Consider the following 144,179-nt stretch of genomic DNA (forward strand, 5'->3'; position numbering starts at 1 on the left):
AAGCAAGAAGAGACTGGGGCCCCATTCTCACTCTTCTGAAACAGAATAATGCCCAGCCTAGAATCTTATACCCAGCTAAGCTCAGCTTTATATATGAAGGTGAAATTAAGACATTCTCAGATAAACAAAAACTCAGAGAATTCACCAAGACAAGACCAGCTCTGCAAGAAGTACTCAAAACAGGGCTACACACGGACCAGCACAAGAAAGACCCACGAATATAAAACTACTCAAGAGAAGATAAAAACTCAGTTATCACAATGGCTCAAGTGAGAAAACAGAATAATGAAATTCAACCCAACATGAGGAACAGAAATCAGTCTCACTTATCAATTCTCTCATTAAATGTGAATGGATTGAATTCCCCACTCAAGAGACACAGACTGCCCCAATGGTTAAAAAAATACAAGCCAAGTATCTGCTGTCTTCAGGAAACTCATCTAACCTGCAAGAGTGCATTTAGACTGAAAATAAAAGGGTGGAAACCGATATTTCAAGCAAATGGAAGCCAAAAGAAAGTTGGCGTGGTGGTTTTAATCTCTGATAACTTAGTTTTTAAATCAACAAAAGTAATGAAAGACAAAGATGGTTACTATATACTGGTGAAGGGTACAATTCAACAAGAAGACATAACTATACTTAATACATATGCACCCAACTTAGGTGCACCCAGATTCATACAGCAAACCCTACTTGATTTGAACAAAATGATAGATAACAGCACATTAATAGTTGGAGATTTTAACATGCCGCTGACAGTACAGGACACATCCTCCAAACACAAAATAAACAAAGAAATAATGGACTTAGCCAGCGCACTGTCTGGAGAATGGACACGCCTGAGGCTCTGACTCAGGGGGATGGGCGGGACACGGACAATGTATATAACCTGAGCTTTTGTAACCCCATGAAGAGCTGAAATAAAAAATAAAAAATAAAAATAAATAAAAAAAAATAAAAATAAAATAAAATAAATAATGGACTTAAATAGAATGCTAGAACAAATGGGCCTGACTGACATCTACAGGACATTCTACCCAAAATCCACTGAATATACTTTCTTCTCATCAGCTCATGGGACATTCTCCAAGATTGACCATATCCTAGGACATAAAGCATGTCTTAAAAAATTAAAAAAAATAGAAATTATACCATGCATCTTCTCAGATCACAGTGGAATAAAAGTAATAATGAACCCTAACAGAAATTCTCATTCCTACTCAAAGTCATGGAAGCTAAACAACCTTCTCCTGAATGATTACTTTATAAATGAAGAAAGCAAAATGGAAATCAAAAGATTCTTTAAATTAAACAACAAAAGAGACACAACTTCTCAAAATCTGTGGGACACAGCTAAAGCAGTCCTGAGAGGAAAATTTATTTCCATAAATGCCTATATGAAAAAGACAGAAAACTTACAAATAGACAATCTAATGAATAGACTCAAAGAGCTGGAGAAGGAAGAACAGACTGACCCCAAACCCAGCAGAAGGAGAGAAATTATTAAGATCAAATCAAAACTCAACGAAAAGGACAACAAACAAACCATAAGGGAGATTAATAAAACAAAAAGTTGGTTCTTTGAAAAAATAAACAAAATTGACACACCTCTGGCTAGACAAACCAAGAGCAGAAAAGAAAAAACTCTAGTAACCTCCATCAGGAACATGAAAGGAGAAATCACGACCGATGCCACAGAGACATATGGTATCATCTATGTATTCTACAAAAATCTTTATGCACACAAATTGGAAAATGAGGAGGAAATGGACCAATTTTTAGAAACACACAGCCTTCCCAGGCTAACCAGGAAGAAATAGAATTCCTGAATAGACCAATATCTAGATCTGAAATCAAAACAGCAATAAAAAATCTTCCCAAAAAGAAAAGCCCTGGACCAGATGGGTTCACACCTGAATTTTACCATATCTACAAAGAAGAACTGGTGCCCATCCTACATAAACTATTCTCCAATATCGAGAAGGATGGAATTCTCCCCAACACATTTTACCAAGCCAACATAATTTTAATACCAAAACCAGGAAAGGATGCAACAAAAAAAGAAAACTACAGACCAATATCCCTTATGAATACAGATGCAAAAATTCTCAATAAAATCCTAGCAAATCGAATCCAAGTGCTTATCAAAAATATAATCCATCACGACCAAGTAGGCTTCATCCCAGAGATACAAGGATGGTTTAACATTCACAAATCTATAAATGTAATTCACCACACAAATAGAAGCAAAAATAAAGATCATATGATCCTCTCAATAGATGCAGAAAAAGCATTTGACAAAATTCAACACACTTTTATGATAAGAACACTTAACAAAATAGGCATAGATGGAACCTATCTAAAAATGATGCAAGCCACATATGACAAACCCACAGCCAACATTATACTGAATGGGGAAAAATTGAAAGCATTCCCACTTCGAACTGGAACCAGACAAGGCTGCCCACTGTCCCCATTACTTTTCAACATAGTATTGGAAGTCCTTTCGAGAGCTATCAGGCAATAGAGCAGAATCAAGGGAGTCCAAATAGGGAAAGAAGAGATCAAACTCTGACTCTTTGCAGATGATATGATGTTATATCTAGAAAACGCCAAGGATTCAACAAGAGACTCCTGGAATTGATCAATAAATTCAGTAAAGTCTCAGGATGCAAAATCAGTACACACAAATCAGAGGCATTCATATATGCCAATAACAGTCAAACGGAGGACCAAATTAAGGGCTCAATACTCTTCAAAATAGCAACAAACAAAATAAAGTACCTAGGAATATATTTAACTAAGGAAGTAAAGGACCTCTATAGGGAGAAGTATGAAACACTGAGGAAGGAAATCGCAGAACATGTAAATGGGGGAAAACCATACCATGCTCATGGATCGGAAGAATCAACATTGTTAAAATGTCTATACTTCCCAAAGTTATCTACAGATTCAATGCAATCCCTATTAAATTAACAACATCATTTTTCACAGATATAGAAAGAATAATTTCATGCTTTGTATGGAACCAGAGAAGACCCCATTTAGCAAAAGCAATTTTAAGCAACAAAAACAAAACGGGAGGTATTAATTTACCAGACTTCAAACTATACTACAAAGCTGTGACTATTAAAACTGCTTGGTATTGGCACAGTGCAGGGACACAGACCAGTGGAACAGAACAGAAAATCCAAATATAAAACCATCCTCATATAGCCATCTAATCTTTGACAAAACAGACAAAAGCATACTCTGGGGAAAAGATTCATTATTTAATAAATGGTGCTGGGAAAACTGGATAGCCACATGTAGAAGACTAAAACAGGACCCACAGCTTTCACCTCTCACAAAAATCAAATCACGGTGGATAACAGACTTAAATCTTAGGTGGGAAACTATTAGAATTCTAGAAGAAAATGTAGGAAAGACTCTTACAGACATTGGCCTAGGCAAAGAATTTATGAAGAAGACCCCTAAGGCAATCACAGCAACAACAAAAATAAATAAATGGGACCTGATCAAATTAAAAAGCTTCTGTACAGCCAAAGAAACAGTCATGAGAGTAAGCAGACAACCTACAGAATGGGAAAAAAATTTCACGTACTATACATCAGATAAAGGACTGACAACAAGAATATATTTAGAACTCAGGAAAATCAGTAAGAAAAAATCAAACAATCCTACCAAACTGTGGGCAAATGACATGAATAGAAATTTTTCAAAAGAAGATATAAGAATGGCTAACAAACATATGAAAAAATGCTCAACATCCCTAATCATCAGGGAAATGCAAATCAAAACCACAATGAGATATCACTTAACTCCAGTGAGAATGGCCTTTTTCAAAAGTCCCAAAACAACACAGGTTGACATGGATGCAGAGAGATAGGAATACTCATACACTGCTGGTGGGACTGCAAACTAGTGCAACCCCTATGGAAAACAATATGGAGATACCTTAAACAGATTCAAGTAGACCTACCATTCGATCCAGCAATCCCATTATTGGGCATCTACCCAGAAGAACAAAAGTCATTCTATCGAAAAGATGTCTGCACCCGAATGTTTATAGCAGCACAATTCACAATTGCAAAGATGTGGAAACAACCTAAATGCCCATCAATTCACGAATGGATTAGTAAATGGTGATATATGTATACCATGCTGTATTACTCAGCTATAAGAAATAATGGTGATATGACATCTCTTTGGTTCTCCTGGAGAGAGTTGGAACCCATTCTATTAAGTGAAGTATCCCACGAATGGAAAAATAAGCATCACATGTACTCAACAGAAAATTGGTTTCCCTGATCATCACCTAAATGCACATTGGGGAATGATACCAACTGGATATCAGACTGAGGCGGGGGGTGGGGGGAGGGGTGGGTGTATGCCTACATGATGAGTGCGTTGCACACCGTCTGGGGAATGGTCATGCTTGAAGGTGCTGACTCAGGGAGGTGGGGGGTGGGGGGAGGGGATGCAGGTATGACTACATGGCGAGTGCCAGGCGCACTGTCTGGAGAATGGACACACTTGAGGCTCTGACTCAGGGGGATGGGCGGGACATGGGCAATATATATAACTTGAGCTTTTGTACCCCCATAATAAGCTGAAATTTTAAAAAAAAATTATTACCTGTTGGATTTCTACTTTCACAAAGTCAATGGCACTTGTAGGCCTAAAACTTTTCCTTTTATAAAATACTTTTCTATTGCAGGGAGTTAGCTACGCTCCCCGCAAAGGGGTTTTATCTCTTTCTTCGGATCAGGTCTCTAAGTTGACCACGCCAGTTTGCAGGGCGTTAGCTTCGCTCCCAGCAAAGAGGTTTTTTCTTCCGATCAGGTCTCTCAGGTAGGGGTCATCGCAAAGGATGAAAAAATAGTAGGAAACAGAAATAATAATAATCATACACAGAGCCAAAGATATAGTTTATAAAGTAAAGGTTTATGAAAATAGATAAAAGCAGGATATCCGGATGGGGATATTTCCTCCCGCTAGAAATATCTCCAAAACTGAATATCCACACAGGTATTATATAGGGTAGGTACAGGCTCCCGTTGCCAAGGGCAACAGGATTTACATACTAACAGGCAGTTTGCTTTAGGGTCAAAGTCTTATACAGATCCTTCAACTAACTCTAACTAGGGGAACAATGAGTTGTAAAATCTTCTTGGGGCAAACTTCTAAGTTTTCTGATAAGGCTATTTCTTCAAAAAACAGAGACATCTTGGCTCCGGTGATTGTGTTCTTGGAGACAGAGATGATTTCAGAAGTCAACATGAGCTGTGCTTTGTGTTAATTACTTTAACCGCATGGCTCCTTTTGGGCCAGGCTTGGGCATTAGCATATCTCTCTGATCAGCTCTCATCTCTGGGGGTCCTTGCCAGCTCCCGCAACCCATGGCTCTAGGAAGAGGCCTGCCTTGTCTTTCAAAACAGGTGAGAACCATAGGCCCAGTTTACAGCTGTCTCTTTGAAGTGCAGCTTTTACTGACCAAGGAGACGCCCTCCTGAGACGAGGCAGCTTTTGAACTAACACATTTCTTTTTTCTTTAAGACAAAGCCTTATGTGACTTCTGAAATCAAATCTTCTCTCCAGAAATACAGGGGGCATTTCTATGACTCAGTATTCTTAGGCCCAACATTCTATGTTTTTGAAAATGATGTGTATGCCTTGTTTACTTGTCATTAATGCTACCTACTTGTTTTTGTGTTAATAGTTAACTAGTCAAGCTTTCTAATAAATTTATTTAATACTCTTTATATCCACTATTTGTTATACACCAAAATGGTTTATTTCTATGATAGTGTAGTGATATTTTCATTATGTCACTTTATCATTTACATGAATCTTTGTGTCATAAATTTTAATCTCTTAGATATTAAATTCTTATATGTAAATATCTTGAAATAGTGACTAACACATTGTGTATTCTATGTATTTATCACTGTGATTGACCAGATTTTAATCTGATTATATTATTCTTTATTTCAAATGTCATTTTGTGTTTGTCCTTCTTGAAATTTATTTCGTCACCATCTACTTGTTGATAAAAAAGATAAGGTAGGCTCAGGCTCCCATCCTTTGTAAATACAGATTCAAATGGCATATTTTCCTAATTTACCTTGGACACACTTTGTCTCATTAATAAATATAAATATTAAGTACAACAGGTATAATAATTTTCCCCATCGTGTAACAGAAATACTGACACACTGAAGCTTTCATAGATTTCCCTAAAGCCTCATTTTCCCATGTTAATTTTTCTTGGTCTTCCATCTCAACTGGCATGAAAACCTAGAAACATGAAATACTACAAATTAGAAACTAATTTCCAAATAAGCACAAATTATCAAAACCAATTCTAGAGTAAATAGAATATTTAAATAGACCTACAACAGGTATAGACATTAAAGTAAGACAAACCTTTCCACAAAGAAAAGCCCAGTCCCAGATAGCTTCATTGGTAAATTCTGTTAAACATTTAATAAAAATTTAATACTAATCTTTTATAAACACTTGCAAAAAGTAGAAGAGAAAGAAAATCTTACAATTTATTTTATAAGGCCAGAATTACTCAGATAACTAAGCTAGACAAAATCATTACAAAAAAGGGCTTCACAGACCACTACGCTTCATAAACACAGAAATCCTCAAGAACACTATGTTATATATGACAAATATTATTATAAATTTTCACATTTAGATTTAAAGCTCACCTGGAATGGATATGTGTTTATTATGTGGGGTAGGAGTCAACATTCATTTTTTTTCCTATGTGGACAACCAATTGACCCTGGGATATTTACTGAGAGGACTCTCTTTTCTCAACTGCTCTGCTGGGCCACCATTGTTATGTACAAAATGTCCTGATGTGTGGCTCTGAGTTGGATTCTCTATTCTTTCTATTTTCCCTTTTGCCTCTCCTTGCCTACTACCACACACAGCCTTGATCACTGCAGCTTCAATTTAAGTTGTAATAGCTGGACTGTAATTCCTCCAACTTTGTTCTTCAAGATTGTCTTGACTATTGAACATTTGAATTTTTCTGTAAATGTTGAATTTGGCTAGTCAGTTTCCACATGAATTCTGCTGAAAGACTATATTATAATCTCTTGAATCTGTAGATCAATTCGGAGAAAAGTTACATCTTAGTAACACATAGCAAAGAAAAAAAAACAAAAGACAAAATATTACTCTCAAACAAAACAAAACATAATAATTAAAAAGGGGGGAATAAAAAACCAAGAATGAGTATTTGGAACTCATAGCACAAACAGGCTCACATCCCCAATACATAGATCCTAAAAATTGTAAAAAAAAAGAAAAAAAAAACACCATACATAAAGTAGAAAAATTGGCAAAAGGTATTTTATAGTTCATAGGAAAGGAAATATCAATAGTTTTATATACATATTATATCACATGGGACGGGCCTCAGGAGCAGAGCCCTCAGTGCATGGCACAAGTGCAAGCTGGGCCCTAGGTGCATGCAGTCCTCTTCCCTGGAAAAGTGGCCTGGCTGCCCCATGCTCCACGCGTACCCATATCAGGCATGTCAGGAGGCCTGTGCACCTATACACAGCTGAGACTGCCCCACACAACACCCCACCCACCCAGGGCTGAAGAAGCCCCAAACCATATTCTCAGTGGGCACGTACTTAGGCAGTTCTGCATCCAACTTCTCATTCTACAATTGGGAAACTGAGGCCCAGAAAAAGAGAGGAATTGGTCCAGACCACAGGAGGTGGACAGAGTCCAGAGTATTAGGGAGGGCTCCAGATTCCTGGGCCTTGGCTACACGTACCCATCAGGTTTGTTTTGCAAATGAGAGCTTCTGTGATTTTCAGGGATTGCTGCTCCCTTCCTCTCCACATGGAGCCATTTTCCTATCCACACCCCCACATATGAGCACACACACACACAACACTTCTCAGGTGGGGACTATAGAGGTGAAAGCACAGAAGGAGCAGGTGCTGAGAAGCCACAAAAAGTGAAGAAGAAAGGGGTGGGAGGGAGCGCTGCCATGGGACAGGGGCACCCTCTCTCCTAGCTACATGCCCAGGGGCCCAGGGCACGTGCAGGATTCTTCAGGTCCCCACGGTTCTGCCTGGGCTTGGTCCCTCCTCAGCTCAGCCTTAGTAGGGTAGGACTAGGCTCCTGCCATCACCTCTGTGGGCACCTGGGGTGAGTGTGGTCCTATGTGCCCTAGTGTATTCAGGGCACTAGGAGACTAAGCCTTAGTATCATTCTGTACATACTGGGGTGACTAGAGTGTGGAACCACAGGGTTCCACATACCAGAAAGGTTCTGCTGACCTTGGTTCTTCATCGGTGCTGAGACATGGGGAAAATACTTTCCAATCCTTGGAGATCCTTCTGTGCAGAGAAAGGCTTGAGGGTTTGGGTGAATGAAGACTTGGGGTAGAACAGAATGTGCAAGATCACTGGAGTCAAGAGCATGGGCCTCCCTTTTAAAAATTTAAACATACATGTTCTTTGTTAAAGAAAAAAAGAGCCAATATATACACATACGAATATTCCCTTTATTCCTGAAGAACTATTTTATAGACCCATACGTTTATTGCATTTATGTATATACATATGAACATACATATTTACGTATACACATGAACATGGTATTGTTTAAATGCATATTGCATCATACTATGCAACTAGTTCTGTAACTGCAGACATATTTCAATTTTAAATGACCATGAAGAATTCATGAAGATGGATGCTTCATAATGATTTAACCATCCTAAATTAATTACATTTTTTCATTGGTTCTAATTTCTAAATATTACAAACAGTTCTCTGTGAACTTCCTTGTGTCTTTGTACAACTAATTCTATAAGGTCTAATCAGATATATGGAATTTCACTGCAAAATGATCAGAGTTCTTAGATTCTTAGGACAGAGATCCCTGTTCAGAATGCTATAAATGCCCCTTATGCCAACTTCCTAGATCAAGTGATCATTCCATCCAGGCTAGTATTAGAAATTAAGAAACTGTGAGTAGAAAACCATTTTATTCCGGTTCTGGAAATATTAGAAGAAAGATTGGATTTGTTTTAGCTGGAAAAAGAAAATATGTACATGACTGAGAAAAGGGATGGAAAACACAATAAATCTAAAAATTTTCTAGGAATACTCACAGTGTCTGATGTTCCTATCCTGTCCCAGGATGCTCTGCTGGCTTACACCTCAAACATCAGCAACAGAGTTTTCCCAGCCCAGATGGTTTCTCAATCTGGTTCTAAAAACATCTATAAGTTTCAAATTCTTTCTTTTCTTTCTTTCTCTCTTTTCTTTTCTTTGTCTTTCTTTCTTTCTGGCTCTTTATTTTTCTTTTCCTTCTCTTTTTTCTCCTTCCTTCCATTTTCTTTCTTTTCTTTCTTCCCTCCCTTTCCTTTGCCCTTCCCTTCCCCTCTCCTGCTTCCCTTCCTTCCTTCTTCCTTCCTTTCTTTTCTTTCTTCTCTCTCTCCATTCCTCTGTCCCTTCATTCTTTTCTTCTTTCCTTTATCTTTTGTAATTATATGAATATAAACAAAAAGGCATGAATATATCGTGTAGGGTGTTTTGTTCTGATTAACTGACATACTTATTGGATAAAATTATAAAAGAGAATACAAATCGATGGAGAAAATAAATTAACCCATAATCCTTCTACTGAGAATTTATCTCCCTTAACTCCCAAGTTTCTGGGCCTTTGTGCTTGAGATTGAATAGAACGTGGACATTTGTGTTTGGCTTTTAGATAGCATTTCTATTTCCCTCCCAACTTGACGATATCATATCTGGAAAGACTAACAAGGTAGACATCACCTGGTTAGACCCCTCCTGTGTTTAGAGATGAGCAGGAGATCAGAGACAGGGAATAGGAGACCTTTCAACTCTTTTTCTTTCACCTCAGCATCACCTCTGATTTTTATCCCTTACTCTCCACCTTGAAAAATGACTTTGAATGGAATTTAATTCTCTTCTTCCTCTACCACAGTCCATGATCTGTTTTCTCCAAGCTCCTAGAACAAAGAACTACAGGGAGAATCACAAGAGCTAGTATTTTTCCTGGTTTATTCATTTAACAGATATTTATTGTATTTATTTCCTAATATGTACAATTCATTCAATCACAGTGAATATAAAGACTAGGTTTTTTTATTTATCAAGAAAAAATTGATTATTTAGTGAATTAGATTGCTTATTTATCAATACTTGAACACTCAATTTAGAAATTTGAGTCATTCTTCAAATATATACACTGGAGGCACTGTGAAGAAAACTTAGTCTTATAAAGGTAATTTTTCAATTACCATGTCTTCCAAATAAATGCTTTGATTATATTAAAATGAATGTTTATGTAGATGATTTCAACAAAATGAATTTACCTCCAATAACTTGAGTGGCAAAAACTTTAAGTAACGCAAAAATATGTCACATTTGATAAAGATTAAAAGGAAGCTATTGACTTCAACTATTAGTGAATTTTGTTTATTGGTGACCTTTAGGCCAGTTCCAGTAAAATCTTGACTGAAAAAGACAGATTTCTGAGGATGAAGAGAAATCAGCAACCACTGTATATAGACTCCCAACTAAGAGCTCTTATTTGAGGTCCCTGGTCTAATGAAAAAAGGGATCTTAGCTTGACCCATGTGCTTCTTTATAGCTTCTTTTATCTCTTTATTCCTCAGGCTACAGATTATGGGGTTGATGAAGGGGACAAAACTGCAAAGCCCGGAGAAACGGCTGTGTCCCAGAACAAGGAGTAGGTGGCAGAGAAGAGTAGGTACATGAGAGCCACATCGCCAAACAAGAGCAAAGTAACAGTGAGGTGGAAGACGTATGTTGAGAATGCTTTGTGGTGGCCTTCGACTGAATGCACTTGCAGAATCACAGCCACGATGCCAGTGCAGGACATGCCAGTGAGCATCGCTGCTGTGATACTCTCCACTGCACAGACAACGTCAACAGTCTGAATCATGACGATGGCTTGTGTGTCTGTGCAAGCCAGGTGCAGCACTGAGAGGAAGTCACAGATGTGCTCAAGGTGATTTGAGCCACAAAATGGCAATGTGGAGATGCAGGCAATCTCAGCAAGGGGATGTGATAAAGCCACAAACACAGTAACTTAAAGTCAGCTGGGCATATAGCTTGGGGGTCATGAGAGTTGGATACTGAAGATGGCTGCCGATGGCCAGGTAGCGATCAAAGGCCACAGCTGTCAAGAAACACATCTCACTGATGCCTCTGGAAAGGAAGAAATATATTTGCAGGAAACAACCATGTAAGGAAATGATCTTCCTTTCACTAAGCAGGCTTGACAGCATCTTTGAGATGGTTGCTGTGGTAAACCAGATCTCCAGAAAAGAAAGCACATTAATAAAGGACATAGGAGTGTGGGGGTGAGTATTCAGCTGGACCACTGTGATGATGACCAGGTTTCCAACCACAACAATGAAAGCATAGCTGAAGAGCAGCGGAACAAAGCAGATGACAGACTCTCCCCAGGAATAAGGAAAAGAAGAGAAGATAAACTCCTGTGAGGTGGTCCAGTTGGGGGTCTCCATCTCCAAGTTGGAAGTGAGAGTTTCAACTCCCAGTGCACTTAAGCCTTCTAGGAGGTTTTGCTATTGACCAGAGAAATACATTTGCCAGAAGTCAGCCTCTGGATTGATCCCTGTATTGGGGTACGGAGGAAGACAAAGGAAGACGGGACTGGTCCATATCCTATAGCTGCTTACAACTAAAGTCATAGTATAGAAAAAGTCCAGTCCAAAAGCATAACCAGTATATTGGACCAATAATTCTCAAATTTTAGTATGTGTCAGAACCACTTGTTATTAAAATACTGATTGCAGGTGCCCATACTGAGAGTTTCTTAACTAGCAGGTCTTAGGTAGGACCCCAGAATTTGCATTTCTAACAAACTTCCAGGCAGTATTGGTCCTGCTGGTCTGGGGACTATGATTTGAACCCACTTTGTTCAGATAAACAGAATTCGACAAGGCATTAAGAAATAACAGTTAAAGTGATTTTCTTTCCTGTATTCAGATCTTATGGATTCCCTAACAATCTCCCCAAAGCTGTTGCAAAATTCTTTCCTCAAGCTCCCAGTTCATCTGATTCTCCACATATGATTGAACTGAATATTTTAACAATAAAGGCAAAGCCATCACTGGTGAATTCTGTCCATCTTCCCTTTCTTCCTCTAAATAACTCACCGTCTCTTTACATATATATTCTTAAGAATAATTAAGTAAATATTTAGAGGAGAAAAACTATAGAAATATTTTTGTTATTTGGTTTTCTTCTAAAGGATGATCCATTCTGTCTCCTTCCATCCTTTCTGTTCTGCATTTTCTACATAAGGGGATCTAAAGGGTGTTTTATATCATAAGCTTTTGGTCAAATGAAATAATTCATGGAAACTGAAAATATTTATTGGAAGGATTTAATCCCCTCAATCATTTTGAAAAGGAAATCATAATTATTTTACAGATAAAAAATATTGAATCTCAGAGAGTTTGTAATTTAACCAAGATCTCTGAGATAGGAAGTGGTGAGATCCAGGAAATGAATCTAGTCTCAATAATTTCATAGTCTTGTCTAGAACAAACCCTACTGGCCTTGGGACTAACCAGAAAAATACAATTTCTAGATCTAAGAGTTTGGATTTGCGTGTTGAAACAAAGCACACATGCCTAAAAGTATGGAAATGCTAAGTGAATAGCTCAATAAATTCTCTAAAGCAAACACATCTAGTAACCACAGCCCACAAGAACTAGTAAATTACCAATCCTCCAGGAGCTTCCTTTAGGCTTCCACCCCAAGTCACGGCTCTTTCTTCCCCAAAGGTAAAAAAATATGGTAACTTCTGAATCATTTTTATTTAAATTGAGTCATATAGAATGTACCTTTTATGTCAGAATAACTTTTTATGTTTGTAAGTCTCATGCTTATTTTTGGATGTGGCTGTAGTTTAATTTTTATACTATTCATTATATATGTTATGTACAGAGAGAATCAGGATGGCAGACGAGAAAAACTGCCAGCCAGAGTGTCTCTGCAAGAAAGACAGATTTTAGAAGAAAGTGAAAAAAAAATGATCAGGCAGACGAACATAGATCAGATGAGGGTCAGAAGGAAGAGTGCCTGAAACTATAGGAGACTCCACATGAAGAAGCTGCGGAGGAGAACTAGAAGGAGAAAGGCCCCGGAGAGGCTTGGAGAGCAGCAACAAGGGTAGGTGGAGCAGCTACATTTCCCCTCCCTTGCGTGACTGGGGGTGGGCTCCTGAGCGGAGAGACCTGCCCACACGAGCCCAGAGACGGCCACCACCAGTGAGCCGTGAGCTCTCTCCCATCTCCCTCAGGGCACCTCCTGGTCCGCAGACCCGACCCAATTGGCAGGTGCCATATTGCTTCATTCTCCCCTCCCCTTTGCCTACCGGCTGCTGCCGAGAGAAACAATTTAGCCATCACCCAGAGGCATCTGCAGGGAACGGGCCCTCTCCTTTGGGGGACCTACAGCAGACTGAGGGGTACTCAGATTGTGAGCTCTCTACCCACCCGCCCTCCCAGGTGCTGCTTGCCTGGTGATTCCAGGAGAGCAGGGCCAATCCTGAGTCAGAGAGACACCGATCCAGCCTGGGCACCCCGTAGGTGACTTGAGACCAGCACTCCTCTTCCTGGAAGGGTGAGGGATTGATCTCCAGGGCCCAGGGGACAGGCCTGCAGAACAGATCCCGTACATCCAGGCCTCAATCGCATTGCCCTGGGGCACAGAAGGGTTATTTGTCAATGACCCTACTGAGTGTGTGTGCCTTCAGGGGCAGACCAGCGTGCCTGAGGGGCAACCCTCCTCTCACAGGAAGGCCATGAGCCCAGCCCAGGCTGCGATCCTGGGCAAAGAACCTCCTGGCCTGCATGACAGCCAGGGTAGATCCACTGGCTGGAGGTCCTGCCTGCTGACAGAGGCCCCGGAGAAACTGTGGAATAGGGGAGGGTGGAAAGAAGCAAGAGAGAACTGGGGACAAAAGGGGCTTATGATTTGGATTGTGATCAAAGAAACCAGGAATGTTAAGCAGAGAGGGTTGCTACATGAGATGAAAGAAAGGGGGAGAATGTAGTAGCCTCCTTCATCTTCTGACATGAAGTTAGGCATCTCAGGTAGTGACCAAGAAGTCCAAATCTAGTCATTAGACACCTTCTCCTGAATGAGCATTTCATAAATGAGGAAATCAAGACAGTAATCAAAAGATTCTTTGAACTAAATGACAAAGGAGACACAAGTTATCAAAATCTGTGGGACACGGCTAAAGCAGTCCTGAGAGGAAAGTTTATTTCCATAAATGCCTATATCAAAAAGACAGAAAATTTACAAATAGACAACCTAATGAATACACTCAAAGAGTTGGAGAAGGAAGAACAGACTGACCCCAAACCCAGCAGAAGGAGTGAAATTAATAAGATCAAATCAGAACTAAATGAAGTGGACAACAGGAAAACTATACGGGAGATTAATAAAGTAAAAAGTTGGTTCTTTGAAACAAATATTGACTAAAACTAAAACTAAAAATTTCAAACCCACTAATAACTTGAAAACTGTGATTAGATAAAGGTTTAAATGTCTATTTAGTTAATTTTACCCAATGAATAGGCAGTAAAGATTTTCATAACATGTTTGTGAGGGTGTCAACTGAAAGAATTTTAAAGCTAGAAGAAATGGCAAAAATCTCCTGGATACAATTCTGCTATGTAGAGAAACCGGAATCTGAGAAAGCTCACTTGGTGTAAGGAGAAGAGTCAAGAGAATTGAGGACCATCTTGCACATCTGGGTGTGACTCCATCCCCCAAACTTCCAGTGCTATTACCGCCACCTTCCCCACATCTTCCCCATGTACTGCCATGGCAACAGGAGAAATTCTGATTAAATACTCCCCAAAAGGACCGTATTATTAAACTCTCTTTCCTCTTGGATTCTCAGTGGTTCATCTGGGTGTGTTCACACAAACCAGACCTCCAGGGTCTGAAATTTCAGACTTTAGATCCCAGCGCAGGCTACACACTGTTATCCTGAGGACGTATTTAGCTTATCTCTCTGGACCAGGGACAGTACTTAGGCTTCTAAGGTGAAACCATAGGAGAAACCCAACCCATATATGACCCTACTTTCACATCTGGATAACCAATACCAGAGTCCACATAAAACCATTCACAATTATCTGTATATCTGACTGCATCCCCCATGCACCAATATCCTTACTGGAGAAGACAATCATAAATGTGCACCCAGACATTGGTTCTCCGAGTGTTTTCCCTGGACAAGAAGCATTGAAAACACCTGAGAACTTGTAAGAAAGGCATGTTCTCGGGCTATAGACCAGAAACACTGCATCAGTTACCTGGAGGAGGAGCCCAGCAATCCATGATATTATAAGCCCTCCAGGCAACTCAGATGCCTGCTAAATTTAACCCCTTCAGCAATATGTAAGTGAGTCAACAGACAAATTATGCTAGGAATACACCACAAGCATGTAGTCATGTAAGAGTTGTGAATAAAACTTTTATGAAAATTTTATAAATAAGGCCGGGTGCGGTGGCTCACGCCTGTAATCCTAGCACTCTGGGAGGCCGAGGCGGGTGGATTGCTTGAGGTCAGGAGTTTGAGACCAGCCTCAGCAAGAGTGAGACCCCATCTCTACTAAAAAATAGAAAGAAATTATCTGGCCAACTAAAATATATATACAGAAAAAAATTAGCCGGGCATGGTGGTGCATGCCTGTAGTCCCAGCTACTTGGGAGGCTGAGGCAGTAGGATCACTTAAGCCCAGGAGTTTGAGGTTGCTGTGAGCTGGGCTGATGCCACAGCACTCACTCTAGCCTGGGCAACACAGCGAGACTCTGTCTCAAAAAAAAAACAAAAATTTATAAATAAAAATAAATATGACTGAAATAGCCTTTATTGGCTTCTTATTTTACTATCTCACCTCCCCCTGTCTGCCCTACTTGTGTTTCCTGGGATCACCTCCACAGTGAAGCACTAATATTCATGTCTTATATCAAAATGATCCAATTTAAAAGAAATTGTAGTTTAGTTAATGCAGGGAGTTATTTTGTGGGGTCTCCTGAGCCTCCTACTTTTATTATAAATCTATTTTTTATAAACTGTACCTTCGTCTCTGTGTATTCTTTTATCTCTATATTCTATTATTCTCTATTTTCTATTATTTGCTTATCTTTTGCAACGACCCCTACCTGAGGGACCTCATTCTTTGCTGGGAGTGTAGCTAACTCCCCACAATTTAACATTTCACCAGAGATAAAAGACATATGGTAAAAGAACCAATTTTGCATTTGATGAGGAGGTTGAATATAACCTTCTCACTATCGTACTGCGTTGGTCAATTTTCAACATAGAGTTATAACTAACAAGCAAATGATTAAACAGCCCTTTAAAAACCCCTCCAAAGAATAAGCACTCTATTTGCATACACAATTAAATTCTCGTGCATCAGGGATGAGTATATTCTAAATTTGAGAGGTATTTATTTATTTTTTGGAATGGGGCCTCACTAGGTGTCCCTGGCTGGAGTGCAGTGGCTATTCACAATCAGGCACAATCACAGTGCACATCAGCCTCTAATTCCTGGATTCAAATAATCCTCCCACCTCAGCCTCCTGAACAGCTGGGATTACAGGCACGTAGCACCACACTTGTCTCTGAAGGTTTTTTAATAACACCATGTGAAAGTGCACCAGGTGTTACAAGTGTCAGATCTTGTAAAACAGTTGAAGTAACAACAGCCATCACCATGGCTGTCCTCATGTGTTCTCCTATGCTTCAGATATATGTTTTTGCACAGGGTGCCCATAGGATAGAATTCTGATCAATGTGACTTAGAAACAAGTGCCAGAGAAAATGGCCTTCTTCGAATTAAAAAGCAATGGCTTCCCATCTAATTCCTTATGTCCTTCCAGTTTCATGTTTTCTCCTTGTCGCTGTTTGGAATGTGCATTGATGCCTGGAGGTGGGACAGCCAGCTTGCGGCCCTCAAGGAGTAAAGATGAGCAAAGTGCCTAAGAATAGACAATATCAGAGAGAGTAAATTGAAACAAACTAGTACCTCATGAGGTCACTGCACAGTTTCATCAGTTTTGGGCTTCTACCTATCCATCATGTACATGACACAAAATACACACATTATAATTTGATACTATACAGCAGTCTTTTCTTAGTATACCTGAATACAAACTAGTAACTGCAGAATGGGATGTAATATTATATTTCAATAGCACCAATGTTAAATATGTGAGCATAATCTAACACCCAACATCATTGTATTTATTTTCATCAAGGACACTCCAATTTCTACTCTACACAGGCCAGGTAGAAAGAGAGCATGGTCGGTGAAAGAACTTGCAGACTTCTAGACTAAAAGCTGGGTGGAACTTTGGAGGTTGAGATGCTCACTGCATCTGACTGGCCGACTGCTCCCTCACCTTTCCCAGTGCCCCTCCCACAGCCAGAACCACTTGACAAGACTGACCAATGGGCTGAGTGGAAGTGAAGGTGGTCCCGGCCACCTGTGGGTCAGCTTCCATGGAAGGTCACCCACTTACAGTTGATATAACTTAAATTGGGGTTAAACTTTGTTTGTTCCCTGAGATACTAGGGTTGTGGGTAACCACAGCACACACCCTGATTCTGCCTAGTACACTTTCCCAAAGGCATCTTCATCTCAAACATCTAGACTGACAACCTGACATTTAACCTCATCTCCTTCCCACTGCCACTAACCTAGGCCTGGAAAAGTACAACAATCTCTGTCTCCCCACAGTAGCTGCTCTGCACCATGGCCCAGTAATTCCTCTATATTATAGAAACGGCATCCCCTTCCCTGATGCTCAGACTGCATTCCCCAAGTCCCGGTCTCATCTCCATCACATTTGTCTATAAAGTGACACCACCTGTAGCTACTCTAAGACCTCAGGGTCATTAAAGTGGGCGTATTTCCAATATTCTCCCCACATTTCAAAACTGTTTTCCATATTTTCTTTCAGCAGGTCCCGTCAACCTAGGGAAGATTCCACCATCTGTCTCCACATCTGCCACCATGCTGACTGCCTGGCTTAATGCTCTGGACCATGGGACTACTTTCCTCTTGTCTGAATTAAGTGGTCAGACTTCTGTATTTAAAGCTTGTAAAGGGACTCAAATGCTCCATTTAAAAACTGTTTCTCATTCCACTGGAAAAATTCCAACCTACTCCTCAGAACAGATAGAATTGTGTGAGGCAGCATGGGGTGGGCAGAGCAGTGAGGAAGCTGCAGCCATACAGAGCACAGGTGGGGGGGGGTCGCTGGGATGCATGTGTAGCTGGGGATGAAAGTTAAGAGCAAGTGAGGAACAGGAGATCGTTAGGATATAAAACAAGAATTTCTTTTCCTAAAGTCAGAGAGTCAGTTGTGAAGCCTGCAAAGTACTCTCCCTGCATGCAGAATTAATTTTGCCTCACCTTGGATGTTTCATTATTTCATCCAGAAGTACCAACTCTAATAAAAATATTTTACTCCTAATTTTACAGCATATATTACACACCCTGCTCTATCCTGTGTATTTGTTTACTTCATATAAATATCAAAACAACCCCTTGCCTTGGAAGGCCTCCCCATTTTTCATGCAAATAAACTATCCCAGTACAGTCCAAACAGATGATGGTACTTATAAAAAGGGTAAAGGACAATAACTTTTAAATGGTTTAAATAATGTTCTTTAATTGAGAGGAAAAAATGAAATGTGCCAATTAAATTAAATGTAACTTAATACATTAACTGCGGAATTACATCTTAACATTAATATCTGAATATCATTAAATTTTATAACAGCATTATTCAAATACATGAGCAGGTTATATAAACAATACTTTATGAGTGCTGGAACAAGTAAATCATGACAGTTCTTGCAATGAGTGACAGGCAAAAAACACACACACAGTATTTGCAGTAGGAGATTATGGACAAGGAGCCATGATATTTTTGAGAAATGAATTCTATGTAGAGAAAATATATTTTCTTTCAGAATCTGTGGGGTTCTAGTTTCCAGTTTGCTAGTGTGCCATCAGCTCTTTTAAAATTAAGTTTTGTTTCAACATTTTCTTTTCCTTCCCTTTTTCTTCAGATAGATATTCTCTCTCTCCCTCCCTCTCCGTTTCTCTCTCTCTCTCTCTCTCTTTGTCTCCACACACACACACACACACACACAGAGACAGACATTCATAAACACGCACATACACACATATAACTTCCTTCATAATTATTGTACTCCTACAATTTATCTTTAGATAGATATATTTGTTACTGTAAATCAAATCCAAAAGTCTGTGTGTGTTTTGTAGGCCCAGAGGGTAGGCATGCAAAAAGAAAATTATGGGGAAAATATTGTAAATAGTCATACCTGATTAATAAAGATATCACTTATTATTGCACTCACAAAATTTCTGTTATAACCATCATTATGCCACAGAAGTTAGAAAAAAGATAAAAGGATAAAAAAAACTCATGAGATAAATATTCTCCAAATTATTTGGAATTTAATTCCATTGGGAATAAGGATTGCTAGAAATATCATTGGACTGTATTACCCAAGGGTACATTATTGCCATATAATAATATTACCTACAACTTTCAGCAAGGTGGAACACGCTAATATTTGTGGCAGGATAATATGCTATTCGATATACAACAGACAACAGTATTAAAACGTCAAAAACCATTCAGTTTTACTTACTATAAACAAGCAATTTGACACACAGACTGAAGAAAGCATTTTAAAATGCACTGTATCTTCAATGGCTAGTATAGAGTTTACAAACAGTCAAGAAGCATTCTTGTTCTCCTGATACCCTGATATATGTGAAAAGTGTGCTTCCTTTATTTTTTGAACTGAGGCTAAGTATTTAGAAAATTGGATTCACAATAACTCCATGTCCTACCAGAGGAGTTTTCTGCACCTATTTCTGATATGTGTAAAGATTTCTTTATTACAACCACATCAACAAATACTTATGACTTCTAATTATTGCTGCTATGAAGATATATTAATATCAATATAGTAAAGGAATGGCCAGACTCTTCTCCTAAATGAGCAATTTATTTCTGAATCTCAGTGTTGCTGTCTGATGCCTTAATGTAGAGTGATGCCCCGAACACCTAACTTATACATCACTTATAACACTGTTATAAGTCAAACAAAAAGAGCTTCTCTATTTAGGTTTTCATCTTGCACCCTATGTGTCAGTGCCCTTAAACTTCCATGAAAGAGATGATGTGAATGATGCCCACCTAATAGACAATAGTGTCTCATAGCTCAGCGGTATCAACAATCAACCACATGCCTTTACATAAATAGTAGAAATGAACAAACAGCCTCAAGTTACATTACATCAATATTTGTTCAAATCTCAAACACTGTCATTCCAAAAAGTAAACATTGAATATAGTTATACCCATTGAAGCATCAGCCTCTGTTTCTTTGATACATACAATTACATTAACTGTTTTGACTTTGAATTATTCTTTATAATAAGCATTCCAATTTAGAGTAATGTCTAAGAGTGTTAATGCGTTAGTCCTTTGTAGGGTGATTCCTCTGATTTTTATTTAGACATAATTTTTGATTAAATAAATTCCCACATATATTGCATCTACAAAACTGCTTCCTAGTGTAAACTCTCTATTGTTTTCCAAGGCATATATTTTGGACAAAGGTTGCTCCATATTTGTAACGTTTTTAAGAGTTCTCTTCTACAGGTTTATCTGTTCAGTAAGATATTAGCAACAGTTAAAGATTTTGCTACCTGCTTTACATTTGTAATTCTTTTCCTACAGTGTAAAGACTGTGGTGCTTTCTGAGGTATATATTTTTGACAAAGACTTTTCCAAAATTATTATATGTATATGGCTCCTATCCAGTATTAATTCTTTGATGTTGAGTAAGGTATGAGCACCATTTAACGGTTTTGGCACTTTCTTTATACTTGCAGGGTTTGTAAGTGGTATGAATTCTCTTGTGCTTAGTGTGGTCCGATCCAAAATTAAAGGCTCTGCCACACTCTTTACATTTGTAGGGTTTCTCTCCAGTATGGATTATCCGATGTTGTGTACGCTGTGTGCACTGCTTAAAGACTTTGCCACATTGTTTAAATTTAAAAGCCTTCTCTCCAGTATGGATTCTCTGATGTTGTGTAAGTTTTGAGTGCCAGTGAAAGGCTTTTCCACATTCTTTACATTTGTAGGGTTTATCACCAGTATAGATTTTATGCCATGTATAAGCATTCAATACTAATTAAAGGCTTTGCCACATTCTCTACATTTGAATGGGTTCTTTCCAGTAAAGATTTTCTTATGCCTACGTAGATATGATGACTGCGTAAAGAGTTTTCCACATTTACTGCAACTGAATGAATTTTCTCCAATATGAATTCTCTGACATTGACTAAGTTTTGGGGACTGGTTAAAAATTTTACTGCATTTGTTACATTTGTAAGGCCTCTCTTGAATATGGATATTTCTTCAATCTAGACAACAGATTGATGAGAGCATTTAAAAACATATTTATCAAATGCTATCTTCTTGGCAGAATATGGACATGTTCTTCCGTTGTAGACTTTGCTAACTTTAGCTGACAGAGGCCCAATCCTCAGAGTTTTAATGACAGCACAGTAGGGAGACCTCACTCCTTTAAATGGTAACCTCTCTCAGGAGTGGGAAATCCCTGGCATGCTTCTGGATCCCTAAAATTTAGAAAAGAAGTCTGCAAAGAACCACATCAAAACTCCACAAACAAAAACAATCCTGAGTGCTCAAATATCCATAGTAGGGACCTCATGCCCCATGTGTGAGTTATCAGGGTCACCTTCTCTTGCAATCACTTTAATGTAGGGCAAATCAAAAGGACTTACCTTCTTTGACAATAAAATAGATGCTTTCTACTTCTCATTCTCTTCTGCCTTCTCTGTCACTGGTCCTGCAGTTTTCACTGTGCTTACAGATCAAGTTCTGTCAAGAAGCCAGTTACAAATGTAGAGGATGCAGGCTGATCAGACATAAGAGGAAAGGATCAGACCATCTGGAAAAAGTAAATTGTTAAAGGTTGCTCTAGCATCTAAAGGGGATTAACAACATGGGGTGAAGGTAAAATACATATAGTAGTAAAGTAACCAGGATGTGGATGTGGAAAAGGGGTTCTCTAACTTACTGAGGCTTAATGTTAGTTTGCCATCATCTTGCATTTCTTGTGTCCACCAGGTCAGGCTGCTGGGAATCCGCAGTCCTGGCTGTTATGAACAGCACCAGAACTGTCTCTGCAGTAGGGAAACCATCTCTCCAGGGTGCGATTTATGAATCATCAGGTGTCCTTGGAGGTGGGGACTAGAGTACAAGGGACTAGGAAGCAGGGCTGGGAGGAGGACAGGCATAAATAATGGAGTAAGAGGAATGGGGTGGCTGAAAACCATGGCAGCAACAAATGGACAATAATCTGGAAGGAAGAGAGGAAGAAGTGGGCAGTGAGATCTTCAAGGTAGAGTAGTGGGAAGGAAGGACAGAGAAGGTAATCTGGTAGGGTACAAAACAGAAGAAGTTGGACAAATATGGAGGATAGACTGAAGGCCAGAAGATTGAGAAGAAAGGGCAGAAAGGAGGGCTGGATAATAAAAACATAAAGAAAAAGAATAAGGCAGATGCTGGGGTTGAGAAAGAGACACACAAGGTAGCTTTCTTGCTGTTTTTTCCAATATGAGCTCTAGTTACTCACTTGTCCAATGAGTCAAAATGAGTAGTGGGATATGCTCACACTTATTTCAGCATTTATCTCACACCCACCCCTCATGTCATCCCATTACTGAACACCCATTATGACATGTACATTTCCCTCCCTCAGGTCTGGTGAGTAGGACGAAACAGCCAGGAAAATGGTTCCAGTTTCTAGGTTTAAGTTCTGTCAAGAAGCCAGTTACAAATGTAGAAAATGCAGTATGGTAAATAGCAATGAGAAGAAATGGGACAAAAATGTTAGTCTCTCTTCCTTAACTACCATATAGCTTTGCCCCTCATGAGGCAAAGGTTGATCAAAGGGCTAGGAGAGAGTTAGGGGCCTGGTGCCTAAGGGAATGGTTCTGAAGCAGCAATTGAAAAAATGGTTGAAAGCAGGTGGCCCAGTTCTTTAACTTACTACATTTTTCAAATCCCTTTCACATCATGTTATCACTGTGTAAATATGTATGATTAGAGAAGAGATGTTATATCAACTTTACCAATGAAAACACTGAAGAATGAAGAAGGATCTGTTATAGACAGGCAGTGGGTGACAAAGCAGGTAGGACTAAAATTTGTGTCAAAAGGATGGAGCAGGTAGAAAGGAGGGCAAAATGACACAAAGTGCTGACCAGAAGCATTTCCTCCTCCTATCCCTCTAGGCATGACCCTGTAGGTGATTCTCCAGAGTAAAAATTTACTTTCTGTAGCTTACCTCTTGGTCCCTGTGGTCTTTGGTTGATGCTTTGCTTTGAACTGGAACCAAAAACATAGGGCCAAAGCTGGTAACATGAATGCTCACTCCTGAGTGTGTATTTACTAGATTTGGACTTCTTGCTCACTATGTGAGATACCTAACTTCATGTCAGAAGATGAAGGAAGCTACTGCATTCTCCCCCTTTCTTTCGTCTCATGTAGCAACCCTCTCTGCTTAACATTCCTGGTTTCTTTGATCACAATCCAAATCAAAACACCCTTTTGTCCCCAATTCTCTCTTGTATTATTATTATTATATTCTGATTTTTCTCCCTTAACCTAACATCTTTCTCCTCCCATAGGGCACAAAACTTTCAGTTGTATTCTCTGGAAATTGAGCTATATGAATAGGAAACTTCTCTATTTTGTTAGACTCCTTTTTTATTGACCATTTCTTCCATCTACTGGCTTTAATTGTAATCTGGATTTGCCTTGAGGACATTGCTGCCTTGTGTCTCAAGTAAAAACTAGTCATTCTCTCAAACTCTAAATTACTTTAAAATGGAAATGTGGTTTATAGACTCTCCTTGTTTCTTCTGATTCCTTGAAGATCATTATTCCTCTCTTTCTATTACAATATATCTTGCTGCTGAGAAGCTGGTTACTCACCACCGTTTCCCTGGCACTGCCACCTTCAGAGCTCCTGGATGCTCTCCTGTGACAACTTTCACACTTGTCTCAAAGTTTTATTCTTGAGTCCATCATCCTGCGTCACTTCAGTATCCATTTAGATGGCATCATTCAATTCCCTGGCCTGTCCTTCCCTTGATTTTTTTTTTGTTTGTTCTATTTTATTTACAATGTGGGCATTATAACAATGTTGATTCTGGTGATCCATAACCATGATATATTTTTTCATTTGTTTGTATCATCTGTGATTTCTTTCATCAGTGTTTCATGGTTCTTTTTGTGCAGATCTTTCACCTTCCTGGTTAATTATATTCCTAAGTATTTTTTCCTTTGTAGTTATTGTGAATAGTATTGAGTCTTTGATTTGACTCTCAGCTTAACTGTTATTAGTATATAGAAATGCTACTGATTTGTGTACCTAAATTTTGTAACCTGAGACTTGCTGAATTTATTTATTAATTCCAGGAGTTGCCTGGTGGAATCTTTGGTATTTTCTAGATAGCTTAACCTACTCTTTCCCAATTTGTATACCCTCTTATTTTTTTCTCTTGCCTGATTGCTCTGGCTAGAACTTCCAGTACTATGTTGAATAGAAATGGTAACAGTGGGCACCCTTGACTTTTTCCAGTTCTTAGGAGGAATACTTTCAACTGTTCCCCAGTTAGTATGATGTTGACTGTGGGTTTGTCATATACGGCTTTTAGAATTTTGAGCCATGTTCCTTCTATGCCTAGTTTGTTGAGTGTTTTTTTCATGAACATGTGCTGCATTTTGTCAAATTCCCTTTCTGCATCTATTGAGATGACTATATGATCTTTATTTTCATTTCTCTTCATGTGGTGAATCACATGTATTGATTTACATAGGTTGAACCATCCTTGCATCCCTGGGATGAAGCCCACTTGGTCATGGTACTTTTTTTTTTTTTTTTTGATGTGCTGTTGAATTCGGTTTGCCAGTATGTTGTTGAGGACTTTTTCATCTGTATTCATGAGGATTATTGGTCTGTATTTTTCTATTTTTGTTGTTTTCTTTTCTGGCTTTGATATTAAGTGGATGCTGGCTTCACAGAATGAGTTGGGGAGCATTTCCTGTTTCTCCATGTTATGGGACAATTTCTGTAGTATGTGTATCAGCTCTTTTTTGTAGGTGTGGTAGAAATCAGCTGTGAATGCATCTGGTCTGGGGCTTTTTTATTTTAGGGGAGATATTTTTGTTAATTCTTCAACCTTGATGCTCATTACTGTCTGTTAAGGAGTTCTATTTCTTCTTGACGGAGTCTTGGGAGGTTGTTTTGTTGTTTTTGTTTTTGTTTTTTTGCAGAAATTTGTCTACTTTCTCTATTTTTTTGTAGTTTATGTGCATAGATTTTCATAGTATTCAAGAATGATTTTTTATTTCTGTGATATCAGTTGTAATGTCTTCTTGTTCATTTTTATTTGAGCTGATTTGGGTCCTTTCTCTTTTATTCTGGCTAATGTAGCAAGAGCTCTATTGCTTTTGTTTATCTTTTCAAAGAACTAACTTTTTCTTTCATTGATATTTTTTGTATATTTTCTGGTTTCTAATTTTTTAGTTCTGCTCTGACCTTTGTTATTTATTTTCTTCTGCTGGCTTTGGGTGTGTTTTCCCTTCCTTTTCTAGTTCCTTGGGATGGAACATAAAGTTAATTTGTGATCTAATCATTTAAGGGTATTAATTTTTCCTTTCAGACCACTTTTACTGCATTCCATAAATTTTGATAGCTTATTTTCCCTTTGTCATTCAGTTTGAGAAATCTTTTGATTTTCACATTAATTTCATTATTAACTTAGTAATCAATCAGCAACAAGTTCTTTAATTTCCATGATTTTGTGTAGATTTGAGTGTTTTTTTTTTTCTTTAGAATTCTAGTTTTATTCCACTGTGGTCTGAGAAGATAAATGATATGATTTTTTAAAATTTGTTGAGACATGTTTAGTGGCCTGACATATGATCAGCCTTGGAGAATGTCCCATGTGCTGATGAAAGGAATGAACTAAGATCATTAAATATGAAATGTCTGATTTTGAATCAAAAGTGTACTTTGTTATAACTCAAACAAGAAGCAGGGAAATTAATCAAAGTGTGTGCCTAAACTATTGACACAGTTTTGCCATCTTAATGGTAGCTTGTTTATGCCAGCAGCAAAGAAGCCTGGAGAGCAAGTGGTGCTGAAATTATGAAAGGTTTTTTTCCACAGCTTGTTGAGAATTGAATATTTTTTCTTGCAAGAAGTGCTCCAAAGCCTGGAAGAAGTGGTAGTCAGTTGTTGCAAGGTCTGATAAATACAGTGGATGACAGAGAGTTTCCAAGCCCAGCTGCTGTAGTTTGATCAGCATTGATTGTTCAACATGTGGTTGAGCATTGTCTTACACGAGGATTGGCATGTCTCTATTGACTAATCTTTGTTGCTTAATCACAAGCATCTCCTCATTTTGTCTAAGTAATTGTAGTAGACATCTGCTATAGTTAGTTAACCAAGTTTCGTGAAGCTGCATTACATAATACTGGCACTGGACCACCAAAGAGACACCATTAGCTGTTTTTTTTCCTTTTTTTGATAAATAATCAGTTGAACTGTGTTTTGTCACTTTACCTTTATCTAACTATTGTGCTGATTGCTTGTGATTGTCAAAAAGAATTCATTTTTAATCACACATAACAATACAGTGCAGAAATTGTTCACCTTTACGTCTCATGACAGCAAAGAAAGGCAAGCTTTGAGACAATTTCTCTTCTGAGCCTTGTTTAATTCATGCAGAACCTGTCTATCCAACTTGTTTTCCTTGCCAATTTCTTTCCGATAGTCCAATATTGTTGTAATAGTAATGTCACACCTCGTTGCTAATTCACACTTAGATTCTGATGAATTTGCTTCCGCTACAGCTGCCAGCTCATCATTATCCACCTTGATGTCAGCTCACCCATGTTGCTAATTTTCAAGATTAAGATCACTAGAATTCAACTTCTGATGGACTGTGCATTCAGTAGCCATATCCTTCCCAAACACTTCATTGATAATTTGAGCTGTCTTTATTGCACTGCTTTCATGATGGAATGCATACTTGAAAATAACACAAATTTTTTACTTATCCATGGTTTCACAAAAATTGCTCTAAAAAAAGTGAAAGATAATCATAAGCCAAAACATGTATTTGAAAGACTGAAGATGTACCTTCACAATAAAAATAAAACAAGAAGTGTCAAAGTGAAATATCAGAGATATCAACTGTTAAACTTAGGACTTCAAGATACTGGACATTTCATAATTAATAACCTAAATGTTTTCAGAAGCTTTGGGGTAGAATCTTCTATAAATCCCTGTTAGGTTTGTCTGTTCTAGAATCCCAGTTAAGTCCAGTGTTTATTTATTTATTTTCTGCTATGATGGTCTGTCCAGCTCTGACAGTGGGGTGCTGAAGTCCTTAGCAATTACAATACTACTATTGATCTTTTGGCTTAGATCTAGTAGAATATGCTTTATGAATCTGGTATGAGGTACATGTATATTTAGCATTGTTAATGTCTTCTTTCTGAATTATTCCCTTTTCCATTATATAATAATCACTTTTGGTTTTTGTTTTGTGTTGTTTTGTTTCCACTGTTGTTGATTTAAAGTCAATTTTATCGATAGGAGAATGGCTACACCTGCTCCCTTTTGGTTTTCATTTGCATGGAATATTTGTTTCCATTTTTTTGCCTTGAGTCTGTGTGAATCCTTGTGGGTTAGATGTGTTTTCTGGAGACAGCAGAGTTGTGAGTTGTGTTGTGCTTTTTTAATCCATTCAGCCAGCCTATGTCTTTTGAGTAGGGCACTCAGACTGTTAATATCGGGTAATAGAATTTATATATTGGATGTAGCTCATCAAGTTGGGTAGTGCCTTATTGCTTTATTTTTCCTCTTGTGCTACTATTTCATATGAACTGTGAGCTTTAGTCTTTGGGGGTCATTTTACACTGGTGGATATATATTGTGCTATTTCACATACAATACAATTTTGAGTAATTCTTGCAGGGCAGTTTCAGTTGGGGACTGGTGAGACCCTCTCCATGAGGGCTGGTGTTGTGGGGGATTGCTCTGCCTTAGGTCTCCCCACAGTGATGACAGTGGTAGCTAGGTGAGGCTATCTAGGCAGTGACTGTGCGTGACTGGACTGCAGGTGTTTGCTCAAACCAAGTCCAGGTATAATGGTGACTTGAGGCTGGTAGACTTGAGGCTGGCACAGTGTTGGACCTCAGAGTGGTTCTTCTGGCCCAGCCACAGTGGTGGAGACTCACAGTTGGTGTCTTTGGGTCCAGGTGCAATCCTGGAATCTTAGGGGCAGCGCTGTGAGTCTGGCAGAAGCTCTGGAGATACAGGGGCAGAGCCTCAGGCTCAGGCACAGTGAGAACCTCAGAGCCAGAACTTGGGATCATGGAGGTGGGGCTACATGTGGGGCAGGCTGTTCCAAACTGGGGACTGTGGAGGCAGACCGTGGAAGCAGTGAGCTTTTCCGCCAGCTCAGGGACCATGGATGGCAAGTCTTGAGGGCAGGGGTCAGTTCCAGCAGTGACTGTGGCATTCTCCCCATACAGGTCCCACTGGAGAGGTTGCCCACAGCTTCCCAGGTGGTTTCTGTGGCACCCCATGCACCCCCTCTGCTCAGATCCCACTTCAGGGGAGAGGGGCACTTGGCTATCAGTCATAGATCAGGGTACAGGGGAGCATATGGTCCTCCTGCTCCCTTCATAGCTCATTTGGGGTGATGTAAAGGCTACTTCTACAAACCCAAGGCCTGAGGAGACCTAGTCCTATGCACCTGAGAAGTCAGGACGGTGCCAGCTACAGAAACCTAGGATTGGCAGCCACCAGATCACTACTCTACCTGACTTCTGGTGCAAGGTCTCTGCACAGACTCTGTGCAGTTCCCCAACCAGTTCAGAGGTGTGTGTGGTGGAGGGAACCCCGTCACTACTCAGGCCATGGTGCCTGCAGGGTGAGTGTGGTGCTGTAGAGCTCTATACTCCTGGTCTTCCCCACATGTAAATGCCTCCCCATAGATCCCTTAAATGTTATGAAATGAATTACCCTGTCACCTTCTCCTTCACTCCAAATGTCCTGTGTTGCTTCTCTAGGGTGTTACAATGTTCTTTCTGAGAAGAGCCATCCATAGGTAGGCATCGACCTTCAACTTTCAATCCTTTCCTGGAGAGCAGCATGCACGCAGCCTGCTTCTAGTCTGCCATTTTCCTATTTCTTTCTCTTTTTTTGATGTTCTAAAATTATTAACCCATTTTCTGTATATCTAAAAGGGCATATTTTTAACATCACATAATTATTGTATATATTTATGGGGTACAGTGTGATGTTTTAATACACATGTACATTATGTAATGATCAAATCCAGATATTTAGCATACCCATCCTGTCCCCTCAAATATTTATCATTTTCTTGTGGGTGGGAATATTAAAATTTCCCTCAAGTTATTTTGAAGTATACAATATTTTTAACTGCAGTCACCCTAGTGAACAATAGAATACCCAAAACTTATTCCTCCTAATCAACTGTAATTGTCTATTTGTTAACCAATCTCTCCCCATCCGTCCCTTCCATCATTCCTCCCCAGCCTCTAGCAACCACTCTGTACTTCTGTAAGATCAACTTTTTTAGATTCCACAAGTGAATGAGATCATGTGGTATTTGTCTCTTGTATCTGGGTTAATTCACTTAACATAATGTCCTCTAGGTTCATCCACGTTACTGCAGATAACGGGATTTTATTTTTTATGGCTATATAATACTCTATTTTTCATATATACTACATTTTTCTTTAACCATTCATCCATGATGGACACATATGATGATTAGATATCTCAGCTTTGTGATTAGTGCTGTAAAAACCATGGGAGTTCAGATAACTCTTCCACATATATTTTTCATTTTCTCTGCATAAATACCCAGTAGTGGGATTGGTGGATCATATGTTAGCTCTACTTTTAAGTTTTGAGGAAACTTTATGCTGTTTTTTTGTAATGGCTGTACTAATGGACATTCTTACCAACAGTGTATAAGGCTTCCCATTTCTTCACATCTACACCAGCTTTTGCTATTTTTTTTTCTTGTTTATAATGGCCATTCTAATTATGGTAAGGTGATATCTCATTGTGATTTTGATTTGCATTTCCCTTGTGATTAGTAATGTTGAACTTTTTTTTATATACTCGTTGGCCATGTATACGTCTTCTTTTGAGAAATGTATATTTGGGTCTTTTGCCTACTTTAAAATTGTACTATTTGAGGTTTTTTTGTTTTTGTGTTTTTTGCTATTGAGTTGTTTGAGATCCCTGTATACAAACAGTCTCTGGATTATGGACCATCTGACTCATGGCATTCTGTACAAATGAGCTCTGAAGTCTCCCCATAGAGATGACTTATTAATATAATTAATCAATTAAACTAATAATTTAGGAACAAGTTTATTCCGTGCATGTAAACAAGCCTGCATGGCATAAGTGATTCATTGCCATAGCATCTTTATGCTAGTGATTAGTGACATTGTTCATACAGTCCCTTATGCACGCATCACTTTCATCTTAACATTTTCATTTGATTTTGTGAGTCTATGTTTACCTTTAAGACATGACTCCAAAGTGAAAGTCCACTGCAAATCCAGGTGAGCCTTTAGCAAGGAGAAAGGAGATTAAAATGGGAACAAAGGTAGAAATTATAAAGCATTCAGAGAAAGACCAGACATCATCATTCATTGGGAAAGCATTGAGCTTCAGTCATTTGATTATCAGAACAATTAGAAAGGATAAAATGAGCATAATGGAACATGTGAAATGTAGTGCTCCAATGAAAGCATCAATTATTCCTAGCAGTGTATTGGATTCATTATTGAAATGGAAAGCTTAGTACTGGTTGAGTTAGAAGATCAAAATAAGCATAACATACTCATTAGCCTAGCAATTAAAAGAAAGAGCACAATAGTTTCTGTAACTTATCATTACTGTACAAGGGTATTAATATCTTTATTATTGCAGTAAAATACTGTTTTGTTATTACCACATACAAGCCATTATAGTATTGTTGCTGTTATTATCATCATTACTGTATATGTGCTGTTGATCAGGGATCTAAGTCACATACAAATGTGACCTAACGATGTTCTCAGGAACATATCTCATCCATAACCCAGGGACTGCCAGTATTCTGAATAGTAATCTTTGTCAGATGCATAGCTTGCAATTTATCATCAAGTTCACCACCTTTATTCTGCTTCAGCTACCTACGGTAATATCTGACTTTTTTTATTACCCAATAATCATCCATTTCTGAAACCTTATTCAGACATTCTGTTGTCTGATCACTGCTTATTGTGCTCACAGTATAACCACTAGTATAATCACTCAATTGCTCCCACTTCCCTGGGGCCTCCAGCACCTTGACCCATTCTTCCTCCATCCATATCTATCAACTCTGATTACTCTGCTGCCTTTAATTCCCTCCTTACACACTTATATTTTTGGTGACTTTCTTAACAGTGTTTTACATACTCTTGGTGTATTATGTTTAATATTGCACTTTCCCGGGGAGAAAAATTCAACTTTTTTGATTACAACTATTTGCCTTCCCTGTGGTGCTGAATACTGTCTGAAGAAAATTTCATACATCCTGGAAGATTGATATTAAATTATTGTTCTAAACTCAACTCTACACTCAGCTGTAAACAATACCCACAATACTCAGTACTTATGAGACTGTTCATAGAAACATTGTTCATTAGAAAATATTGGGAGAGAGACAAAAACGGTGGAGTAAAGGTGACCCCCTGGTTTCCTGCTCCTAGAGAAAGAGGTGTAGATCTCGGTCTGCTGCACATGAGTGGATCCCTCCCCCACAAGAACAGCATTGTGAAGTGGCAGAGAATCAGCGTGGGACACACAAAACAGGAAAAAAAAAAGGTGAAAGTGAGATTGAACGGCGAAATCTAGAGAGTGCGAGACAAACAGTAGAGAATAGAGCCTGGGACGGCTGGGCCGGCCTGGCCAGCAAGTGGAGTGGGATCAGACCCACAGAACGTCTTCCTTCCCCACCGACCTCCACACCCACTCAGACAGGGACCTGCCTGAAGTCGGTGCAAAGTCGCGGCAAGAGACACGGGGCTCTGCGGAGAGGGGACAATAGCAGGAAGCATCTTCAACTGCCCGGAGCTCTGTGCCAAGCCTGCACTGGGCAGGGGCGGAGGGGCTGGTCTGAGCTACCACGGGAGGCAGTTAGGAGACAGGTAACTTGCCTCTGGCACCCAGCGGGCCCAGATCACCGGAGGTGAACACTAAACAGGGGACTCTAAGCTGGAAACCGCTGCGGGCGAATAGGCCCGCTCAGGGTGGGTCAGAAAGGGCGAGAGCGCCTGCTGGACAGCCGTGAGATTGTGGGAGGGTGACACACAAGAGACAACAGGGCATCCTGATGAGTCAACCCCCCGATCCGGCACCTGCCAGCTCCTGCACAGTCACCCCCAGTGCCAGCGCCCTGCGGGCCAGCGGTCGCCATTCTCGGCATACAAGTGAGTTCGTATACACAGATGGAATTGGGGATACCTGTTGATCATTTAATGACATCCTACACCTCCCAAGAGCCCTCCTTCAGACTGGGCTATAAAAGGAAACAATCCGAGAAGGCAGAGGAAGTGAGGGGGTCAGCGAGTGAGTGAGCTGGTCCGTCTCCCTCCCCTCACGGAGGCAGACCCGTTTTATCCTGCAGTAAAGCACTGCTCTTGAGAAACTGCTCCTCGCCCGCAGTTACTGCGTCATGTTGGCCCTGCTGGTGCCTTTTCCAGGAAAACAGTCAGAGGACCAGGACAATAGTCTGGACTTGATAGTTTGCAATGTCTGATCATTCTTTGCCCAAGGGCACACCAAGAACTACGGGCAGACTCCCACCCTGACATCTTTGGTGCCAAAACCCAGATGACAGGCTGGGATTGGCACAGCACCTCAACACTGAATGCTCCGACTGTTACCCCTGCCCCTCCCCCACCCAAGGCTGCTGAAAGGATCTAGTGGTCGTTGGCAATCGGGTTATGCTACGGGGACACCTGAGGCACTCTGGGTCACTAGTCTTATGTATCCCTCAGAAATGAGATGGCTCACAGGACTCAGAGGAGCTGGAGGAGTTCTATCCTAAAAACCATACTAAAACATTGCTAATTTTGCATCTAGGAGAAAGTTACCTGTATACCATGACCAGGGCTTCCTGTTCCTTAGAGAGTGTAAGAGGTGGACTTTGGCCACCTGCCTGGTCCTTGAGCCAAAGCTTAAGTCTGCTTGCAGTACTGCACAACAGCCTTGAAAATAGTATCATCCATGTTCAGGAGAAGGTCATTCTGCTTTCTTCAACAGGATGTGACAACCATTGAGGCAGAGGCCCGCTGGCCCAAGTCAGAGCCAGAACAATCTGGTTGCTGCAAAGATGAAGCCCAAAGTTGACCAATCCTAGACCTTTTCCCTCATTTTAATGCCCCAAATAATGCTCATGGGTGGACATTTAACAAGCTAATGAGACATATCATGTATGAAAAAGCATGTAATAGCACTATGCAGGCATAAGGAACGGTCACCTCTGCATGCCTGCATGTCACCATTTTCCCACCTAAGCCTCTTTAAAACTCCCCCTGAACTCCCCTCAGGGAGCAAGGCTGAAGATACTTCCTCTGTGCTGTCTCTCTTATGTTCAAACGGGAGCCCTAATAAAGCCTTGCCTGTGATTCCTGCCCAGCCTCTGGCTAATTTCTATTGCATGGAGTGCCCAAGGGCCTGTGCCAGCAACACTCCCACATTCCCGCCTGCCCACGGACAAACACATCTCCCTTCCTGTTAGTCCAGGCTAAACTGGGATTTCTTTCAGTGAGAAAGTAAAAAAAAAACCAGACTCAGTACCCCTTCAAACCTCACCACATTCTCTGCCCTCCAAACACTTGCCCATCTCCAGCCTCTGCTATTAAGTGTGTCATCTTTCCTGAGAAGATTTTTTAAGTTCTGCCCCTTTGTAGACACTGCTAATCACTCAGTCAGAAGATTCCCACCCCAGCGCCCACTTAGCATTGACAATCGCTATATACACACAGATTAATTAGGTTCTGGGCCAAGACAGCTCCGGCAAGGGCCTCAAGAGGCCTGGAATAACGTTCAGATGTCAGTAAGCCAGAGCCCCTGAGTGAGGGGCAGGTTCAGACCCCTTCCCACCCCATCGCGTTGACCTGCACAGAGGCCATTTTAAATTTAAAGGATGGAAAATTTGGGGTCTGATAGACCCCAAATCTACTATGTAGATAGTATTGGTCTGTCCAGGTGACCAAAATACAAGAGATTTGGGGGTTGTGAGTGGGCAGCATAGTCAGAGGCCTGCTCTTTCCTCCTACACCAGACTTGCAGGGCACCCTAGTGTGGCTCTGGGCACCTGGCCTGCGGCTGCCAGTTTAGAGGACAGACCCACTCACAGCCCTCTGTGCTGCCCTGGCAGGGGCAGACCTGTTCGTGGAGCAGGAATGTACAGACCCCTGTGGGCCTCAGCTTCCCACTGCCATTCTCTCCACAAAGGGCCAGGGCACACACATCCATGAGCCTCAGCGCTCTGGACTGCGGCTCCAGGCACAGGTGTGGGCAGGTTGTTCATCGTGACTCCGGGTCTTGGGCTCCTGGTGCTGAGCTCTGGAGGGGTGGATGTGGGATGGAGGAGACAGGCAGAGCTGGGATGTGAATGTGCTAGAAATGGGTCTCTCAGGAGTCAGTTCTGAGTATGTATACCATGGAGTATTACTCAGCTATAAGAAATAGCAGTGATGTGGCATCTCTTTGGTTCTCCTGGAGAGAGTTGGAACCCATTCTATTAAGTGAAGTATCCCAAGAATGGAAAAATAAGCACCACATGTACTCACCAGCAAACTGGTTTCCCTGATCATCACCTAAGTGCGCATTTGGGAATAACACCAATTGGGTGTCGGACAGAGGTGGGGGCTGGGGGGAGGGGATGGGTGTATACCTACGTGATGAGTGCGATGCGCACTGTCTGGGGAATGGACACTCTTGAAGCTCAGACTCGGGGGGATGGGAGAGCATGTGCAATATATATAAGCTGAACTTTTGTACCCCCATAATAAGCTGAAATAAAAATAAAAAGAAATGGGTCTCTCAGGAGTCAGTTCTGAGTTCAGAGCTCCCCATCCATTAGCAGCAGCCTGGAACCCCATCCGCAGTTCTCTTTGACTCATTTTCTCTTGTAAGGGAAGTCCCAAATCTCAGCTGTCTCGTGAAAATCATAAGATAAGATGTGTACGACCCAGGGTTCTCTCAGTGTCTCCTCAGTCGCATTTGACATATTCTCACATATTTTAGGGCAACAGAATGCCCTCCTTATTAACCCAAGGTCTACACGTTTTAGTTGTTACTGTGTTTTGCCATCCTGGTCAGAATCTGGGAGGATGCCTCCATACCTAGAGGAAGCCACGAGGGCATCCCATCTCCCATTCTGTCAAAATGACCTGTTTATGATGTCTACTGTGAGTGTCTAACTCCTTGAATAGGATCAAGTCTCAGGAATAGTTATCTGCTTTTTTCATTAAATTACGCCACGTGTCTAGAAAAGGGCCTGCACAAAGTAAGTGCCTAACATATATGTGTCAACTGAAGGAAAAGCAACCAGAAGTTTTCCAGATATCTGAGTGAGCTGGGGGTCCCTGTTTCAGCACCAAGAGACCCCTTTTTCTGTTTGTATGAAGGACAAAGGCTAGATGAAAGAAATCTCAATACTCCTTTACAAATGGGAAAACAAGTTGGCTTTCTATGTGGTTTTCCAAATGTGTAGGGACATGAGGCAGAGCACTTCTTCAGTGAGGAGGGTCACAAAAATAATAAATATGGGCTGAGTGCAGTGGCTCATGCCTGTAATACTAGCACTCTGGGAGGCCGAGGTGGACAGACCATCTGAGCTCAGGAATTTGAGACCAGTGTGAGCAAGAGCGAGACCCCGTCTCTGCTAGAAAAATAGAAAGAAATTAGCTGGACAACTAAAAATACATACAGAAAAAATTAGCCGGGCATGGTGGTGCATGCCTGTAGTCTCAGCTACTTAGGAGGCTGAGGCAGGAGGATTGCTTGAGCCCAGGAGTTTGAGGTTGCTGTGAGCTAGGCTCATACCATGGCACTCTAGCCTGGGCAACACAGTGAGACTCTGTCTCAAAATAATAATAATAATAATAATAAATATGGAAACCAAAGCATGACCACCAACCTTTCCACAGAGCCTTGATTGCCAAGTCTTAGGGCATTTTGTCCCTGTAAGAATGCTATGAAGCTCATTTTCTGGCAACCCCACTTCTCAGAGGAGCAAACGTGGCACAGAGATCTTCAGTGACATCCCAAAGACAGAGCTAGTAGGTGAAAGAGTCACCCTTGTGCCTTGAGGGGACAGATGCTTACTTGATAAACAGCTGCTCTAAGAACTGTGGGATTTTGGTGAAGTCCCAGTTGAAGCCCAGGAAGTTGGTGAAGCAGGAGATGGTTCGACCCTGGAGGGCTGGAACCAGGGACTCCACTAGCATCTCCCTTCTGCCTGACTGGGGGAGGCACAACATGCTGTCCTGGATTCAGGGTTGACTCATCTTCATACTGGTAAGACAAGGAAGGACGTACAGTCAATGGCAGCAACTTGAAGCACCAGAGGATTGGCGTATGAACTTGAGACCAGGAAGCCACAACTTTTCAGAGACATGTGCATGTGGAGGAGATGAGTGTGTGTGCAGAAAAAGGTTCTAGGCTTTCAAAGTAAAATTTTATATGTGGCCAGACATTGATTAAACCAATAATGCCCTCAAGTCTTCTTCGGGGGATTTTGTCGGCTGTGGAGCAGTGTTCCCCTATATTGATCATCTGTATGAAGAACATTATCCAAGTGAGTCCTTAAATGCATCTTCAGTGTAGAGATGAAAATAACCAGGCTTTGGCATGTCAAATTTCTGTTCAACTGCACACAGGTCATAACTGTGAACCTTCCTCAGTGAGGGCTGCACGAAATTCCCTCTAATCTCCCTGATGTTGTGTCTGCTCTGACAGGGAGGGGAAGGGCCTGGGCAAGGCTCATTTCTCCCCCATTTTAGAGACAGTGCACAAGGCAAGACACCCTAGAAGAACCTTTTTGACTTAAAGCAACATAATTGCTTTTATTTCTTCCACATTAAAGGGAGTCTTCAGAAACAATTACAACGCCAGACGTAGCAAAGGGGAAAATGCCGGGAGACTCCAGGGTGGGAGAAAGCCCATCACAGGGCCAAGGGTCTGAGCAGATGACTCAAGGAAGAGAAAACTTAAATAGATATTAAAGAACTGAAAGGTGACTCACATGTATCAGTTGGGAAAGTGAAAGTGAAAGAATGATGTGATTCTATTTGCCACAAAGACACCAGATTGGCAAAAATATAAAAGAATGTTAACACCCAGAGAAGGCTGGATGCAGAGAAGCAGCTACATTCAGAGACTGCTGGTGACATTGTAACTGCCACAGCAGTTTCGGAAAGTGATCTAGGTGTAGCAGCTATCGCAATGTTATATATGCACATCTTTAACCCAGTCATTCCTGTCTTACGAGTCGATCTTCAGCAGGGGATTAGTATATGTTATGTGCTGAATTGTGCCCCCTCCAAAGATTCGTATGTTCATGTTCTAAACTCCAGTGCTTCAGAATCTGACTGCATTTGGACACCTGATCCTTAAGCTGGTAATTACAGCTAAGTGAGTTCATAGGGGTGAGCCCTAACCCAATATGAACAGACTGCTTAGAAGAAGGGGAGGTGAGGACACACACAAGGACGAGACAAGATCAGAGAACACAGAGATAGAAGTTGGCCATGTACAAGCCAAGCAGAGAGGCCTCAGAAAAGCAACACAGACAATAGAATGATGTCAGATTTCTAGACTCCAGAACTGTGAGAAAAAGAAATGCTGTTGTTAAAGCCCTTCCATCTGTGGTGCTGTGTTATGGCAGCCCTGGCAAATTGTTGCAGCCTGTGAGCACACACACAGGATGAACCCCACAGCATGACTGATATGGAAATAAAATGTTATTATTTCCAGCTCCCGCAGCACTGAGGGCTGAACTGCTGTTGGAAATGCCCTCCATTATGAAATAGTGTGAAGATATGTGAGAGCACAGCTCCTGCCATGATAAGCCTGCAGGGCTGAGTTCTTTGACATAACATTGCACACAAATGCATAAAACAGCTTAACACTTTTTTTGCAATGCCCCCCCACCACCGTGTTATCATGTAAACACCTCCCTAGCAGGGCTGCTTGGTTGCTAGTATCAAAAAAGATATGGCAGAGCAGTGGAGCTACCTGCTACAGATGATACCTGGGTATGTAGTTACAACAATGGAAACAGTATCAACATGCAAAGATACTCATGGCCCAGTGGAAAGCGAAAAAACACAAGCGTTTTCTATGATACACTTACAAGTATGTGAACAGAGACTTTGTACCTAACCAAGTTGTCACTGGGGACTATTGCAAGACAGATTCCTTTGGGAGGGGACTGTAGGTCACTCCAGTAGGAAAAGACCTAGGATAGAGCCTAGGAAGTCCCCATACTCAGGCCTGGGTCCTGGGGCCACCCTAGCTCAAGTCCCTGTCTGAAGCAAAATGATAACCATGTGGGAAGACTAACATCACTGTGCTTTGTTCAGTGATTTCCTGGAGTTGATAATTTTCCCTTCTCTGTCTTTTCCTTTATCTTTCTGTCTGCAAGGGCAAAGTCCAAGTTGAAGACCCACGAGTGTGGGTTAGATGACCTTACGCAAGAAATCACTGCAAGATGCAAAATGAAGGCACTTCCAAGACCAATTGTCACCAGAGCTGGGAAACCATGTCCTGGTCGTGAAGTCACCAGAGTTGGGCATGCCCTGGTCTGTGACACATGCACCTACCTGCATTCACAGATGCCCAGTGAATTTCCAGACAGGAAAGAAGTGGAGTGTGCCTCCCTTAGACCTCTTCCAGTCTCCTTGGTGACATTCCAGTGTGTGAATTGCCCAGATAGCCCAGCAGGTACTGAACACTAGGCAGAGATCCTCTGTGCATAACTATAATGAGAAAATCCATCAAAATTTGGAGAAGGTGACAAGTGCCTGTATCCCATAGTTCCCTCACAGGCAGGATAGAGCCTGCTGACAGTCACAGGGGCCACGAGGTAAGGACAGAAGTAGCAAGCTGACCCCAGGAGACAAAGAAAAAATACTCCCTTAGGGTAAGCAAGTGGAATATCTCTGGAATCACACTGGAGGCACAAACAAAGGAACAGACAGGATCTGGTGGTGGCTGTGCTGGGAAGAACATTCGTCTCATGCTACAGGTGACAGACTGAGGAGCTCCGCAGGATCTCAAGCAGATACAAAGGGCTGTGATTATCCCTGGGGTGCGGTCCTGGCCAGAAAAATGAGGCCTAGAAATGACCGCCCTGCTATCTGTCCAAGAGATTCTCAGAAATACCCCGAGGCCACAAAAAGAAATTATAAGTACTGTGAGCTGCTGATTATAAAGAGCAAGACTAAGATTTTCCTTTTGTCTGTTGGGCTCCTTTGGGATATTGTGAGAGTCGTCCCCTGCAGGCTGCCTGCTAGCCAGCAAGGGAAGGAGAGAGACAGGGCTCAAGATCCTCAGCTGTTCTTAGAAAATTGCGGGGTGACATATGTTCCTTTAGGCTGTCCATAAATACTTAATCGCACAAAATTCCGTACAATGTGAAAATGTCTGGTGATGGTGATGTGGGCAAACTGCCCTGGAGAAATGATTCTCACAGTTTAAACTGTAGGGGTTATCAATTGTCCTGGTCTTGAATTGTCAAGTCCTCTTTCCTGAATCAGACAATGTTTTGTTCAGATGGCCATGACAGTCATATATGCATAGAATAATCCAAACAATTGAATTTGATTGAAAAACATATAAGCCAACCTTCTGTCATATAAAATCGAGAGTTTCCACCTTTGTCTGTGTGCAAATGGTAAGTTACAGCATGTTGGAAGACGTACTTTGGATACAATTCAATGGAAGGCTATGTATGTGTCCCAGAGCAAAGGAAACAAGATCAGGCTTTTGAAGGAGGGAATGTGGTACACACCCACCTCCACACACACACCCATGCACCCAAAAAGACACACGTTCTCAAAGAGGGAGCAGCAGAGACAGAGAGAGAAAGAGACAGAGAGAGAAAAGGAACACAATTCTTTGAGATGAGAGAGTCCCTTGGAATGAGAATTGAGCTCCAGTCAGCTTTATTGTGAATTGAAGATGAAATAGCCTCTCCCCTCCATGCTCTGTTTAATTTTCAAATGTGGGACAACGTCTCCTCCTGCAGATGACACCCTGTTGAGCTGCGAAGCACATGGAGCAGATCCTGAAATTCTTCCTCGCTGAGGGGTGGCTCAGGTTCTGGAAGGTCCTCCTCCCGTGCAGCTAGATTGAGGAACTGCTGTGCCTGTTCCTGAAAAGGTGGGACTGACCAGAGTTCATCCCAGAGGCTTGAGCTGGGTTATTTCGTTGAGGTTGCTCAGGCACGGGAGAAGGCTCTTTCCTGACTCCTGTCTGCTCTTGCCACCCGTGTGCCCGGCTCATGTGCTTCTCCCGGTTGCCCGTGGACCTCAACATCCTGGGGCCCCTCTCCCCAGCTCCACCATTGCCCAAGCTGGGATGTGTCTTGCTGAGCCATGGCCTGGCCAGGGGTCCTGGGCTGAGCAGGAAGAGCCAGAATAACAGTCATTCCTAAAAACATGGGAATGGTAAGTGAATAACTCAATGAAGTATGCAGAGTTAACACACACAGTAATCAGTACCCACAAGAAATAGGACATCATCAACATTCAAGGAGAGCCCCTCATGTTTTCATCCCAAGTTACTAATCTCTCGTCTCCAGTGGTGACAAATATTTCAAATTCTGAATTTGGTTTAAAATGTTATTTAAATGGAACTGTATGGAATGTACTCTTTTCTGTTGAGGTAATTTATCATGTTGAAATTTTCGTGTGTATTTTTGGATGTAGCTATAATTTATTTTTATTCCTTTATAATGTTCATTCTATATGTATATATACATAATATCACATTTTATTATATTTTGTATATCTTTATGTATATATACTCTATATCACATTTTATTTATTCTATCATTGATACACGTTTGTCTTCTTTGTAGTTGGTAAAATACCAAGTAATGCTTCTCTGAACATTCTTTTTCATGATGAAGAGATGCAGGCATTTCCACTGGGTATATACCTAAGAGTGGAATTGTTGGATCACAGAGTGTGGTAGGCCCATCTTTAGAAGATACTACCAAAGTGTTTTTGAAATTTACTGCAAGGGTTTACACACACAATGGCAACATATTAGAGTTCCAGTTGCTCTATACCCTCAACATAATTGGATATTGTCTTAAAAAATTTTAGCCATTGCTTAGTGGTACTGCATCTTGGTTTTAATTTGTATTTTTCTGATGAGTAAGAATATGGAGCAGATTTTCATGTGCTTATTGGCCATTTTTGTGTGTGTGTGAGAAATGCCTAATGAAATCTATTGCCCATTTTGTTCCAGTGTGTTGTCTTTTTTCTTATTAATTTGTGGGAGTTAGTTACATATCCTGGATGTGAACCTTTAATCACATAAATGTATGGCAAAAGTTTTTCTCTAACTCTGTGCTGTACTGGCCTTTTTTACTTTCTTAAAGATGCATTTTGATGAAGAACAGTTCTTAATTTTAATAAAGTTCAATGTATCAATTTTTGCTTTTATGGTTTCCGTACTTTTTGTCCTAGCTAAGAAATCCTTCCCTGTTCCAAGTTCATAAAAATATTACCTGAAATATTGGCATAAATATATTTTTTAAAATAAAGAAATATATATGTACACATATATCTGTGAAAGATACACATACACACACATATATCTTTCAAATTTAGATTTAAAATTCACCTGGAATTGATTTTTGTTTATAGTGTAGGACAGAAGTCAAGATTTCTTTCTTTCCTACATGGATAAACAGTTTCCCCTGGGCCATTTACTGAGAAGAATTTTCCCCCACTGACCCACTCTGTCTTTTTTATTGATATGTATAAAATGTCTGAATATGTGGATCTAAGTTGGACTCTCTATTTATAATTTCTCTTGTTTCTGTCCTTAAACACCTAAAACACATGACCTTGATTACTGTAGTTTTAATCTAAGTCTAAACATCTGATGGTGTAAGTCCTCCTACTTTTTTCTTCTTCTTGATTCTCCTGACCGTTCTTGGCCCTTATTTCTAAGTATAATAAATTCTGAAACTGGCCAGTCAGTTTCCACAAGCTACCTGCTCAGATGCTTTACTGTGGCTGTTTGAACCCACTGATAAATTTGAAGAGAACAGGCATCTTAATAATACCAGGGAAACAAAACAAAACCAACAAAACACCAAGAAAACCAATCCAAACCAAAACTAAAGACCATAATAAAAAAGAAATAATAAATGGGGAATACATATTTACAACTCATATCACAAAGGGGCTTAAATCTTCAATATATAAAGAAGTCCTAGAAATTGATAAGAAAATAAACAGGTACAAAGTAGAACAATAACCCACAGTTCACAGAAAAAGAAATCTCAGTAGATTTTAGAACATGAGAATATGAACAGGCTCAGCATAATATGACAATATTGTCAAATTCATAGTTTGACAACACACTTTGGCACCATGTGGCCACATCTAAATACGCTGCTACTGCCCACAGGCCCCAAAAGGCACAGAGTACAAACAGCAGGCAGAGACTGAAAGTGAAGAATCACATGGGACTGGCTTGAAGAACAGAGCTGTTGGTGCACGGTGCATACCCACTCAAATTTTGACAGGAGACCTGGCTTTCCTATGCTTTATGTCCATGGCACAGGCCATGACAGGAGGCCTGTGCCCTCCTGGGTGACTGTGCTCGGCCCATGCTGACATCCTATCTGGTGTTGATGAATTCCGACATCATGTCCTCACTGAATACACACTTTTTCAAATTCTCATTGTACAACTGGGAAACTGAGGCACAGAATGAGGAAGGCACTGGCCCATACCAAGGGGGTAGACAGAGCCCAGAGTATTAGGAAGCACTCTGGCTCCCTAGGCCTTGACCCACTTTTTCCCATCAGGTTTTCTTTGCAAATGGGAGCCTCTAAGAACCTGAAAGACCCCTGCTCACTCCCTCTCCACCTGAGGCCACTTCCCTTTACAAATCTCCACATGAGTTCAGACAACCACACACATGCACAGTCTGCACAGTGAATTCTCAGGTGAGGACCATGGATGTTGAGTAACAGGAGTAGACACTAGGGATGTGAAAAGAGAAAAAGAAGAAAAGTTGAAGGTGGCTGAGCCATGAGGAAGGGGCATCCGCTTCCTGGCTACATGCTGAGGGACCCAGAGTATGAGCAAGAGGAACCCCCAGGTCCCCACAGTTCTGTCTGGACTGGGATCACAGAAAACACCACCTTGAGAGGGCAGGCCTGGAGTCCTGTCCTCACCTTTGTGGGCCCTTGACGCTATCATGAGCCTGAGGTACAAAGGATATAGGAGAGAAATCCTGTTTCCTCCTGTATAAATTGGGGTGTTTGGAGTGGGTAACCCTAAGAGTTCAACATGATCATAAATATCTGCTGGCCTTGGTTCTCCTTTGGTGACCCACTGAGCTCTGAGACTCTAGAAAAGTGCATTTCACTCCCTGGAGAACATTCAGAGCAGAGACAGAATTGAGGGCTTGAGAGGCTGAGGACTTGGACTAGGGCAGAATGTTGGACAGGACTGGACACCAGGTGTTAGGTCCAGGGAATATACAAGGTCTTCTTGGGTCCTTCAGCTCCTCATTTGGAAGTTGGTGGAAATCATTGCCATGGCTGAGGTGACCATGCCTCATGAATAAACTGCACACCCCTGTAGGAGGAGGCGAAGAGGGGACAAGGCAGGCATCTGGGGTCCCTCTTCCTGCCCTTGGAGCAAGAAGATCCTGCTCTTTGGCCCCTTGGAATCCTGGAGAGCCACTATCTTGGAGATCCTTAAACGCAAGTGGTTGTTTTGTTTTCTAATGCCCCTGCCTGGGGCTGCATTAATAGTGCTGGCCACAGGAGGCAGCAGGCTCCTGTCTCTCTGGTTTTCTTTGAGCTTGGCTGGAGGAGCTGGAGCCAGGAGAGAGTCACGCCAAGGTCATTCTGTCCATTCCTTGTCTCAGACCTAACTCGAACCTCCTGTTATTACCAATGATCTCCACATAATGATGTGGTCAGAATCAGGAAGGCAGCTTTGAGATCCCCACATTTATTCACTCAGCAACACTGCCCTGAGCACTGCCCTGTGCCAGGTGCCCTGGAGGTCCAAGCACGTGGAGTACACCAAGGAGCCCACGGTCTGAGGACAGCTGGACAAAAACGCTAAAGCCAGTACGTGTGGAAAAAGAGAGCAAGGTCTGTAGTGCAAATAAAGCATGAGGAAGGCAGGGAGAGCTATGAAGTCACTGTGTGGTGGGTCCAAAATGCCTCACTGAGGTGAAATGCTGTGACCAGAATGACAAGATCTGGAACTGCACAAGTCTGAAACCTGCGTGTCAGGGAGAAGCCACCCCAGGTGCAGCCAGTCGCAGATAGAAGTGACTTTGCAGAGGAGGTTAGAAAAAGAACAGTGTGGCCGGAGGGAACCTGAGGGAGAGAGGAGCAGAGGGAGGGAGGATCCTGGGGCTGGAAGACGAGGGGAGTGACCTGGTCTTCTATGAAAGAAAAGACTACCCCCAAACTTACCACCTTTACACAACAAATACTTAATACCTTACCATTCGTGTGGCCCACAATTTGGCAGAGCTTAGCAGGTTCTTCTGCCTCAAGGTCTCTCAAGAGTCTGGGGCTGTGGTCCCAAGTGAAGTTGGACTGTGAAAAAATCAACTTCCAAGCTCACAGATGTGGGGATTGGGAGGAATCCATGTAGACTGAGAGCATGATTTTCTCTTGGTTCTCTCAGTTTCCCTCCCTCAGTTCTTTGCCATTCAGCCTCTACATAAAGCAGCTCACAGCACTGAAGCTTGCTTCACCAACTTGAAGAATACATTGGAGAGAGGGAGAGTCTGATGAATGGAACACATGAGAATAGAAATAAGAGGGAAGTGATACTTTTTTCATAATCCATTTCTGGAACTCAAAATGGATTGAGTGTTTTTGTCCTCTAAAAAATTAATATATTGAACTCCTTATCCCCAATGTGATGGAGTTAGGAGATGAGTCCACTGGCAAATCATTAGGTCCAAGGGTGGAGCCCTCATGCTTGGGATTACTGGCTTTCTACAAGAAACCCCAGACAGCTCTCTTCTCTCTCTGCTAGGTGAGCATAAGACCTGAAGTCTGCAACTAACAGGAGAGTCCTCGCCAGAGCCCAGCCATGCTGGCACCCAGATCTTGAACTTTCAGCCTCCAGAACTGTGAGAAATTAAACTCTGTTGTTGATAAACTACTTAGTCTATTGTTCCTTGCTATAACAGCCTGAACTAACACAGAAGTAATAGCTAATCATTTCTGTGGTGTTCTGTTAGTCAGATGTGAGTCACTAACCACCGAGTGCTGTGAGCCTTTGTGGAGGCTGCACACCACACAGGCTGAGATGAGGAACATGGATCTGATTCTAAATATAGTGGGAAGGCATTGGAAGGTTTGATGTCAGAGGATGACAATATTTGGATTTCGTTGAATTTAAATTTCTTACTTGTGCAGAATGAAAAATGAGGCCCAGAAGGGAAGTGACTTTCCCCAGATCACACAGCTGGGCCCCAGGCCTGTCTGAGGTGTATTCTATGCTACTGTCTTCACCTTCTTCTCATTCTTCCATCTCTAAATTTGTGCATTATCTACATGTGACACCACATGATGAGTTTTGTATTATCTCACTGACACCTGATTAGTTGCTAGGAAGTAGAGGCTAGCATGATCCCCACTGTGCATGGTGGGAGGCGGGAGAGGCCCTGAAACACAAAATGACTTGTCTAGGGACACAGAAATTGTAAGAAAAAGGAGCTTATGACCTAGCTCCATCTCCCCATATCTCCATCTCTGGCTGCATTCAGGTCTTCCCAGGGTAATGAAAGGGGTGTGTTTGCTTACAAGAAGGTGACATGAGGGAGGAGGGTGAGCAGTCAGTAGCACAGTGTGGACTTTGGGTAACTCTTATTGAAGGAGTGGAATGAAGGGACAAAATCTTGAAAAAATGACTTCACTTCCTTGGTGACAGATCCAAAGAGAACTTAGAACTCTGGTAACCAGACCCACAGTCTAGAGACAGCTCCATATCCAGCTCACTTGGTGAGATATGCTCAAGAGAGGAAGACGTCATCTTCCTATATCCTGATGTTCCAAGGCTCTTACCTCAGAAAAGCCTCAAATAAGAGCCTTTACTGAATATGCAGGTGTTTACTCTCCCCTCACCCCTGATGCCTCTGGTTCTTTGGCAGGAGGAACCCACAGTAACACAGGTCTGGCTCATCCAGGCCAGGCCTCACCTATAATCCCATATGGGCAGCCCCACAACCTTCCCCATTACCATCTGATAGGGGAGGAAGAAATGAAGGGGTGCTTCCTGGAGAGGAGCAGGTTGTCAGGTACTGGAAGCCTGGTGGGTCTGTCAAGTTCACACCCCAGGTCATGGCTGCAATGATGGAAAGGTAAGTGTTAGGGACCAAGTTTGTCCGCTTAGATGTTAAACCTAAGACTTCAAGCTGTTATCTGGTTCTTTCCCTGGATGGATTTCTGTGCAGATCTCCTATGCGCCTGACTGAGCAGCAGAATTTCTAATGGGGATGGTCCCCCATGGGGCTAGCCAGAAAGGCCACTGATGCCTCTTGGCCAGGCTTCCATGCACTCTCTTTGCAGGCTCCACTCAGTAGATGAATGAGGAACTGTTCAATGGGTCTAACTCCTTCACCTCCTTGGATGAAAGGCAAGTGCACCAGGCCAGCAACTGTGGCCAGTGCTAGGCTGGGATGAGAGTGGGCACGGTGGGGTCTCCACAGACAGGGACCCCAGATCAAGGTGCATCAAGGACCCAGACCTAAATATGGGGACTCCTTGGGCTCTGCCCTGTGCTTTTCTCACTTGAGTGACCAACAGTTCTCTCTCAAAAGGAATCTGGCTTCCTTTAATCCCCAGTGGCAACTTAGCTGCAGTTAGCTGTTCACATACTTGTAGGATTATCGGAGCAAATATTTTTGTGTTGTTTTTACTTTATACTAGGCCATGAGCATGTTTGCATGTTACTACTGCTTTTATCCCCTGTAGCAGGCAGCTCCATTTTCCTGCCAGACCTACTCCAAGACTTAATGTCAACATTCTGACTATGGATGTTTTTATACAAAAAGGGGAGCAATTACAAAACAATGGTGTTAAACTACTTTGTCTGCAAAATGTCATCTCATAGAAATCATTTCTGTAGCCCGACCAGGGCGGGAGCTGTGATCTCACAGGTCTTTATTGTCTTCATTACATTCCACGAGGGAGGGTTTCCCATCATGTTTCAGCCTTTCAATGCTGTTGGAAGCTGACATGATAAAATTCTATTTCCATTTTATCTGTGCTACAGGGAACATCCTGTGTGTGTCCTAATAGGCTGTGACAGGTTTCCAGAGCTGCCATAACACAGCACCACAAACTGAGGGCTTTAACAATGGAAATTTAGTTTCTCACAATTCTGTAGGGTAGAAATCCCACACTAAGTTGTTGGTTGGGGTGTGTCCTCTGAGGCCTCACTTCTTGGCTAGTACATGTCCATCTTCTCTCCCTGTGTTCGCAGGGTCTTCTCTTGTGCTTCTGTGTACTCACTGACTCCTCATATGAGTCCAGTCTTTTGGGGTGATGGCCCACCCCAAAGAAATCAATCTTAATTACATTTTAAGCACTATATGCCAAGTACAATCACATTCTGAGGAACCAAATGTTAGAACATGAGGATACAATTTATCCTTGAAAATATATTAATATACAGAAGACAGATTCGTTGACAAAGGATTACTGAGTGAAAAGATATGCATGTGTACAATTTTAATAGCCTCAGGCAGATTACTTTCCAAAAGTGTTGTGTGAAATATACTGTCCCCAGCAGTTTCTGAACGTAGTTGCTTCTCTGCATCCAGCCTCCCCTGGATATTAACCTTCTTTTAATTTTTTGCTAATCTAGTGTCTCTGTGTCAAATCATGTTTCATTGTTGTTTATTCTACTTTCTCAACTGATTATGTGAGGGTCACCTCTCAGTTGTTCAATATCTCTATGGATTTTCTTTTCCCTGAGTCATCTGCTCAGATCCTTGACGCGGTGCTGGGTTTTCTCCCAGCATTGGCTCTTTGCCAGATCTGGGATTCCTGTAGTTCAGTTTCTCAACACTTCTTTTAATGTAAATTAAAGAAAAAATATGTTGCTTTAAGTCAAAAGGTTTCTTCTGTGGTGTCTTTCCCTGTGCACTGTTTCTAAAATGTAAGAAAAATGAGGCTTCCCCAGAACCTCCGTCTTCATGTCAACAGCAGAGAGCACCAGGGAGCTTAGGGACAATGTCATGCAGCCCTTCCACATCTCAAAGCCTGTGTTTTCTCATCTCCATATAAGGATGTGCTTTCAAAGACTCACGGCAATAGAGCACTTCATACGGGCTATTGATACAGCTGGGGGCTACCGCACCACAGCTGACAAAATACCCTAAAGATATCTTCAAGTTTCTAATAGGATATTTTCCACTCCCACATTAAATGTACTTTGAAAGCCTAGACCACTTTTCAACATGGACACCCATATCTGGGACATGCATAAGTCCTTAAAGAGTTGTTTCACATCTGAGCGTCAGACCCCAAACCTTCAGTGGATTGTGGCACTGTCACTGACTCTGTCCCTTGTCCCCCCAGTATGAAAATGAGCCTCCTTAAATCTGAACAAAACCTGCACAATATGGACCCATCATCCAGGAACAAAGGAGAACCCGATGGAATCCACAGCTCCAGCCTTCCCGTGATAAATCATGCCCTCTTTCACCACATTCCTGGGCTCCTACTGTTATTTTGCCACCAGCCCACAGTTCCTAGAGCAGCTGTACATCATGTGAACATTTATCCCTTCCAAGATACAGTGGTGACTGCCACTTGCTAGATGTGTCTTGGGGATGTCACTGCAGCCAGCTGAAACCTAGTTTCCTCTTCTAAAATGGGGTAGACAAAAGATATACCTCATAGCATTCTTTTAGGGACAAAATGGCATAAGACATGGTAAGTGAGTTCCTTTATAAAGGCTGGTAGGCCTGCTCTCATTGTCCATTTTTAGAATTTTTCTCTCTTGCCTCACTGAAGAAGCTCTCTGCCTCATGCTTCAATAACCCACGTTCCTCTATGTTGGAAAAAAACACAGAGAGAGCAAATCTATCTTTGCTTTTGTTATGGAGATTTGAGATCCCTTCTAGCCTGTCTTTGTCCTAGACACAGACAGAACAGGGTTCCCTCAGTGCTGGGTATCTGCCCACGCAGACATCTGGGAAGGCTCTGGTTAGGTTCATCCATTAACACCCATATATTAAGCACTTAATTTGTGTGGTCACTTTTCTAGATCTTTGGACTAATTCAGTAAGATAAAGAGATGAAAAATCCTGTGCCTTAATTTTATTCAGGGAGTAAGACACTCACAGCAGACATCATAAGAAAGTCATATCCACAGCATGTGAGATGTGATGCCCCCAGGGCCTCCTCCATGTATGGATACATTCTCCCATGTGCTTACCAGACGGACATAACTCAGGACCATTTATTACATTTAGTAAATGCAGAAAAAGGATTTGACAAAACTGAATGTCCCCTAATGATAAAAACTCTCATCAAGTAAAGTATAGAACAAATGCACCTCAACCCAATAAAGGCCATGGATAACAAATGCACATCTAGCATCATAGTAAATGTGGAATAGTTGTAAGCTTTTACACTAAGAGCTTGAACAAATCAAGGATGACCACTCTTGCCATTTCTATTCAGCATAGTACTGTGTGTCCAAGCCAGAGCAAACAGAAAATGAAATAAAGAGCATCCAGAATGAAAAGAAGAAAGTTAAATTGTCCTTGTTGGCAGACTACATAATCTTACGTATAGGAAATTTTAAAAAGAGACTCCACTTACACAATTATTGAATAAAGCAAATTCAGTAAGCCTGCAGGACACAAAATCAATATACAAAAGACACTAGCATTTTCATACACTAAAAATGAACTATCTGAAAGAGAAATCAAGAAAACGATGAACCCTATCTGTAATAGCTACCAAAAATATACTTAGAAATAATTTTAACCAAAAAGGTGAAACACTTCTATGCTCAAAATTAAAGAACATAGATATAAGGAGTTGAAGAAAACAAAAATGGAAATATATTCCTTGCTCATGGATTGGCAGAATTAATACTGTTAAAATGTCTACTCAAAATGATCTAAAGACCGACTGCAATCCCTGCCAAAAAAGCCACTTAATTCTTTACTGAAGTAACAAAAGAAGCCTTAAAATTCATATATTACCACAAAAGACCCTGAATTATATGAGCAATGGAGCAAAATAAAAACCTGGAGGTGTCACAGTATTTGACTTTGAAATATACTGTGAAGCTATAGTAACACAAACAGTATAATACTGGCATAAAAACAGACATGTAGGCCAATGAAGAATAGTGTACCCAGAAATAAATCTATGCATTTAAAGCTGATTTTAGAAAAAGAAAACACGAAAGCAAAATGGAAAGGAATAGGTTTTTCAGTAAATACTATGGGGAAAACTGGATATCCACATGCAGAACAATGAAATGGGATCCTCATCTCACAGTGTATATAAAAATTAACTCAAAAATACGTTAAATACCTTAATATAAGACCTGAAGCTCTGAAACTACTGTAAGAAAACATAGGGTGATACCTTCATGAAATTGTCTGGACAATAATTTTTTTGTATTTAACTTCAAAATCTCAGGGAATAAATGTAAAAATAGACAAATGAGGTTAATTCAAATTCAAACATTTCTACACAGAAACAGATACAATCAACAGAATGATAACACAACAGAGAATGGGAGAAAATATTTGTAAATTATACAGCCCAAAAGGGATTAATTTCCAGAATATGAGAAACTCAGCTATAAAAAAAAAAATCTAGCAACTATTTTAAATGGGCAAAAGACCTAAAAGACATCACTTAATTAACAGCACATATACAAATGACCAACTGATATAAGAAATACTGCTCAACATCAGTGATCACCAGAGAAAGACAAATCCAAACCACTATATCAACTCTCTAGTTAGAATAACTACCATTAAAAACACAAAATATAAGGTGTTGTGAAAAATGTGGAGAAAAGAGAAAACTTTCATGCTGTTGGTGTGAATGTAAATCAGTACACACATTATGGAAAATAGTATGGGCATTACTCAAAAAATTTAAAGTAAAACTATCATATAATATGGCAGTCACACTATTGGGTATGTATCCAAAAAAAATTAAATCAGTATGTTGAAAAAACATCTGCATTCCATGTTTATTGCAACCCTATTCACAACAACTGAGATACAGAATCAACCTAAGTATCCACCATTGAATAAATGCATAAAAAATATGATATATAAAGAGAATGGAATACAATTTAGACATAAAAATAAAAAATCTTATCATTTTTCCCTCACATGGTTGAACCTGGAGGACATTGTTAACTTATTTGAGCCATGTACTGAAACATAAGCACTCCATGATCTTACTCGTATGTGGAATCTAAATAAGTTTGTCACATTGAAATAGAGATGAGAATGGTATTACTAGAGACTAGGGTTCTTAGGAGGGAAGGGGATTTGGGGAGATGTCTGTCAAAGGATATATATTTACAGTTAGGAGGAATAATTTCAAGTGATCTCTTGTACAGCCTGGTGACTACTGTTAATGATCTATTCTATCTTTCAGAAATGCTAAGACAATTGAGGTTAAATGTTCTCATCACAAAAAAGATAACTGTGGAGGAGCGGCAAGATGGCGGAGTGGAGGTGACCTCCTGGATTGGTGCTCCCCGACAGGAAGGCGTGGATCTCCACCTGCCACAACGCTAGAGGATCACTCCCCCGCAGGAACGGCGGTGTGAACCCACGGAGAATCACCGTGGGACACAGAGAACAAGAAAAAACAGAGGCGTGTGGGAAATCAGACCGAGATAATTTGGAGAGTGCGGGACGGCCGTACCTGCCTCACCGAGGAGTGAGGCGGGTTCGTTCCCACAGCAAAGCGGCTTGTTCTCCCCACTGACCCCCACATCCACTCGGTCAGGGATCTGACTGAAATTGGTGAGGAATCACCGTGGGAGACATGGAGCTCCGAGAACAGGTGACATCAGCGGGAAGGAGCTTAGACTCTGGCGGGTTTCCACAGCGACCTAACTCTTAAAGGTACAGGCGCGGACCTGCACTGAGGCGAGGGGCCGCGAGCGTGAAATGTTAAAGCGAGACTTTTTGTTCTATTTTTCCTCTTCGGCGGCTCCCTGGCCTGGGAGCTGCTGTGGGCTCTGTGTGAACTCTGTGAACAGGAGACATCAGCAGGAAAGAGCTAAGACTCTTGATCGCGGAATAACAGGTTTTTTTTTTTTTATCTTTCTTTCTTTCTTTCTTTCTTTCTTTCTTTCTATCTTTTTCTTTTCCTTCTTGTTTTCTCTTTTGCTTTTTCTTATTATTCTTATTGTTTTTTTTAAATATTATTACTTTTTACTATTATTATAGTGGTTTTTTGTTTGCTTGTTTTGTGTTTTTTTATTATCTTTCTTTCTTTTTCTTTTCTTTCTTGTTTTCTCTTTTTCTTTTTCTTGTTATTCATATTGTTTTTCTTTAAATATTATTATTTTTTTTACTATTATTATAGTGGTTTTTTGTTTGCTTGTTTGTTTTCTGGGTTTTTTTTTTTCTCTTTCTTTTCTTTCTTTTTCTTTTCTCCTTTTTGGTGGCCCTCCAGCCCAGGAGCTACTGTATGCTCCTGAGTGCTCCAGACCCCCAGCTCTGATTCCTATCGGACCCTGAAAATTGCCCCCCAGTGCCAGTGATCTGCGTGTGGGCAGCAGCAATTGTGCGGTCCAAGGTCTAACTGCTGCAGAGCCATAGGGTGCCAGGCGGCTCCCCAGGAGGCTCCATCCCCTGGTCTGTGGACCCTCTCCAGGTCCCCTTCCCAGGTGTGAACACCGAGTGCTTCCCCAGACGCAAGAGTGTGGAGCCTGGACCTTGGAGACATTGGGACAGTGTAGACCTTTGCACATGGGAGCTGCAGCAGCTGGGGCACTGAGTGAGAAAAGGCACCACTCCTCCCCCTAGCCAGTGTCATTCCTGCAGAAAGAGACAGAAACCACACATCTAGAGGAAGAAACAAAAGACAGGGGAAAAAAAAAAAAAAGAGAGGGAGAGGCTTTCTGCTTGCAAATAGTGTGAATCCTGCCTGCTAACTGAAAGTCCACAACACAGTGATTTAACTTGCCAAACTGGTCTTAGGTCAAGCCAACCCTCTGGGGGTGGACCATCAGAAGCAGTCCCCCAACTGAGATAGAAAAAAACTCTAAACAACCCACAACAGTCTCCCCTTCTAGACAAAGGAAGCAACATACCTAGATTGTTTCACAGCCTAGAAAGAGTACAAGACGTGCTGTTAACTAGACTAAAGCTGTGAGAAAAGATCTAACGATAGAGGCAGATGGGAAGGGGTCAGTGAAAAAATATGGGGAGCACAAAAAACCAAAAGGAAATCTCGCCCTCAAAGAGAAATGCCAGGTCTCCTCGAATTGGCACAAGCCAGATTCAGAATACCAACATGTTACCAGAAGAATTTCAGTTTGGGGTTATAAACAAGCTGAATGATATACAAGAAAAAAACAGATAACCAACACAAAGAAACCACAAAAAAAATCCAGGATTTGGAAGAAAAATTCACTAAAGAAATAGAAATATTGAAGAAAAACCAAACTGAACTCCTAGAAATGAGGGATTTATTCAGGGAGCTACAAAATACAGTGGAAAGTCTCAAGAACAGGGTTAGATCAAATAGAAGACAGAATCTCAGAGATTGAAGATAACTCTTTCCAATTAAATAAGACAGTCACAGAGATAGAACAAAGAAATAAGAAAAAAGATCAGAGTCTTCAAGAAAAGTGGGATTATGTGAAGAAGCCTAACGTGAGAGTTATACGCATCCCTGAGGGTGAAAAAGATAATAAGCAAGGGCTGGATAAGCTATTTGAAGACATAATAGATGAAAATTTCCCAGGCCTTGTTAAAACTCTAGATATACAGGTTCAAGAAGCTCAAAGAACCCCTGGGAGATTCATAGCAAATAGGAAAACACCACGCCACGTAGTCGTCAGACTGACCAAAATATCCACTAAAGAGATTCTTCTTCGAGCTGTAAGGAGAAAGAAACAAGTAACATACAAAGGGAGGCCCATTAGAATCACGCCAGATTTCTCGACTGAAACTTTACAAGCAAGAAGAAGTTGGGGCCCCATTCTCACTCTTCTGAAACAGAATAATGCCCAGCCTAGAATCATGTACCCAGCTAACCTAAGCTTTCTATATGAAGGAGAAATTAAGACATTCTCAGATAAACAAGGACTGAGGGAATTCACCAAGACAAGACCACCCCTCCAAGAAGTACTCAAAAGAGAGTTACACATGGATCATCACAACAAAGACCCACAAATGTAAAACCACCCAAGAGCTAAAGATCAAATTCTAGCCACCACAATGGCTCAAGAGAGAAAACATAGCAATGAAGTTCTACCAAATAAGATGAACAGAAATCTATCCCACTCATCAGTTCTCTCACTTAATGTCAATGGCCTGAATTCCCCACTCAAGAGACATAGACTGGGCCAATAGATAAAATAACACAAACCAAGTATCTACTGCCTTCAGGAAACTCACTTAACCAGCAAAGATGCATTTAGACTGAAAATAAAAGGATGGAAATTGATATTTGAAGCAAACGGTAGCCAAAAGAAAGCTGGTGTGGCAGTTTTAATTTCCAATAACTTAGTCTTTAAACCAACAAAAGTAATAAAAGACAAAGACGGTTACTACATACTGGTGAAAGGCACAATTCAACAAGAAGACATAACCATATTTAATATATATGCACCCAACCTAGGCACACCCAGATTCATAAAGCAAACCCTACTTGATCTAAACCAAATGATAGACAACAAGACTTTAATAGTTGGAGATGTTAACACTCCACTGACAGCACAGGACAGATCCTCCAAGCAGAAAATAAGCAAAGAAATAGTAGACTTAAACAGAATGCTAGAACAAATGGGCCTGACTGACATCTACAGGACATTCTACCCGAAATCCACTGAATATACATTCTTCTCATCAGCTCACGGGACATACTCTAAGATTGACCATATCCTAGGACATAAAGCATGTCTTAAAAAATTTAAAAAAATAGAAATCACACTATGCATCTTCTCAGATCACAGTGGAATAAAAGTAATAATGAACCCTAACAGGAACTCTCATTCCTACTCAAAGTCATGGAAGCTAAACAACCTTCTCCTGAATAACTATTTTGTAAAGGAAGAAATTAAGTCAGAAATCAAAACATTCTTTGAATTAAATGACAAAGGTGACACAACTTATCAAAATCTATGGGATGCAGCTAAAGCAGTCCTGAGAGGAAAATTCATTTCCATAAATGCCTATTTCAAAAAGACAGACAACTTACAAATAGACAACTTAATGAATAGACTCAAAGAGCTGGAGAAAGAAGAACAGACTGACCCCAAACCCAGCAGAAGGCGAGAAATTATTCAGATCAAATCAGAATTAAATGAAAAGGACAACAAAAATACTATAAGGAAAATTAATAAAACAAAAAGTTGGTTCTTTGAAAAGATAAATAAAATAGACACACCACTGGCTAGACTAACCAAGGGCAGAAAAGAAAAATCTCTAGTAACTTCCATCAGGAACATGAAAGGAGAAATCACAACCAATGCCACAGAGATACATGACATCATCTATGAATATTACAAAAATCTTTACGCACACAAATCGGAAAATGAGGAGGAAATGGACAAATTTTTAGAAACACACAGCCTTCCCAAGCTCAATCAGGAAGAAATAGAATTCTTGAATAGACCAATATCAAGAACTGAAATTGAAACAGCAATAAAAAACCTTCCCAAAAAGAAAAGCCCTGGTCCAGATGGGTTCACACCTGAATTTTACCACACATACAAAGATGAACTGGTGCCCATCCTACATAAACTGTTCTTCAATATTGAGAAGGATGGAATTCTCCCCAACACATTTTAGCAAGCCAATATAACATTGATACCAAAACCAGGAAAGGATGCAACAAAAAAAGAAAACTACAGACCAATTTCTCTCATGAACGTAGATGCAAAATTTCTCAATAAAATCCTAGCAAATTGTATCCAAGTGCTTATTAAAAAAATAATTCATCACGACTAAGTAGGCTTCATCCCAGAGATGCAGGGGTGGTTCAACATACGAAAATCTATAAATGTAATTCACCACATAAATAGAAGCAAAAATAAAGACCATATGATCCTCTCAATAGATGCAGAAAAAGCATTTGACAAAATTCAACACACTTTTATGATAAGAACACTTAAAAAAATAGGCATAAATGGGACCTACCTAAAAATGATACAAGCCATATATGACAAACCCACAGCCAACATCACACTGAACGGGGAAAAATTGAAAGCATTCCCACTCAGAACTGGAACCAGACAAGGCTGCCCACTGTCCCCATTACTTTTCAGCATAGTATTGGAAGTCCTTGCGAGAGCTATCAGACAAGAGAGCAGAATCACGGGTGTCCAAATAGGGACAGAAGAGATCAAACTCTCACTCTTCACTGATGACATGATGTTGTATCTGGAAAACCCCAAGGACTCAACCAAGAGACTCCTGGAATTAATTAATGAATTCAGTAAATTCTCAGGTTACAAAATCAATACACACAAATCAGAGGCATTCATATATGCCAATAACATTCAATCGGAGAACCAAATTAAGGACTCAATACCTTCCAAAATAGCAACAAAGAAAATAAAATATCTAGGAAGATATTTAACTAAAGAGGTAAAGGACCTCTATAAACAGAACTATGAAACACTAAGGAAGGAAATTGCAGAACACGTAAATAGGTGGAAATCCATACCATGCTCATGGATTGGAAGAATTAACATTGTAAAAATGTCTATACCACCCAAAGTAATCTATAGATTCAATGCAATTCCTATTAAATTACCAACATCATTTTTCACAGATTTAGAAAAAATAATTATACACTTTGTATGGAATCAGAGAAGACCCCGTATAGCAAAAGCAATTTTAAGCAATAAAAACAAAATGGGAGGTATTGATTTGCCAGACTTCAAACTATACTACAAAGCTGTGGTTCTTAAAACTGCATGGTACTGGCACAAGGGCAGGGACACAGACCAGTGAAACAGAACAGAAAACCCAAATATAAAACCATCCTCATATAGCCATCTAATATTTGACAAAATAGACAAAAACATACTCTGGGGACAAGAATCCCTATTCAATAAATGGTGCTGGGAAAACTGGATAGCCACATGTAGAAGACTGAAACAGGACCCACAGATTTCACCTTTCACAAAAATCAAATCACGGTGGATAATAGATTTAAACCTTAAATGGGAAATGATTAGAATTCTAGAAGAAAATGTAGGAAAGACTCTTACAGACATTGGTCTAGGCAAAGAATTTATGAAGAAAACCCCTAAGGCAATCACAGCAACAACAAAAATAAATGAATGGGACCTGATTAAATTAAAGAGCTTCTGCACAGCCAAAGAAACAGTCACGAAAATAAACACACAACCTACAGAATGGGAAAAAATTTTCGCATACTACACATCAGATAAAAGACTGATAACAAGAATCTATTTAGATCTCAGGAAAATCAGCAAGAAAAAATCAAACAATCCTATCAAAAAATGGGCAAATGACATGAATAGAAATTTTTCCAAAGAAGATATGAGAATGGATAAAAAATGTATGAAAAAATGCTCAACATCCCTAATCATCAGGGAAATGCAAATCAAAACCACAATAAGATACCACTTAACTCCGGTGAGAATGGCCTTTATCAAAAAATCGCAAAACAACACATGTTGGCGTGGATGCGGAGAGACAGGAACACTCATACACTGCTGGTGGGAATGCAAACTAGTGCAACCCCTATGGAAAGCAATATGGAGATACCTTAAACAGATTCAAGTAGACCTACCATTCGATCCAGCAATCCCATTATTGGGCATCTACCCAGAAGAACAAAAGTCATTCTTTAACAAAGACACCTGTACCCGAATGTTTATAGCAGCACAATTCACAATTGCAAAGATGTGGAAACAACCCAAGTGCCCATCAATCCACGAATGGATTAGTAAACTGTGGTATATGTATACCATGGAGTACTACTCAGCTATAAGAAATAACGATGATACAACATCTCTTTGGTTCTCCTGGAGAGAGCTGGAACCCATTATATTAAGTGAAGTATCCCAAGAATGGAAAAGCAAGCATCACATGTACTCACCAGAAAAGTGGTTTCCCTGATCATCACCTAAATGCACATCGGGGAAGGATACCAATTGGATATCAGACTGAGATGGGGGTGGCGGGAGGGGATGGGTGTATGCCTACATGATGAGTGTATTGCACACCCTCTGGGGAATAGTCATGCTTGAAGGTGCTGACTCGGGGAGGTGGGGGGGGACGGGAAGGAGGTATGACTACATGGTGAGTGCCAGGTGCACTGTCTGGAGAATAGACACGCTTGAGGGTCTGACTCAGGGGTATGGGCGGGACATGGAGAATGTATATAACCTCAACTTATGTACCCCCATGATGAGCTGAAATAAAAATAAATAAATAAATAAAAAATAAAACTTAGTTGGTTAAAAAAAAGATAACTGTGAGGTAAAGCATTTGCTAATTAGCTAGAACTAAGCATTCGACAATGTATATATACTTCAATACTTCATGTTTTCCATGATAAATACATACAATTTTCATCATCAACTTAAAAATAAATAAAATTTTTAAAATATCATGGTAGAATATCAGTATTCCAAACATTGAGTCTGTGTCTTTGTCATAAGCTTAGCTATACTGCATCACAAATATATAAATTTCATCATGTTTTTGCTATTCTGCTTATCAGTCATAGGCATAGGAACTCTGAAATCTATCAGCATGTGTAAGACCTAGCACAGAATACAGCAGTGGCCAACGTACATTAGGCATTTTACTTTAACCTCAGGGCACTTGGAGTTTCTGGTGCTCATGGCGATAACAAGGAAAATACTAAAGTGGCAGGTACTGCTCATGATTCCATCTTTGGCTACTCTGTCAACATGAAAAAGAAGTTTGCCTCCAAAATCACTTAAGGAATGTTTCAATCTAAAACCTGCCATAATCTGTGAGATTTTTCTAGAGAGAATAAACAAGAGTTGGCTACAGATAGGGAAAAAAGAGTAAAAACAGTGATGGTAAACTGTTCCCATTAAAATAAAGATACAATAATATGAGTAATTCCCAAAGATTGCAATGTCAATCTGGAAAAGATCATTCCAAATTCTATATCCACATATATAACTCAATTACTGTCCAACATTTAATATATACACTCAAAAACAGAATAGTCTCCATAGAAACATAAGTTATGGTATAACTATTTCATTCAAAAAACTAAATTCCAAATTTACTATTAACACTCCTGAAGACTTTATTTCAAAGAGACACTTAATCTTAAGAAATTTCCACATTCTGATGTGTTTCTTTACATATTATTTACAATAGGTTAAGGCCCACTGTTACGAATGCTGTTCCTAGTCCAACTAATTTAATATTTACCACAGTTTAGGTTAGAATCTAATAACATTTTTCTTTCACAAAGGTAAACAATACTAACAGCCTGGTTTAACCCCCTAGTAAATGGACACTGCATCATTCTTATCTCAATTAAGTGATCAAAATGTTCCATTTATACCCTATATCTTGGCTGTCTGAAAAGTATCAAGCTATTTTTTTTCGTATTTTTAATATTGCATGGCGGGATACTTTCCAGACAGCCCTCATAAATGCTTTCAAACTCCCCAGATAAAAACAATTTTTCGCCACATTACAAAAATTCAAACTTCTCATTACAACCTAAAATGTACCATGTGAAATTACATGGGGTGGAGAGGACAGTGAGAAAGCTGTTAGCCATACCACAAGAAAAGAAGAGAAGGAGAAGGGCTGAGACGCATGTGTAGCTGGAGATGAACATAAACAGATACCAAGGACCTGGAGATAATTAGGAAATTAAAAATACAGAATTTCTCTTTCTAAGTTCAAACAGAGTCCATTGTGTAGCCTGGGAAAAGGTGTCTTCTTTACATGAAAAATCAGTGCCATTTCTACATGTGATTATTTTCTATCTTTTATGCAGAGCCATAAATATTCCATCATTCCATCAGGAATACTGACTGCTAATTATGAAGCATCTATTACACACCAAGAGCTGTCTCATGTTTGTCCACTTCATATTTCAAAACATCCCATGACTTATGAAGCCTCCTCAGGTTTACTAAAACAAATTGGCCCAACAAAGTCAACCAACTCAGTTATGTCAATTACAATACATAAAGGGAAATAAATAATAACTATAGAAAAACTACCTCAAATAGCATTCTCCAATTCAGAGGGAAAAAATGGAATGTAAAAATTAACATTTCACATAACGCACCCACTGTGAAATGAATCATATCTTCAAATTATTTTGTGAGCACTACTTCTTAAAAATTATCCTTGCAACATCTGAGCATGTCATATAAACAACACTTCATGAACTTTTAAACGAGAAAATTATGTCTTAGGTCTAGCATGAGTCAATGACAATTAAAACCAGGAATTTTCGGCCAGGCACGGTGGCTCATGCCTGTAATCCTAGCACTCTGGGAGGCCGAGGTGGGTGGATCGCTCAAGGTCAGGAATTCGAGACCAGCCTGAGCAACAGCGAGAGCCCGTCTCTACTAAAAATAGAAAGAAATTATCTGGCCAACTAAAATATATATAGAAAAAATTAGCTGGGCATGGTGGTGCATGCCTATAGTCCCAGCTACTCGGGAGGCTGAGGCAGTAGGATCACTTAAGCCCAGGAGTTTGAGGTTGCTGTGAGCTAGGCTGACGCCACGGCACTCACTCTAGCCAGGGCAACAAAGCAACACTCTTGTCTGAAAAGAAAAAAAAAAAAACAGGAATTTTCATGGGGAGAGTCTGAATCAGGAGCCATAAGGTTTTAGAGAAATCAATTCAATACAAACGAGAACATATACTTATTTTCAGAATATTTGAGGTTTCCACATTACTAGCAGACTATCAATACTTTTGAAATTATCTGGTTTTTTCAATGTATCATTTTTCTTCTCAAAACAGATATATATTATACACAATTACGTTCTCCATAATCCTCTTACAACTAAACTTTATCTTCAGAGTGATACAATTCTATATTTGACTCCCTGTAAATCAAAAATAAAAGTACATTTATGTTTTGCAGGCCAGAGACGTCACATGTTCAAAGAAAAAAGGATGAAATTTTGTAAATTGTCATTCAGGATTCAGAAATATATGTCTTTTGATGGCATTCTAGCTACACAAAGAATAAAAATTTAACCTATGGACATGATATTTTTCAAAATATTTGAAGTTTAAAGCCTATCAGAATAAAGGTCACTAAACATGTTATTACACTATGACATTCAATAGTATATTGTTACCATCTGTTACCTACAACTTTGGATAATGCGGGACAGGTTAATGGTGGCGGGATAACACTTTATTAAATGTACAACACTCAACACATTAAACACAATGTTGTTTTATTAAAAAAATTAAGTTTACGCATAGTCTCTAAAAAATCACTTCAACATCCACTGTATTTTATGACCTAAATACGCAACTTATAAAAAAAAAATTTACTTCTAAGATCCCAAATGTTTCTAACTGTAATACAGAGGAATATTACTCTGAACAACTAATGCCAACATCACCTGCAATGCACTTACAAGTTAATCACAGAGTCTCTCCATTTTATTCATGCATCTTACATTTTAGTGTCTTTAGTGTTCATTGTAAGAGCATATGAATGACACCCACCTAATTCAGAAAGATCTTTCATATCTTTGATGCAGCAATGATTGACCATATCCTTTCAAAAATACACTAGGAATGATGGCATAGCATCAAGTAATTTAAAATTGAATTACCTTGATATTCAATTTTCCAAAAAATATAAAATGTTTAATGCAAAAAGCATACTCTGAATGTAATTATAACTCTCCATAAAAATCAATCTCCTGCTGTTTTTAAACACATACATAAATTATTAAATGATTTAACTTTGCATTCTCTATAACCAAAATTCTACTTTAGAGTAATGTCTGAAAGTATTAGCACCTGGTATTTATTTAGAAATAATTTTTTAATTAAATATTTTTTCAAATTATGGCATATGTAAAATATCTTTTAGTATAACCTCTGGTGTTTTCAAAGCTGTGTTACTGAACAAAGGTTTTTCTGAATTCATTACACTTACAGAGTGTCTCTCCAATCCAAATTCTCTTCAGTTTGAGCAATCAATGGAGAATTCCCCCCACTATAAATTCTCTTGTACACAATAAAGTCTGTGATAAAAGTAAAGGTACTATGCCACTCTTTATAGTGGTAATTTTTTTTTAGTATAAATACTCTAGTGCACTCTCAGATTTTTATGTTCTGAAAGGTGTTTTCACACTCATTACATTTATATGAGTTACCCAGTATGACACTCTGATGTTGAGTAACATGTGATGAGTGATTAAAGGCTACACCACTTTATGTACATCTGTAGAATTTTGTTGGTGTATGAATTCTCTCATGTATACTAAAATAAAATCACCAGGTAAAGTATTTGCCACATTTTGCACATTTGTATGATTTCTTTCTCGTAGGCTTATAAAGATTTGAACAGTGGCTAAAGATTTTGCCACATTCTTCATGTTTATACGGTTTCTCTCCAATACGAATCATCTTATATGCAGAAAAGTGTGAGTACTGGACAATGGCCTAGCCACACTGCTCACATTTGTAAGGTTTTTCTCTGGTTGAATTTCCTCATGTATAGAAAGTTTTGAGCATAAAAGCTTTAGTACATTCTTTACATTTGCACAATTTTTCTCCAATATAAATTCTTTTTTGCTTAGTAGGGTATAAACACTGATTAAAGGCTTTCCCACATTGTTCTCATTTGTAGGGCTTCTCTCCAATATGAGTTCTTCTATGTACGGAAACATGTGAGTACCAGTTAAAGGTTTTGTCACATTCTTCACATGTGTAGGATTTTTTGTCTGCTGTGAATTACCTCATATATAGTAAGGTCTGAGTGCCACTGAAAGGCTTTGCCACATTCTTCATATTTTTAGGGTTTTTCTCTAGTATGAATTATCTTATGTATTTTAAGTTGTGAGCACCATTTAAAGGCTTTGCCACATTCTTCACATTTGTACGGTTTCTCTCCAGTATGAATTATCTTATGTTGAGTAAGGCTTGAGATACGATTAAAGTTTTTGCCACATTCTGCACATTTGTAGGGTTTCTCTCCTGTATGAATTCTTTTATGTATAGAAAGGGCTGAGTACATGTGAAAGGCTTTGCCACATTCTTCACATTTGTAGGGTTTCTCTCCACTATGAGTTGTCTTATGTCTTTTAAGGTGTGAGCAACGGCTAAAAGCTTTGCCACATTCTTCACATTTGTACGGTTTCTCTGCAATGTGAATTCTCTTATGTCTTGTAAGGTGTCCAGACTGGTTAAAGGCTTTGCCACATTCTTCACATTTGTAGGGTTTCTCTCCATTATGAATTCTCCTATGTTTACTAAGGATTGAGATATCATAAAAGTTTTTGCCACATTCTGCACAGTTGTAAGGTTTCTCTCCTGTATGAAGTCTTTTATGTATAGAAAGGGCTGAGTACCTAAGAAAGGCTTTGCCACATTCTTCACATTTGTATGCTTTCTCTCCAGTATGAGTTTTCTCGTGTGTTCTAAGGTGTGAGCAACTGCTAAAAGCTTTGCCACATTGTGCACATTTGTAGGGTTTCTCTCCTGTATGAATTCTTTTATGTACAGAAAGAGCTGAGTACCTGTGAAAGGCTTTGCCACATTCTTCACATTTGTATGGTTTCTCTACAATATGAATTCTCTTATGTTTAGTAAAGTATAAGCACTGATTAAAGACTTTGCCACATTCTTCACAGTTGTACGGTTTCTCTCCAATATGAATTCTCGCATGTGCAATAAGGTGTGAGGACTGGTTAAAGGCTTTGCCACATTTTTCACATTTGTATGCTTTCTCTCCAGTATGAGTTCTCTTATGTCTTGTAAGGTATGAACAACAGCTAAAAGCTTTGCCACATTCTGCACATTTGTAGGGTTTCTCTCCCGTATGAATTCTTTTGTGTATAGAAAGGGCTGAGTACTTGTGAAAGGTTTTGCCACATTCTTCACATTTGTATGCTTTCTCTCCAGTATGAGTTCTCCCATGCTTAGAAAGGTATAAGCACTGATTAAACACTTTGCCACATTCTTTCAATTTGTAATATTCCTTTGTATTAGAAATAATTTTATGTTGAGCAACATGTGAGCATTGGTTAAAGGCTTTCCCACATTCTTTACATTTAAAAAGTTTCTCTACAGTATGTCTCACCTTATGTCTATTTAGATTTAACAATTTCCTGAAGACATTCACACACTGATTACACTGGAAGATTTTGCTATGGGTAGTTGTTGAACATTGGTTACGTTCATTATGGCATCCTTTCTGCTCCTTACACTCACCCACACTTTCCCAGTCTTTTGTTAATTGTAGATTCTCAAGGCCACAGCTTCCATATCTTCTTGCTATCACTTTTGGGAATAAATATTTTACATGCTGCTCTGGCAAATAGTGTTGGGTGGAATGATAAGACACAGCTGAAAGAAATTTTAAAAATGACAAATTATCCCACTTGTTTCTTTCCTTCACAATCATATAAATAAATATTACAAATTTAATATGTAAAATTATACTAAGCACATTAGCAAGATGGCACAATATAATATGCAGGCTCTAATTCTCTTTTAGATAAATAAATGTAAAAAATTATACTTACCAAATTGCCTTTGTGGGAATTCTAATAACCAGAGAAGTGTTCACAGAACAGGAGGTGAGAACAATGCCAAAAGCAACATAGAAGAGAAAGAAAATTTATTATATTTACCTTTCATGGCTTTTCTTCCTTCTTAATACAGCATGGTGCACATAGAAGTATATTCCCAACTCCCAGCTTCTCTCTCAAAAGAGAAGGTAAAAGTTGGCTATCTTTCTGGCTTTCAGGAGCCCTTCCAAAGACTGGTTTCTGTCTCCCATAATACACAGTTCTGAAAACAATTGTGCTTTTTTTTCTTTTTCGCCACCATGCCCAGCTAACTTTTCTATATATATTTTTGGTTGTCCATATAATTTCTTTCTATTTTTAATAGAGATGGGGGTCTCACTCCTGCTCAGGCTAGTCTCGAACTCCTGGGCTCAAACGATCCACCCACTTCAGCCTCCCAGAGTGCCAGGATTATAGGCGTGAGCCACCACATCCAGCCAGAATTGTGCTATTATTTGAAAGACAGAGTGTGCTGAAATCAAAGGTAAATGATTGTTACAGCAGCAGGGAGATTTCAGTACCACAGGTGGAAAAGAAGTGTAGCATATGATGACAGGTTCCTAACAAGAAATGTGGGAAAGTTTCTTTAAATGGAAAATAAACAAAAATGTCACATAAGAAACATTCTCAGAACAGATTTGAGGATCCTTCAATCTCCAATACAGTGAATTGGTATCAGAGTCTCCAAGGACAAAGCCCCTTGATGAAGTTTGTGAAAGCTAATTTTGTTAATTCTCAAATCTCAACCAAAGGTTACAACATATACAAAATATCAGGGTAACATACTGCAATCAAAGAAACAAAATAATAACAAATCAACCATAAAGGATTGGAAATGTATAAATTACCTGAAAAAATTAAAAATAACAATCTGAATGATGCTTAATGTGTGAAATCGGAACAATACTCAACACTAAACAAAATCAGGAAAATTAAAAGAACAACAAAACAAAAAAGCAGAAGAAAACATACAGTGTTCAGCTGAGGCATGCAATAAGAAATGACTGAGAAATTCTTAAAGGTAAGAATAAATACATAAACAAATTGAGAAATTCAACATACTTCAGCTAGGAAGAACACCAAAGGACCCATAAGGGACACATTATAAGCAAAGTTTTTAAAGTTACACACAACAAAAGAATCTTGAAAGCACCAAGAGAAAATAGATGTTATCTATAAGCATGCTTCTTAGAGATTACTACTGGATTTATCAACAGAAAACTTGCATGCCAGAAAAGAGTTGGGTGATATAGTCAAAGTGCTGAAAGAATGAAAACTTCAAACCAGATCTATATCCATCAAAACTGCCCTTCTAAATGAAGAAAAATAAAGGTTTCTCAAGATAATTAGATACTGAAAAGGTTATTTCCCACAAGAAAGTCCAAAGGGAGCCCCTTGCATTAAAAATACAAAGATCCTAGGAAACACACAAAATTATATGAAACCAAGTAACTGTATGGGAAAGACATGGAAGTATACCTAAGTAAAATTCTCTAGTGTCATAATGACGGTGCAGAAAACACTTTTATTCATGCTCTAAAATTGAAGACAAAAACAGGAAAATAACAAAACACCTCTGTTAATGGGTATACAATATGACAAGATATAATTGGTGACATCAGTAACAAAGATGATGGCAGATGTAAGAGGAAAGATTTTTGTAGGTAACTAAATTTCAGTTCTTAATATTTTAAAATATATTGTTGTAGCTAAAAGAACCACTGTGTTGTCATCATGGTAACCATGATAAAAATGCCCATAGAGATACACTAAAATAATAAGAAAGAAGTCAAAGCATGACACTACACAAATCAATGATACACAAAGGAGAAAAAAAGAAAAATAAAAGGAGCAAGAGAGCTACAATAAAAATACAATTGATAAAATGGCAACAATAAGTCCTTCCCTTTCACAAAATTATGTAAATATTCCTGGAGGAAACTTCACAATCAAAAGACATAAATTGAATAAAGATAGGGATTTAAGAACATACTAACAAGCACATGCAACTATATACTGTCTGGAAGAGATTCACCTTACATCAAATGAGAAAATATGGAATGAAATTGGCAGGGCATAAAAAGACATTCCATGAAAATGTTAATCAAATGAGAACAGGGGAGGTCAAAATTAGGCACAATATATTTTGAGTCAAAACTTGTCTTATGTCATACAATATACTTTAAGTTTAAACTGTCACAAAAGACAAAGAATGATATTAAATAATAATAAAAGGGTTCATTCACTGGAAACCTATGGCTTATTTTTACATTATTATGTGTGCGCGTGTGTGTGTGTGTGTGTGTGTGTGTGTAAAATAAAGGTTGCCAAATATGTAAAGCAAATATTGACAGAATTAAACCTAGACATACACAGCAATGTCATAATGGCAGGATCCTTCAATACCCCATTTTCGTAATGAATAATAATGCAAGACACAATATTAAATGAGGGAACAGAGCACTTGAAAGCACTATAAAACAATTATGCCTAACAGACATATAGATAGCACTCCATGCAACAACAGAATACAAAATCTTACCAATAGCTCAAAAAACATTCTCCTGGATAGAACAAGGGTTATGCCACAATACATTTCTTTACAAGTTTTTAAAAATTAAACTATTACAGACAATTATTTGTGACCAAAATGGAAAAAAACTAGAAACCAGTAAGATGGAAAAACAGAATATCCATAAATAAATGGATGCTAAATGATACACTCCTAAGAATGCTCTTCAAAGGTTGAAAGACTTACTATTTTTAAGATGTCCCTACTGCCCAAAATGATCTACAAATTCAATGCCATCTTTTTAAAATTCTCAAGGTAAAATTTTTTAGAAAAAGAAGTTAAAAAATCATATGGAATGCCAAAGTATCATGAAAAGCACAACAATCTTGAAAAAAGAAATAATGGAGGCATCACAATTTCTGATTTCAAGACATGTTACAAAGGTAAAGTAATCAAAGCAGTTTGCTACTGGCATACAGTCAGACAACTAGAACAAAGAAACAAAATGTAAACAGACATAAAATCTCAGGAACATGGTCAAATGAAGAGTTATTTGCACATCTGCAGGGAGCTAGATAGGCTCCCAGCAAAAGTTCAGGTCCCTCAGACTGAGGTCATCGCAAAGTAGGGAAAAACAGTAGGAAACAGAAATAAAAATAATACACAGAGCCAAAGATATAGTTTATAAAGAATAGATTTATGAAGATATGCAAAGGAGGGTGCCCAGATGTTTACATGCCCTCCCGCCGGACATGCAACCAAGATTGAAGTTTTACACAGATATTGATAATGTACAAAGTTTCGGTTGCCAGAGGTAACAGGGTTTACATAATAACAGGTAGTCTGGTTTAGGGTCAAAGTCTTCTAAAAGCCTTCTACAGATCCTTTAACTAACTCTATCTAGGGGAACAAAAGGTTATAAAATCTTCTTAGGGCAAACTTCTAAGTTTTATGATAAGGCTATCACTTTAGCAAAAACAGAGACATCTTGGCTATGGTTATTGTGTAACAGAGATTTCAGAAGTCAAGCATGAGCTGTCCCTTATGCTATTTACTTTAACAGCATGGTTCTGCCTGGGCCCGGCTCAGGCAGCATATCTTACTGATCAGCTTTCATCTCTGATCCACTCTCATCTCCAGAGGCCTGTCTTTGTTGATCAGCTCCACTTCCCCTGGCTCTAGGGAAAATCTGCTTTGTCTTTCAAAGCAGGTGAGAGCCTTGGAAAGCAGCTGCTACTGACCTTTGAGAGGCCCTCCTCAGGCAAGGCAGCTTTTGATATGCGAACTCACACGTTTACATTTTCCTTTGGGGCAAAGCCTTGCAAGACTCCTGTAATCATTTCTGTCTCTAAAAATATAGGGGGCATTTGTATAAATCAATATTTCTTAGGCTCAACACACATCCATATTTACTGCAGCATTATTCATAAAAGCCAATATGTGAATACCACCCAAATCTGCCTCATAAAACAAATGGATAAATATAATTTGGTATATATAAAAATAATGGAGTACTATTCAATTTTAAAAAGGAGAAAATCTTCTAAATTTACAATAATGATAAATCATGACTTTATGCTAAATGAAATAAGCTAGCCACACAAACAATGACACTTTATGAATCTACTAATATAAAATATTTAAAATAGGTAAATTTTTAGAAACAAAAGAAAAATAGTGTTTGTAAAGGATATGTGTTGTATGACATTGTTAATATACTTATTGTCAGTAAAATGTATAATCAAAATATTTAAGATTATAAATTTCACATGTTTTACAAAAAATAAATAATACCAAAAATAGTTTAAAGGCTTTTCAAAAATCAGCTTCAAATCACAAATGATTCACACAAAGATAATACATCTTTACCAATAAATACATGTTGAATATGAGATAATTTTTATGACTATTCTCCTAGACAGAATAAAATAACCATTTGCCACCAAGAAAAAAAGTATGACTCATAAACAAAATAGGAGTAATATTTATAGAGGCAAAGAAACACAAAGAAAATTATATTCACAAAAGACATATGGGTGATTTATATTTCACTTTTGCCCCACAATGTTTTAAAGTATACAGTTGAATATTATCACACAAACGTATAATATACAGATAAAATCTAAAAACACAATTGTCTGATGTGAACACATTAACAAATGATAGAGGGAAAAAACTGAAAGAACTATAAAATCTCAAAATAAAATTTAAAAATTAATCTATAAAATTCTGAATAAACATAGTAAATGACTGAACAAGAATTCTAGATAACTGTAATTTTCAAAGATGACTGGGCATCCAGAAATAGCGCAGATTGTGAAACATTAGCACACAGATAGGGCAATAATACTTCACAAAACACAATATAATAATACATAAAAATCTTTGATAAATAAATGTTAAGGATTACACATTGAAATGATACTAGAGAACCTCCTTTCTTATGTTAGTGTTGTATAACTTTAAGATGTTTTTGTACTCTCCATTTCTCCACGTGTTCAGAAAGAAAGTATCTATAGAAGATAAACTAAAGAAAATTAAAAAGGAACCAAAGTAAGTGACTATAAAATCAATACAAGATATATTAAGGCAGTAAGAGAAGAAATGAGTGATAACATAGCCAGAAGAAACATAGTCAGAGTAAATTCATTTCTTTCAGTAATTACTTTTAATATAAATGGATTAGATATTTTAATCCAAAGAAGATAATATGGCTGAATAGATTAAGAATAAATGAGTTTCTACAATATTTTATCTACAAGAAACTCATTTTAGCTGTAAGGACTCAAATAGGCTGAAAATAAATACATGAAAAATATATTCCATGCAAATAGTAACTATAATTGGATACAGTATACATAATTATTACTATATTAGATAAAAAATACTTTAGGTCAAAACTGTCATGGGAAAATAAGATTCATATTACATAATGACAAAATGCATCCATTTACCAGAAATCTATAACTAAAAATATATACGTATAAATATATATGTGCACTAATATTTATAACATATGTTATATATGTTATAGAATATATTTGTATAATATATAAATTACATGTATATATAATATCAGAGATTCCAAATACATGAAACAAATATTGGCAGAAGTGACGTAAGGAATAACACAGCAACATGGTTGCTGTTTATTTTAAGGCCCCACCATCAATAATGAATAGAGGAATCAGAGAAAAGATCAATAAGAAAGCTGAAAACATGAACATTGTATAGCAATTAGAACTAACAGACAAATACAGAACTCTCAATTCAAAGCAGCAAAATGTATAATATTTTCAATTACGTATGGTGCCTTCTGTTAAGACACTTAAAAGGTCTAATGAAATTTAAGATGACAGAGGGGCAAGAAAGCAGACGAGAAAAACCACCAGCTGGAGTTTCTCTGCAAGAAAGACAAATTTTAGAAGAAAGTGAAACAAACAAACAGACAGACAAACAGATCAGACAAGGGTTAAAAGGTAGGGTGCCTGAAACTACAGGAGACTCCATGGTAAGAAGTTGCGGAGGAGAACTGGAAGGAGAAAGCTCCCCCCTCCGCCGAAGCTTAGAGACCAGCAACAAGGGTAGGTGGAGCAGTTAAATTTCCCCTCCCTTGCACCTTGGACTGCTGGTGGACTCCTGAGCAGTTGGACAGACCTGACATCAGCCCAGAGACAGCCACCGCCAGTGAGCAGTAAGCCTCTTGCAGACAGGGCACCAGGCTCCCAGCTCCCTTGGAGCACCTCCCAGCTGATAGACCGAATCCAATAGGCAGGTGCCATATTGCTTCATTCTCCCTTTCTCCTTCCCCACCTACGGCTGCCAAGAGAGACAATTTAGCCATCACCCGGAGGAATCTGCAGGGAATGTGACCTTTCCTTTTGGGGCCCTACAGTGGATTGAAGGGTATTCAGACTATGAGTTCCTACCCTCCAGCCCTCCTAGGTGCTGCTTGCCTGGAATCCAGGAGAGTAGGGCATATCCCGAGGCAGAGAGACATAGATCCACCTTGCACACCTCATGGGTGACTTCAGATCAGCACTCCTCTTCCTGGCAGGGTCAGGGATTGATCTCCAGGGCCCAGGGGACATCTCTGCAGATGAGATCCCATACATCCAGGTCTTGATCACATATGCCGGGGGAACAGAAGGGGTATTTGCGAACAAGCCTACTGAGGTGTGTATGCCTTCAGGGGCAGATCAGCATGCTTCACTGATAACAATCCTCCAATGCCTAGGCTGCAATTCTGGGCAGGGACCTGCCTAACCCACATCACAGCCAGGGAGACCAACTGGCATGAGGTCCTGCCTGCTGGCAGAGGCCCAAGAGAAACTGTGGAATAGGGGAGGGTAGAAAGGAGCAAGGCCTGTTCTAGACTGCAGGTCTCAGACAGCCACACACCCACATGCAGACTTTTTGGCTGAGTGGGACCATTTCAGCCCCTCCCTGGCAGCTTTGCCCAGAAGCAGAGAATAGACCTTTGACCCCTGAGAACAACGTCTGTGGAGCTTGAGGGCAGGCTCACCCAACCCAGCTCTGCCCAGACTCACTCTCCCACCTACCGCCACTGAGGTGGAAAATAAGAACACACCTGGAAGTCCCAGGGTCCCACCCAACACCTGAGGCACTAGAGTGCCTCTTCAGAGCAATAAAACCTAATTACAGGACCCAAAAACAACAATGCAGCCTGCTCCTCCCAGCAAGCACCACCAACTGACAGGCCGGTCATTCTGCACACACCCTTTTACTGCATCTACTGACTCACTATAAAGAGTGTGGTTGAACCTCACCCACAACCACCACCTATTGGCTTAGAGACTAAACAAGGTGTATCATTATTCAAATGAAAATCTAAAGGTAAGAAGCAACAGCTCATCCAGATGGGAAGGAATAAGCAAAAAAACTCTGGAAGTATGAAGAATCAAACAAAAAGCACACCCCCAAAGGGGAACACCTGCTCTCTAGCACTGGACATCCACCAAATTCAGAACACTAAAATGACAGAAGAATTTTGAACATGGATTGTAAGAAAACTGAATGATTTCCAAGAAAAAATGGATAAACAACACAAAAAAAAAGAACCAGAAAAAAATCCAGGACTTGGAAAAAAATTCACTAAAGAAATTATAAATAAAGCAGTCCTGAGAGAAAAATTTATATCCATAAATGCCTACATCCAAAAGACAGAAAGATCACAAATAAACAATCCAATAAATTATCTCAAAGAACTGGGGAAAAAAATGAGCAAACTGCCCCCAAACTCAGCTGAAGAAATAAAATAACAAAGATCAGAGCAGAACTAAATGAAATTGATAACAAAATACCTATATGGAAGATTAGTAAAACAAAATGTTGGTTCTTTGAAAAAAATCAACAAAACTGACACACCTCTGGCTAGATTAATGAGAAGCAGAAAAGAAAGAACTCTAATAAGCTCCATCAGGAATGAAAAAGGAGAAATTAAAACTGATGCCATGGAAACACAAAATATCATCTCTGAATACTATAACAACCTCTATGCACATAAACTGGAAAGTTTGGAGGAAATGGACAAATCCTTAGAAACACACAATCTCCCTAGGTTCAATCAGGAAGAAATAGAATTCCTGAACAGATCAAAATCAAGTACCAAAATTGAAACAGCAATAAAAAGCCTTCCTAAAAAGAAAAGTCCCGAATCAGATGGTTTCACACTCAAACTTTACCACACCTACAAAGGAGGACTGGTGCCTATCCTGCAGAAATTATTCCAAAAACATCAAGAAGGAAAGAATCTCCTCCAACATGTTTTATAAAGCCAACATCACCCTGACACCAAAACCAGGAAAGGATGCAACAAAAACAGAAAACTACAGACCAATGTCCCTTATCAATACAGATGCAAAAATTCTCAACAAAATCCTAGCAAACCCAATTCAAGTACTTATCAAAAAAATAATCCATCACGACCAAGTGGGCTTCATCCAAGAGTTGCAGGGATGGTTCAACACAGGCAAATCTATAAATGTAATTCACCCCATAAATAGAAGCAAAAACAAAGACCATATGATCCTCTTAATAGTTGCAGAAAAAGCATTTGACAAAATTGAACATCCTTTTACAATAAGAACGCTTAACAAAATAGATATAGACAAGACTTACCTAAAAATGATATAAGCCACATATGAAAAACCCACAGCCAACATCTTACTGAATGGGGAAAAATTGAAAGCATTCCCAGTTAGAACTGGAACCAGACAAGGTTGCCCTCTATCACCGCTTCTATTCAACATAGTGGTGGAAGTCCTAGCTAGAGAAATCAGACAAGAGAAACAAATCATGGGAATCCAAATGGGGCCAGAAGAGGTCAAACTATCTCCCTTTGCTGATGATATGATCTTGTATCTGGAAAACCCCAAAGATTCTGCCATGAGACTACTGGAACTGATAAACAATTCAGCAAAGGCTCAGGTTACAAAACCAATGTACAGAAATAAGAAGCATTCCTACACACCAACAACAGTCAAACTGAAAACCAAATCAAAGACTCAATACCCTTCATGATAGCAACAAAGCAAATAAAGTACGTAGGAATATATTTACCTAAGGAGGTAAAAGACCTCTACAGGGAGAACTACGAAACACTGATGAAGGATATAGTAGAGGACGTAAACAGGGAGAAAACCATACCATGCTCATGGGTTGGCAGAATCAACATTGCTAAAAAGTCTATACTACCCAAAGTGATCTACAGATTCAATGCAATCCCTATTAAAATACCAACATCACTTTTCACAAATCTAGAAAAATAATTCAGTGCTTGGTATGGAAAAAAAGAAGACCCTGTATAGCAAAAGCAATCTTAAGCAAAAAGAACAAATCGGGAGGCATCAACTTATGAGACTTCAAGCCATATGACAAGGCTATAGTAACTAAAACAGCATGGTACCGGCATGAGAACAGAGACATAGACCAATGGAGCAGAACTGAGAAGCTAGATATAAATCCATCCTCAAATAGCCATCTAATCTTTGACAAAGCAGACAAAAACATACACTGGGGAAAAGAATCATTATTCAATAAATGATGCTGGGAAAACTGGATAGCCACATGTAGAAGACTGAAACAGGATACATACCTTGCATCTCTCACAAAAATCAACTCATGGTGGATAACAGACTTAAACCTAAGGCATGAAACTATAAGAATTCTAGAAGAAAATGTTGCAAAAACTCTTATACATTGGCCTAGGCAAAGAATTTATGAAGAAGAACCCAAAGCAAATCACAGCAACAACAAAAATAAATAAATGGGACCGGATCAAATTAAAAAGCTTCTGCACACCCAAGGAAAGTATCACGAGAGAAAAGAGACAACCTACAGAATGGAAGAAAATATTTGCATGTTACACAGCCAATAAAGCGCTGATAACTAGAATCTATATAGAACTCAGGAATATCAGCAAGAAAAAAATCAAACAACCATATCAAAAAGTGGGCAAAAGACATGAACAGAAGCTTTTCCATAGAAGATAGACTAATGGCCAGCAAACATATGAAAAAATGCTCGACATCTCTAATCATCAGGGAAATGCAAATCAAAACCACAAAGATACATCACTTATCTCCAGTGAGAATGGCCTTTATCAAAAAGTCCCAAAACAATAAATGTTGGCATGGTTGTGGAGAGATAGGAACACTCATACACTGCTGGTGGGACTGCAAACTACTAGAACCTCTGTGGAAAGCAATATGGAGATACCTCAAAGACCATTTGATCCAGCAATTCCATTACTGGGCCTTTACCCAAAGGAAAAAAAGACATTCTATAAAAAAGACATCTGCATTTACTGAACACCCCACCTAAGAAATGGGTGAAAATATTTCTAAATCATATATATGATAGGAGTTAATATTCAGAAAAAATTATATAAACTGCTGAAATTCAGCAACAAAAAGTGAACTCAATTATAAAATAGACAAAAAATTAAACTGACACTTTTTCAAAGATATATAAATGTCTAACAAACATTTGAAAATATACAGAATATTACAAAATTTTAGAGAAATACAAAGCCAAAATCAGAATGAAATATCACCTCACATTCAGAATGAGAAATATAAAGAAAAGTTTGCCAAATACGTAGAGAAATTGAAACTCTTTTCAAACACTGATGGGGAAAAATCATGTAGATGCTATGAAAAATATATGAAGCTTCCTTAAAAATTAAAAATAAAAATTAAAGTACGAATCCCAAATCCCACTTTGGGGTATGCAATGCAGAGGCTGGAAGAGATACATGCACACCCATGTTCATTGCAGCAATATTCACAAAAGCCAAGAGGTGCAAGCAACTCAGATGTCCCTGAACCGATAAACAGATAAAAAAATGTAGCATAATCAGACAATTGAACACTATTTGGCCTTAAAAAACTTAGGCCAGATGTGGTGGCTCATGGCTATAATCCTACCACTTTGGGAGGCCAAAGCAGAAGGATTGTTTGAGGCCTGGGATTCAACAGCAGCCTGAGTAACATAGTGCAACCCTGTTTCTACAAAAAATACAAAAATTAGCTGGGTGTGATGGTGTGCACCTGTAGTCCAACCTAATCAGGAGGCTGAGCCAGGACCACTGAAGCCGAGGCGTTTGAGGTTGCAGTGAGCTATGATGACACCACTGCACCCTACCCCAGACAGTAGAGTGAGATCCTGTCTCCTGTCTCAAAAAGAAAAAAAAGAAAGAAAAAGAAAAAGATGAGAAAATCTTACCACATTCTATCATAAAGACAAACCTTGAGACTATTATGTTAACTGAAATAAGCCAGAAACAATGTGACAGTGTATGATTACACTTAATATGATGTATCTTAAGCAGTCAAAGTCGTAGGAACATAAATTAGAATGGAGTTCCACAAGGGCTGGAGAGAGGGTAAAATGGGCAGTTGTTACTTAACAGTATAGAGTTTTAGCTTTGCAAGATGTAAAAGTAATAGAGGTTTGTGCATAACAATACGAATATAATTAATACTACTAAAATATGTACACTTAAAAAGATTTAAAATGATAAATTTTATGTGCTTTTATAACAATTAAATTTTTTAAAAGTGATAACTAAAATAAATGGTTATAAAGTTTTTGAAAAACAATCTTCAAATCTCAAAAGTATTTTCCTCTCAAAAAGAGAATAGAGAGTCATCAATAACTACATGGTAAAATTAAGACTATTTCCTTGGCTGCTCACCTAGACAAGACAAAAAAAACATTTAAAAACAGCCAGGAAAAGAAATATGCAAGATTAGCCATAAACAAACTTGGGGTAATATTTAAAGAGACATAGACATTTATAATTTATAATAGACATATGACTGATTCATATTTTAATTGAACCACATATTGACTTAAAGTGTATGTAGAGAATTGTAATATCATATAAAATTATAATACCTAGGTGAAACCAAACATACAATAAACTGATGTCAAAGAAACTACTCTAAAAAAGAAACACAGTAATATAGAATTACAAAATAAGAATAAAAGAAATGTTTAGATGTTAAATCCTGTTTGCAACATTGCTGTAACATTACAATTTTTTTAACAGACAAATACAATGTTCAACTGTGACTGTGAACCCATAGAGAACAGCCATTTTGAATCATTGATATGTGGTGTATGGCAGGAAAATTTTACAGATAATGTCCTATAAACATTAATAAAAGGCTCTAATCAAAAAATTTTAATAAACACTTAAAACATTAAAGATAATTTTCATTATATTATTAATATACTGATGCTATTTTTAAAAAAGTGAAGAAGCAGTAATTCAGCCTTTACAAGAAAAGTCTTACATTTCTAAATAATGTAAAATATAAATTTTATAAAATATGTCAATGAAGGATATGCAAAATAAACATTTGGGGAAAATTATAATTTATATATACGATGAGGAAAGTGGATGACAATTCTAATGATTACTTTCTGCCTGCAGTAAACTTAAACTTTCCAGTGAACTTTTTAATAAATATGGGATGCCTACTAATTATCTAATTTACTTCTTACATAATATAAAATTCTAGCACATTGTTCTAAATATTTAAATCAAAGTTATGGAAAATTTCATGCAGAAAAAAAGTGAAAATGTATATAGAGAGTGAAATCAGCAAAATGCTGGGATAGAAACACTTCTAATTGTTTATCCCCATATGGCAACAAAAATTTGCCATACATTTATGGGAAAAAGTACCTTTATGACAGCATAGCACAGTGGGTCACATTTATAATCTCAGCTACTTGGAGGCTGAGGTGAGAGGATCACTTTAGTCCAGCAGTTTGAGACCAGCCTGGGCAACATACTGAGACCTCATCTCAAAAAAAGTGCTTTCATGAGAGATTTTGGGTACCAGGAGGAGCTTGAAAAAAAACACTGGCAAAGCCCATATTAAAGAGTGTCATTTTGAGAAACGAGGCCCTCATTCAGGTGGCAAATTTGAATTGAAATTTGACTATAGATCAGGGAATGGCCCACTCAACTTGGTCCCACTGAGAATTCATAAGTGTCTATGTGGACATCTTTACCTTCTTCTAGCCATGGTCTGGAAGTGATCCTGCCTATTCAGAGACCTGAAGGGCGATGTCCACTCATGGCCATGGAGACAGGCCCAGAGACCTTGGCACTCATTGTGATCTCTGAAGCTGTTCTGTCACTCAGTTCCACCCCTCTTAGCCACAGTTCATGGCCAGTGCTGCCCACTTAAAAACCCACACAGTGACCTGGGGAAAGCATTCCACATTCTCAGTGGGAGCTACACTCATCCATAAACCTGGTATCAGGCCCAGCGCCTATGCAGACACAACTGTAAGGGCCTGCCCTACAGATCAAAGTCATGAAGGCAATCCAGTCTGCCCATTAATAAGACAGGATTCACAACTACCCAACCTTCTGCTAACAAGCCCAGACTAAAGGCACTCCTCACGACACGCTCAGCAGCAGACTTGTCACCCAGCTACAATCCCTTTTATCTGCAAACCCAGAGAAATTTCCATCATCCTGAGTACCCAAGAAGGGAAAATCTTTACCTGCTGAAACCAGCTTATAAGAACTGGAAGAAGTGTTTGCTCCTTTCAATACACAGACACCAATGCAAACCGATAGTATGACCATATTCAATGCTTCCATTTAATATAGTATTGGAAATCCTAGGCAGAACTATTAGGCAAGAAAATTTTTTAAAATGTGTCCAAATAGAAAAGGAAGAATTAAGAAAGTCAGTTTGTAGATGACATGATCTCAAATATATAGAAAACCATAAATAGTATACCAAAAAAACTATTTAAACTAAAATATGCACTCAGTATGCCTGAAGAATATTAAATGAACATGAACATATCAGTGTTTCCATACACTAACAATAAACTATCCAACAGAATAAGGAAGAAAACAACCTCATTTATACTAGCACAAAATAATGATTTTTTAGCAATAAATTTAACCAAGCAGTTAAAAAGTTTACACTGAAAAATATATCGATGAGAAAAATTGAAGATGACACAAATGTAAAAGCACCTCATGTTTATGGATTACAATAATAAATACTGTTAAATTGCCATATAATCCAGAGTGATATATAGATTTAATAAACTCCTTATCAAAATTCCAATGGCATTTATCATAAAAATAAAAAACACACTCTTACTTTTGTATGTAACTACAATACATTTTGGATATTCAAGGCACATCCTTTTTTTCTTCTGGAGGAAGAAAAAAGCAGGGGACATCATACTTTCTGATTTCAAACTGTATTCCAAAACTATAGTAACAAACACAGATTAGTATGTGCATTATAAATGATACAACAATCAATGTAACAGAATAGAGACCTCAGAAATAAGCCCATGCATACAAGGTCAACTAATATTTGACAGGGACAACAAGAATACAAAATGCAAAAAGTACAGTCACTTCAATTGGTGCTAGAAAAACTGGATATCCATAAGCAACAAATAAAATTAGATAATTTTTCTTACATCACTATCAAAAATTATCTCAGAATAAAATAAAAAAGTCTTGTGTAAGACATGAATCCTTTAAAAATCTTAAAACATATTTAAAAAACCTTCTTGGTATTGATGTTAGTAATAAATTTTTTTAGATATGACATTAAAGGTACAAAAACAACAGCAAATATAAAACAAGTTGGACAGCAACAAATTAAAAAGCTTCTGCACAGCAAAGAAAACAATAAAAAAAGAATACTTTCTGATGCAAGAAAATATTTGGAAACAATATATCGGATAAGAGGTTAATATCCAAATTATATAAGAAACTTATTCAAATCAAAGGTAAAAACAATAAAAATAATGATAATAATAACCTGTTTGAAAAACAGGCAAAAGACTGAATTGATATCTTCCAAATGAAGTCATACAAATAAATGGCTGAGAAGTATATGAATGTCAGCTATAATATCTCAATATCACAAATCATCAGAGAATTGTAAATCAAAATCATGATGAGATATCACTGTATACCTGTTATGATGGCTTACATCAAAAGGAAGAGATAAGTTTTAACAAGAACGTGAAGAAAAAGAAAAAGAAATCCTGTACCAAGTTGCTAATTATAAATTGGTAAATTAGGAAAACCAGTATGGAAATTCTTTAAACAATAAAAAAAAAATGGACTAGCATGCAGTGCAACAACCCCACTTCTATGTATATAAGCAAAGGAAATAAAATCAGTACCTTGAGAAATATCTGCATCCTCATGTTTACTGCAACATTATTCAAAATTGCCAAGATATGAAAACAACCTAAACATTTGTAAATGCCGAATGGATAAACAAAATATGGTACATATGCAAAATAGAATGTCACTCAGCTATAAAAATATTATTCAATCATTTCTACAACACAGATGGACCTGGAGGACATTAGGCTAATTAAAATAATCCAGGCACACAAAGACAAATACTGCATAATCTTACCTACATGGGGAATCTAAAAAGGTTAAACTCATGGAAGCAGAGATTACAAGGCTAGTTGCCAGGGCCTGAGGTGAGGAAAACTGCAAAGATGTTGTTCGAGGGTACAAACATTAAGTTACCAGATCAATAAGTTTTGTAGAGCTAATGTATACCACGATGTCTATAGGTAATAACAATGTTTTCATCTTAAAATTTACTGAGTATAAACCTTAAGGGTTCTCACTACAAAAAAAAGAATAGGTAACTGTGAGGTGATATATATTTTCATTAACTTGGTTGTGTTAATCATTATAAAACATATAAACATATCAAATCATTACATTGTACATAAAATTATATAGTTATACTATTTTTTTCTGAAGAAAATTCATATGACACACACATATATACACACACGTATAAACCTGTGAATGACACAGCCCCAATAAGCTTCATACTAAAAAAGAAAAAATTATAGAATTAGAGTTGGTAAAAGTAAAAAGTGGGAATTTAATGCATGCTCAGCAATGTTCTAAGTGCCCCAAACATATTTAAGAAAAGTACGGAGTAGATACATTATACTAAAGATGAGAAATTTGGGCACATAGAGTTAACATATTAATCTGAGTTCACAATAAAAACAGAATTTTGATGTAAAATAACATTATATTTTCCTATATTTAGGGAGATACTTAGTGTTCTGACAATGAGTATGAATTTCTATAGAAACACATTTAATACTTTCACAGCGTAACAAATCATAAAGCAGGAAACATATAACATTTGCTTGTGGTGATCCTGGGATTTCTGAACCAAATACCAACATCACCACTACACTCACACATTTCAGACACGATGCAATAAATGCAGAGAAATTAAAACGTGGTTTGCAGACAGGTGTGGTGGCTCATGCCTGTAATCCTAGCACTCTGGGAGGCCAAGGACAGAGGATCGCTTGAGCTCAGGAGTTCAAGAGCAGCCTGAGCAAGAACAAGACCCCCATCTCTACTAAAAATAGAAAAATTAGCCAGGGACTGTGGCACATGCTTATAGTCCCAGCTACTCAGGAGGCTGAGGCAGGAGGATCACTTGAGCCCAAGAGTTTGAGGCTGCAGTGAGCTACCACGATGTCATTGCCCTCTACGAAGGTGGACAGAGTGAGACTCTGTCTCAAAAAAAATGCTTTACCTACCATAGATTTTTCTCAAATATACACACATATTTCCATGTCCTGTAATGTAATGGAAAGCAGTCAGCACCTGCAGTCCCTTATAAACCATGGACACGGCTTTTGTTCTCACTCTAACCTTAAAAGAACAATACTGAAGGGAAATAAAGTCCTTAGATAATTTCAGAATAAGGGACAGAGAACCCTCTATCAAAGATTAAGAGAAAGAAACCCAGGCTTCCCAGAATCCATTTCCATTGAAGCAGAGTTTTCCAAAACACTTTTTAAGATCTGCCTTCTTCCTTGACCTTTGGACCTCTCACCTGTGTCATCTGCTTCATTCACTCCCACCTACCTGGGTGTCTGGCTACTGTCTCATTTGTCTTCACATTCCAGGGCTCTTGCCTTTGCTCCAGGCAGGTGATCAGGTCTGGCTTAGAGGCAGTAAGACCTGTTTTATTTGAAAAAAGTAACATGACTTTTTTGGGATTCTTCAATTACCAATCTTGTACTGTGCTTAGCAGAGAAATGGGAACAGTATAGAGGAGTCTAAAAAAAAATTAATCCCCAAATACTAATTCCTGACAGACGTTTTAGAATATTAAGAAAGTATTTAAAATTTGGGGGTCCTTAGCTCCATTACCCAATACTCTGGAATCAAATATTGGTGGTGGACATTGGATTTTAAGCTGTGAGCAACAATATCTTATGCCACTAAATTTTTGGAATTATCACTAACAAAGAGTGAAGGATACAGATCAGCTCAAGAAAGGGAAAGATTAATGTCAAGATAAAACAGATTGAAGATTTTCTTTCCTATACCAACAAATCCCAAGTTTTCCTTGGAAACAAAGATCTGAACTTCACTCATGCAAAGCAGAAAATCCCAGAAAAATTCTACAAAGGTAGAATATAAAACTCTTAGTGTGGAATAAAAATTGTGTATTGAAATGATCTTTACCCAGGAAGACCAAATTTCTGTAGTTCTCTAACATCACATCCCTATACAAATTCCGCTGAGCATTGTCAAGACATGCCCACTCCTCCAGAGAGAATTCTACGGCCACATCCCTGAATGTCAACAGTCCCTGAAAAAACAAAACAAAACAAAACAAAACAAAACATATATTTAACAAGTGGGCATGTGGAGAATTCTTAATTTCACTCCTGGTGAAATAACAGTGAAGAGAACTGGTTCTGACTGATATGAGTAACTGGAATTATTAAAAAAGACAATTTTTAACACAGAAATGTTCTCTAATATGTTATCTAACTCTGCAGAAAGAGGATGACATAAGGTCCAAAAGACTAGTGTAGATATTATAGTTTTCTGGATGATACAGTATAAAATTCAGGTCACCAACACAGGCATTTGTATTTTTGAGTACTATATTTACATCCTACAGGATAAGTTGTATATATTTTTCACATGGAAAAGTCATGTTGAGTTAGAAGGTATTAATACTTCTTAAATTTTGCAAAGTCTTCAATAGGTACAACAATGAACTAGAAATTCTGTTAAAATACAAATTTCGATTCCAAAAATCTGGGGTGAAGCCTGAGTTTCTGAATTTCTACCAAGCTCACCAGTGACATGAATGCTTCTGGCCAAAAGGGAATATTTTTCAAACATTCAGTAGCAGCAGAGCCTGGCTTTATCTCAGTTCATCTGACCACGAAACAAAGATGAAAGCCTTTATTTTCCAAAACAAGTTACACGCAAAGGGAATCTAAAAAGAAAAGGGAAGCTTCAGGATAAAATGTGATGGTTTATGCCCATCACTTGGTAAATCTTCACAAGGTACTTAATGATTAAGAGAAAAATAATTAAGTCTATACTAGAAAATTGATAAAGAACACATTAACCAAGTGACTACAATTAATATCAACTGTAATACAACAAATTACTATCAGGTGCCAATGCACACAGACATATCATTACTGCTGTGATATTTTGATATTTTTGGCCAAAGGAAAAAAGTAAATTATAATCTGAATCTAATCATGAACATCACTTTTACGCAAAGTTCAAGCTACAGATCTCTCTCATGTTCTGTAATCTCTAATAATGTATTTAAATAGTCTTTCTTTAGTATCTTAGAGAGAAAATCTCTTCTAAGTATTCTTTTGCTCAGAACTCTCTGAGTTATTGTGAACAATTAATGTGTATTCTATTAATCTCGTTCTGCACAGAACCGATGGAGCATTTAGATAGGACCTAAACAGTACATGTTCCCCTTCCTCACTGATATCCTAGGGACTGAACTCATCTCCAGTAGTATCTGGGGCATCCAAGATTCTGCTTCCAAGATGTTCAACAGCTACAAAGGGAATATTTTTAATATTGCAGGTTATAAATTTATGGTGACAATTGTTCATGTCATATAAGAAGCCTGGATGGAGAGAAGGCTCTGGTATATAGGGGAAAAGAATTTTTCAGAGCTTCTTTACATTAAGAAAAAAAGGGCCATCAAATTGGTTTCACTGATCATCTCCTAAGAGCACATTAAGGAATAACATTATCAGGTGTCCGGCAGATGTGGGTTGGGGGGGATGGGTGTATACACACATAGAGTGCAATGCGCACCGTCTAGGGGAAAGACACGTTTGAAGCTCTGGCTGGGGGAGGGGAGGACAATATACATAACCTAAACTTTTGTACCCCCACAATATGCTGAAATAAGAATGAAAAAGAAAGAAAGAAAAAAAGGGAAAAAAAGTAGTTGAAATGAAGCCATTAGGTTGGAACAAAAAAGGAGAAAAGTAAAGGTCTGCAAAGTCTAAACACATGACATTCCAAGAGGAAAAGTGAACACAGCCCCTGACCTGGGACACATTCACCTGAGAACCAGCCACTTCTCTCTTCTTCCTTCTCTGAAATTTCTTCTTAGTTAAGATTATCTGGAAAAATCACACATGTATCTTGAGAATATGCATCTAAAGTTGTCAGCATAACCCTTTCCCTGCTACCACCACACCCACAGCAGAAGGACCATGAAGGGCAGAAAAAATTCACACTTCCCTGTCCTTCATCACAGGAGAGAGTCAGGAACAATGAGGTCCTACATAAAGATCAAAATTTGAGTTTTTTCTTTCCTACCCTCAGGTACCCAGCCCTGCCACAGTCACCAGCAATTTTTGCTGCAGCAGTGGGAATATGGACCACACTGACCTGCCCTACAAAACACAATCAGAGCAGGCCCTATGACCTTCCTTTGGAACCAAGTCTGAATTCAAGTCTCATGAATATATCTCAGAGCCCTTGTACTTTATCCAGGCAGCAACTTAGCATCACATGGGGCACTTAATTAAAATCGCATCAATGCTGCCATCTAGATCAATAGACAGACTCTGTGGGAGAGGGCACAGGTGATGGCATTTCAAACTGGCCAGGACATTCCAATTAGAAGCCTGGATGGAGAAACTCTTAGAATGTGCCTATAAATGACTTGGTAATCTGGAGCCCACTCTAAGTAATGTGATTCTGCAGCCATGGAAGGGGCCCATGAATTGGCTCCTTGAAAAGTCCCCTGTGAATGCCGATGTTGCTTCTCCTAGAGCCACTATCAGTAGCACTCAGCTAGAGACAGCAGGCACAGCACACAGAGAGCACTACACCCAACACGCTTATGGCAAAAATACTTTTGGTCCAAAGTGAAGACCACCAATTGCCATCCTGAAACATGCCAGTCTATTAAAAGTTCACAGAGGCTAGAGAAGGCAGCAGAGTCCGAGCAAGTCTGCATTTGGAAAACAACACGTGCCCTGCCTTCATGCAGTATTTACTGAGCACGTGCGATGTGTTCACAAGTATGCTGCAGCAGTGGCCCCCAACCTTACTGGCACCAGGGACCATTTTCAGGGAAGACAATTTTTTCACAGACTGGGGAGTGGGGAGATGTTTGGGGATGATTCAAACACATTGCATTTTTTGTGAATTTCATTTCTATATTACTACGTTGTAATACATAACAAAATAATTCTGCAGCTCACCATAGGTTGGGGATCCCTGTGTTACAGTGCTGGAAAGTCAAACTTTGGGAGTTAATTGTCATAATATCCTGCAAGGTGGGTACTAAGTGCCCCATAATTTCCAGGATTTAGGTGAAGGGCCCACCCTGTTTCTTTTATCTACCATTGATTTTAAAAGGAAAATGTATAGAATAAAAGCTAAATATAAACAAATGGAAGAGATACAGAAAGGAAAGGTGTGGACTGTAGTTCAGAGGGATTTTTCATTGTGTTTACATTTACCGTCTTGTAACTTGTGGAGCAACTACTAAATGTAAAGGAACACAAAACAATTTCCTGGGTTGTTTCTCTAGAAACACAGGTTTTAATAAAAATAAAGAAAAAAAAAATTAAGGCCCCAAAATAATAGCACTTTGCCCTTATTTATCTGCTTTCAGGTTTGAGAAAATTGTAAGCACCAGCTCTGGAGAGACAGCGGGAGAAGCCATGAAAAAATCTGATCTCCTCTAATAAGCTTTGTGCAGGGAGAATCCAACATTGGACCAGACCTAGACAAGGCTCAGAAGAGGGTGGATCTGGGCAGGTTGGGGCGGGGAGAGGGCCCTGGGCTTCTCACCTCTATTCTGTTAACGTATATTCAGTTCTGTCTTTCCTACATCTTCCCAAGAGAAACTTGACTCCCAGAGTTTGAATAACTTCAACCTATGCACATCATTTTGGGGGTCTATTTTATAACATAATGACAAGCAATGTCATCAAACCAATTATATTTGAAGCTAATTATTTATTCTGGAAGCCTAAGAGGAAAAGACCCCTCAAGAGTGAAGCCTGCACCTATAATCCCAGCACTCTGGGAGGCTGAGGCAGGAGGATCACTAGAGGTCAGGAGTTGGAGACCAGCCTGAGCAAGAGCAAGACATCATCTCTACTAAAAATAGAAAAAATTAGTCAGGTGTGGTGGGGCGTGCCTGTAGTCCCAGTTACTCAGGACCCTGAGGCAGGTGGATTGCTCGAGCCCAAGAATTGGAGGTTTCTGTGAGCTAAGCTAATGCCTCTGTACTCTAGCCTGGGTGACAGAGCGAGACTCTGTCTCAAAAGAGTAAAGCCTGGTGGGCACCTTATATGTTTATGTTACATCTGGTAATTCTGAACAATGTTTGAGAATTATAATTAAAAAGACAAGTATTTCCAATCCCAGGAAAACTCCACAGCGGTAGCACAGAAAGAAAACTCTTTCATTACATAATTAAATCAGAATGGGATGTGCACCACAGACAATCTCCTAAGAGCTTGCAAAAACAGAAGGAAAGGTCACCATCATTAGTCCTCAAGTTGAGATGGAGCAGGGTCCCCTCTTATCAGCCTGCAGAACCCCCCAAGTATGTAAATAGATAAAAAATCTTGAATCCCTTCAAGGGAAATCCTGGGCAGCTAGGTAGCCTTGAAAAGTGAATAGGCAACTTGATGAGCAAAAGAGAATACTACCTACAGTCCTCCAAGCAAGCCAGAGTCATGAGGTGTTTTAGTTCCCTGTGGAAACTAAAAGATAACCTCTTAACATATGTTCTTGGGTTGTTTTCCAGAACTCTCCCGCTCATGGAATATGCAGATAGGAGGGAACTGAAGAATTGAACTGTGACCACAGTTTTTTTTACCTAAATTTCTCTCTGAAGGGCCTAGAGAGTGTCATACTCACCTTAATATCACTTTCTGCTAATCAAGTCATCTCTGAATCCACCAATGACCAAGAAGCCCCTGCTTCAAGATATTCTAAACCAATACATAACCTCTGTGTACTGATTTGCAGTTTTGCCTGAAACTTCTGCTTTCCTCAAATGTGCCCATATCTTTAAAAACCTTTGCCTGTGAGCCACTGGGGAGTTCCAGTCTTAAGCATTAGGTGTCCATTCTCCTTGCATGGCATCTTGCAATAAAACGCTCTTTCTCCCACTGCAACTCTTTGCATCAGCATCTGTCTTGACTGTGCTGGGGGAGTGGACCCACTTTGGTTTGGTAACAAAGTAGAAGATTTGACAACATTGTTTCTCTTGTATAAAATTCATTCTAAATTCATCTGGTGATTGGAGAGATTATCGTGTTTTGGCTATATTCCAAGGAAAATTAAATTTTCCACATCTTCATGATAGGAGGTAGTTCTATAACTTGGAGCCATGTGCCCACTGAATGTAAGCTTCCACTCTCCAATGCAAACTGTGGGATAGGGCTCTATCTTCTTTGCTATTTACATTTTAAAGCAATGGGTTAAAGGTTCTAGAGAAAGACATTCCTGAGTCAAAGATCAACAAAAGGCCTATTTAGATGTGAAGACGATTTACATATAATTCAAAGAATATTCTACAATTTTTTAAAATGTTTTTTATATATAAAACCAAGAAAAATTTAGCAAATGTCAGGGGGATAAAGAACACTACTAGAGCTACAAAAGTATATCCAGAAGAAAATTTCAAATGAAATATGCAAAACACATAAGAAAAATGTTAAGCTTCCAAAACACGCAAAAATGACCTACAACTGTTTGAATAGAAGAGAAAAACATCCTCAGATATCGATTCTAACACAATCAGTAGTTTGACAGAATAGGCATAAAGTTGACAAATAAAAGAAAGCACCTCATAAATAAAAACATATTAAAAATGGAAATGCACACTGAAACTAATCTATCAGTTGTCAAAAGCCCCACAATTTTCAGTGATGCTGTAGAGAAAGAGGCACTTGTGAACATTTCTGCTGGGAAGCCAAAATTATATAATCAAAGTACAAAGAAATGCACAATGACATTAACCTTGGACTCTGGAAACCCAATTGCAGAAATGTACTGTGCAATTTGTTTCAGCAACATGAAAAATATTTTCAAGGTTATTCCCTGTGGCTTTAATTGTCATAGCAAAATATGGGAAAGTTACAGTTATGTCCATTAACATGGCACAGGTTTACAGTCCCGTGACAGCCTCATATTCAAACACGCTGCAGCCATGAAGGTAAGAGAGAAAGGTGCCTGCATGCCTTCACGGCGCAGCTGACAGGACACACCGGGGAGTGGAAAAGGCAAGGTGACGGGACACCCGATTCCAGTGCCTGTTAAGCATGCGTATTTAAACAAGGAAACTAAAAGGCAAACCCTAAAACTAAAAGCAAACTCAAATAAATGAAAATAACTATGTATTTTATCAATATGACTAATGTTTTTAGTTTAATGCAAACAACTATGCCTTCTGATTTATCAGCAATATATGTGTGTATTTATTATAACTTTAAGGTTACTGCTTTTATGATACTTGTCTAACATACAGGAATATAAAAATGGTTACTAAAAAGTTCGACTTTGAGATGATGGCTAGACTTATCTAAAGTCTCATGAGATTTTATAAACATAATTGTTAACACTGAATAAATAGACAAATGGACAAAATCTTATAAATCAAGTTATAATAATTATGTTTCACAATATGTTCACTGAAAAAAGTTTTCTCACATATTTTTGGTAACTGTACCTTTAGAATTTTGCTAACCTAAATTAAACAGTGGATATTTGTTGAGTATATAAATCATTTCCAAATAAGATATAATGCTAAGATATTAATTACTAAATATGAGTCTGTATGCTTTTGGCTTTTTATTTCAGAGAAAAAAGATATTTAGGTATGTTAGCAAATATGTCTTGTTCCACACTGAAAAATTATTCCATTACAAAGCCTACATGTCTAAAAATTATAAAATGACTATTCATAAATTGTTACTATGTGACCCACAGTTAAACTTCCCTACTTCTTAGGTTTTCACTATGAATTAAAGTTACTAAGACTTAAAATCTTGACTAACATATGGTAATTAAAACTAAAAAAAAGAGAACCAATTCTACATACAGAGTATATCAATTCATGAGTGGAATTGTAAAATGTGGTATATGTATACCATGGAACATTACTCAGCTATAAGAAATAACGGTGATATAGAATCCCTTTTGTTCTCCTGGAGAGAATCGGAACCCATTCTATTAAGTGAAGTATCTCAAGAATGGAAAAATAAGCACCACATGTACTCACCAGCAAATTGGTTTCCCTGATCATCACCTAAGTGCACATTTGGGAATAACACCAGTTGGGTTTCGGACTGAGGTGGGGGGTGGGGGGAAGGGATGGGTGATACCTACTTGATGAGTGCAATGTGCACTGTCTGGGGAATGGACACACTTGAATGTTCTGTCTCGGGGGGATGGAGGGTGGAAGGAGGGGATGGGGGTATAACTACATGATGAGTGCAATGCACACTGTCTGGGGAATGGACATGATTGAAGCTCTGACATGGGGGGGGGGAATGGGTGGGACATGGGCAATATATATAACCTGAACTTTTGTACCCCCATAATAAGCTGAAAAAAGAAAAAAAAAAAAGCTGCATTGTCACAAAACTGGAAAAAAAAATTAACGTACTAGATATAAAATGTATAATTACAAACCTTCTGGTGTCATAATTTTATAGATAAAAAGTAGCAATATTTTATCACATGATATGTTTATTGATCATAAGATTCTTCTGGCTCACATTTCTCTAAATTTTTTTATTAGAACATCAACATATGTACTGCTAGCAATGTCACTTGCAATCCATATAATTCAAAGTGCTGCTAGTCATTCATGGTACATGCTAGGTCACAATTCCTAATGATTACAAATTTTAAAAATAATCTTTTTGTTTATGTTACAGGGAAAATGAGGTGTGTTTATGTTACTGAGACAATGAGCTGTGCTTATAAGCCATAAAAATATTATGAGAAATTATTTCAAAATAAAAATTATTATACATCTGTAAAAAAAAGGATTTCATTAAAATTAACTTTAATATTAATAATACAATAATACCAGAATAAAATTTGGCTTTTGCATTTTAACAAAATTTTCAGCAAATATTAATAGGAGATAATAAAAAAACACTTTGGTTCACCTTTTTAAGTAAACTGTAAGAAAAAGAAAATGGGCCGATGCCAGGCGCCATGGCTCACGCCTGTAATCCTAGCACTCTGGGAGGCTGAGGTGGGAGGATCGCTTGAACTCAGGAGTTTAAGACAAGCCTGAGCAAGAGTGGGACCCCATCTCTACTAAAAATAGAAAATTTAGCCGGGCGCGGTGGTATTCGCCTGTAGTCCCAGCTCCTCAGGAGCCTGAGGCAGGAGAACTGCTTGAGCCCAGGAGTTTGCGGTTGGTGCCAGCTAGGCTGACACCATGGCACTCTAGCCCAAGCAACAGAAGGAGACTCTGTCTCACTTTGTTGATTGTGCTTTAACTATGACCCTTTTAAGTCTTGTACTATTCCTTATCGGAGATTACCTTACGAGCTTCACAGAGACTGAGAAACTCCTTTCACTGGTCAAATAATTCAGTCTATTTGCAACATTTGGCAAACTTTTCAGCATTTCCATTGTACACACCACCATCGATCTTCCATACTGGTGGAATATACAAATGGGGTAATAAAAAAATCAATTGACAAAGTTTACAGAAACTTTTAATCTTCCCTGGCCTAAAGCTCTTCTGTTGGTATGTTTATGTTCTAGCCCCTTGGGTAAACATCAACTTTCTTCCTTTAAAATAAAATTAGGAAGGCCCATGCGCCTGCATTAAGTAGCATCCAAAGCAGATTTCCTTAAAGGTAATATTCTTCATTACTGCCAAGGCCTTATAAAACTTCTCACTAAAAATTTTATATTAATTAAACATTCTTTTAACATCAAGCTCCCAGGACATGTTGACATCAAAGATCATGACCTCTACCCTAGAAAGTATATTTATTGAAAATACCATCAAAAAAACATCTCCTCTAACCTTGTGAAGGGGAATCGTGTCAGGTATTGTTGACCAGTCCCTGTGCTGCTAAATTGAAGATCAACGTCTCTTATAATAATGTATACTTCTAAACTGCCCATAAATTGAGCATTCCCATTAACTCTCTTCTCAGTTTCAATAATTTGATATAACTACTCATGGAACTCAGCATAACACTTTAATTACACTTACCAGTTTATTAGAATTGGTACAGGTAGGAATGGCCAAATGCAAGAGATGTCTAGTGCAAGACAAAAGGGTGGGGCAAGATGGTGCTGGAAACTAATGCTGGTAAATAGCTGTGATTAAAGAAATCTCCCATCCTTTCTGTTCATTAAGAGCAGCTCACTGCAAAGAAACACCCTTTACATTATGACCTACATGATGCTTCCTGTTTTACCTATCACAAAGTCAGATACAGACCTAAAAATTCCCATTTTTGCTTCATAAACAATTAGATGAACAATTCTGTATTCACTAGTCTAAACAGAATACTTGCTAACCAAATGTGACTTAAGTTACTCTCCTGCCAGGCCTCTGAACTGTAATCCTCCCTCAGCCTTAGCCAGTATACCTATAACCCTACTGTCTGCCCCTCCTAAGAATAGTCTGACCTCAGGGTAAATCATTCTCTGATTTACCATCTAATTGTGCCACCTGACATCCTGACTTCTCCCACTAATGTTTTTTCTAATCTCATTTACTCCTTCCTATAAAAGGACGCCCCTTTCTGCCTAACCTTTGAGATGCTTGCAGATCTTATATTTGGTGCTTTCCCTGGTTCCAATACTCCTTCACAATAAAGTCACTTCTCACCTAAATCTGAAATTGTTTTATTTGCCAATGTCTAAAAACTGCCCCAGGACAATAACAGTTGCACCCTCAGAAGGGGCATCACACAGTCTTTCTGTCCCCAAACCAACCAAACCTTCCTGTGGGTCCCAGTCCCCAGCTTTCCGGGGCTCTGTAGCTTCTCAGTATAAAGGGCTCCTTCCATGGCTGGTATGAGCAGGCTGGGTTACCTGCAGGGGAGGCCCCGCAGCAAAAACTCACTGGGCCTTCGATGACCTCCTTTCGCAGGCTCAAGATTGGCCTTGGCTTGGAGTCACTGGTCTCATGCCTCTGCTTCTCATTGAGGATCATTCATTTAATTGTAAATAAAAAATACCCAGTGTTTGAAGACTGTACCAAAATTACTTAAATTCGGTGTTCAGGTTTATAGAAGGGAAGAAAATTCTGAAGGGAAAATGCTCAAACCACAATGTTTTTCCTCTGCTCTCACACCACAACAATCAACACAGAAGATTTATGTGACCAAATGTGTACAAATTTCTACCTACTGACAAGCAAGCAAGCAATCTTGCAGCTCAATGTCCTCAAATACAGCTCAATTCTGACACTATCAAACTGAAGATAGTGTCAAATCACACAGGTTTAGGATTCAACCCCCAAAATCTATCTCCCCTTTCAAACACCACTTACAGGTCCAGGACTCCAAAACTTCCCACTGACCTGCCTCAAGGTGGAGTTCCATGACCTCCTCTGTATAGTTGATTAATTTCCTAGAACAGCTCACAAAGCTCAGGAAAAAAACTTATTCACTGGTTTATCTTAAAGAATATCTCGAAAGACATAAACAAAAAGCCAGATGATGAGATATATAGGGCAAGGCGTGGAGAAGAAGGCACGCAGAGATTCAAGCCCTTGCCAGGCTCCCCACCTTCCAGGAACTACCTCCTGTTCAGCTACCTGGAAGTTCTCCAAATCCTGTCCTTTGGGGTTTTTATGGAAGCTTCATTTATAAGCATAATTAGTTTATCTGTATGTCATTGACAATACACTTAACCTTCAGGCCCTCCCTGCTCCCCAAAGGTTGGGAGTTGGACTGAAAATTTCATCCCTCTAAGCAAATGGCTGCTTTCCCTGGCAACCAGCCTCCCACCCAGTGGTTTCTGGGAGTTTTGCAAAAACTGTCTCATTAACATAAACTCAGATGTGTTTGTTTTTTTTTTTTTTTTTTTTTTTTTTTTTGAGACAGAGTCTCACTTTGTTGCCCAGGCTAGAGTGAGTGCCGTGGCATCAGCCTAGCTCACAGCAACCTCAAACTCCTGGGCTTTAAGCGATCCTACTGCCTCAGCCTCCCGAGTAGCTGGGATTACAAGCATGCGCCACCATGCCCGGCTAATTTTTTCTATATATATTTTAGTTGGCCAGATAATTTATTTCTATTTTTAGTAGAGACGGGGTCTCGCTCAGGCTGGTCTTGAACTCCTGACCTCGAGCGATCCACCCGCCTCGGCCTCCCAGAGGGCTAGGATTACAGGCGTGAGCCACCGCGCCCGGCCTAAACTCAGATGTGTTTGAAAGGCTAATGGTAAATAACAAAAGACTGTCTTTCACCTTTACCATTCAGGAACTACTTCAGGGACCAAGAAAAAAAGACCTAATATTTTAACAAAAAAATATTCTTATTGCTATAGTCATTGAGCAAATAACAGGGCTTACAGGAGCTGAGAGCCAGGAATCATGGATAAAACACAAAATATATCTATCATAATATCACAGAAATTGTAAGGCACTTAAATTTCATACTTCTACAGGAAAAACAAAAGTATTTATCTCTTTTAGACAATAAGTAGGCCATTGAATTACTATTTTCATGATAATCAATCATTTAGTAAACAATGGCATGTGAACTCTTCCAAGAGTTGTCCCAGTTGTTAACTAGGATTTATCCTTGTTAAACTCTAACATCCAGATAACAGAACACAAAACAGAATGATCCCCTTTCACAAATCCTCTACCCTAAAAAAAAAAAAAAAAAAAAGAGGAATAGGTGTTTTGGTGAATCTTTGTCATTCTCTAACTTTTTTCCCCACACTTTCTTGTGGAAATGTATTCATTTTTCTGCAAACAAAATGGAACAAAGATTCATTTCTATTTCCCTTCCTGGGTATCCTTGCCAAAGCAAAGTCCCAAAATTCTATTGAAAATCACCTGCAAATAAGGAATAGACCTGAGAAACCTACTACACTCACTCTGGGGAAGAAAATAGGTAAATAATAATTTTTAAAAATGCAATATACAAATAGAGTTTTGCTGAAATCTACTTTTTTATGACTCCTTAAAAGTATTTTCTTATCTTTCAAGCTCTACTGCTAAAACTTATTTTACAGTTAATGAAAAGCTTAAGTTGAAATGAATAAAAAAATCTTTTCATGGTTACAAACCCAGGGAGCAGAAGTGCTGACAAGAACACAGACTTATCTGATTCAAGTGCCAAGACATGACCTGCTATCAGTTGGGACATCCTTCTAGAAAACCCCCATCCTGCTCATTGAGGTGCTCAAAGACCACCCTCACAGGAGCCACTGCACCTGTCCCACCTGTGTGCCTAAAGTGCACATTGCTTTGAAGATTCTTGCACCACCTTACTGGGGTGGCCTTTTCTTGTCTTTTGGGATACTGTTTCTCCCTTCACAAGTGTGAGGAAATCCAGCAAACAGGAATTATTTCTGTCTTTTCCCCTCAATACCAGCATCCAATGATTGGCTGACCACCGATGTGTCTCCAAAAAATGGAAACTGGGTTTGGGGGGGAAAATGTTACAGCACAAACGGTTAGCCTTTTTCATGAAGGGTGTACTAGGAGACTTCTCTCAGCCCCAGGGCATCAAGCTGTTCACCAGCCATAATCCACAACCACAGTTCAGGCTGTTCTCTGGGAGTACACACTGCAGGATATTCACCACACATTCCGAGAGCTATGGTCACCATGAGCATCTTGGATCATCCTCGGACAATTCTGAAGCCTAGGACCACAAGAAGACAGGAGGGTGGCTGAGGACACAGTATCCCATAAAGTTTCCAAAAGGGGAACCTCAACCCAAAGAAACCCTTTGGTAAGTAAGATGTCTGTGCCTAGGGAAGCTATAAGGAGGAGAGACAAAGTATATTTTTACAGGCAGTGTCAAGTTGAATAGTCTCTGATTTCCTCTCATGTGAAATGTTCAGAAACACAAAACGAATTTTTTTTTAAAGCCACCCGTTGCTCTGTGGAAAAATGATAAATTACAACACTCTGTTTCAAAAGTAAAATAAAGGACAAATAGTTGATAATGTTGTAATTGGTGAGGATAAGTTGGTCTTTGGGAATCTGGGGAAGGAACTGGAAATTTAGGATCTCACCACAAGTCCTAGATGGGTTACACTAGGGGCTCAGAGGGGCAGACTGAGATCCTACTTGCCACACATTTGGAAAATGCAAGGGAAAATTGAGACCCTCTCTGGTGTAAAAATAACTAAATAGGATGGAAGGGACTCTAGCGCTCTGGGTTCCTACCTAAAAATACCAAAATCTGATTCAAATACTGTTTTTTATATTACTAACTTAGAGAGAAAGAAAATTTAGTCTTAACCAACCACAAACCACCAATTAACATCTGATTACATACCCAGGAAGTATCCACCAGGATATTCCAAATAACGCGACGACATAACGACTACACAACTGTAACCAATCAATTCTTGAATTTGGTTTGCTCTCTCCTGCCCTTTATGAAAGTCTTTTCTTCAAGCCCCTCTGGTGGACCCCCAAAACAAACCATGGATGATTGCACTCTGATTCATAAATCGCTGTTTGCTCTAATCAACTCTATCATGTTTTAAATGGTGCCTTAGTTTAATTTTTAACAGGAGAAAGGAGGGACGGGGACCCCAGGGGCTACAGCTCCTCCCACGCAGGAACCCCGCACACCAGTCGAAATTCTTCCCCGATGACCCTGCCGTAGTCACCGCGCAATGTAGGGCAGACGCAGGGCTGCACCACGGAACTACCCAGAGGACTCCCACTGGGCCAAAACAGGCCTGGGAGGTTGACACAGGGCGCCCCTGCTTCCGGCTGCCGGCCCAAGCCCGCTCTAAGCGGCAGAGGACCGAGGGCCAAGCTGCCCCAGCGGGTGCGCGCCCGGGTGCGCAGACTCCGGGTCTGACACGGGGAGGCCCGGGTCCTGCCTCAGCCAGTGCCGGTGCGTTTCAAACACCCTAGGACAGCCGGCCCCGCACACTCACCATTTTGCGGCTTCCGTGGTGCCCAGGGATCCTCCCTGCAGATGTTTCAAAACCCGCAGGTCATAGGCAGACAAAGGCTTAGGGTTACCTGAGTTTCCCGAAGCAAAGAAGAACGAGCGCTGAAGACAAACTGCAGCTCCGAGGACCCGCAGGACACAAAGGCCCGGCCGGGCCTCGGAAGTCCCGCCCTCCCACGGCGTGCCTGATTGGACAGTTCCCGCCCCGTGATTTCTGATTGGGTAGGGCTCTAGGCCCCACCCTCAGGGCCCTGACGGACAAATAATGGGATCCCACCTATTCAGGGCGGCAACCCGGGCTTTCTCTCTGCCCTGGGACGTGGCGCTGCCTGGAGGTCATTCGCATTTAACCTTGTATATAAGGTTACATCCACTTGTGAATGATGTATAGCATATTCAAAATCGGAAACTGTATGATAACAAGTATTTTAAAATTTCAGATTTGGTAAACTTCATGGCCACTTCTGTTTTGAGGAGGGAGCCTGAATTTTGAAAAGGGAGACAATCGTCTCAGGCAGCAATGCCTTACAGAAATAAAGCGTGAGCCAGTGTGCCATTTTAAATTTTCCAGCAGCAACATAAAAGAAAAGACAAAGAAAAAAGTGAAATTGTAATAATTTAACTCAATATATCCCAAATATCATCATTTCATTATATGATCAATATAATAGTATTGATGAAGTCTTGCAAATCTTTCAAAGTTACTCTGGATTTTAACTTCCAGCACATCCCAGTTTAGACTGCACATTTGGATACACGTGTCTGGTTCTTCCACTTTTATTTATGTTAAGTTTGGTCAGTGGGTCCAGGCAATGTCTGCCTGTTCCTTTCATATAATTGCTTATCATTTATTGGCTGGTATTTTTCTGATTTCTCTTGTTTCCATGAGGGTTGCAAAATATCAGTTTTCTAATTCTACTCTATTCTCTGCATGTAGTAGTTCTCTTTCTTCTATTAAGAATTTCATTTTCTCATGAGCTCTTCATTACATTAAGAGCAAGTCTATCAGGAAAAGAAGGATAAAAGCTTGATTCTTTCTTTTATTAATTGTCGTAATAATAAGCTTGCAGCCACAGCAAACAAGGAAAAATGTATGCATAGTAATTTAATTTTCCTAACATTGTTTTTTGTGTTTGATGGAATTCCATGCACTGCAGTCTATATTTCTGAGTTCAAATTATCTCATCTGGCCCGGCATGGTGGCTCATGCCTGTAATCCTAGCACTTTGGGAGGATTGCTTGTGGGCAGGAGTTGGAGACCAGGTTCAGCAAGAGTGAGACCAGGTGTGTCCAAAAATAGAAAAAATTAGCCGGGTGTGGTGGCATGTGCCTGTAGTTCCAGCTCCTCCGGAGTCTGAGTCATGAGGAGCACTTGAGCCCAGGAGTTTGAGTTTGCAGAGAGCTATGGATGATGCCACTGTACTAGAGCCTGAGCAACAGAGCAAGACTCTGTCTCAAAAAAAAAAAAAAAAAAAAATTGTCTCATCTTAGGTTAGCGAATGATTTTTTCATACTACCTCCTTTGTCCTTGTGCCATGAGGCACTATGTTTTAAGAGCTTTCTTATTTTCTGTAACAAATACACATAAGTGCTTCCCTTTGTTATATAAGTTGCAAATAAAATAAACATCCCATTTGGCATTTTCTTTTTACTTGATTTATAGTGCTTCCTATGATGCAAAATATTCTGGTTTTATGTTGTATATTGTGTCAATCTCTTATTAGTATCTTTTGGTTTCAATCCCAGGCCAGATTTATTCTGACAGCTTGCAGAAATATTTACTAAAGTTTTCTTCTACTATTTGTATGTTCTCCATTTTTTTACCATTTAGCTTTCTGCTTTATTTATCCTTTACCTTACTCTAGCATGAGAAGAATTGATCCATTTTCATCTTTTTTATAGGAATACCGAGTTCCCAAACACAAAAGTATCAATAAACATTGTAATTTTTTATTGCTTAACTTTTCTTATGCACCTTGGTAGGTTTTGGGATTTTTCTGCTGTCCTGGTCCGTTTGTCTACTTTCAGCAACACCACACTGCATTAACTATAGAATCTTTTTATGTGTTTTAATTTCTTGTGGGAGCAGAAAACCTCATTGTGCTTTTTCCTCAGGAATTTTAGCTATCCTTATAGGTTTGTTCTTCCATGTGCATTTTGCAAAATCATTGCTAGCTTTAAAAAAGCTGACAACAATCTATTATGACATCAAATGCAATATTGAAATTAGCTTAAGGATAAAGGACCTCTTTATATTATTCATTTTGTTTCTATCCAAGAACAAGATATGACTCTCCATTTGTTTAAGTCTTCATTCATATATTTCAGGAATGCTTTATTATTTTGCTTATATAGACTGCACATTTCCCATTAAATTAGTTACTGAGTAATTTTATTTGATTTTTAAAATTTACTTTATATTATACTCTGTCATTGCGTCCTCACACTGTACTGAGTGATTGTGAATTATACACACGCCGTTGTCTGGCTTTGCGCTGGCGGCCTCATCCCCTGCAGGGCTGGGCAGGTATGGCACTAGTTAACTAGTTAACAAACTATGCATCCAGGTGTTAATATAACCAGCGCTGGAAGCAGGTGGAAGCCAGGGCTGCAAGAGCAGGAATCACAGCAGCAGTGGGTTGCCTATGCCCCGTGTCCTGCAGGCAGCGATTGCGCCAGCCCCACGCTGGCATTGCGGGGCGGGACCCGCGTCGCCTACCCGGACCTCAGCTGTCCCTGGCGACCACACCCCGGCGGGCGCTGCAGTACTGACAGAACTTTGCAGTGGGCCGGAGTGCCCTTTGCGGAGAGGCAGAGGAAGGAAAGAAAAGAGAACGAGGAAGAATGTAGCTTGGGGGAGGGGTCCTGAGCGGCCAGGCCGGCAGTGCGGGGCGTCTGCGTGCGGGGCACGGAGCCCTGATGCGCCCTGGCCGGAGGAGCAGAGGGCGCCTGAGGAACTGTGTGATAAGCAGACGTAAATTCTGTTCTCTCCAGTTAGGCGAAAGGCCGGAGTCCACCCCAGATTCAGAGAAAAGAAAGGTCTCGTGATTATTCACTGCGTTGACAATTATCTGCTAGCATAGTACAATGGGTGAGTAATCGAAGTGACTTAAGGCAGGTCCTAGGTCCAAGGGAAGGGGGAGTCGATTTAACAAATACTGCCCAGCTATATGAAGTTACATTTTACAATGCTTATTTAGGTGCGGGGAGTTAGCTACGCTCCCCGCAAAGAGGTTTTATCTCTTTCTTCGGATCAGGTCTCTAAGTTGACCACGCCAGTTTGCAGGGAGTTAGCTTCGCTCCCAGCAAAGAGGTTTTTTCTTCCGATCGGGTCTCTCAGGCAGGGGTCATCGCAAAGGATGAAAAAATAGCAGGAAACAGAAATAATAATAACAATACACAGAGCCAAAGATATAGTTTATAAAGTAAAGGTTTATGAAAATAGATAAAAGGAGGGTATCCGGATGGGGATATTTCCTCCTGCCAGAAATATCTCCCAAACTGAAAATCCACTCAGGTATTATGTAGGGTAGGTACAAGCTCCCGTTGCCCCATTCACATACTAACAGGCAGTTTGCTTTAGGGTCAAAGTCTTCTAAAAGGCTACTACAGATCTTTAACTAACTCTAACTAGGGGAACAATGAGTTGTAAAATCTTCTTGGTGCAAACTTCTAAGTTTTCTGATAAGGCTATTACTTTAGCAAAAAACAGAGACATCTTGGCTCCGGTGATTGTGTTCTTGGAGACAGAGATGATCTCAGAAGTCAACATGAGCTGTGCTTTGTGTTAATTACTTTAACCGCATGGCTCCTTCTGGGCCTGGCTTGGGCATTAGCATATCTCTCTGATCAGCTCTCATCTCCGGGGGTCCTTGCCAGCTCCGGCAACCCATAGCTCTAGGAAGAGGCCTGTCTTGTCTTTCAAAACAGGTGAGAACCATAGGCCCAGTTTACACCTGTCTCTGAAGTGCAGCTTTTACTGACCGAGGAGACGCCCTCCTGAGACTAGGCAGCTTTTGAACCAACACATTTCTTTTTTCTTTAAGGCAAAGCCTTATGTGACTTCTGAAATCAAATCTTGTCTCCAGAAATACAGGGGACATTTCTATGACTCAGTATTCTTAGGCTCAACATTTAGGGTGTAGCAAATTGTATTTGTTCTAACTGATGCTATCTGTTTCTGTAAACCTGCTTGGTTTTTACTCGATTGTTTAAAATAGTTAATCGGATAAGACGGGAGGGTCTTTAGATGATCTCATAAACTTGAAGCTGGAAATTGTTGCCTAAGATGTCCCAAGGTGTGTATGTTTAATGTTCCATATGGCCCAATGGTGGAGGAGATATAAGTTGTCACAAAACCGGTGCTCAGGGCCGCACTCCAAGCTCGGTGGCACTCCCTGCCGGAGAGCGGGCCGCTGGACAGCCAAAAAACACTCGCTGAATTTCAATCAGTCTTTCGTGGTTGACTTTCTCGCTCTGGTCCATAACAACCGTCCCCTGGGGAGCAGCCCTGTCGGGTCCCGGGGGTTTGTGCAAGCGCGGGAACGCTAAGCGCTGGGCGCAGGGGGCCTGCCAAGCTGCTTCCCGGTGCGTCGGACGCATTTTGCCCGCCTCGTCATCCCTGGCTCCCCGCCTGGAGCCTCCGTGGCGGCCTCGACCTTGCTCCCAAGGCCTCCCGGGAGCCCACCGGCACTTGGCAGAAGGCGAAGCCACGACCTGCGGGAGTCCCCCAAAGTGCCGCGTTTGTGTGTCCGGTCAGCCTGGGCTGCCCCAGCGAAAACCCGGAGAGGAAGCGGAGGGGAGAAGAGCAAAGGAGAGCAGCCCGCCAGGAATGCTCGCCCAGGACAGGGGCCGAGGGGGGATGGGGATTGTGAACTGAAATAAAATTTTAAGGCTCCCCCCGCTGACGGCTGACGACCCGCTCTCGGCCAAGGGGATACCCTAAACCTCAGTCACTGGCCATGAGAAGGGAGATCAGAGGTGCCTCATCATGGCCCCCTCCTTTCTTGGAGACATCCTTTGTAACTCACTGTCAGGCCTAAGGCTATGGAAGACAAACCTGCAGGTCCTCAAATTACACAACAAATAGGTAGCTTGTCTCTGATTAGCACCCTTCCTTGACTTAAAACATTCCAAGCCTTCAGACAAAGCTTCATTTCTAGAGTCTTTAAATAAACCTATAACCTGTAACCTCCCCCACTTTGAGATGTCCCACCTTCTGATGCCAAACCAATGTGTGCCTTCCACATATTGGTTTATGACTTTGCCTGTCATCCCTGTCTCCCTGAAATGTATGAAACGAAACTGTAACCCAACCATGGCAAGTCCACTTGCTCAAGGCTTCTTGGGCATTGCTTGGGCCATGGTCCTCAAATTTGGCTCAGAATAAACCTCTTTAAATTATTTTACAGAATTTTACTTCTTTGCCATTGACACCAGACACCAAGCTGCAGGCCAACCCTTCAAGTTCACTATCCTGGAGTCCCTGGACCAGATTAAGGAGAAATTCCAGTTCCTGCGGGTGCAGTGCCACCACCTTAAAACGGAATGTGAGAAACTAGCAAGTGAAAACACAAAAATGCGGAGGCACTATGTGATGTATTATGGAATGTCATGTGGATTAAACACTGAAATGCACAAACAGACTGAAATCACCAACAACTTGAATGTGACTTGTGCACAGGTCATCCCATTTCTGTCTCAGGAACATCAACAACAGGTGGCCCAGGCCTTCAAGCCTGCCAAGCCAGTGACCGCGGCAGAGCTGAATGTCATCCTTGTGCAACAGCAGTTGCAAGCTCAGTGTCTGTCGCAGTGCAGCAGACCACCGTGCCCCTAATGTCTCACCCTCAGGGACTTCAGCCTCCAGAAATCCTGCCCATCTGGGGCAGTGCCCACCTCTGGCACTGTCTGGTGCTCTGAGTGGGCGGTCTCACTTGGCAATAAAACATGACAACAAGCACCACTATGCAGAGCACCACAGGGTGTCCAGCACAAGTAATTCCCGCTTGGTCCCATGCAGTCTAAAAGGCACAGATACATGAGGAAATGTGCCTGAGTTTTCCAACTACATCGAGAAAAGGAAGATGGATGATAAGGACTCCAGCCTTCACCAGTGATGGTGACAAAAATTGTGACAACTTAGTTGTGGATGTGTCTTGAGGACCCTTCTCAAAAAACAATCACGGCCCATTCATCTTTGGAAAATGAAACTAACAAATACTGCATGCCAAAGAAAGATGCTTGTAGCAACCCAGCCTCCATGGCCACCTTGGGAAGTTCCACTTCACTGAAATCTAAAGAAATGAGCTTGCATGAAAAAGCCAGCACGCCTGTTCTGGAATACAGCACACCAACACCTCAAGGTGATGTGCCAATGCTGGGCATAAGTGCCACTCCAGGACTCGGTCCAGGCCTCAACAAGCCTCCGGCCACGGACCACCTCGTTCACCAAGTGGCAGCTGGTTTGAAAACACCGCTGGAAATGCCCAGCTCTAAACACTGCTCCCTTTGCATGGTCCCCCATGCTGGTAAGAACAGCGAGCTGACCAGCCGTAGTGCCACTTACAAAAGGCCGCACATCATGTTTCCCCAGATAACCCTGGAGACTGCAGAGGTGGCCTAAGTGTGCTTCCCAATGGTGGGGTTTGATCCTCTCCCTCACGTGAGAATACCTATCCTCCCTCCAAAGCTGGCAGGAATCTCTGGGTGGAAACCTGCATATTCCTTCCACATTACTGCAGCGGGTCAGATGCAGCCTGTTCCCTTTACCCTCATGCATTTGGACCTGGAATCCCCCAGCATGCTCACCAGATCGACACCCTCAACCAGGGTGAACATCAGCAACCCCACCAGACAGAGGCACATGAGTAGGAAGGGCTGCATCAAGGTCTGGGACATCAACCCCCTGGCAATAAGAGTCCTGTCTCTCAGCTTGACTGTCTGAATAAAGATAATTATATCCATTTCTATAAATTGCTACCTGACGGCGGCGCTCTGTTAGTGAGAGGGCAAGCCAGCACTTTGTCCATTTGAGACCTGGCAGTTCAGACCTCATGCATCAAGATAGAACTGACATCCTCAGCTGCTGCCTGCTATGCCCTGGCCATCAGCCTGAATTCCAAGGTCTGCTTCTCAGGCTGTAATGTCACAGATCTGAACAGCCAGACACTGGTGAGACAGTTCTAGGGCCATACAGATGCAGTCTGGTGTATTGACATTTCTAACGATGGCACCAAGCTCTGGGGGACAGTTTGGACGGCACTGTCAGATCCTGGGTCTTGTGGAAGGATCACAGCTCCAGCACAATGACTACACCTCCCAGATCTTCTCCCTGGCATACTGCCCCATGGGGGAGTGGCTGGCTGCAGGCGTGGAGAGCAGCAATGTGGAGATGTTGCCAGTAGATAAGCCCACTGAGTACTGGCTATCCCTCCATGAGAGCTGTGTGCTGTCCCTGAAGGTTGCCTATTGCGGTACGTGGTTTGTGAAATATAGAATAGACAACCTCCTCAATGCTCAGCAGACCCACTGTGGGTACAGTTGAAAGAGTCCACGTCAGTACTTAGCTGTGGCATCTCTGTGAATGATAAGTCCAGAGTCACTGGCTCAGGGGACAAGAAGTCTACAGCCTTTGAAGCCATCTACTGGAAACATGTGGTTTAGTGTTCATGGCTGAATTGAGCCAAAATATTTAGAATTAGTAGAAATAGAAAAGTTGTGATTTTATTTATTTTTTATTTTTTTTGGAGACAGAGTCTCACTCTGTTGCCTGGGCTAGAGTGCTGTGGCATCAGCCTAGCTCACAGCAACCTCAAACTCCTGGGTTCAAGCAATCCTTCTGCCTAAGCCTCCCAAGTGGCTGGGACTACAGGCATGCGCCACCATGCCCGGCTAATTTTTTCTATATATTTTTAGTTGTCCAGCTAATTTTTTTCTATTTTTAGTAGAAATGGGGTCTCGCTCTTTCTCAGGCTGGTCTCGAACTCCTGACTTCGAGCAGTCCTCCCACCTCGGCCTCCCAGAGTGCTAGGATTACAGGTGTGAGCCACTGAGCCGGGCCCTAAAATTAGAATCTTTTGTCATTAAAATATACTTAAGAGTGAATAAAAGCAAACTATATGGTGGACAAATCTATTTTGAACACATATAGTAGACAAACATCTCTAATCAGTGAACTCTGACAAACCCATAAAAACTTACACAATCCTCTACAAAAATGGTAAGAGAATTGAAAAACCACTTCTCAGAGGAGGATAGAGAAATAACCAATAAAAATACAAAAAGTGCTTAACCTCATTGATATTCAGAGAAATAAATATTAAACCCACAATGAGTTACTGCAACAGAGTCATCAGAATGGCTAAAATGGAAAAGACTGTCAATACCAAATCCTGGCAAGGATGAGGAGCAATTGGAACTCTTGCACACTGATGCTGGGTAGGTAAATTGGCATAGCCACTTTGGAAAATGTTGGACATTTTCTACGCAAGTCAAATTTGAACTTACTCTATGATCCAGCAATTCCATGCCTATCTATATTTACAAAAGAAATGCTTACACATGTATAACAAAAAACACAAAAAAGGTTCGTAGCACCCTTATTTCTAATAGACTCAGACTGGAAAAGACCCAGCATCCATTAACAATGTAATGTATAAATAAATTATGGCATGTTCATACACTTAAATATTATACAGCAGTAAAAATGCATAAACAATACAACTGTGTGCAATAATATGGATAATACAGTATCTATAATGTTGAATGAATGCATACAGACACAAGAATGCATGCTATGAGATTTCACTTACAAAAGGTCAAAAGTAGATAAAGCTGATCTAGGATATTTTAAGTCTGAATCAGGTTTTTCTTTGAGAAAAATGAAGGGGTAGTGAAAGAGGAGGTATTGGGCAGGGGGGAGTTGTATGCTAGCAATGTTAAGCATGCCCAAATAGTTTTTCAGACATTTAATCATTCTTGATTAAACCCCTAAAAAATCTATGAATATGTTATAATAATTATATTTTCTTAACATAATGATTACCTAATAGCCAAGAGTACTTCTGTTCAAGTTTTAGCCAAAGGAGTACAAAGATGTTCCAAGGTCTATATCATCAGAATCCAGGTCAAATTGATTCTAACCACATTAATCTGCAAAAAACTGGTTCAAGTGGATAAAACCATTGCAAACTTTTGCATGTCACCTCAGACTGATCCAAATAATTTAAAATTTGTCTAATCTGTCTCTTTACACAATTAATATCTTACTTTCAAAGTTACACTGTTTTCTCCTTTTTACAGGTAAAGAAAGACAGGCTCAGAGAGACAATATGGAATAGAAAAAAGACAACAGTGAAAATTTTGGAATCTTGCTCTATCACTTACTATGAACCTAGGCACTTTATTTGTTTTTGACTTATGACTTAAGCGCTCCGAACTTCATCTCTTAATGGGGTAAAATAATAGTATCTGTCTCACAGAATTATCATGAGGACTAACTACAGTATTATCTGTAGTTTAGTCCAATGCCTAAGCATCTAACACAGGAAGTACTCAATAAATATTAGCTACTATTATCATTATCCATTTCATTAGTCAGTATAGGACAGGCTATGCCATGGTAACATATAGCCTTTGAGTAGCAGTGGTTTAACACAACAAAGCTTTGTTTCTTGCTTATATTTTGGGCCCAGAGCAGTGAGAGAGCCTTTCTTGCCAACTCTCCTGCAGTGGTGACTTGGGAATCTCGGCTGGTCCCTCTTGCTAGTCTGCCCTCTCAGAGGTTTCCAGCTTCCAACCACACACATGGAACTCTTCACTGCCTCCCAGCCCCATTGGCAAACACTCTGCCATGTGGTCCAAAACTAACCGTAAGAGCACTGGGAAAATCCTAGGAAGAAGAACGCATGGGATGGACACATAACACTGTCTGTCCCCTGCACACTGAGGTGGCTGCTGAGGGAGGCAGCAGGGGTATTGCTTGGGCAAGATTTAGGATCCAGCCTAATGGATGCTGCCTCCTGCTCAGTTCCAGACAATACTTTTAATGTTGGAATGGGATCAATCACCTGGTTTTTCAAGTAAAGTCAGAAATCTTGTTTTTTAAATGTTGACAGGCAATTCTATGAGAGAGCGAGCGAGAGAGAGAGATTTTGCTGGCTAAATCCAACATAATCTGTGTTCTCAATACCAGCTCCAAAAGTCTGATTCAGTCTCACTCCTCCATTACATAAACAGGGAAGCTAAACCTGGAAAGGAAAACGAATTGGGAAAAACACAGTAAATACTGAGAGACCCAGAATTACTGCCCAAACCCATAACTGTGCTCTTTGCTCTGAAGTATAGTTACAGCAAGTCCACGATTTGGACTCTTGCTGTCCCCGGGCTCCCCAGTGTTACTGGGAGCAGAGCTTTTCCTGGCAGTGACATGGCTGAGGACCCTGGGGGGTGGGGAGCCTTGCAGAGTAGGGCTATTTGAGCAGAGACAGTGAGTGAGGAATCTCAGGGTCGTCAGGTATGTACTGGCGATTTGTGTAGCCTTGTTAGCTTACTAAGTGCCTATTCCTATATCTAAGTTATTCTGTATTAGGTTGCCTGTCCTGCTGATTTGAAGGGGTTCTGTATGTATTCTGGATAAGTGCTCTTTGAAGAGCTTGTATGTGTTGGAAATATTTGAAGGCCCTGATGTTAAGATCATCTGAGTACTTTCACCTCAGGGGAAACAGACTGTGAGGAGCAGAGGGACTGCGGGTGCTACAGCACCCCAACACTGAGTGCTTGCCACTGTCACCTTCACTGCCACTCTCCCACCCAGGGCTGCTGAAAAAATGTGGTTGTGACACAAGAACAACTGAAGTACTCTGAGTCACAAGTCTTATCTGTCCCTCAGAAAGGAGACAGCTCACCACACTCGGAGGAGCTGGAGGCATTCCATCTTACAGCCTGGAATGACACCTCACTCATTCGCTGTCTAGGAGAAATTTAGCTGTAAACATGACCAGGGCCTCGTGCCCCACACCCCGGTTGCCCAGACTAGATACAGTGACTGGGTGACTGGGATGTTTAAGTAAACTTTTGGTGAGAAAGTAAAAAAAAAAAAAGGCCCAGTATTTCTTCCAAAACTCACTCCTTTCTCTGCCGCCTAACACTTTGCCCCGTCTCCCAGCCTCCATTTACTTTGATGAGCAGACCTCTGCTCAGTGCATCACCACTGTTTTTGACAACAAAATTTTTTATTTATTTACTTATTTATTGATTTATTTTTTAATTCAAGATATTACAGGGGCACAAACATTTTGGTTATATGTAATGCGTTTGCCTCACCTAAGCCAGGGCTACAAGCGTGTCCTCCCCCCATGCAGCGCTCTCTGCTTCCGTTAGTTGTGGGTTTACCCCCCACTCTCCCCCACCTGACCAGCACCCAGTGGGTATTACTAACATGTGAACACCTTAGTGTTGATCAGGTGGTACCAATGTGATGGCGAGTACATGTGGTGCATGTTTCTCCATCCTTGTGATGCCTCACTTCAAAGGATGGGCTCAGTCTGTATCCAGGATAATATAAGAGGTGATAGTTCACCATTGATTTTGGTAGTTGAGTAGCATTCCATGGTATACATATACCATATTTTATTAATCCACTCATGTATTGATGGGCACTTGGGTAGTTTCCACATCTTTGCAATTGCAGATTGTGCTGCTATAAACATTTGAACCCAGATGTCTTTATTGTAGAATCTTTTTTTCCTTTGCATAGATGCCTAGTATTGGGATTGCTGGATCAAATGGTTTCTATTTTTACCTCTTTGAGGCATCTCCAAATTAATTTCTGCAGGGGTTGTACTAATTTGCAGTCCCACCAGCAGTGTAAGAACTTTCCAATCTCTTGACATCCACGCCAGCATTTGTTATTTTGGGACTTTCTGATACAGCCCATTCTCACTGGAGTCAGGGGATATCTCACTGTAGTTTTGATTTGCATTTCCCTAATGATTAGAGATGTTGAGCACTTTTTTATGTGTTTGCTGGCCATAAACCTGTCTTCTTTTGAGAAGTTTCTGTTCATGTCCTTTGCCCATTTATTGATGGGGTGGTTTGATTTTTTCTTGTTGATTTTCTTAAGTTGTATAAAGATTCTTGTTATCAGCCTTTATCAGATGTGTAGAAAGCAAATATTTTCTCTCATTCTGTAGTTTGTCTATTCACATTAATGATAGTTTCTTTGGCTGTGCAGAGGCTGTTTAATTTGATCAGGTCCCATTTGTTAATTTTTGTTGCTGCTCTGATAGCTTTGGTGTCTTCTTCATAAATTCTTTGCCCAGGCCAATGTCTAAAAGAGTCTTGCTAACATTTTCTTCCCAGAATTCTTAAGGTTTCATGCCTTACGTTTAAGTCTGTTATCTATCGTGAGTTGACTTTTGTGAGAGGTGAGAGGTGGGGATCCAGTTTCAATCTTCTGTACGTGGTTATCCAGTTTTCCCAGCAACACTTATTGAATAGAGATTCTTTCTCTATTCAATGGAGAAATGTATACTTTTCATAACACTAAAATCTCTGCTCTGGGAGGGACTTGTCTGCCATTTTTTGATCATGGGACGTATGTACCAGCATGATGTCTCACTGCGCTTGTGTGCCCTGTACTCCACTCCAAACACACAATGATGCTCACACCCCTCGTGCATTATTCATTTCACCTGCAGAATAACCCCCTGACCCTGTTGGTCAGGGAGGCAGAATTGAGGTAGTGCATCCCTCCCACTCCCTGTTGAGGCATCCATGGAAAGAATCCTTTTCTCCTGAGAATTCTCACTGTCTCAGTAATTGGCTTTCTATGAGTCTGGCAACATTGAAGCCCCCTTGTGGGTTTGATAACAAGAGTCTCCACTGGGTTCCTCTGAGTCCCAAGTACTCCACGGGACTGGGGAGGGAGCTATCACGCTGGTCACCTGGGCCCAGCGCCATGTCAACTGAGCAGCTCTGCTTTTACAGTTGAGATGTCAGCTGGGCAAAGTGTTCCATCGCTGTATATAAGTACTTGAAAGTCTCCAGTTGTCTCCAACCTGCTCCTGACAGTTAGGTTAACTTAGTGCTGAGCTGGAAATTCTGGCCTAAGGTCCCAGGGGGCTTAAAGACCTTTCCCACCAGCCCAGCCCTGCCTCCAGTGTCCCTGGCCGCCTAGCACCTCCCCGGCTCATTGAGGGACAGGACCAGACCTGTGGGAGGCCCCTGGTCCACCCAGCTTCTCCTGTGGAGAGAGGCCTACCCACCTGGAAACTTCTCCCCATGTCTTCTTGAGACGATGAAGTGGGTGCTCTCCAGAGCAGGGAGGATGGCCTGGGCTGAGGAGAAGGCCCCGAGCAGGAGGCGCTCCTGGGGAGGAAAGAGAATGAACAATGAGGTGGGGATTTGGAGCACCTCTGCTCCAGCTGCAGCCCCCTCTGCTGACATGTCCCCTCCTGGGTGAGACAGAGGCCCAAGGAGCCACAGGAGGGCACACCTGGGACCCTAGGAGCAGCACTCACAGGGAGTAGAAGTTTAGTCCCCCCAGGACCTAAAGGGAGGAAGTGAGCACCACCACGGGGCCATGGGCACCAGCGTCAGTGTGCCCCTGACAGGAAGGGCCCCGGGGCTGTGCAGGGGCTCAGACCCCGGACTGCAACCCTGAGAGCTGATGGAGAAGAAGGGCCAGTTCCCACATTTCCAGAGAGGGAATCCCCTGGGCACTCCTGTGGCTTACCCTGGTCACCTTGATGCTCTGGCCCTGTTTGGGGTCTTTATGCTGTGGTCCCCAAGGTAGGTGGTGATGACACCATTGACCACACTGCAGAACTGGTGAAGATGGCATGGAGCATGGGTGCCAGGTGCTCCTTGTCCATCTTGTCCCACTGGCTCCAGATGGAGCCCAGGCATTTATAGGTACCACCTTCCTGAACACCTCGTGGGGAGGAGGAGAGAGTCGCATGGACACAGCACAGCCCTGCTCAGAGTCAGCACTCACCACAGTCCCAGGCAGGAGATGGTGGTCTGAGCCGGGTTCAGAAAACTTTAGAATTGGCTCCGGTCTCGTGGGCATCCCTGGATTTTATTCTCTGTTCACTGAGGGGCCAAATGCATGAAGGCCCAGACGATGGTGTGGAAGAGAGAGTGGCATTTTCACTCAGGTCATCCTCAGGAACTCCAGAAGGTGACTTATAGCTGCTCATCCTGAGGCTGCGTCTTCTACCATCCCAACCAGTTCTCTGTTCCTTCTCCCCATTCAGATGCACATTCCCTGTGGCAGCTGCAGCCAAACGCTCTACTTGGGCGTCTGCCATAGAATGTAGTACACGTCAGGAGCCTAATAAGTGCTGAGGCTGGTGAGCCCTCCTGGGCACGTGTGTGAGTGACCTATGGCCCTGCACCGCAGTGAGTACTGTCCACTGGGTTGGGCCCAGATCACTGGACTCTGATCAGGGAATGGCTGGTGTGAGACAGATGGTGCCAGAGCGTGGCCTGCCCCACCCTGCCCTGCAGAGGCGAACTGCTTACCGCATCAGTCAGTCAACTGCTCTGCCAGCAGCTTGGGAGCAAAGGCCGTGATGGGGGCAGCTCCTCCCCGGGATTGTTCTTTGCAGCCACAGGGCAGGGACAGGAGGGCTCTGGAGCTATCTCTAGCTCTAGTGTTGTCACTGGAGGTGGCTCCTTCCCCGGTGCTGGCATTTCCTTTGGACCTGGCCCTGGTGCTGCCTGGAGATAGAGTGGTAGACCCAGGGTTACAGGTGACTCTGGCTTCATGGCAGGCCCCAGATCTGCCAGAGGTGGTGGAGCTGGCTCTAGAGCCGGCATGGAAAATGCCTGTTGCTCAGGACATTGAACAGGTGCAGGAAAAGAAGAAATGGCCACCACCATCAGTCACTTCCTACTGGCCTTTCCAAACTCAGAAATGACCCCATCACATTTAAGAACATTTTAGCCCCAAAACACCACCCCTAGAAACTCTCCCAGACTACAAGCCACTCACCATGTATTTCTGCCTTAATGGGCTCTACACACTCCAGCTGGGCAAGAACAATGTGCACATGATGTTCCAGGTCCAAGGCAGGCAGGGCGACCAGCACACAGGCCACCTCAAGCTTGAATGATGGAAAGTTCAGGGGCTCATAGAAATCGGCAGGTTATTGGTCTGTCCAGGTGACCGAAATGGAAGAGATCCTGCTGGGAGTGGTGAGGGGGCAGCAGAGTCAGAGGCCTGCCCTGTCCTCCCATACCTCACTCCCAGGACTCCCTTGTGTAGTCTGGGCCCACACCTGCTGCTACCTGTCTAGAGAACAGCCCATCCCAACCCCAGCCCTCTGTGCTGCCCTGGCAGGGGCACACCTGGCCATGGAGCCGGAATGCACAGACCCCTGTGGGCCTCAGCTTCCCACTGCCATTCTCTTCCTGAAGGTCCAGGTTACACCCCTCCGTGCCCCTGGGCACTCGGGCTTCAGACAGATGTGTGAGCAGGTTTCTCGTCATGACTCCTGGTCTAAGTCCCTGGTGCTGTGTCTGGAGGGGTGGCGGTGGGAAGAGAGACCCACACAGAGCTGGGGTGTGACTGTGCTAGGGATGGGTCCCTTGGGAGCCAGCTCTGAGCTCAGGCTGTCCTCTCCTTTGCGGGTCCCTGGGGCCCCGTCCACAACTATCTTTGACTCCTTTCCTCTTATAATGGAAGCCTCAGACCTCAGCCCTCTCGTGGAAATTATACAGTGTGTGAGACCCAGGGTCCCTTAGTCTCTCCCCAGCCACAGTGCACATGATCCCCCCTGCTTTGGGGGGGCAGGAAGTTCTTCCTTCAAACCCCAAATCCACTCCCTTTTCAGTTGGTCCCGCTGTTTGTCATCCCAGTAGGAATCTCAAAGATGCCTCCTTACTCAGAGGAGGCCACGGCCTTATTCTGATGCCTACTGTGAGTGTCTACTTTCCTGAACAGAACTGAGACTCGGGGATTGCCATCTGCCTTGTCCACTAAATCACTCCAAGTATCCAGAAAAGTGCCTGCCCAAAACAATGGCTAAAAAATGCACACAAACGAGAACCTTCCCATGTATCTATGGGAGCCCGGAGCCCCTCTTCTGGTACCCTGGGACCACTGTTCTATCAAGGGCAAAGACCAGCTAAAAGGAAACCCAAACAGGCTTAAAAAATGGGAAAACATGTTTTCTTTCTATGTGGTTTTCCAAACATAGAGGAGTACAGGGCCTTGAGGCATGGGGCAGAGACCTTCTTCAGTGAAGGGGGAGAGAAAAATAAAAAAATATGAACAACTGTAACAGACCTGTGGCTTTCCCACAGAGCCGGGTGCTATGAACCCACTTGCCATGTCTTAGGCCATTTAGTCCCTACAAGAACCCTATGAAGTTCATCTTCTGACCACTTTAGTTTTCAGAGGAATAAACTGAGCTGCAGGGACATCCCCAGGACACAGCTAGTAGGTGACAAAGTCACCACCGTGCCTCAGAGAAGATGGAGATTCACCTGCTGAACAGCTGCTCTGAGAAGTGTGGGATGGTGGTGAAGTGCCCGTAGGAGTCCAGGAAAGAGGAAAAGGAGCAAAACGAGTCCTGGAAGGCTGGATCCAGGGAATTTACCAGCATCTCACTTGTGCCTGGCTGGAGGGTCTACATAATGTGGATCTTTCCTAGGTTCAAGGTAGACTCATTTTCATCCTAGGGGGGACAAGGAGTGACATACAGTCAGTGACAACACCATGACCCACTGAGGATTGGGGTCTGGGGCTCAGACCAGGAAGTCCTCACCCTTCGGGGGCTTGTGCATGTGGAGGACTCGGGTGTCCATGGTGCTAACAGTTCTAGGCTTTCAAAGTAAAATTTGATGTGTGGGCAGAGATTGATTAAACCATTAATACCTTCAAAGCTTTTTCAAGGGCATTTTGTCAGCTGTGGAGCAACAGCACCCCCCGTGTTAATAGCCTGTATGAAGAGCATTATCCCAGTGATTCCTCAAAAACTATCCTCAGTGCAGAGATGGGAAAACACAGGCTTTGGGCTGTCAGATGGCTCTCCAACAGCACCCAGGCCAGAACTGAGAACCTGCCACAGTGAGGGCTCCATGCAATTCCCTCTTAGCTCCCTGAGGCTCCGTCTGTTCCAACGTGGTGGGCAAGGGCCCGGGCAGGGCTCATTTCTCCCCCATTAGAGACACTGCACATGGCAAGACACCCTAGGAGAACCCTTTGGACTTAAAGCAACATAACTGCTTTCTTTTCTTTGACATTAAAGGGAGCCTTGAGAAACAGCTATGGCAACTCCAGACCCGGCAAAGGGACAAATGCTGGGACACTCCAAGGATCTGAGCAGACGACTCAAGGAAGATAAAGTCCTAATAGGTATTAACTAACTGAAAGGTGACTCACATGTATCAGTTGTGAAGTCGGAAATGACAGTAACAGCACAATTTTATTTGCCACATGGACACCAGATTGGCAAAAGATTAAAAGAATGTTAACGACCAAGGTAGACTGGATGCAGAGCAACAGCTACATGTAGAGACTGCTGGTGACAATGTACTTGCCACAGTTCTTTTGGAAAGGGATCTGGCTGTACCTATTAAAATTTCCATATGCACATCCATCTTCTCAGTAAGACCTTTCCTGAAAGTCTGTCTTCTGCACGGGATTAATATATGCTATGGGTGAAATTCGTATATTCATTTTCTAATCCCAGTGCCTTAGCATGTGACTATACGTGCACATAAAGTTCTTAGGGATATAACGAAGTTTAAGGGAGTTCAGTGGGGTGGGCCCTAATCCAATATGACTTAACTCCTCATAAGAAGAGGTGATAAGGACACAGAGAGGCACGAGAGGACCCTGTGAACACAGAGATAGAAGACAGCCATCTACAAGCCAAGGAGAGACGCCTCAGAGAAACCAGCCCAGCCAACAACTTTAAGTCAGATTTCAAGCGTCCAGAATTGTGAGAAACTAAATTCTATTGTTAAAGGCCTTCAGTCTGTGCTGCTGTGTTGTGGCAGCCCTAGCAAAATGCAGCCTGCTAGGACACACACACGACGTTCCCTGTGGTGCAGCTGATATAGAAACAGAATTTTGGCCTGTCAGTCTCCATCACCACTGAAGGCTGAGCCACTGCAGGCAGCGTCTTCTCTTATGACGACAGATGAGGGCATAGCCCCTGCCCTGAGGGGCCACAGGGATGAGTTCTGTGAGATGAAACATTGCAAACAAATGCATAGAGGAGCTTAAACCGCTCCCCTCTTAGTGCGGAAACCTCCCTAGTGAGAGTTTTGGCTTTTCAGTCTTAGAAAGGGCAGCGGAGCTCCTTGCTACAGGAGATACCTGGGGTGCATAGTTAAAACTGTGCAGACAGTGGCAACAAGAAAAGATACTCGTGGCCCACTGTAAGGGGAAAAGAAAGTGTTTTCTCTGATATTCCTACAGGTATGTGAACAGGGACTGAGCATGTTACTAGGTTACCATTGAGGACTAACGGGGGCGGGGGGGGGGGGGAAGGGGGGGGTGCGGCAAACTATTTGGGAGAGAACTGTGGTTCACTCAGGTGGGAACGCCCTAGGACTGAGCCCAGGGAGTCCACATATTTGATTCTGGGTCCTGGGCCTCTGCTTGTTTTCTTGGGTCCCTATCTGTGGAGACCTTGAGTGTCCACTCTCACCCCAGCCCAGTACTGGCCATGGCTGGTGGCCTGGTGCATGTGCCTTTCATGTGAGGAGATGGAGCAGTTGGACCCATCAAACAGCTCCTCACTGACATCCTGCATGGCGCTCTGCAAAGACGGTACCTGGCAGCCAGGACAAATGGCATCAAGGCCTGCCTGGCTGTCCCCATAGAAGAACATCCCTATTAGATTCTGCTACCCAGTCGGGCACACAGGGAAATGTGCATAGACTTCCAGACCAGGTGGAACCCAGAGGGCAGCTTGAACTCTTGGGATTAACATCTGAGTAGTCAAATGTCCCAAATACTCATCTTCCCGTCCTGCCAGCTATGACGTGGAGTATGAACCTGAGAGATCCACCAGGCTCCCCACACCTGATAACCTGCTTCTGTCCAGGAAAGGCCCCTTCATCTAGTGCTTCCCCCCACACACACACACACACGGTGACTCGAGGGGTGTGGGGCTGCTCAGATGCGGTCAAAAGTAAGATCTGCCCTGTGTTATCTGTGGGCCCCCCCCAAATGGCCAGAGGTGTCTGGGGTGAGGGATGAGCCCAACAGCTGCATCATTGAATAAAGGGCCTCACTCTGGGCCTGCCTGATACAAAAGCTTAGAAGGTCAGGGTGCAGCAGGAGAACATCTTGCTCTCTTGAGTGACTCCCACAAAGTGAGCTGGATAAGGGGGCTGCCTCTAGAATGTGGGTGCCTGCTTACCAGACTCCTAAGTTCTGTTGGGGTCTGTCACCAAGGAAATGAAGTCACTCCTTCAAGGTTTCATCACAAGTCCCCTTCCTTCAATGAGACCTACCCAGACACCCTGATGGGCAGCTGACTCCTCACCCTCCACCCCCCAACCTCATCACCCGTACGCAGTTATGCAAACGCAGCTCCCTTCCCCTCCCTGGGAAGACCTGAATGTAGCCAGAGCCCCATGTTGGAGGAGAGAGATCCGGGTCAGAACTTCATGTTTTTGTTTTGTTTTTTTTATCATCTCTTGTGCCCTAGAGTAGTCATTTTGTGTCTTGAGACTTCCCCATCCTACCAGCATGCACAGTGAGAATCATGCTACCGTCTACTTCCTAGTGAAGTCATCAGGTGTTTATGCGATAAACTTATGAAACTCATGGTGTGGTGTCACATGTAGATAATGCATAAACTTGGAGATGTGAGAAGTACAAGAAGGGGTGGGAGGTAGCATAGACTACAACCCAGGCAGGCCTGGGCCCTGCAGTGTGAACTTGGGAAAGTCACTTCCCCTCTAGGCCTTCTTTTCAATTCTGCACTAGTAAAAGTTTGAAATTAAATGCAATTCAGACATTGTCATCCTCTGACGTTAAACTTTGCAATGCCATCCTGTTATATTTAAAATTGAATCCATGTGTCTCAACTGAGCCTATGAGGTGTGCATCCTCCACAAAGACTCACAGCATTGAGTGGTTAGTGGCTCACTTCTGACCGATACAATACAACCCAGATGATGGGATATCACTTCTGTCTTAGTTCGGCAAAGATCATAGACTGAGTAGCTTATAAACAACAGAGTTTTATTTCTTACAGTTCTGGAGGATGAAAGCTTGAGATCAGGGTGCCAGCATGGTCAGGCTCTGGTGAGGGTTATCTTCTAAGTTGCAAACTGCAGACTGTAGGTTGTGTCCTCACCTGGCAGTGAGAGAGGTGAGGCGGAGTTCTCTGGGGTTCCTTTAACAATCCAGCAATACCAATTATCAGTGCTGCACCCTCAAGACCTAATTATCTCCCACATCTTAATATCACTACATTGGGGGTCAGGATTTCAAAATGTGAACTTTGGGGGAGACATTCACTCTACTGTAACTCCCAAGATTTGATTAGAAAAAGCTGTCACTTTTCTCCTACTCTCTCTCTGTCTTGTGTTCTCTCCCTCAATCTCTCTCCCTCTTTCTCTTCTCTCTATCTCTCTCTCTCTACGGTATTCCTCAAACTGGGGAAGCAAGGTCCAATGCTGTGAGCTGCCCTAGGCGGAGGCCCATGTGGCAGAGAACTGAGGGAGTGCCCAGGCCAACAGATGGGGAGGAACCAAGGCTCTCAGTTCACATTGAATCTTGTCAATACCCACATCGGTGAGTTTGGAAGCTGATTCATCCACTGTCCAGCTTCAGCTGAGACCACAGCTCCAGCCTGATGAGGGAGAGGTACCCTGATAAGCTGTGTCCAGATTCTGGTGCACACAGATGGTGAGATGTGAAATGGTTTTTTTTAATTTTTATACATTTAGTGGGTCCAATGCAGTCTTGTTACATGGAGATATTATTATGTATAGTGGTGATGTTGGGGAGTTTTTAGTGTATTCATCACCTGAATAGTGTACATTGTACATAGTAGCTTACTCCCTTCCCACTATCCCATGTTTTGGAGTCTCCGAAGTCTATTATTCCACTCTGTATGGCCATGTATACCTAACACTTAGCTCCCACTTATAAGTTAGAACATTTTCTATTTCTGAGATACTTCCCTTAGGATAATGGCCTCCAGTTCCTTCCAAGTTTCTGCAAAAGATATTATTTCCTCATTTTTTGCGGCTGAGTAGTATGCCATGGTATGTATGTATATATGTATGTATATTGATACACACACATACATACACATATCTCACATTTTTATACACTCATTGGTTGATGTACACTCAGGTTTTCCACATACATGCTATTGTAAATAGTGCTGCAATAAACATATGAGTACAGGTATATTTTTGATAATAATGATTTCTTTTCCTTTGGGTAGATTCCCAGTAGTGGGATTGCTGGATCACATAGGAGACTTAATTCTTTAGAAATTTCCACACTGTTTTTCATAGAGGTGGTACTAACTTACATTCCTTCCAACGGTGTATAGGCGTTCTCTTTTCTCTGCATTCACACCAACATCTATTGTTTTTTGACTTTTTAACAATAGCCATTCTGATTAGAGTAAGATGGTATCTCGTTGTGATTTTAATTTGCATTTCTCTGAGGATCGATCAGTGATGTTGAACAACTTTTCATGTTGCGTGTTGGCCATTTTTGTGTCTTCTTTTGAAACAGTCTGTTCATGTCAATTGCTCACTTTTTAATGGGGTCATTTGTTTTTCTCGTGTTCGATTGTTTGAGTAATTTATAGATTCTGAATATGAGTCCTTTGTTGGATGCATAATTTGCAAATATTTTCTCCTATTCTGTACATAGTTTATTTGCTCTGTTGATTATTTCTTCTGGTCTGCAAAGATTCTTAGTTTAGTTAAGTCCAATTTGTTTATTTTTGTTTTTGTTGCATTTACTATTGAGGTCTTAGTCCTAAACCTTTGCCTCCAGAGGAGTTTTTCCTAGGTTTCCATCTAGAATCCTTATAGTTTCAGGTCTTACATTTAATTCTTTAATCCATCCTGATTTAATTTTTGTATTAAATCAGAATGGTGAGAGATACGGATCCAGATTCATTCTTCTAACTATGGCTATCTAATTTTTCTAGCACCGTTTATTGAATAGGGATTCCTTTCCTCAGTGTTTGTTGTTGTCTGCTTTGTTGAAGATCAGTTGGTTGTAGGTATATGGCTTTATTTCTGGGTTTTTTATGCTGTTCCCTTGGTCTATGTGTCTATTTTTATATCAATACCACGCTCTTTGGTTACTGTAGCCTTTAAGTATAATTTGAAGTGTGGTAATTTGATGTCTCCAGCTTTGTTCTTTTTGCTTAGGATTGCTTGGCTATTCCAGCCTTTGTTTTGGCTCCCTGTGAATTTTAGGATTGTTTTTTCTAATTCTGTGAAAAAATGATGTTGATATTTTGATAGGAATCACATTGAATCTGTAGATTGCTTTGGGGACTATGATCATTTTAACAATCCTGATTTTTCTGATTTAAATTATGAGACATTTTTCCATTTGTTTGTGTCATCTACAGTGTTTTTCACCAGTGTGTGCGCTTTTCCCTGTAGAGATCTTTCATCTCCTTTGTTAAATATCACTAGGCATTTTATTTTATTTTATTTTATTTTATTGCAGCCATTGTAAATAGGATTGTGTTCTTGATGTGGTTCTCAGCTTGATTGTTACTAGTGTATAGAAATGATACTGATTTTTGTACATTGTTTTTGTAACCTGAGACTTTACTGAATTCACTTATCAAATCTAGGAGTCTTCTAGAGGAGTCTCTAAGGTATTCCAGGTGTAGGTAAAAGAAAAGATACTAAGCACATCACTACAGAATAACATCAAACCATAAAGGAAGATAAAAAGAGGAAGAAAGGAACAAATAATCCACACAACAACCAGAGAACAACAAAATGACAGTAGTAAGTTCTTATCAATAATTACTTTGAATGAAATGGATTAAATTTCCCAGTAAAAAGACCTAGAGTAGATAAATAAATTTAAAAAAAAAACTATACGCTGCCTGCAAGAGATCCACTTCACTTTTAAGGACACACATAGACTGATAGTAAAGGGATGGAAAAAAGTGTTTCACACAAATGGAAACCAAAATAAAATACTAATACAATGCAAAATAGACTTTGAGTCAAAAACTGTAAGAAGAGGCAAAGTAGGTCATTATATAATGATAAAGAGGTCAGCTTATTAAAAGAATATAACTATTATAAGTACATATTCACCCAATATTGGAGCACTTAAATATATAAAGCAAATAGTAACAAATCTGAAAGGAGATATCAACTGCCATACCACAAGAGTAGGAGACTTCTATACTTCACTTTCAACATTGGGCAGAAAATCAATCCAGGCAGAAAACCCATAAGGAAATATTGGACTTGAAATGCAGTTTAGACAAAATGGACCTAACAGACATATACAGAACATTCCACACAACAGCAGCATAATACACATTCTTCTGAAGAGTAGATGAAACATTCTCTTGAGTACTCATATGTTGAACACAAGTGAACCAATTTAAGAAAACAAATTATAACAAGTATCTTTTCTAACTAAAATGATATACAACTAGAAATCAATAACAGGAAGAATCTTGGAAAATTAAACAACATGCTTCTGAGCAACCCATGGAACAAATAAAAAATTGAAAGAGAATTTTAAAATATCTTGTGGGATATATTTGATGAGGTTAATATTCAGCATATAAAAATATCTCCTACAACTAACAGCCAACAAACAAATAACCTGATTAGACGAAAAGAAATTCTCCAATAAAAATTTACAAATGCCCATTAAACAGGAAAAGATACATAACAGCACTAATCAATGGAGAAATAAATGCAAATCAAAACCCACAGTGGTGTATCACTTCACACCCATTAGGATGACCATTGTCAAAATTATCAGAACATAACATGCGTTGACAAGGATGTCAGGATGTTGGAACCCCTGTGCACTCTTGGGAGTGTAAAATTGTGGAGCTGCTATGGAAAACATTGAGTTACCTCAAAAATATATGTAATTAACAGATGATCCAATAATCCCATTTCTGTCTATATAGCCAAAGTAATTCAAAATAGGATTCTGAAGCTATATTTGTTTATCCATGTATATAGCATTTTGAAACCATTATTTACAATCAAGAGTTGAGGCCAACCAATTGACCACTGGCAGAAGAATAAAGAAAATATAGCATATGCGTACAACGGAATATAATTAACCATTCAAAAGGAAGGATATTCTGTCACAAGTCACGACATAGATAAAGCTTGAGAATATTATGTTAAGTGATATAAACCAGTTCCCAAAAGGTAATTATTGTATGAGTACTCTCATATAATGTATAAAATGCATTAATATTAAAACTCATTGGAATAGAAAATATATTGGTGGGTTGCCAGGAGCCAGTGAAAGCAAGAACTGGGAAGTTGGCATTTAATAGGCAGAGAGGTTCAGTTTTGCAAGACAAAAATGTTCTAGAGATCTAGTTCACAAATTTGTGACTGTACTTAACACTATTAAACTATATACTTGAAAATGGTTAAGATGGTTAAAAAAGAAATCTCCATATTAAGAGCTTCAGAAATCCTGAAAAAGATTTTTGCAATTAGTTTTATATAATAATAAGAAATTACTTATGTTTTGTTTGGTGTGATCATTGTAATTTCATTGTTTTTCCCTTCTATTTGAAATAGGTATAAAATCTCTGCAAATTAAATAATATGGTATATTTATTTACTTCAAAAATCACAATGATAATTGTAGGTGATAGTAAAAAATGAATGGCAAATTGATTAAAATTGTGGAAGCATTGTGTTGGGTGCTTATGATGGGTTTCATTATACAATACTGTATAAATTTTATACAGCATATAAACTGTATATGCTGTAAAAATTTTGTTTCCATAACATTTAAATAAAAAATTTGAGAATCTTAAATTAAAACCTGTCTTCTTTAATTTCTGTATGATGTCAAAAGGATTTGTATAGTCTATCTTCAAATTTTCCTATACCTTTTTTCTTTTTTGTTCTTGTTGTTTTCATGGTTGAATTACAGTAAAATCTATTTTCATCGAAAATGTTTTTAGTAGGTCATTTGGGAGACTTTGACCCATTTTCTGACCTCCTTATGACTCTCAGATTTATGTTGGAGATAAGAATCTTAGAGGTTCCCTGCTAGGTCAGACCAATCATATTTTGCAATCTAGGATTTACCATCTGCAGTTCCAATCCACATGTATAGAAGTTGGTGTCAGTCAGGGAACCCTAGGCCAAATGCACCCAAAATAATTCTACAATTTTTAATGAATATTTGATGTTCTTGTTTGGGTTTAGGGAAATTGTTAATTATAGCTTCTAATTAAATTCATGTCCTAGGTTTAAATTCTAAATTTGCTTACATACCTGACCATGGAAGAGGTGGATCTTTAGATGTAACTAGAATTTTGGGGATTTAGGACAGTCATTTGGAAAATGGAGAGGTCAGGACAAAGAGGTTGGGAAGCAGGAGTCAATGGTGGGGTAGAAGAAGACAGATGAGAATCACAAGGGGGAGGAGGGAGAGCTGGAAACAGGAGGTGACTTAGAGAGAAAAGAAGAGAGAGGATTTACTAAAAAAGTGAGTCCAATGTTTGTTGCTTATGGTTATTAAATTTTTGTGACCTTTGTCCACTACATATTTTAGTGAAGTGATTTTAATTCAGAACTTTATTTGACGTTTTCTGCCTTCCAATCAAAAATACTAAGAAAACTTATTTTTTAAACTACCTCTCAAATGAGCAATGTTGTTTTAGTCAATATTCATTGAAGTGGTTATCAAAGACCCAAATAATTGTTGGTGAGGTTATGCTCTTTAGACAGACAGGCACAAAAATTGTACTAAAATTATACATAAATACAAGGAGTTTTTACTAAAAGAGAACAATATTTAGAATATGGTAGGTATATAATTCTGTGGCACCCAATGCCTAGGCCTGCAACATGGTGGTCAGGTGCCTTTTAGTGCAGACAAAAATCTATGCCCCCGGCAAGTGTACACCAGAAAGAAACAGACTCTCCAGATTGAAGAGATGTTTTTAAGCGATTTTTAAGAAAAACCTCATCTAGTTTTGCAGGTGACTTTACAGCAGTGTTTGTCCAAATGGATACTGGGTCAGTGAGAACGACAAACTCTCCTCTGTGAGGCTGGCTCAAAATGTAGCCTCAAAGTTCCTATGTCTGAGGTCTACCCTCTGATTTTTCTTACGAAAACACCACTTTTAGGCAGCACTACAGAAAACAGTAGCAAAGTTAAGAAAATAGGTTAAATACGATGAACTGATTCCACCAAGATTGTGAAATAAATGGGGTAAATTAAGCCAAGGTATCAACCCCAGAATAAATAGGTGAAGAATTCAACCAAAAGGTAGTAGAGCTCACAACTGGTGCTCACTTACTATGTTGACATGGACTCGACAAGCCGGGAGCAGTAAGACACCAGGGACCTTAGTGGGTGGTGTGCATGCTTGAAGGCTAGTATCTATGACTGGATAGTGCAGAATATATCTCACTGGGGCCTCCACAGTGACCATAGAATAAAACAGAGATAATCCAATGGAAAACAAAACCAAAAAAAGGTTATTTTTTCAGGGCTTACTATTGCAAAAGGGTCAGCCTCCATCAATTGTGTTTAGTGGAGAGTCAAATGTCAGCAGAGGAGCAGGGAGCCTCCTCTGGGGAAAAGTGGAAATCAGGACGTTGTAGGCATGAGAGTAGAAGCAAAATCATCTATGTGCGCTGTTAGATGTACATATTTGGTTTTTGCTAGGTGGTCCTAAATTGGAAGTAGAGGCAAAAATTAAAAAGGCTGTCAGTTATTAATCCAATAATGATTCTTTCTAGAGGATTGTCTTCCTGAACTGGTTGCTGCACACAATAATTTGGACTAGTTTTTGAAGATGCTATGTTGCCTTCATGGGATAATTGCTATAGGTTGTGGTTCAAAGTTCTATTTTTGCATATAACATGGCCATCATCCTTTTATACATTGAACTCTAAAACTGTAAAGAAAAGCAAATGAATGCAAGAAGATATTTGCAAATTATATATTTGATATAAGTCTTGAACGCCTAATACAAAAAGGTCTCTTACTACTCAATAATAAAACATAAATGCACCAATTTAAAAAAATGGGAAGATTATTTTAATAGCTATTTCTTCAAGGAAGTTATACAGAGTGCCAATAAACATGAAAATATGTATATTATTTGTTATGAAAATGCATATCAACGCTGCCACGAGGTACCATTTTATCCTAACCAGAATGGCTATGTTTTAACAAATAACAGCAAGACTGGGGAGAATATGGAGCCTTCATACATAGCTGGTTGAAATGTAAAGTAATTTCTCAGGATGTTATACATAGAATTCCCAGAAAATCCACATCCAGATTTGTACCCCCCAAAATAAAAATGTATGACCACATAAAGATTCATATGTAAATCCCCATAGTGGCACTATCTATAGTAGCATAAAAGGGGAAACAACCTAAATATCTATCAACTACTGAAAGGAAAAACAGTGTATATTATATCCGTACAATAGAGTACTATTTCACAATCAGGATGAATGAAATTATGGTATGTGATATAACTATTGTATATAATGACCCTGAAAATGTTATGTTATATGAAAGAATACACACACAAAAGACCACATAAAATATGATTCAATTTATTAAAAATGTCCACACATGGAAAATCTATAGGGATAGATAATAAATTAATACTTGACCAGGACTAAGGGTGGAAATATCCTAAAATTATGTTGTGACTATGGGGTTGCATGATGCTACAAATCTATTAAAATTATTGAATTGTGCAATTAAAACATTTGATTATTATGCTATGCAAACTATATATCAATAAATGTTTTTTAAAGTAAAGATTTCCCTGACTTAAGCACTGTAAAAGCTATCCATGTAACAAAAACATTTGTACCCCATTAATATTTTGAAATAAAAAAACCCATATGAAAACATAAAAAGAGCTATTAACAAATAAAAAAGTGAAAAATACATAAACATTTTATAAAATTAAGAGGTTGCTAAATGACTTTCTATAAACTAATTGGCGGAATATGAGAACCAAGTCAGTTTTGCATCCATTTCAAGAAATAAGAAATGGGATATCTGTACATGTCTATCAGCTCTAGCTGGAGCATACTGTCATTTGATTCTTATATTTCCTTATTGATCTGCCTAGTTTTTCTACCCGTTATATCAAAAGAGTAATATTAAAGGCTCTACCTATTAATGTAGAACTGTCTCTTCACTTATTGTCCTTTTTTTTACTTCATATATAACATGGCTCTCTGTTATATGCATAAATGTTTTGTAACTGCTGCATCTTTTTGACATTCTTTCCCTTTTATTAATATAAAATGTTTTTCTTAGTCACTTGTAATATTTTTATTTACAGCTTGTTTCTTGTCTGAAATTAATATAGCCACTTCATCTCTCTTATTGTTACTATTTGCATAAAATATCCTTATTCATCCTTTTACTTTCAACCTATTTGTGGCTTTGGACTGAAAGAGAGTATATTGTAGACAGAATAATGTTGGATGGTTTTGTACCCATTCTAAAAATACGTGCATATTTATGTTTTTTAAAATTGTATATATTTATCCATTTTCATGCAAACTAAGTACTGATAAAGAAGGAGATACTTCTAAAATTTTTCTATTTGTTTTCCACAAGCCTTACATTTTCTCTTTTGTCCTTCAGATTCTCCATTATGTACTTCCTTGTACTTCACTGATATTTTTAATTTTCACAATAATTGCATAATTTTCTAAGATGATCTATTAGTTTTATTTACCTAAGTTTATTTGCATGATAGTAAAAGTTGCATGCAACAATATGAGTGAAGCTTATGGTATGAATTGCTTGGATAACATAAAGCACAACTGTGTAAAGCACATTCTCTCTATTTAAAACTTTTAAGACACTTTGTTTTACTGCCCATCTAAATATAAATAGAAAAGAATCAGTACAGTAACAAGAGAAGCAAGATTACATTTAATGGAAACTTCCAAAAAAATTAATTACAACATGATGCTGCAGGATCTCCAGATAAATAATGAGGACTAAATTGTGTTTCACGTTTTCTTTTCTTCTCTTTTTTAAAGCATGTAACAATGAGAATAAAAAAACATTACAGTGAACTTTTATTTCCCAAATAAAAACAAATTTGAATTGGGGCAGTGCCATGTAATACAAGGCATATGTTTGCATATGTCGCCTTTAAACTACATTCCACAGTCTATAGTCCTTTTGTAACATATAATAGAGTAACAAACTCTTTTTTTTTTCTTTTTCTTTTTTAAATAAGAGGCGAGTTTCCAAAGATCAGTGTGGAGTGCTACAGAAATAATTAAAGGAGAGGAAATCATAATCACAGAAGTTATACTGCTTGTTTGAGACTCCATAATAATAATAATTTTAAAAAATCTCTGGTTTCATGCTTACGGAGTACACACCTCGGAGCATCCCGCGAACACAAATGTTAATACCGAACAATCCTGGATGCTTCCCCTGGGGCTGCCAAGCAGTTTGTAAAACGTCATAAAACATTTAGTGCAGTCGGTATTATCCTTTCCCAACTTTTCAGTTTGTGCAAGTTTCTGAAGATTCATTGGCCAAGCAATGAACAAAGGTGTTTTGAGAGAATACAGAGTGGACTTTTCATTTTATTAGTAAATACCAGGGGCACTGTTGAATGAAAATAATACTTTTATCTCAGTCTTTCAAATCAGCATTAATGTCTGTAGTTCCTTCCATTGATAGCTCCTCTTCTAGTGAAACTGAAAAAAGGTGTTAGCATTTTTATCTTGGACACTCTCTTCTAAATCCTTGAGCAACTCCTCTTGTTTATACTCAGCCACATGCAGAATTGTCCTTCAGCTTGCCATGGCGCTTGAGACAACATCCCTGGTTCTGAAACAACCTGATGGGGGTGTACTTGGGAAGGTCAAGTAGAGCGGACGGTCTGGATGGCCCCTTCGTCTGGGTACAGGCATATATCTTGAATGAAAGTCTGAAGGATTCCCAGGGCTTCCACTGAAATTTTTGTCCGTGGCCGGGCCTTCTGCTGCTTTTCCTCACCTAACTCTGGGGAGGAGGCCACAGCGGTTTGTCGTGGGGGAAGCCAGGGGCCAATCTGGGGCTGCCAGGGCTATGGAGGTGGCGCCTGCTGCTGCTGAATCCGCTCTGCGGGATACGGGTACTGTGGGGCGGCCTGTCGCCACGGAGATGCACCGCGACGCTCTCCTGTTCATAAATGGCAACACGTCCTGGCTGAGGAAGGCTGAGGAACCTTCAGATCATGGCGAGGTTCTCCCACAGGATCTTGTTTTCCGGAGAAGTATCATCTTTCCAGTGTAACAGCTCACACAACCATGCCTGGCTTTTGGTTGCTGCAACCTTTGCTAACAGTGCGTGGGGCACCTCAGCGAGCTTCGTTTCCTGCTGAATCTCACCGTAAATGGAAGCATTAATGTTCATGGTATTGTTCTCTGGTTTCCCATTCCTCTCAGTGGCAACAGCAGCTGTTTTCACCTGGGGAGGGTGCCTGGGTGGTGTGCTTATCAGCGGGGCAGGTCCCGTGGCTGAGGCAGCCTTCAAGCTCCTTTCCCCTTCGTCCCTTTCGTCCTGGTATATGCGGTCTCTTTCATCTTCTGGTCCCTGCAAGAAATTCTGCATAGCCCAAAGGTTTAGCAGCAAAGACTGGGATGCAGTTTGGGGGTCTTCTTCCTTTTGGAGGATTTCTGAAAGCAAGCCCTGAGTTCTGTTAAAAGCCACACGTGCAAATACTGTCTGGGAGATTCCTGCTCCTTTCAGTTCATCACGTACCCACTGGTGGATTTCGGAAGACACCTCTGTGTTGGTTGAAACCTGTTGCTGCAAAAGTTTATTCATAGATCTACTGACAGGGGGAGGGTGGTTCAAGTACTGTTGGTTTAAGGACTGCTGAACTAAAAGTCTACTCACTGCATCCTGCTGGTTCAGCAGCTGAGCCATCACCGGCTGCTGGTTGACCAACCGAGGACTGAGAGGCGTTGATACAAGCCCAGGGTACAGGTTCAGAAGAGGGCAGCCCGGACAGAGGGCTGGCTGCCGTGGGAGCGCTGCGCGGGGGACGGAGGCTGCTCAGCTGTGTTCCCTGGGACTGGCTGCTGGCCAAAACTGATGTGGTTGGCACCTAGCTGGGATAGTTAAGAGAGACTATCCGTTTCAACCATCATGGCTTCCGTCTTCTTGAAATGTTTGTACCACCTTCCAACTTCTTGACATTTTGCTGCTGAGACATTTGCATAGTAAGTACTATTCACAGTGGAAGAGATCCTACTCTGTGAAAGGGGGCACTCCTTGGCCAGCGAACTCTGACTCATACCTTTCAGTAAGTCCTTCAGAGCATTCCTGCTGTGGTGTGCAACCACGGTTCAGGAGGCAAGTCTTCTAGTTTGGGGCAACTGTGAAACTGAATTTTCAATGTGACCACAGGATACATGTCTTGAAACGTATCTGCTACTGTAGCATCAGGGGCATCTGTCACATAAGACAGTGGAACTTGATTCCACTTTCCAACCTGGATTAGCCCTTTGGCCTGGGCAGCAGAGATATGCAAATAACCTAGGGACAGCAATGACATTGCTATCAGCTGGTTGAAAAACACATCCTTTCTCACCTACACAAATTCCCCAGGTTCCTCCTTGCAATCTTACTCAATGGTGTTTTCCCAACGTTCTACCACCCAGAAAACTGGTAGCATGATTTCTTTCCTAAGGTTGGTTTTCATCAGATGGCCTGAGTGTTTTAAAGGCACTCCCTGCATTTTTGCACCTGTGCTCCCAGCCTTCCTCTTCCTAGCGGGCTCCTGTTCTGCTCCAGGTGAGAATCTTGGCTGGTGGACCCTTCTGATCGCTCACATTGTTAGATGTTTGTGAATGTTGTTTCCCCTGAGTTGACACGTTCTAATGATCCCTACTCAGTCACTGTCTAAAGATCACCGCTTCAAAACTTGACAGCATATAAATAACAAGAACAAAGGCGATTTTCTTTCCAGCCGGTTCTTGAAGAGAAGTTCAAGACTGATGTTTTCTATATCCTAAAAAAAAAAAAAAAAAAAAGCAGGAGACCCGAAGGCGACTTCCCCTGAAAGTGTATTACTTTCCCTTCGCCTACCCGCCCCCCCTAAGCGGGGGAAGGGCAGAAATAAACGTCTAGAAGAGTAGCCATCGGAGAGGGGGGGTTAAAAAAATCACAATTCGAAAAACAACATATATGGGGAACAGGGTTTTCCATGGGGAGGAGGAAAAGATAAAATTGATCTGACAAGTGATTCGTTGGGGGGAAATCGTAAAACCAAAGCAAAACCCGTTATGAGCTGTACGCTGTGGAGGTGCTGGGGAAGCCAGGTGGTGACTGAGGGTACTCTTAAGAAAAAAAAAAAAAAATCACTGCGGACAAGCTCTCCAAACAGGAAATAAAGAGGTCTGCTCGCCTCCCTCCCTCCCTGCTGCTCGCTCGGTTTGTTCAGTTTCTTCGGTGTGAGGACAGAAAATCTACTTCTGGCTGTCACTTGCAATATTATTCTCCAATAACCCCGGGGAACGCAGAGAGGGGAAGGCCGCTTCGCCTCCCTTCCAACCACCCCCACTCCCTCCCCAACAATTGCGACTCATATTCACAAACCTTAAACTTTTCCCACAGCCTCGCACCCCTAGTAAGGGCATCTACCGGGGGACAGCGAGACTGGGGAGCAGAGAGTCACTGAAAAAGCCCTGGAAAGGCACTAAAATGCCACTTTTGATTCCGCCCTCTCTGACAGCAGCGCCAAGGACCCTCTCCCTGCCCACTGACGCGAGGCTGGGAGCGCCTGGGGTCCCAGCGAGCCAGGGGGAGAAAGGGGGATTGGGAAGGAGGAAGAGGAGGAAGGTCAGAAGGCACCGCCAGCCACCTCTACGGCCCTGACAGCCACACACTCCCCACCCCTCCCCCCAGAAGTCGCCAAGCTCACTCAGCTGGAGTCCGAGGTAAACAAAGAGCGCCACAAGGGCCCTAGGACTTGGGAGAAAAGAAACCCGGAAACCTAACAAAACTGATCAGGAGTTTCCCCGAAATGAGACGGGGGGTGGAAAGCGTCCTCTGGAGTCGCCCTGGCTTTACGCTTGGTCCCCCGGCAGGCTGGAGAGACGCTGCTGCTGTTGTGACAAGGCCGGTTGTTGCTGGGTGGCCCAGGGAGACGTGTGTGTCTGGGGTGGGGATGGGGGTGGGGGTGCGCGCGGGAGTCCCCGGACGGGGCTCGCTCTTTCTTTTCGTTCTTCCTTTCTTTCCTTCCTTCCTTCCTTCCTTCCTTCCTTCCTTCCTTCCTTCCTTCCTTCCTTCCTTCCTTCTTTCCTTCCTTCCTTCCTTCCTTTCTTTCCTTCTTTCTCTCTCTCTCTCTCTTTCTTCCTTTAGTCCTTTCTTTTTCTTTCTTTTCTCTCCTCTCTCTCTCTCTCTCTCTCCCTTCCTCGCTCGCTCTCCCTCTCGCTGCCGTCTCTGCCCCCCTTAAATTGTTAGCTGGCTCATCCCGGCCGCTGTCGCCCCGCCACCGCCGCGGTGCCCAGCTCGGCTCCGCGCGTCTGCCACAGGGACGGCCCTCGACGCCGCTGCCCCTGCTGCTGCCGTCGCCGCCGCTGCCGCCGCTGCCGTGGGGGCCTCCTCTTCCTCCGCATCTTAGTGCAAAGTCAGCCCGCTCGCAGCTCCAGCCCCGCCTACGCAGCCTCCGCGGGGCCCGCTCGTCCGCCCGGTCCGGGGAAGCCGAGGCAGCCAGCCAGCGGCCGCACCGGCGGCGGAGGGGGCGGAAGGGCTTCGCTGAATGTTTTAACGTACACTTTGGATCCTCTTGCCTTATCCATTATACATATTTATAATTTATGTATGTAATTTATGTATACATAATGTATGTGCCGTTTTATTACCTTACCCCAGAGATTACAATTACTACCACGAAGCTCATAAATATCTAGTTTATATTATTAACACTTTAAATTTGATTTTATATCCAAGCCAATATATCTTATACACATATACGAGGGCTGTCCGGAAAGTATGGCTGGATCCTCCCGGAGAGCCCTCATATCTTTCTTTCTCTTCTTGTTTCAGATATTACATCTTCATGCATTGCACTCATTAACATATCATTGTAATTATTGTTTATTTATTAGCCTTTTAAATCATATAGAAAATTAAAAATAAGAAAAAATAGTATTTAAGCCAAAAAATATTTAATACTGGCATTTATATCTCCCCATGTAATTATCTCTATTGGTGTTCTTTTTTTCCTTTTTATATGTCCTCAGTTACTGCCCTCCTGCCCTTTATTTCAGCCTGAAGTGTACTATTTAGCATTTCTTGTAGTACAAGTCTACCAGCAACAACAACAAGAAAAAAAATTCTTAACTTTTTGTTTACCTGGGAGTGTCTTTCTTTCATACTTTTCCTATTTCAGAAGGACATTTTTTTCTGGAGATAGAATTCTGGCTTGGTAAATTCTACCAACACCCAGTACTTGCATATGTAATCCTGCTGTCACGTGACCTGACAAGCAATCAGCTCTTAACTGAGTATGCTTTGTAAATGAAGAGTCAATGCCCGCCCCGCCCCCTACTGCTTTCAGAAAAACTTCTTTTGTCTTTAGCTTCTAAAAGCTTAATTATGAAGTGTGGATTTCATTGAGTTTATCCTACTTGGAGCTCATAAGGATTCCTGGGTTTGTGCAAGTTATGCGTTTCATAATGTTTGGAAAGGTTTAGCTGGTTATTCTTAAAAATACCCATGCCCCTTTCTCTCTACTCTCTTTTGAATTCATAATCCCTGTGTAGGTGCACTTGATGTTCAACTGCCTGTCTCTTAATATCTGTTCATTTTTCTTCATTCTTTTTTCTCTTTGCTCCTCAGACCGGAAAGTTAAAATTAAACTAGTCCAAATTTGCTGATTCTTTCTGTGTGCTCAAATGTGCTGTTTAATGGCTCTGTTAAATTGTTTTTATTTCATTTATTGTACTTTTCATATTCGTAATTTAATTCTGGCTGACTTTGTTAAACAAATTTCTACTTCACTGATATTCTTTGTTTGGTGATATCACATTTTTCTGGTTCACTAGAGTTACTTGTACATGTTTTCTTTTAGCTCTTCAAACATATTTAAGGCAGTTGATAGAAAGATTTTTTTTCTCATAAGCCATTGTCTAGATTTCCTCAGGGACAGTTTATGCTAATTTCTTTTTAGTAAGCAATATTTTCATATTTCTTTGGGTGCTGTGTAATTTTTCTTTAAAAGCAAATATTTGGGAGATAATTTGGTAACATTGCAAATCAGATTTTTCCCCCTTCCTTTAGGTTATTGTGACTGATTATTGTGAGTTTTAGTTATTTAGTTGTTCAGTGAGTTGTAAGTTTTAGTTATTTGTTCAGTGAGTTTTCCAAACTATATTTATAATCAAGCTATTATTTGCTGTGAATGGCCACTGAAGTATTTATTTCATTAACTAAGTGGTCAGCTAGTAATTTGACAGAAATATACCTAATTGTCTGCTTCCCCCCTAAAAATATAAATCTCTAATTCTTTAAAGCTGTGCTCTGTGTGTCTCAGAAAAGAAGTTTTCAATTTTGTTTGCTTCTGCTTATATGTCCTGCTTCTCTAGAGCTTGAGGGTCAAACTGACATGCATGCTTAAGGCCTTCCTTGAGGTTTTTCCTGCACCTGCACCTGGCCCTGATAATATACATTGTCTTTTAAGTTATCTAAAGTATGAAAGCACTTTTCAAAGACCTAAGCCCCAAATCGTTTTTCTCAAAATTCTTTCTTGCTAGGTATTTCAGCATGACTATTTTTTATTCTAGCTTATGTCCTTTGGTCCAGGTGAAATAAGTAGTTTATTTACATTTAAATGTATTTAACGAATTTTAGGTTACCTATTTAAATGTTTCTTTATTCAGGTAGGTATTTACTATAAATAACCCTCTGAGAACAACTTTTGCTACATCCCATAAGTTTCGCGATCTTGGGTCTTCATTTTCATTCATGTCAAAATGTTTTCCAATTTTCTTGCAGATATCTTTAACACATTAGTTACTGAGGAATTTATAATGTAATGTCCATATATCTGTCCAGATATTTACCTATTATTAATTTCTATTTTTTCTTGTAGTCAGAGAACTTTGCATTTTTTAATACTTTTAATGTTATCTTTTATTTTCTTGAACATATTGTATCCTAGAGAATGTTGCATGTACGCTTAAGTAGACTGCATAATCTGCTGTTGTTTGGTGGACTATATTAGACCTACCTGTAAGGTCTAGGTGGTCTAAAGTTTTCTTCAGGTCTTCTATTTCGTTGTTGATCTTCTGACTGTTTTTATCCATTATCAAAGGTGAGGTATTTAAATCTCCAACTATTTTTTAAGATTTTCTTTTATTTCTATAACATCAATATATTTGGGGAGTATAAGTGCAGTTTTGTTTTATGGATATATTGTACGGTGGAGAGGTCTGGCTTTTTTGAAATTTCAGGATATTTACAGCAGTACAAAGGCTTTGGTTACATAAATTGCCTTTGTACCGCGAGAGTCACAGCTATACTGCCCATCCCCCAGACAGTGCCTAGGGCATCTGTTAGGTGTGAATTTACCCATCCGCTCCTCCCCCCTCACACCTCCCTTGCACCCAAATAAATGTTACTCCCATATGTGCCTATGTGTTGATTATAAATCTCCAACTATTGTTGCTTTTATTTTATTTTTACTTTTCAATGATTATGGGTACATGATAGTTGTATATCTTTATAGGTGCTACATGTGATGTTTTCAGACCAAGCATATGATGTGAATTAGTCAAACCAGGATAACTGCCTCAGGCATTCAACATTTTCTTTGTTGCTAGGAGCGTTCCAATTCCACTCTTTTAGTTATTTTCAAGTATACCCTAACTTTTTGAAGATTATAGTTACTTTTGCTGTGCTATCAAATATTGTTCATTGTATCTATTAAATATCTTTTATACCCACTAAACATCCCCACTTTATCCCCTCCTCTTCACTACCCTTTTGTTGTTGAAATATCTATTTCTTTCTTCATTTTTCACAGTTTTTGATCTAAGTATTTTGCTGCTTATTTGTTAGGTGCAAATATGTTTATAATTTTTGTGACATCCCCAGAAACTGGCCCTTTTATGACTATTGGATGCTCCACTTCATATCTAGTAACTTTTTTACTTAAAATTCTATTTTTTTCTAATTTTGGAGTAGAAACTACAACTTTCTTATGGCTCCTGTTTGCATGGTTTTATCTTATCATATTATTTGTGTTTTTGGATCCAAACTGATTGTACTGTAGTCAGCATATACTTGTATATTATTTTATATTTAGTTTGACAATCATAGCTTTTCTTTATTGCTTGACTTTTTCATATTTAATGTTATTATTTATATAGTTTATGTTATATTATTTTTGGTTTTTATATCTCTTGTGCATTTTGTTATTTTTTATACCTTTTCTGCTTTCTTTTTCATTAAGAGAAAATTTTTGTATAATATTACATTTTATGATTTTCTTCATATATTTTTGGAGTTATCACATCACTTTTTGCACTGGGGCTTACAATATACATCCCAGCTCATCAGAATCTGCTTCCCATTTGTACTGACTGACTAATACCGATGATACATAAGAATGTTAATTTTACATATTTCCATTTCTCTTTCTCATATTTGTGGTATTAATTATATATATATATTTATATGTTACAAACTTGATACATTTTTTATATTTATTGTATGTATGTTATCTATTTTAATGAAAAAAATAATAACAATTACATAGGTACAACTTTTGTGATAGTAACCATCTTATTTCACATTTCTTGTTCTCTTTATATGTTCTGGTGTATGCAATTTAATATCAAGAGATACTTCTTTATTCCAAAACAGCTTTGTTCTCATTTGCCTTCTCTGTGTTGTTATTGGAAAATATATTAAATTTATATTTGTAATAGGCCTGATAATAAAATTATACTCAAAATTTATACAATTTTTAGAAAATCAGATAGGACAGGAAAAGAAATATGATTTTATGCTGTCTTTTATAATTACATAATTGCTTTTACCAGTGCTCTTTCTCATTTTATGTGAATTCAAATGAGTACCTGTGATAGGTTTATTTCAGCCTTAAAAATGTTTGCTTTAATATTTTCTGTAAGTATGTCTGCTAGCACCAAATTTTCTGGTTTTGTTTGTCTAGAATGTGCTTATTTTGCCTTTATTTTGGATAGAGAGCTTTCCTTAGTATAAGATTCTTGGTTGACAGTTTTTTCCTTGAGAGTGGACAAAAAAGTCTCAAGTGGAGTTGAAATCTTACCAGAGAGCAAACAAATCAACACCTAAGAAAGCCAGCTAGATTGAGAAGTAAAGTCATATTGATGATGGCAAATACTATATTGGACTGGGTCGGAGATGGCAGAAATAATTAAACTTTTGGAAAATAGAATTCTGTGAAGGAGAGTAGTCCTGACTGAGGCCAAATGGAGAACTTATATTTTAGGGGATCACAGATGACACATAAAAGCACATCATACTGAACATAAAAAGGCTGAGTGAGCTGTGTCCTGTGCTAAGATCTATAGGTTCATGGAAAGAAAAGTCATAATTTTAACATGAGATAGTATTTGATTAAAAGCATCAGAAATGTGCAGTCATAATTGTGAGTAACTTGAAGTTAGGCTTAGTTATAACACAAGTGTGTTGTATGGGCATTGCAAAAGAAAAAAAAATGACCATTGCTAAGTTGTGGGTGTTCTACTGCTGAATGTGTGAAAAAATAAACAAACAAAAAACAACACTCCTATGAGTAGAAACACCAGAAGAGACTGGTGGTTGAGGTTGTAGAACACATCACCAGAATAGCTTAATACATCGTATCTAAGTAAACTATCTTGGGGAAGACAGTTCATAACTCAGAACTCATGGTGCTTGGACTAAGGTATCCTTCTGTTCTTAATAAAGGCACCTGGACAAATTGGTGACACGGAAAATGAAAAGCAGCCTACATTTTGCTTTCCATATCCGGTGTCCTCTGCATGACAAAGTCCTTTCCCTATGTAGGTCTGATAGAGGTGGCATTTTTCTAATTCTCCAAAAGTGCTTTTGGTCTAATTCTGACCCTGAAAACTAGAGACCACTGGGGAACATATATAAAAGACATCAGGAATCACTTGAAGAAGCAGGGATGCACTGGGGAATCTGACATGATCTTCTACTCATTTTGAAGATTGGATTAGTGGGAGATATCTGTTTTGTTGACAATGACTTAGATCATATAATTCACTGGGCCAAAGTTACATCTTTATTTACTCATGGGTTGATGGATGTATAGATTGTTTTCATTTCTTATCTCTTGTGAATAATGATGCAATGAACATGGGAGTGCAGATATCTCTTCAAGATAGTGATTTTGTGTTCTTTGGACATATACCCAGAAGTGAAATAGCTCAATCACATGATGTTCAATTTTTAATCTTTTGATGTACCTTCATATTGTTTTCCATAATGCCTTTATCAATTTACATTCCCACTTACAGTGTACAAGGGTTTATTTTTTCTCTACATCCTTGTTAACTCTCGTTTTCATTGAATTTTGATAAGCATTACCTTAACATGTGCGTGTGAGGTGGTAACTCATTGTGGGTTTGATTTGGATTTGCATTTCCATGGTGCAAATTAATGGCTTCTTCGGAAAATATATGTGTCCAAGTCCTTTTCCTATTTTGTTAAAAATGGGATATTTAGATTATTTGTTATTTTTTGGTCTTAAGTTTTAGGAGTTCCTTACACATTTTGAATACTAACACACTTTATCTAATATTTCATTTATTAGTATTTTCTTCAGTTCTGTAGATTGGCTTTTAATTTTGTTGATTGTCTTTTGCTGTGCAGGAGACACCCTTTAGTTTGAGGTAGCCTTATTTGTTTTTTGTTTTCTTTTGTTGCTTGTGCTTTTGGTGTCCAGTCCAAAAAATATCATTGCTGAGACCAATGCCAAAAACAAAAAAAATCCTCCATGTTGTTTTCTAGAAATTTTATGGTTCAAGTCCTATGTTTAATTCTTTAATCCATTTTAAATTGATTTTTGTTTATTGTGTAAAATATGGGTCCAATTTCATTACTTCAAAATTAAAAACTGGATATTAATTTAAGATTCTCAAATTTTTTATTTAAATGTTATGGAAACAAAATTTTTACAGCATATACAGTTTATATGCTGTATAAAATTTATACAGTATTGTATAATGAAACCCATCATAAGCACCCAACACAATGCTTCCACAATTTTAATCAATTTGCCATTCATTTTTTACTATCACCTACAATTATCATTGTGATTTTTGAAGTAAATAAATATACCATATTATTTAATTTGCAGAGATTTTATACCTATTTCAAATAGAAGGGAAAAACAATGAAATTACAATGATCACACCAAACAAAACATAAGTAATTTCTTATTATTATATAAAACTAATTGCAAAAATCTTTTTCAGGATTTCTGAAGCTCTTAATATGGAGATTTCTTTTTTAACCATCTTAACCATTTTCAAGTATATAGTTTAATAGTGTTAAGTACAGTCACAAATTTGTGAACTAGATCTCTAGAACATTTTTGTCTTGCAAAACTGAACCTCTCTGCCTATTAAATGCCAACTTCCCAGTTCTTGCTTTCACTGGCTCCTGGCAACCCACCAATATATTTTCTATTCCAATGAGTTTTAATATTAATGCATTTTATACATTATATGAGAGTACTCATACAATAATTACCTTTTGGGAACTGGTTTATATCACTTAACATAATATTCTCAAGCTTTATCTATGTCGTGACTTGTGACAGAATATCCTTCCTTTTGAATGGTTAATTATATTCCGTTGTACGCATATGCTATATTTTCTTTATTCTTCTGCCAGTGGTCAATTGGTTGGCCTCAACTCTTGATTGTAAATAATGGTTTCAAAATGCTATATACATGGATAAACAAATATAGCTTCAGAATCCTATTTTGAATTACTTTGGCTATATAGACAGAAATGGGATTATTGGATCATCTGTTAATTACATATATTTTTGAGGTAACTCAATGTTTTCCATAGCAGCTCCACAATTTTACACTCCCAAGAGTGCACAGGGGTTCCAACATCCTGACATCCTTGTCAACGCATGTTATGTTCTGATAATTTTGACAATGGTCATCCTAATGGGTGTGAAGTGATACACCACTGTGGGTTTTGATTTGCATTTATTTCTCCATTGATTAGTGCTGTTATGTATCTTTTCCTGTTTAATGGGCATTTGTAAATTTTTATTGGAGAATTTCTTTTCGTCTAATCAGGTTATTTGTTTGTTGGCTGTTAGTTGTAGGAGATATTTTTATATGCTGAATATTAACCTCATCAAATATATCCCACAAGATATTTTAAAATTCTCTTTCAATTTTTTATTTGTTCCATGGGTTGCTCAGAAGCATGTTGTTTAATTTTCCAAGATTCTTCCTGTTATTGATTTCTAGTTGTATATCATTTTAGTTAGAAAAGATACTTGTTATAATTTGTTTTCTTAAATTGGTTCACTTGTGTTCAACATATGAGTACTCAAGAGAATGTTTCATCTACTCTTCAGAAGAATGTGTATTATGCTGCTGTTGTGTGGAATGTTCTGTATATGTCTGTTAGGTCCATTTTGTCTAAACTGCATTTCAAGTCCAATATTTCCTTATGGGTTTTCTGCCTGGATTGATTTTCTGCCCAATGTTGAAAGTGAAGTATAGAAGTCTCCTACTCTTGTGGTATGGCAGTTGATATCTCCTTTCAGATTTGTTACTATTTGCTTTATATATTTAAGTGCTCCAATATTGGGTGAATATGTACTTATAATAGTTATATTCTTTTAATAAGCTGACCTCTTTATCATTATATAATGACCTACTTTGCCTCTTCTTACAGTTTTTGACTCAAAGTCTATTTTGCATTGTATTAGTATTTTATTTTGGTTTCCATTTGTGTGAAACACTTTTTTCCATCCCTTTACTATCAGTCTATGTGTGTCCTTAAAAGTGAAGTGGATCTCTTGCAGGCAGCGTATAGTTTTTTTTTTAAATTTATTTATCTACTCTAGGTCTTTTTACTGGGAAATTTAATCCATTTCATTCAAAGTAATTATTGATAAGAACTTACTACTGTCATTTTGTTGTTCTCTGGTTGTTGTGTGGATTATTTGTTCCTTTCTTCCTCTTTTTATCTTCCTTTATGGTTTGATGTTATTCTGTAGTGATGTGCTTAGTATCTTTTCTTTTACCTACACCTGGAATACCTTAGAGACTCCTCTAGAAGACTCCTAGATTTGATAAGTGAATTCAGTAAAGTCTCAGGTTACAAAAACAATGTACAAAAATCAGTATCATTTCTATACACTAGTAACAATCAAGCTGAGAACCACATCAAGAACACAATCCTATTTACAATGGCTGCAATAAAATAAAATAAAATAAAATAAAATGCCTAGTGATATTTAACAAAGGAGATGAAAGATCTCTACAGGGAAAAGCGCACACACTGGTGAAAAACACTGTAGATGACACAAACAAATGGAAAAATGTCTCATAATTTAAATCAGAAAAATCAGGATTGTTAAAATGATCATAGTCCCCAAAGCAATCTACAGATTCAATGTGATTCCTATCAAAATATCAACATCATTTTTTCACAGAATTAGAAAAAACAATCCTAAAATTCACAGGGAGCCAAAACAAAGGCTGGAATAGCCAAGCAATCCTAAGCAAAAAGAACAAAGCTGGAGACATCAAATTACCACACTTCAAATTATACTTAAAGGCTACAGTAACCAAAGAGCGTGGTATTGATATAAAAATAGACACATAGACCAAGGGAACAGCATAAAAAACCCAGAAATAAAGCCATATACCTACAACCAACTGATCTTCAACAAAGCAGACAACAACAAACACTGAGGAAAGGAATCCCTATTCAATAAACGGTGCTAGAAAAATTAGATAGCCATAGTTAGAAGAATGAATCTGGATCCGTATCTCTCACCATTCTGATTTAATACAAAAATTAAATCAGGATGGATTAAAGAATTAAATGTAAGACCTGAAACTATAAGGATTCTAGATGGAAACCTAGGAAAAACTCCTCTGGAGGCAAAGGTTTAGGACTAAGACCTCAATAGTAAATGCAACAAAAACAAAAATAAACAAATTGGACTTAACTAAACTAAGAATCTTTGCAGACCAGAAGAAATAATCAACAGAGCAAATAAACTATGTACAGAATAGGAGAAAATATTTGCAAATTATGCATCCAACAAAGGACTCATATTCAGAATCTATAAATTACTCAAACAATCGAACACGAGAAAAACAAATGACCCCATTAAAAAGTGAGCAATTGACATGAACAGACTGTTTCAAAAGAAGACACAAAAATGGCCAACACGCACATGAAAAGTTGTTCAACATCACTGATCGATCCTCAGAGAAATGCAAATTAAAATCACAACGAGATACCATCTTACTCTAATCAGAATGGCTATTGTTAAAAAGTCAAAAAACAATAGATGTTGGTGTGAATGCAGAGAAAAGAGAACGCCTATACACCGTTGGAAGGAATGTAAGTTAGTACCACCTCTATGAAAAACAGTGTGGAAATTTCTAAAGAATTAAGTCTCCTATGTGATCCAGCAATCCCACTACTGGGAATCTACCCAAAGGAAAAGAAATCATTATTATCAAAAATATACCTGTACTCATATGTTTATTGCAGCACTATTTACAATAGCATGTATGTGGAAAACCTGAGTGTACATCAACCAATGAGTGTATAAAAATGTGAGATATGTGTATGTATGTGTGTGTATCAATATACATACATATATACATACATACCATGGCATACTACTCAGCCGCAAAAAATGAGGAAATAATATCTTTTGCAGAAACTTGGAAGGAACTGGAGGCCATTATCCTAAGGGAAGTATCTCAGAAATAGAAAATGTTCTAACTTATAAGTGGGAGCTAAGTGTTAGGTATACATGGCCATACAGAGTGGAATAATAGACTTCGGAGACTCCAAAACATGGGATAGTGGGAAGGGAGTAAGCTACTATGTACAATGTACACTATTCAGGTGATGAATACACTAAAAACTCCCCAACATCACCACTATACATAATAATATCTCCATGTAACAAGACTGCATTGGACCCACTAAATGTATAAAAATTAAAAAAAACCATTTCACATCTCACCATCTGTGTGCACCAGAATCTGGACACAGCTTATCAGGGTACCTCTCCCTCATCAGGCTGGAGCTGTGGTCTCAGCTGAAGCTGGACAGTGGATGAATCAGCTTCCAAACTCACCGATGTGGGTATTGACAAGATTCAATGTGAACTGAGAGCCTTGGTTCCTCCCCATCTGTTGGCCTGGGCACTCCCTCAGTTCTCTGCCACATGGGCCTCCGCCTAGGGCAGCTCACAGCATTGGACCTTGCTTCCCCAGTTTGAGGAATACCGTAGAGAGAGAGAGATAGAGAGAAGAGAAAGAGGGAGAGAGATTGAGGGAGAGAACACAAGACAGAGAGAGAGTAGGAGAAAAGTGACAGCTTTTTCTAATCAAATCTTGGGAGTTACAGTAGAGTGAATGTCTCCCCCAAAGTTCACATTTTGAAATCCTGACCCCCAATGTAGTGATATTAAGATGTGGGAGATAATTAGGTCTTGAGGGTGCAGCACTGATAATTGGTATTGCTGGATTGTTAAAGGAACCCCAGAGAACTCCGCCTCACCTCTCTCACTGCCAGGTGAGGACACAACCTACAGTCTGCAGTTTGCAACTTAGAAGATAACCCTCACCAGAGCCTGACCATGCTGGCACCCTGATCTCAAGCTTTCATCCTCCAGAACTGTAAGAAATAAAACTCTGTTGTTTATAAGCTACTCAGTCTATGATCTTTGCCGAACTAAGACAGAAGTGATATCCCATCATCTGGGTTGTATTGTATCGGTCAGAAGTGAGCCACTAACCACTCAATGCTGTGAGTCTTTGTGGAGGATGCACACCTCATAAGCTCAGTTGAGACACATGGATTCAATTTTAAATATAACAGGATGGCATTGCAAAGTTTAACGTCAGAGGATGACAATGTCTGAATTGCATTTAATTTCAAACTTTTACTAGTGCAGAATTGAAAAGAAGGCCTAGAGGGGAAGTGACTTTCCCAAGTTCACACTGCAGGGCCCAGGCCTGCCTGGGTTGTAGTCTATGCTACCTCCCACCCCTTCTTGTACTTCTCACATCTCCAAGTTTATGCATTATCTACATGTGACACCACACCATGAGTTTCATAAGTTTATCGCATAAACACCTGATGACTTCACTAGGAAGTAGACGGTAGCATGATTCTCACTGTGCATGCTGGTAGGATGGGGAAGTCTCAAGACACAAAATGACTACTCTAGGGCACAAGAGATGATAAAAAAAACAAAACAAAAACATGAAGTTCTGACCCGGATCTCTCTCCTCCAACATGGGGCTCTGGCTACATTCAGGTCTTCCCAGGGAGGGGAAGGGAGCTGCGTTTGCATAACTGCGTACGGGTGATGAGGTTGGGGGGTGGAGGGTGAGGAGTCAGCTGCCCATCAGGGTGTCTGGGTAGGTCTCATTGAAGGAAGGGGACTTGTGATGAAACCTTGAAGGAGTGACTTCATTTCCTTGGTGACAGACCCCAACAGAACTTAGGAGTCTGGTAAGCAGGCACCCACATTCTAGAGGCAGCCCCCTTATCCAGCTCACTTTGTGGGAGTCACTCAAGAGAGCAAGATGTTCTCCTGCTGCACCCTGACCTTCTAAGCTTTTGTATCAGGCAGGCCCAGAGTGAGGCCCTTTATTCAATGATGCAGCTGTTGGGCTCATCCCTCACCCCAGACACCTCTGGCCATTTGGGGGGGCCCACAGATAACACAGGGCAGATCTTACTTTTGACCGCATCTGAGCAGCCCCACACCCCTCGAGTCACCGTGTGTGTGTGGGGGGGGGGGAAGCACTAGATGAAGGGGCCTTTCCTGGACAGAAGCAGGTTATCAGGTGTGGGGAGCCTGGTGGATCTCTCAGGTTCATACTCCACGTCATAGCTGGCAGGACGGGAAGATGAGTATTTGGGACATTTGACTACTCAGATGTTAATCCCAAGAGTTCAAGCTGCCCTCTGGGTTCCACCTGGTCTGGAAGTCTATGCACATTTCCCTGTGTGCCCGACTGGGTAGCAGAATCTAATAGGGATGTTCTTCTATGGGGACAGCCAGGCAGGCCTTGATGCCATTTGTCCTGGCTGCCAGGTACCGTCTTTGCAGAGCGCCATGCAGGATGTCAGTGAGGAGCTGTTTGATGGGTCCAACTGCTCCATCTCCTCACATGAAAGGCACATGCACCAGGCCACCAGCCATGGCCAGTACTGGGCTGGGGTGAGAGTGGACACTCAAGGTCTCCACAGATAGGGACCCAAGAAAACAAGCAGAGGCCCAGGACCCAGAATCAAATATGTGGACTCCCTGGGCTCAGTCCTAGGGCGTTCCCACCTGAGTGAACCACAGTTCTCTCCCAAATAGTTTGCCGCACCCCCCCCTTCCCCCCCCCGCCCCCGTTAGTCCTCAATGGTAACCTAGTAACATGCTCAGTCCCTGTTCACATACCTGTAGGAATATCAGAGAAAACACTTTCTTTTCCCCTTACAGTGGGCCACGAGTATCTTTTCTTGTTGCCACTGTCTGCACAGTTTTAACTATGCACCCCAGGTATCTCCTGTAGCAAGGAGCTCCGCTGCCCTTTCTAAGACTGAAAAGCCAAAACTCTCA

General features: G+C 40.0%; 1 protein-coding gene and 3 pseudogenes across 4 annotated transcripts; 1 reads left to right on the top strand and 3 right to left on the bottom strand.

Annotated features, from left to right (window-relative positions):
* Positions 1 to 10,597: 10,597 nt before the first annotated feature.
* LOC123649024 lies at positions 10,598 to 11,572 on the bottom strand (annotated as a pseudogene).
* A 28,978-nt stretch (positions 11,573 to 40,550) lies between these two features.
* LOC123649455 (zinc finger protein 737-like) lies at positions 40,551 to 97,264 on the bottom strand. 4 transcript variants are annotated; one of them, XM_045567605.1, is made up of 7 exons: positions 97,094 to 97,264; positions 85,039 to 85,113; positions 83,174 to 83,300; positions 82,568 to 82,663; positions 65,550 to 65,570; positions 65,236 to 65,370; positions 40,551 to 41,016 (listed from the first exon to the last, which is right to left on the bottom strand). In XM_045567605.1, the coding sequence occupies exons 1-7, from the start codon at positions 97,094 to 97,096 to the stop codon at positions 40,805 to 40,807; spliced, it is 669 nt and encodes a 222-aa protein (XP_045423561.1). In that variant the 5' UTR covers positions 97,097 to 97,264; the 3' UTR covers positions 40,551 to 40,804. The 4 variants fall into 4 exon arrangements, with proteins under 4 accessions (XP_045423561.1, XP_045423562.1, XP_045423560.1 ...); XM_045567604.1 differs by lacking the exon at positions 40,551 to 41,016 and having other exon boundaries at positions 62,150 to 65,370; positions 85,054 to 85,113; XM_045567603.1 differs by lacking the exon at positions 40,551 to 41,016 and having other exon boundaries at positions 62,150 to 65,370.
* Positions 97,265 to 99,667: 2,403 nt separating this feature from the next.
* LOC123649025 lies at positions 99,668 to 104,775 on the top strand (annotated as a pseudogene).
* A 22,189-nt stretch (positions 104,776 to 126,964) lies between these two features.
* LOC123649456 lies at positions 126,965 to 129,074 on the bottom strand (annotated as a pseudogene).
* Between the last annotated feature and the right edge of the window lie 15,105 nt (positions 129,075 to 144,179).

The sequence above is a fragment of the Lemur catta genome, chromosome 13, assembly GCF_020740605.2.
Source record: "Lemur catta isolate mLemCat1 chromosome 13, mLemCat1.pri, whole genome shotgun sequence".
Classification (NCBI taxonomy): Eukaryota; Metazoa; Chordata; class Mammalia; order Primates; family Lemuridae; genus Lemur; species Lemur catta.

Excerpts from the sequence above, each read along its gene's own strand:
- LOC123649455 (XM_045567603.1), bottom strand. Across the intron at positions 82,664-83,173 it reads CAGAAATTTGGTCTTCCTGG|GTCTTACTGCCTCTAAGCCA; the intron begins GTAAAGATCATT and ends CAAATAAAACAG. Across the intron at positions 65,571-82,567 it reads GACAGTAGCCAGACACCCAG|AATTCCCACAAAGGCAATTT; the intron begins GTAGGTGGGAGT and ends TCTGGTTATTAG.